This window comes from Emys orbicularis, chromosome 10 (genome assembly GCF_028017835.1).
Source record: "Emys orbicularis isolate rEmyOrb1 chromosome 10, rEmyOrb1.hap1, whole genome shotgun sequence".
NCBI classification, from domain to species: Eukaryota; Metazoa; Chordata; order Testudines; family Emydidae; genus Emys; species Emys orbicularis.
Genome location: NC_088692.1, coordinates 9547583 through 9682145, shown reverse-complemented (window position 1 = coordinate 9682145; position 134563 = coordinate 9547583). Strand labels below are relative to the sequence as shown.

At 46.2% G+C, this 134563-nt stretch overlaps 2 protein-coding genes across 2 annotated transcripts; one reads left to right on the top strand and one right to left on the bottom strand.

Annotated features, from left to right (window-relative positions):
• Positions 1 to 28470: 28470 nt before the first annotated feature.
• MMD2 (monocyte to macrophage differentiation associated 2) lies at positions 28471 to 68115 on the bottom strand. Its single transcript, XM_065411977.1, has 7 exons — positions 68069 to 68115; positions 40846 to 40927; positions 35620 to 35780; positions 33894 to 33968; positions 32563 to 32664; positions 29754 to 29823; positions 28471 to 28674 (listed from the first exon to the last, which is right to left on the bottom strand). The coding sequence occupies exons 1-7, from the start codon at positions 68113 to 68115 to the stop codon at positions 28471 to 28473; spliced, it is 741 nt and encodes a 246-aa protein (XP_065268049.1).
• Positions 68116 to 95989: 27874 nt separating this feature from the next.
• WIPI2 (WD repeat domain, phosphoinositide interacting 2) lies at positions 95990 to 113168 on the top strand. The gene is made up of 10 exons (XM_065411922.1): positions 95990 to 96071; positions 97225 to 97321; positions 98042 to 98139; positions 99496 to 99588; positions 100423 to 100493; positions 106594 to 106701; positions 108214 to 108378; positions 109559 to 109666; positions 110848 to 110978; positions 112443 to 113168. Exons 2-10 carry the CDS (start codon positions 97276 to 97278, stop codon positions 112553 to 112555), a joined length of 933 nt encoding a protein of 310 aa, XP_065267994.1. The 5' UTR covers positions 95990 to 96071; positions 97225 to 97275; the 3' UTR covers positions 112556 to 113168.
• Positions 113169 to 134563: the final 21395 nt, after the last annotated feature.

Below are 134563 nucleotides of genomic sequence, written 5' to 3'. Positions count from 1 at the left end.
TTACTGTTCTTTACAACCAACTCCTGTTTTAGACCTGACAAACTCACTACACATAATACACCGCTTTCATGGTATTTATCCATGAAGGGTAGCACGTGTGAAAGCTTTTAATTTATCGATACTCGTAATCATTGTGAGATGTGTATCTGGGTGATATTTAAGGAGTAATGTGAACATTTTGGCCTTATGATCTTGGAGTGAAAGTGAGTCGCCAGGGAACTGTGACATATAATCCCTGGCTAGCCGATCACATAATATATTGCTCAATTGTCCACTGGTGCACCAACCAAGAAAAGTCAATGGAAAACCACAAAAGACAGACTAACCATCAAAACCACTTGGAAGGGGAAAGGAACAGCAAGACAGTGAAGGGATCGCCCTGTCTGTGAATAAAGACAAAAGACTGATGCAGTATATCGCAAGGTAGAGAAAGACTCTCTGGATGCATTCATTGAGGAGCGGAGAGTAGCTCCTTGTGGCTAGTAAATGCTGCAGAAGACTGAACTTTGGGGTAAGAATCTTCTTTATTAGACAGGAAAGGTAACTATTAATAAGCGTAGGCCCTAGTTTGCATTTTATATGCAACCATTTGTTTCCATCACTCACACTTGATCTATTAGAAACTCTAGTCTTTCCTAAATATACTCCCTTTTCTTTTACTATAATTGAACTCAAGTGCTGTGTGTGATACAGGAGCGGTAGGCTAAGGTAAAACTGGTAAACTGAGGAACACTGTTCTGCTGGGAAGAGAGGATCTGGGGTTTCGGTGGGTATCCAGAGATCAGGGGCTGAATACTGCAGAGAGACACTATTGAAGGGAGTCAATGGCTAGGGTGAATCTCTTGTCAACCCTCAGGGCAAAGGCAGGGCTGGTATAGCCCAGAGGACACTGCTTGAGTGGCTGACAAGCTGGTTGTGTTAGGGAGCTAACACCCAGCTGGCAAAGGCAAGACTCCCTTGTGCTGGAGGCGGGTGGCAATACTGTGACTCACAGCCCTGCGTGCCCCGAGAAGCATCACAGAGACCTTCTTGGTTAGTAGCCAAGGTCTCAGGAGTTCCATTCACTTACAAGTTATGAATCAATTCAACTTTTAAAGGTGAAATGCAAAGCTCAGGTGAAAATTAAGTTAAGCCTGCAGCTCTCTGCTGAATGCCCCTGCTAACAGGCACTAGAAAAAACAAGTTGTGATTAACCTTTCTAAAAACTTCTCTCCCCTCCACCCCACCAAATCTTCTGGTACTTCCTGGTTCACTAAGGACATTCCAAAGTGCATTATTCTGTAGCATCACTGACACCACTTCCCGATGCAACCAAAGGACAAATGAAATCCTTGTTGTATCAGATATTCTCCAGTGCTCCCAGGCGAGGGCTGCCTGCATTACCAAACCAGGACGCGGTGATATGTGGCAGACTGGGTGGTACCTCACAGGAAAATTTCTTTGCTGAATGCTTGCCATGGCCAGTTAGGGGAGGAATTTGGCACAGATTTTCTTGGCTTGTCTACGTCTCAGTTTAGATTTTGCAGTTCTACTTTTAAATAAAAGATTTATTTTTAAAATCACATTCTCACATTAGGACTCGAGTGAGATCTGGCAAGAGACATCTGGCAAGAGAAAAGCATCTTATGCATCTACATCAAGGCTAAGCACAACTACAGCTACATCAAGGCTAAGCACAGCTAGAAATATCCTAAGGTGCTGATCCTAACTTTATGAATCACCCTACAGTAGGTGGACAAATCAGGATCAGTCTCTGGTAGGCCTGCGATGTGAATTTTTCCCCTCCAAGAACCTCTCACCCATTCACATAGACTCTTGTTTAAAAATCTGGATACATATTGTTATATAAATTATCAACTTTAAACCAACAGTTGCTTTATAACATGATCATTCCTACCAAGCATAGTGTGACAATCCGGATGCGTGAATGGACACACAATTGCAACTGTGAGTATGTGAGTTACTGCCGGACACATGCTTCCCTAGATTTAAGAGATTTCAATAAAAGTCCCAACAACACTTTGTAGCTAAATAGCTCAATGATGCCAAGAGCGAATGTATCAAGGGCAAGCATGGAAGGAGCATTTGTTCCACTGGATACAAGGCAGAATTTGGAGTTTTATTTGTCTCCACACTCCTCCTACTTGACCTACACTCTGAGATAACAGCGTGTGACATTACTGCTGGAGAAAGGTGCCGGGCTGACAACCCTGGAAACCGCAGGCTTCTCTTTATCCCAAAACAGGTACAGCACAGACAGCATCAGGGCAAGCTTCCTCCACCCTACTACTGTGCATCAAACCTAAGAGGAAGGTACCACCTAAGTCTACATCCCCCATTCAGTCCCGGGCCTCTGCTGAGGTTGTCAACAACACCGTCAAGCAGGGCCAGTTGTGATGGCCCTATGGGTTTAATGTGGATACTTGGGGCCTGAGCCCATGAAGCTCATTTTGCTGCAGACACTGAGCAGACATCAGATAGTGACTAAGCGAGGTTGTTACTAGTATCCTGGACTGGACGTGAAATGGCAGCCTACAGGCGAAAGGTTCTACAGAGCCAATTAGCACTGCTGTTATATTATCACTACTCCTTTGCACTCTTGGAGCGCTTTCCATTCAAGGATCTCGTAACCCTCCCTCTGAGGCAGACATCAATCATCATCATTAACCACAGTTAGCACATCTCCTGCACAGATCTTAGAGCACTTCACAAAGATGGTGAGGCCTCATTATCCCTCTTTTATTAATACTGTACTATAGTGGCTCTCAACCTTTCCAGACTACTATACCCCTTTCAGGAGTCTGGTTAGTCTTGCGTACCCCCAAGTTTTACCTCACTTAAAAACTACTTGGCTTACAAAACCAGACATAAAAATACAGAAGTGTCACAGCTCATTATTACTGAAAAATTGCTCACTTTCTCATTTTTACCATATAATTATAAAATAAATCAATTGGAATATAAATATTGTACTTACATTTCAGTGTACAGTACATACAGCAGTATAAACAAGTCATTGTCTGTATGAAATTTTAGTCTGTACTGACTTCGCTAGTGCTTTTTATGGAGCCTGTTGTAAAACTAGGAAAATATCTAGATGAGTTGATGCACCCCCTGGAAGACTTCCACGTCCCCCCAGAAGTATGTGTACCCCTAGTTGAGAACCACTGTTGTAATAGAGGCAAAGAGAGGCCAGGGGACTTACCTAAATTCATACAGTAAATAAGCATCAGAGTAGGGTTGAGACTGAGACATGTGCCCGATCGACAGGGCCACTTCGCCTCCTGTAGATGATGCTATTTCTGTCAGGTCTTTCATAATATCCAAGAAGAGCGCTAACGTTATCAGAAAGATCCTCTGTCGGCACTGGACAGACTCCAAACTACCTTCCAGCCCAGGATGGGAAAGCGCCCTTGCTGCTAATGGAAGAGGTCACCTTCTGGTCTTATTGTTTTTTGTGAGCGTTGGGAACTTCTCCAAGGTATAATCTCTCTGCCTTCTCCCATTCAGTCTGCACAAGTACACATATCCCACCCAGCTCTAGCCTCAGTGTGATCCCCTTTCCCTGCTCCCATACAGCCTTACTGATGCCCCTTCTCATGCCATGTCCTCCCTTATCACCTTCCCTGTACCGCTCACATCACTAGCCTGCCCTTACAAGAGCCATTTGTGCACCCAGGGCAAAAGGGGGCAGGGAGGCAGACACCTTTCCCCATTAACTCACAGGCCCCTCCCCATCCCTGCCTGGGGTGAAGTGGATGAGGCAACTGAGGCACAGAAAGATTACATGACTTGTGCAAGGTCAGTGGCTCTAACGCAGAACTAGTGACACCCAGTCTGCAGCTATAAGCACTGGACCACGCTTTCCTCTCCTGGGTAATATCTCATTTCCAATCCTGAGTCAGACAGTCTCCCCTGAATCTGTAATAGCATTTACCTTTGCAGTGATTCGGCTCAGAAAGAAACAAAGCAAGAAACAGAGAGGAAAAAAAACTTGCCCCTTTCCCCTCCTGCTCCAAGGCAGAGAGGTGACTTTCCCTGCTGGAGTAGCAGCAGCAGCCAAGAGCAACGGGCTCCCTGAAAGGTCTCTCCCTCAGGCAGGCAATTAATAATGGCAAAAACAGATAGATGGTCAAATAAAAAGAGGGTGTCAGTCCCAAAGCACTGAGCAATGGGACTGGTCCATTGGAGTGAGGGAAAGTTCTCCATAGGAATGTGTGCAGCAGAGTATTAGAAAGGGGTGAATCCCCCACTACACACACACAAACTGACGCTCAGCTCCAGGCCTGGTGTGAACACAGATGGATTTGTGGACTAAATGTGTGATTACAGCAGCCCCTAACACCACAGCCAAAATCAGGCCCCATCGTGCTAGGCGCTGTACAGATACAGAGTAAAGGACAGTGCCTGCCCCTGAGTTTACAGTCTACATACACACGGCAGAGAGAGGGTTGGAGAAAGGAAGTTTTATCATCCCCATTTTACAGATGAGGAAATAGGGCAGAGAGACATTCAGGGTATGTCAACACTGCAATTAAACACCCGGGGCTGGCCTGTGTCAGCTGATTCAGGCTTCTGGGGCTCGGGCTGCGGGGCTGTAAAACTGTGGTGCAGACACTCAGGCTGTAGCCCGGGCTCCTGGACCCTACAGCCCGCGCCTGAACACCTACACCGCAATTCTACAGCCACACAGCCCGAGCCGAGTCAGCTAGCCCGGGCCGGCCACAGGAGTTTAATTGCAGTGTCTTGTCAGTTAAAATGGATGCAGTATTTAGCTTGAAAAATATATAATCTTGGGGGCTCTGTTTGCTGTATTCTATGGTTTGTGTTGACTTATCTATGAGGTTCATCATAGCATCTAAGCGCATCAAATGTTAATGAATTTATTCTTCCTACATCCCTTTGAGATAGGGAAATACTATTTTCCTCCATCTCACAAATGGGAAAACTGAGGCACAGGGATTCTTGCCCAAGGCCACACAGGAAGTCTGTGACAGAGATGGAATTAGAACCCAGAACTCATGAATTATCTGTAGTGCCATAGAAATGTTAAATAATAATAATCCACAAGACTGTTCTTCTTCCCTCGATTTAGAACCTGACCGTCAGTTCTGATTTAAAAACCGAGTTTGGCATTCTCTAGAAAATAACATTTCTCGGGAGCATTGCTGTAGCAATGGGCTCAAGCCATGAGGAGAGTAAGTCTCAGGTCATTCAAAAGTGACCCTAACTGGCTGATTAAGGACCAACTTTCACAAGCCCTTAGGATCAGAGATGGTGAGTAATTTTCCAACAACATTTTTTTTCATTGGGAAGTGTTGATTCATTGAAACTATTTGCAGGAAAGGGCTGGTTACGTAAATCTCCCAGTTTGAACATTATTTGAAGAAAGTTTCAAGACTGTCAAAACATCCCATTTGGGCATTAAAAAAAAGTTTCAGTGTATCTACTTGAAATGACTTCTCATTCTGAAATTTTAATTTATACAAAAAAGGTTAAACATTTTTTTAAATGATCAAAATCAAAACAAAACATATTGACTGACCCAAATGCAATTTTTTTTTTAATCGGTTCACAAAAATTTGAGATTTTGACTTTTCATTCCGTTTTGGGACAGAAAAAAAAATCTTTAAACGTCAAAAAACCTTGCGGGATGGGAAAATTGTTTCCTGCCCAACTCTACCTAGGAAAGCCCAATCAGTCCTCACTAGCAATAGATTGCTGGAGCATGACAAAGGGATTCTGGACAAGGACAGAAGAAAAATTGAGGCAGCTCTGTGTATGTCTACACTAGATGCTGCAACTGTTCCACTCTAGCGCTATAGTGTAGACCCTCTTCTGTCGCTGTAGTAAATCCACCTCCCTGAGAGGCAGTAGCTAAATCAACAGAAGAATTCTTCCGACCTAATGGTGTCAACACTGGGGCTTAGATCAGCTTAACTACATCTCTGATGGGTGTGAATTTTTCACACCCCTGAGTGACGTAGCTAGATAGACCTAACTTTCTAGGGTAGACCAGCCCTAAGAGTCTGCCCAAAAGACTCCACTGACAGATGAGAGAGAGAGAGAGAGAAAATAACTTTTATGTAAGAATCATTTAGAACATCCAGATAGCTGTGTATTTTCCCAGCTAATCTCATCAGTGCAAAACTACCTACAGCACCTATACAACTTCATAACACTTCCAACTGCAGAAACCATTCCTTCAAGCCCCAAACTTAGGCAGCTAAAACCATATGTGCTTTTTAAAGTGCCCTTCAGAATTTTAACTACATTGTTTATAGTGCAGCAACTTTTGTGTTCTTTCTGTAGAACGCCCTATGCAAACTCAGCTTCTCTAGTTCCAGAGGCCAAAAACTTCAGAGCAAAATGTGTTTCATCCATACAAACAGGGCCGGCTCCAGGCACCAGCTTGCCAAGCAGGTGCTTGGGGCGGCCACTCCGGAGAGGGGCGGCACGTCCAGCTATTCGGCGGCAATTCGGCGGACGGTCCCTCACTCCCGCTCGGAGCGAAGGACCTCCCGCCGAATTGCCGCCGCAGATCGCAATCGCGGCTTTTTTTTTTTTTTTTTTTTTTGCGCCACTTGGGGCGGCAAAAACCCTGGAGCCAGCCCTGCATACAAAGAGGCTCTGAGCATGGTCATTTCACTGTTGTGCTGGTAGTGCAGGAAAGGCTCCAGTTTGCAATGTGCTGAGAACTCAGAGCCCTTATTGACTTTAAATGGAGTGATGGGTGTTCAGCCCATCCAAAAATCATGGCTTTCTGCAAAATACAAAATAAGATATGGTCTTATTTCCATCCGAGAGCCTAAGGCACAACATAGAGTGATAATGAAACATGCTCTTTCCAGACCTCTATGCTCATGGGCATCTTATAAGAAACTAAAATAGAGAAGAGTAGAACAAACACTGGGGCTAGCTTTCAACTAAGATCATCTCAGCTCATATTACCTGTGACAAAGTAACTCCAGGTCTACCAAGTCATTTGGGGGAGAAAATGTTCAAAACCACCTAAGCAATTTAGGCACACAAGCCTTATGGAGAGTCACTAGGACTTGTGCACCTAAATGCCTCATGCACCTAAATCCCCCAAATCTCCTCCTTGGTGCTTACAGTACAGTTCCTCTATTATGCTATTATAAAACATGCACTGTTTGAGGACAAAAAGCTTGCAGCAGAGGTAGGCAGCTCCAGACATTCCAAACATTTGCCATATGCAAAAGTAGAAAGCAAGATTTTATTTTATTTTATTTTTGGCATTTACTGTTGAAAACTATAAAGGAATCAGCCAGAGGTTTGTTTTTTCCTCTCAGCGGAATCTGTATCAAGTATCTAGGCATCTCTTTGCATGTCATGGAACACACAGACTGGCCACACCAACAATGGCTATTCATGATGCCATTATTTATTCTGCACTGTTATGGTAATGATCACAACAAATTAATGTGATGTTCATGTGGTCAACACATGTCCTCCCATCTGAGAACTGCACTGCAATTTATCATTAGCAGGTCAATGGTGTTGTAAATAAAACACCACAAAATCTAATAATCATTTAGGTTTGTTGGGGTATAATTTCAACATCCCAAAATCAGCTGGGCAGCTCTTGTTAGTACCAAAGACAGTCATGTGGACAGTTTCCTATGACTGAGTGGAATCCCTACTCCCCCATTGTATCAGCCCTCAGTAACTTTAAACATTAGCAGCCTGTCCCAAATGTTCCAGCTAAGTGCCTCCTGATGCCTATTTAAAGACCTTTACTTACCTTGCCATTCTTTTCACATCTCTTTCTTTCAGTCACTTATTCTCCTCTTCATAGCAAACCCTGCAGCTTCCCCTGCATTATTCATTTTCACAGAAACTTGTTCCTCCAACTTCTGAAACAGGACAGGAAAATAGAGAACATCATTTCACTTTCACCCCAGTTACAAAGATCTGCAAGAGCCATTCAATTATATCCTCTGAAGTCCTCCAGCGATGGTGTGATGTGATGGCTTATGTGTGTATAAGAGCCACAGGTCTGCTCTACTGAAATATATCAGCGGCTAGTGAATATAACAGCACCCCCTGGTGGAGCTGTTCTTTTATCTTTGGCGCGGGGGCTAAAGTACAGCTCTACCGTACTACTCACAGGTGCCCTCATATTTAGTATCCAGCTACTCTTCTCCATCTTGATCCAAGTAGGCAGAGCATGGCATGCTGGGGCCTGTAGTCTCCATGGGCTAAACCTGCAGATGAAGGTGGCCCATGAGCTGATGGGTAGATGGTGAGCTGGTGACTGATATGGCTGTACACTTGCTTGTCCAACCATGACCCACCAAGGCACCTACACTCCACAAGGGTGCTGCAGCTGGATTGGCTGAGAGTCTGATACCAAGGCCTTTCTCGGCAGTGTGATCTCCTTAGCAGGGTAAGCCAGACTGAGACAGAGCCCGATCACGTTCAAGTCTAAATGTAAGACCGACTTCTCTAACAAAGCCTTGTCCAGTTAGCAGAGTCTACCCCAAAGGCACAAAGAGTGAGGAAGGGGGAGAGAAAGGCAAGGCAAGAAGGAAGCATTATACGAGAGGAAGGAAGGGAAGGTGAGAAAAAGGGAATGAGGGGAAATGGAGAGCACAGAGCCCTCTTTGGGCAGGCTCACTGCTATCTTTAGTTGATGGCTGTTGCTTAGATACTGTGATGACAGGTGCCTTCGCAATACTGAGAGAAACAGATCTGCGGACACATTCTTAGATTAATTACAAGGGATGCTATCCCCTTTTGGGATCACAGACCACTACAACCAGGTCTAGCAGCTCACTCAAAATCCCAGCAGCACTACTCCAAGATCATAAGGGGACAAAGTTGGGACAAGACTTCGAGAGAGTGCAGGGTCAGGAAGGAGCACATTTCCTCCAGCTCTTCCCTTTTTAGCCTATAAAAAAACATGCCAGGCACAACAGGTAGACAGAGTCAAATACGCCAGTGGGTATAGCTAACAGATCAGCCCAATAGTTCATCAAAGGTGCTACACTGCCCAGAGAAAAGCAAGTAGCCCTGGAATTCCCCCTGGGGAGCGCAACTTATTTTTGACCCTCTCAAAGATTTTCTTCCTCGGCTTGCTATATTTTGCCGTGTCTTTCTATATTAAGGAGAGCTTTTCCCGTCAGCATAGTTAAACCACCTCCACGAGAGGCAGAAACTATGTTGATGGGAGAAGTCCTCCTGCCGACATAGTGCTGTCTACACTGGGGGTTAGGTCAGTGTAAGTACGTCACTCAGGGGTGTGGATTTTTCACACCCCTGAGCAACATAGTTATACTGCTATAAGTCTGTGGTGGAGACCTGGCCTTAGAAAGAGGTAGTCAGTGCCGAGACATAATCTTTGTCATAGATTCACAGAGTTTAAGACCAAAAGGGGCCATTAAACCATCTAGTCTGACCTCCTGTATCTCACAGGCTATTAGATTTGACCCAGTTACCCCTGTACACAGCCCAGTAACTCATGTTTGGCTAAAGCACATCTTCCAGAAATGCAGCCATTCTTAATCTGAAGACATCAGAGATGGGAATCCCTGACTTCCCTTGGTAGCTTATTCCAATGGTTTATCATCCCCCCGCTGTTAAAAATGTGTGCCTTATTTCCCATTTGAATTTGTCTAGCTTCAGCTTCCAGTCATTGGTTATTGTTATGCCTTTTTCTATTTGAACAAAGAACTCTCTAGTATCCTGTATTTTCTCCCCAAGAAGGTACATGTACACTGCAATCAAGTCATCTTTCAGTCTTCTTTATAAAGAAGATAAAAATGACCAGATTGAGCTCTTCCAGTCTCTCACCGGAAAACATTTTTGTGGCTTTTTTCCCTGCATTCTCTCCAATTTTTCAACACCCTTTTTAAAATGCAACACCAGAACTGTACACAGTATTCCAGTACTGGGCTCACCAAGGCTGTGTACAGAGTTAAAACCCACTCCTGACTTCTACTCACTACTCCCATTTATACATCCAAGGATCGCATTAACCATTTGTGCCACAGCATCACACAGAGAGCTCACAATCATTTGCTTGTCCACAGACCCCTAAATCCTTTTCAGAATCACTGCCTTCCAGAATACAGTCTCCCATTCTGTAGGGATTGCCTGCCTTCCTTGTTTCTACATGTATAACTCTGCATTTGGCTATATTAAAACATATTTTACTTGAATGGGCCCAGTTTACTAAGCAATCCAGATTGTTCTGTAGGCCTGGCCGCTCATTGCTACTTACCACTTTGCCAATCTTTGTCTTAGCCGCAAGTTTTATAAGCCGTGATTTTATATTTATTTCCAGATCATTGATGCAAGTACTGGTTAGCCTCAAGCCTAGTCCTGAAGGGGCTGCAAAACCCCTCTAGAAATACGATGATCCCCTTCTGACAACTACTTTTCGAAAGCTGTCAGTCAGCCAGTTCTTAATCCATTTAATGTGTGCTTTATTGATACTATATAGTGCTAATTTATTACTCGGTATGTTGTGCAGTAGTAAGTCAAATGCCTTACAAAAATGTAAATATATGACATCTATGCAGTTATCTTTATCAACCAAACTTGTAATCTCCTCACAGAATGAAGGTTTATTTGACAAGATCTATTTTCCACAAAACAATGTTGACTGGCATTAATTATATTCCTATCATTTAATTCTTTATCAATTGCAACCCATATCAGCTTTTCCATTATTTTGCCTGGGATTGATGTCAGACTGATCAGCCTACGGTTACCTGGGTCATTCCGTTTGCCCTTTTTGAATATTGGCACAACATTAGCACTCTTCCAACCTTCTTGAATTTCCCCTGTGTTTATCCCAGAGCATGCAGGTTACACACAACAATGGGAAGGTGGCTGTGCTTGCCTATTGCACATGCATGTGTGTTGCTTATTTCAGATTTAACTGTCCAAGAAATACAACCAGTGAGGCTATTTATCTCAGGTCCCTTTTTGCAGAATTTCCTTTTTTAAATGGAAACCAGAGTCGCAGCTTCAGACGGAGAGCAGCAAAGACACCGTGGGCGGATTGAGGGCTGGCTCCAACACTACAATGTGGAACAAATTATAACTCCAAAGGCAAAGGAAATGAGAAGATTGTGGACCCAGAGACTAGACTTACATCCCTTAACTATTAAATCCTGACCCTCTACAGATCCAAGACCAACGTAAAGTGAGCTCATGCAGACCGTTTGCTTTGGTGAGGTGTCCCCTGGCCCCACCTTCACCCTGTATAATGGGGATGGGAGTGAAATTGAAGAAAATAAAAGGCATCACTCAAACTGACTCTGTGATTAACTTCCTGTAGGGTGAGGGATTTTGAGTCTATGGTGGCAAATGGGAAAGCTGAGTGAAATGAGAAAGGTTGGACTAGTCGGTTGTTTCTCCAGTCAGATGTCAGATGGAAAATTCTTTTGCTTATTCAGAATAAGGGAACATCTAGTACGGTGATAAAGACTTGAAGAGAAAACACGAAGACTCACAGGTTTGAGACTCAGCTGCCAGTTCCTAACTGGAAGATTTCACATTCAATGCACAGGGACTGCAGAGACACCTCTGGAAATGCCTCTGTAGTGAGGAAAGCAGCCCACTCCTCTCTCCAGGGTGTTACTATCAAGTCTGCCATTTAGAGACGGATAGTTAATCAAGTGTGTTACATCTGTCATATTTAGGGCCTGATCCAACTCCCAGTGAAGTGAACAGGAGTTTTGCCATTGACTTCAGCCAAAGTTGGATTGGGCATTAAACTCCTCAAAGCATTATTAATTATTACTATTATTATTAATTTGTATTTCAGCAGCACCTAGGCATCCCAGGCATGGGCAAATGCCTCATTGGGATCCAGGAAGTGGGCGCTGTAAAACCATAGAACAAAATGATGGTTCCTTGCCCGAAAGAGCTCACAGGAACCATGTCTTACTACAAGTTTGTCAACTGCTATCTACAGCTATGGCACTACTTGAACAGATGATAAGACTCGAGGGCCTGATCCTACAAATTGCAGAGCATGTTCTACTCCTGCTGAAGTCAATAGGGGTCTTAATATGAATCTTTTAAAAACGAGTTTTGCTCGGCCCCATATACGCACTGGCCCTGCAGTAATGCCCATGTACAAATGACAATCCTCTGAGCTGTGTACTGTATGCAAGAACTGTATTTTAAAGTGTGTGTTTGCTTTCTGCTCGCTTTCAAGCATCTGAATCTCAGTGGACTCTCTAATTAGGAGTTCTTAATTATCACTGGAAAAATTATGAACTGATCCTGTACAGCGCTGGAAATAGGCAATCCCAGAGCAACTGACTAACTCCCCTGCATTTTCTTCATAATTTACTGAAGTTACTTAAACTCCAAAAGAAATTGCTCTGCTCTCCCGTGGGCAATTGTATTGCAAACATTTTCCTGCTAAAGCCAGACATTCTGGGATGGTCGAGAGCCTGAAAGTGGGTGAAATGGGTTGTTTGGGGGGAAGGGAGTGAAAAAGCAGCAGGATCCCCCACCAAACCATCAGGTATGCTTCTTTACAGTCTGGTGTTATTTTCAAGGCAGGTTTGGTCTCCAATGGCAACCAGACAAGCCTCAACTCTCGCTCTCTGGCTTCACTTTCTAAGGGTAGGAAAACAAATATTCCAGGGCTAGCAAAGCTTCTGGGGCCAGCCTCCCTGCATTCGCGGTGCCTCTGTGTGGGTTTGCTGGGACCCTTCTCAGGGAGGGCGGGTCGCTGCAACCCAGTGTGACATTGTGTCTGTCGGTCCGGCTGTCCATCCCAATGCCTGCGTGTCTCCTTGGCTCTCGCTCTGGATGCTTGTTGGTGTCTCGCTCAGCGGGTGTTTGCGTCTCTCTCAATGCCGGTCAGCCTGTCAGTCTGTCTCTCCAGGGTCCGTGTGCCAGGCTGCCTCGCAAGTGTGTGTGCCCGCATGTCGGTCTGTCTCCCGCTGGCTGCTTGCCCCCAGCCCTAGGGGAGCCGTGCTGCCAGCCCGGGGGGGGGGGTCTCCTGTCTCCCTCGCCCCCCTTTTTCTGGCTCTGGCTCCTCAACTTGAAGCCACTTTAGTGGGTCACCCCCACCCCCCGCTCCGCCTGCCCCGGGCTCTCCCCTGCCCTTGCCCGGGGCACTCTGCAGGCTCCGCACCCCCCGAGTCGTTACTCACCGTCCCTGGTCCGCCCGTCGGGCGCCTCTCCCCTGCCGCGGCTCCCCGCCCCGGCCAGCCCGGCTGCAGAGGGCAGGAGCCGGCGCTAGCCGAGCCCCGCCGAGCCCGGAGCGCTCACGTCCCGCCAGCCGGGGCGGAGACGGCAGTGGAGAGGAGGCGGCTCCGCGGCTCCAGGGCGCCACCTTCGGGATCCTCAGCGCCATGGGCCCGGGGGCCGCGGGGCGAGCTCGGCGAGTCCCGGGGGCACCCGCCCAGCCCTAGGCCCGGCCTGGGAATCGGACCGGCCCCGCTGTCAGACCCGCGCGGGGAAGGGGCAAAGGAGGCACCGAGCAGCCTCCTGGCCCGAGCCTCTGCCTCCGGTGTCTGCTGAACAGCTGCCGCCTTCCGCCCCAGAGGTGGCTGCATGTCCGTGGTGGGTGACTGAGCCCTCCTGCATCCCTTACCTGCCTCGTGGGCTGTCGTGAGAGATATTATGCATTTGGATCAGGGCCCAAGGACTGGCCATTAGGTGTCCTACAAACACATGACAAAAAGGTGCCCCTTCCCAAAGAGTTTACACTATACCACTCATTATCAAGAGCTCTGTGAGCCTGGGGTGGCAGGCACCGCAAGAGAGGAAATATTATTGAGAGTTATTATTTGCCCGGGGCGGAAAACGTGCTCGGAGCTGCACAAGACATAAACATTATTGTCCTCACCTTTGTCCTTCTAAATGGCCTGACAGCTGTCAGAGGCCACTTCCCTTCCCCTCTGTATTATGGTCACGCCTGTAGGCTCTAACTAAGATCAGGCCCTGAGCAAACACCTCACATAGCAAGAGATAGTCCCTGCGCCATAAAGTTCACTATCTAAATAGACAAAGATAAACGAAGGGTGGGAGGGAAATAAGGCCTTGACTATATTGCACTGGTTTAGCTGAACTGATTTGGTTAAATGGATTTCATTAAACTACTGCGAAGCTCAGTTTGGATACTCTCCGTTTGGTTTAAAAGTGGCCTGTTTCAGATTGTTTGTTAACGTAAGTCAATAACTAAATCAATAGCCGATTCTTAACCAAATGACTCGTTTCTGCCTTTGAAAATCTCCCCTGTAATTGGGTTTTGAACAGCAGCTCTGGATAAAGTGGTCTTAATGAAGATGAGCATAAGGGGGGGGGGGGCTAGAAAGACTCCCTCCAAATCAAATGGTTTTCTGTCTCTAACCCAGAAGGGTTTGCTTTGTGGGGAAGTCCCCCCCAAAATGTAAAGGGGTGTCAGAGACTGTGTCTTTTCTGGTGTATTGCAACCAAACCTCCCAGTGCGCTGTGGCCCAAGATCTGGAATACGATGTGGAAGAAATGAAATATGATAGCGCAGGAATCTGTAAACAGCATGAGATTAGTTTCTATATCCTAATTTTCTCTGCTCTCAGTCCCATGATTCAGCATTCCTGGTGTCATTAACTTACAATAAGCAAAGTGCAAGGAGACCAGGCTTGTGTGGGATGGAGAGAGATATGGTTCTGGAAATGAGGGCATCTGTGTAACAGCTGTGAGAAGCGAGCAAAGCCAGGTGGGTAGATCTCCCTGCCTACCCATCTCCTTTTGGGATTAATCCCCACCAGGACAAGAGATAAAGTGGACAGGAGGAAGTACTTCTGAGCATATGCACAATGTGCCTCAGGTGGCATGTGACCAGAATTCATCACCGAATTTGGTCTTCTGGTTGGATCATTAGCTTCCCCGGCTTGGGCCGGGTGCTGACGGGGAGTGCGACATGAACACTGATCCATGCCCCCTGAGGAAGTACTGACACACCTGTTTGGATCTTGGATTTCTAAGCACACTTGTTATAGGCAGTCGCATGATTAAGATCAGAAGTGCAAAAAGGTGTGGAGAAAGTGAATAGGGAATTCTTATTTTACCCTTTCATATAACACAAGAACTAGGCATCACCTGATGAAATGAATAGGCAGCTGCTTTAAAACAAACATAGGTTGTTTTAAGTATTTCTTCACACAACGCACTGTCAACCTGTGGAACCTGTGGATGTTGTGAAGGCCAAAACTAGGAGTTGAAAAAAAGAATTAGATAAGTTCATGGAGGATAGGTCCATCAATGGCTATTAGCCAGTGTGACAGTGTACCCCATAAGGCTTTATGGGGAGGGGGTGCTTATAAATGTATGTATGACATAACTGGAATATGTTTTGTGCTGCCTGTGCCAGGTAACATATCTCCGTAAAGGTTATGGTCTACTATATCTATTCATCCTATTTGTACATATATATATCATTTTCTACTTGAGGTTAAGAATATGGGCTGTATGCTTGCTGGTTTCTAAGTAAGCTTTGGGAGGCATTTGGTCAGCTTCTTTAGGAAGGAATTCGCCAGGTTAAGTACCTGATCAGGAAACACTTGGAGAACAATGCATCTTGGAATGCTCCAATCCACATAAGAAGTCTTCCTGGAGACATGCAAGATACCATGTGGACAATGGCGTCGGCCTGTAAAGACTGAGTCATGCAGGGGCATGTGACCTGCCCAGGTGACTCCAAAACTCCATCTTGGAGCTGGACTTTGCATAGGAGGGAGGAGGGGGGTCCCCACCCACAAGAGTCTATTTAAACCCGTGGGAGACCCCTCCATTTTGTCTTCAGCTGGCTAAAGAAGGAGCCTCTCCACCCCCACCCCACCCCCAGGATACCTGAAGGAGACTGAAACAAAGGACAGTAACTACAGGGGGTGTGAGTGATTGCTGGACCCAGGCTAAAAGGAGATTAGCCTGTAAAAGGGAGTGCTCTGGAACTGGTGAGGAAATCATCTGTATTTAGTTTGATTAGACATAGATTTGCGCATTTTATTTTATTTTGCTTGGTGACTTACTTTGTTCTGTCTGTTACTACTTGGAACCACTTAAATCCTACTGTCTGTATTTAATAAAATCACTTTTTATTTAGTATGTATTAATACCTGGGGGAGCAAACAACTGTGCATATCTCTCTATCAGTGTTATAGAGGGCGAACAATTTATGAGTTTGCCCAGCATAAGCTTTATGCAGGGTAAAACGGATTTATTTGGGTTTAGACCCCATTGGGAGTTGAGCATCTGAGTGCCAAAGACAAGCACACTACTGTAAGCTGTTTTCAGGTAAACTTGCAGCTTTGGGGCAAGTGATTCAGACCCTGGGCCTGTGTTGGAGCCGGACAGGAGTGGCTGGCTCAGCAAGACAGGGTGCTGGAGTCCTGAGCTGGCAGGGAGAACAGGAGCAGAGGTAGTCTTTGCACATTAGGTGGCAGCTCCCAAGGGGGTTTCTGTGATCCAACCCGTCACAGCCAGGATGGGCAGGACACAAGCCCATGCTCCAGATGTCCCTAAACCTCCAACTGCCAGAAGCTGGGACTGGGCAACAGGATGGATCACTCAAAATTGCCCTGTTCTGTTCATTCCCTCTGAAGCATCTGGCATTGGCCACTGTCAGAAGACAGGATACTGGGCTAGATGGACCATTGTCCTGACCCAGTATGGCCGTTCTTATGACCATTGCTGAGAGCCATCAAGACTGCAATCTAGGGCCACCAACTAATGGTCCATCTCCATGGAACAAAGGCCTTTCTACACAGGAGCTTGCAAGGGAGAGGAACAAACGTGACTGGCTGGACTGGGAGTGTGAACACACGGCACTGAGCTAGGGGCTCTGTTTTAGAGCTCTGTGCAAGGGGTCCTGACCATTGGCACACATAAGAAGGCAGTACAGGAGAGACTTTGCCCCGCCTGCAGTTCTGATGAACTACACACTCACTGAAGGGGTGAGCTCAGCCGAGGGGAGAATGTCTCTCAGGACTTCAATTATTTTCAATTATCTGCAACTTGAGTGCTTTTAATGGCAAAGTCACTGTGGTTAAGAAATTCCTTCGCTAAGCCTGTGTTCTTTGCTTGGTTGCCAGGGTTTCTCTGAAGGAATTAAATGAGTGTCCACACCTTGTGTAGAGCTCCGAGGGAGTGCATGAGACTGGGAGGACTCAGAAGGTCTCAGACATTGGTTTGAGGGTCTAGGGAGTTAGTGTCCAGTGTCCCAAGGAAGGATGCAAGACGAGAGGGCTGGGCCCAGGAGAATGCCTAGCATTCCAGAGCTAGAAACAGTGATGAAACTACCCAGATCCAGCAGACTCAGAATTATATTGGACCCAGCAATTGGGTCCACTTGCACAGACTGGTGACCATACAGAGGGGTACTGGGCCAGTTTATAACTAAAGCTGGTAAGGAAATATGCTCAGTAGATAATGTTTTCACCCCTCAGCTCATAGAGAGTATTACAGCGCATCCTTATCACACGTACTACTAGAATGCCCACACACCTCTCAACATAAACAGCCACACATGTCCCAGCATCGCTGCATGAGAGATGAGGGATGCAGTTAACAGATAAACTGCATGGCCCAAGCACTCCAGCAGGGGGGAAGCCAGTCTGTATGCAGCAGCAGAACTCAGAATGAATTTTTGAGCTAGAGTCAGATTTTGATCTCAGTTACTCTGGTGTAAATCCAGAATGATGCAAGTCAAAGGAATCCCTGAGGAGTTACACCAATGTAACTCCTCTCATGCGAGCTGATAGCATTTTCAGTAGCACGTATGCAAAGCTGGGGAAGTGAGAAGCCAGAATGGCTGAGGGGTGTAATTGCTATATACGTCTCAGCGGCTTGTGCTGCTGATCTGTGTATTGACTCACAAAGAGATGTTGTAGGTGCAGTTAGAAATAGGGTGACCAGACAGCAAGTGTGAAAAATCGGGACGGGGGGGGGGGTAAAAGGAGTCTATATAAGAAAAAGACCCAAAAATTGGGACTGTCCCTATAAAATCGGGACATCTGGTCACCCTAGTTAGAAACTAGGGGCCGAATCCTGCTCCCACGGAAGCCAACGAGGGTCTTGTGTCTCCTGTTTTGAATCCCGTACAGTCTGATCGTTACTGGTTCTGAGGCGCCCTTTACAGATCACACTTGGTTTCCTGTTTCATCATGTCACCAGCCTCTGCTGAGTTCCACCCACTACATTTGACACAAGTGAAAGGAGGAAGACTAAAAATAACAGGCCAGAGGTGCCAACAAGGTGTTTGGAAATGAAGCCACTGTGGGGACTTTCTTCCTTTTCTCCTGGATTCACCCAAGGTTCTGAATACCCTTCACCCAGAGCTTCTCAGGGAAAAGCTGCATACTGAGACATTGTAGGTGGGCGTCTCTGTAAACCACTGGAACGAGTCAGCAAAAAAGACAGGAACAACCATCAAATTCTTTGCCTCCAGGGAAACTTCCCATCTTGGAGTTCAATCCAGGCCCATAACCCTGCTGCGGAGCCCAAGCTCTCCAGCAGCATTCTTCTTCTCACCAGAATTCCCCCCGGGCGATTTATAGTCCTCATGGTAAAAGCGGACATTAAATTAACCCCTTGTTTCCCAGAGACCAAATAGCATCTCTGCCCCATCAGACCCTCTTATAGTGAAGCCATTTCCCACCCCACCACCCCTTGACCTGCTTTGCTCTAAGCCATCATTTACTGAGACCCATTGGCACTCTTGTTCCATTCACAGGAAATGGAGCTTCACTATAACTGAGTTCCCCACGTGCAGCTCATCACAGGACCAGCTCTTAAGTGTCTTCCACTAGCCTATCACTCTGGCGAGTCTTTATTTGCTTTGGACTACGTTCTATAATCAGTTGTGTACCGAAAAAGAATATGACTTAATGCTGGCCAGACAACAATGTTGCATTGGACTGGTGATTACAATGCAATGGGTATAATATGATTTCATGTCAGCCCCGTAACGATGGTGCATTGGGCTGCCTATGTTACATCTTGGCTTGCCAATTCTCCTCTCCTCATTTCTCGGTGATCCTATTTGGGGAGAGTAGAAGATCAGATTGCTGAGTGTGGTTTTGTTGTTGGTGTTGGTTTGTTTAAGATCCTCCAAGAAAACTCATTTTGACTTAACAGACACACTGGAGAAAAAGCAGGCACAAATGAGGTATCTTGAGTCTTTATTTAAATCCTACTCCACAAGAAATGATGTTCTCTAGCATTATCATTATATTTTTTATTAAATACTGTGTTAAATATAAAATACTGATTCACAAGAGTGGATGGCATAAAATACAAGACACTAAAAAAAAAATCACTCTACAAATCTCATTCACAGACATCCTAAATGTTACAAGTCATTAAAAGTTAGTATCAAAGGTTATGACAATCAGATAATCCCTGGTTATACAATAGAAAGGACTTATAAAGCACAAGAAGATCTGGAACTTGACAGTAATGGAGCCTTCTGCTCGGCAAATCCTGCACTGTGTGAATGAGATCTGAAGCCAGAGCGGATATTCAGAGGCACAATGGGAGTTAGACTTTCACCTCCCATTGACAAGCCATGGGAACTGGGCAAACAACTCTCATTTCTGCCTTTGAAAATCTCCCCCTTGATTTGGCTTTAAGCAGGAGCTCTGGCTAAAGTGGTCTTAATGAAGATGGGCATAAGGGGGGCTAGAAAGACCCCCTTCAAATCAAATAGTTTGCTGTCTCGAGGCCACTCTAACCCACAAGGGTTTGCTTTGTGGGGAAGTCCTCTCCAAAATGTCAAGGGGTGGCAGAGACGGTGTCTGGTCTGGTGTATTGCAGCCAAACCTCTCAACGTGCTGCGGCCCAAGATCTGGGATATAACGTGGAAGAAATGAAATATGATAGCGCAGGAATCTGTAAACAGCATGAGATTAGTTTCTATATCCTAATTTTCTGTGCCTTCGGTCCCATGATTCAGCATTCCTGGTGTCATTAACTTACAATAACCAAAGTGCGAGGAGACCAGGCCTGTGTGGGACGGAGGGAGAGATGGTTCTGGACATGAGGGCATCTGTGAGACAGCTGTGAGAAGAGAGCAAAGCCAGGTGGGTAGATCTCCCCACCCGTCCACCTCCTATAGGGATGAAGCCTCACCAGGACAAGGAGATAAAGTGGAGTGTTTTGCATAGGAGGTGGGGGGCTAGGCAGGAGGAAATGCTGCCGCACCTGTTTGGACCTTGGATTTCTGAGCACACGTGTTATAGGCAGTGTGACCATTAAGACCAGAAGTGCAAAAATAAAGACAGCAGATACTAAAGTGGCAGAACCATTTCTTAATTGCTGCTCCCAGCTGTGGTCATCTTTTCCTTTGTTTATTTACTGCTCAAGTTTTGGTGCCTCATTGGTCACTTTGTGGCCTTCGTTACTATGGGATATTTGCCCAGCAGAGGAAATCACGTTTCAGGTTCTCTACCATACACATCTGTCCTATGGAACTCTCTCCCTGTGACACCGAGTCAATGAAAGTGAAGGAGGAAAGTAGCTGTAGGCTGGAGCTGCTCTCATTCTGATGTGACTCTGAGACTCAACTCTAGATCTGTTAAGCAGCCACCTGGTTCAAGGTGAAGTGGGTCTCCTTCAGAATCAAGTACGTAGCACTTATGCAGCGCTGGACAATCTCAAAGTGCTTTACAGACATCAGTTCATCAGCCCCGTGAGGTAGGTCAGTATCATTATCCCCATTTGACAGCTAGGGAAATTGAGGCACAGAATGTTTAAGTGACTTGCCCAAGGTCAACCAGCAAGACAGTGGCAGAGGTGGGGATAGAACCCAAGAAGTCCTGCCTCCCAGTTCTGTGCTCAGGCCACACCTCCTTCTATCATAACCAGGAAATGGTCCCAAACAACCACCTGTTCACTTTACACAGGTTTATTTTCCTTACCAGCTGGTAAGGATTAAGAGCAGCCACAGGGTAAGAACCACGGAAGCAGGGGAAGGGGCACAGAAAGGCGCAGGGAGGAAACAGCCATACGGATTCCTATTTCAAACACCCTTCTGAGCTGAGATGGGCTCAACCCAGGGCAGTTCAGCCCCCAAAGTCTGGGTCTGGGACTCTGGATTGGGCCCCTCTCTTCTACTGAGGCTATTGGACATTTAGATCTCAGTTTTGGAAAGGGGGGGGTCCCACTTGTACATGGAGCATTGCCACAGAGAGCTGCTAAGGAGAGTTTAGGCAGAGGGGATAGTAACTGGAGCTACACCACTGGAAACATCCCCTTTCTCCAATGAGATGGTCCCGTGACCAACAGCCCACCCAGCTGCCTCTCCAGCTCCCTGGGGGCGATGCACGGCGGAACCAATTTCTCTGCCTGAGGTTTCCTCCCTAAACACGTGGGAGTTTGGCAATGGAATAGCTCCTTGACGGTAAGGGGGCAAATTCTGCTCTCTTTCCCCCAGTGCAGCCCTGTTGATTTCAACAGTGCGACTGGGGGCCAACTTTGGCTCATGGTTTCCTTGAAGTGATCTCTTTCCCCTAGTGGGTATGGCACTTGGATTCGCTCAGGTTTCTTCGGTTGTTGGAATCTGTCTGCGGCTACTAAGATACTTTAAGTGTTACCCGATTCCCTCCCCTAATGACATCCCCTGTCCCTTGCATTCCCAGTCCAACCTCAGTGTGGGAGAACCTCAGCTGTCCCCTGCTGGGCTGCAGCAGGACCCACCCATAGGTGCTGGAATTAGTGGTGCTGCTGCCACACCCCCTGGCTTGAAGTGGTTTCCAGCTTATACAGGGTTTACAGTTTGGTTCAATGGCTCTCAGCACCCCCAATATACAAATTGTTCCAGTACTCCTGGACCCACCTCTGCACTGGGGAGTCACATGCTCACTGCCTGCCCTGCATCTGCTTGAGTCCAACTCCATCCAGCCCGATTGCTCTGTGAAGAGGAGAGGGACTTGGGCAGCCACATAGGCCTTGCTAGGAACACAGGGCTTCTCCCCTCTGGACATGCGACAGGATAGAGCTTCTGCACCTGCAGACTCCAGGCAGCTTAGCTAAGAGGCTGTACAAATGACAGAGGAAAGCCACACGCACAAATATGTAGGCGCTCACACAAGCAACATGGGAAAGAGAGCACTGGTGCCCTAACCAATGGATGTGTGAATACATGCAGGGGAGCTCCTGGTCGGGACATGTTTATCCAGCAATGCCACTTCCATATTTTCCTTATCAAAGCATAAACTTCTTGAACCAGAAACTTACAAGTGAGACCCCTCAGCATTTCAAGAGGGGGCAAATTTAACCAGGCACTTTCTAGACCTCTCTTTGGGGAATGACAATACACAGCGGGGCTTGTCCATTAGGGCCCAATCCTGCAAGTGTCCTCAGCTCCCATCCAGGTCAATGAGAGTTGAGGGCACTCAGCACCCACAGCGTCAGGCCCTTGAAAGTGTGTGGGATGGAAAACAGTGGCTGCACTCCTACAAAACATCCCAAATCTTGTCAAACCAATGATGCTGCAGTTCCGATTAACCCGGGGGATTAGCAGGGAAATCAGTCAGTTCAGAGGCTTTCCAGCTCTGCCTTTGAATTTGAGGGTAGGGCTAAAAAGAGAGTAACTCTTTCAGGCAATATCCCTTATGGGGAAAGAGTAACATGTTAATACACAAGGCCACACGTTGGTCCCCTTCTTGTGCACATGCAAATTGGCACTTGCAAATAGGGTGACTGTGCGCTTAAGACAGTTTTGCACCCTCTACTGGGTGTGCATACAAATTCTCCATGTCAGTTTGGCCCACAGTGACAATAAGGATTGCATCGTCCTTTGGAAGAGGGGTCACGTTTGATTTTTCTGAGCTTTGCTGAGTTGCAATGCTTCTTCCGTAACACAATCATACGGTGCACGTCTATAGTGCCTGCATCCAAGGATCTCACAGTGCTTTCCAACAACCCTGCATGGCAGGTAAATATCATCCCAGTTATACAGATGGACAAACTGAGGCACAAAGAGATTAAGTGACTTGCCCAAGGTCATACTGTGTGTCAGTGACAGCGATGTGTGTAGAACCCAGGAGTCCTGACTCCCAGTCCCTTTGGTAACTACAAGACAACAGTGCCTCTGTTCTGAATGTATTAAATTTATCTCCTATGGAGAAAAATACCCTGGCCCTGGCAGTAGGATCAGCTTGGATGCAGAGACACTTGGGTCAAGCAGACCCGACTGGAGGCCTGTCTCCAGCAAAGGCCTGACAGAGACGGCTCATGGGGATCTGGATTGGACTCTGAGCTGCTGGCAGCACAAGTAAACTGAGGAAGGAGATCTGCTGCTCCTTTAGGTTGGAGAAGGAAGGTTTTAGGCTGTTATCAGTGTCACTGATCTGCAAACTCCAGACCCACAGGGTATGTCTACACTGCAGCTAGGAGCGGGCTTCCCAGCCCGGGGAAGACAGACTCGCACTAGCCCTGTTCTAGCTGCTAAAAGTATGCTTGGAGCTCGGGGGGCGGGCAGACGTAGAGTCAGGTGGCTAGCCCAAGCCACGGAGTGTGCTGCAACTTCCACCCTGCTATTTTTAGCACCAGCAGAGCTAGCGCAAGTCAGTCTACCTGGGCAGGGGGTGCCTCTCCCAGCCGCACTGTAGACTTACCCACAGAGATCCAGAGCGCTCTCTCTGCAGGGTTAAAACCAGAGGCTGAGGCTGTGCACTTCACATGAGAGGCCTATGATGTTCAACTCTGTTATAGAGTTACTGGGCCAAGCCCATCCCTGGTGTATGTATCTCAAGTCAATGGAGATGCACTAGCCATTAATTTGGCCCATTGTCTCCCTTCCGAAGGGACCAGCAAAGAGTTGCCTAAGGAGTTAATGGCCAGAGATGGAAATCTCTGCCCCAGGTTCCAGACTCTCAGGTGGAGCCTGGCCTGAGGGTTTTGGAAATTCAGCTGTGAGGTCAGCAGGTAGGGAGCTGTGGAGTGATGGTCTGAGATCTGCAGGCAGCGCCAGCTCAATGCCACCCTCAATATTAATAATTAAAAATCAGCACATGACTTTCACCCTGACCCTTCCTTTCTAGATCGAGAGATTATTTCCACTCCAGAGCTTCCCAGCAACAGATCAAGGAAATGGAGATCATGTCCATTTGATAAAGCAGAGGCCCACCCACTCACCTGTCCCATAATGAGGGTGCAATTGCAGTCAGATATTTACATGTGCAATTACCTTATATTGCATGTGTAAATCAAGGCCATAATCTCACTCACCCATAACAGTTCAGGAAGCCAGAATACAGGAATAAAACAGCTTTCAATTCCTAATGATCCTGTATTAAAAAACCCAATCCAAGTCGATGGCCGTTCATTCAAAAACTCACTGCACCGTTGCTGGGAATAATAGTGATTGAGGGCATCTGAACCGTAAAAGCTCTGATATCTCCCACTGATGATCATTCGGTTGTACCTGCTGGAAGTCAGGTTCATGGCTTGGGGTCGGAATCCTGCTGGGAACCTGAACAAACAACAGCAATCTGCAGACACTGACCAGAGAGACAGGAGACAGAATGTACGTTCTGCACATTCAGAGTGGTCCAAAGAACTGGGTAAAGAATCTGGCAAGCTCATCTGAATCCAGCGCAGACACAAAGGCATCCGATTGTCTGCAGAGTATCAACATTCACCCTGAGGGAGATCCTTAGCCCCAATAGGCCCCTCATTCCTGGCTGACAACTGCCTCCTGACAGCCCCTCTCCCTGACATCCATTCCCACTACCATGCGTGTGTTTTATAAGGGGCCAGCACCAAGATATTGCAATGGGTGGCGCTCTAGTCATACAACAGAGTTTCCCACCCTGACATGGAACTTCTTTAGTATAAAGAAGGATAGCTCAGTGGTTTGAGCATTGGCCTGCTAAACCCAGGGTTGTGAGTTCAATCCTTGAGGGGGCCACTTAGGGATCTGGGGCAAAATCGGTACTTGGTCCTGCCTAGTGAAGGCAGGGGGCTGGACTCAATGACCTTTCAAGGTCCCTTCCAGTTCTAGGAGATAGGATATCTCCATTAAAAATCCTGTTCAATTATCTACCCAAAATTATAGCATCATAATGATCCATCTCCCCTCTCAACACACCCACTGCATGCTAAATGGAAGAGTCCATCACACATGAGTTTTGGAGCTATAAAGATTCTCCTAAGAGTAGCTACAAATCTAGACTGCTGACAACCATCAAGAGAACGGCGCTAACCCCTGTGTAGCGTACTGAATGCATGCAGCACAAGGAGGACACACAAACCCCCTGAATCCCGATCCACATTTTCTAGATTATTCTAGCAGGTTTACATTTCTAGTTTGCAAAAAACGATATCGAGTGAATCGTGATCCAGCCAGATGGAGGGGTTGATCCAGATTCACTCTCTTCCCTCTGCCGGGCAAAGGCACACAATTGGCAAACGCTTTGAACGGGGATCTCGCTTTTGAGCCACAGCTGGGACTGAAGATGGGGAGGAAAGCAAAGTGCATCATGTACGAAATGTCTGAACGCCCATCTATAAGGAACGTATAGAGTTGTACGCTTAATACTGGCTTAGACGCAAGGTTTTCCAGTGCTCAGGGACTCTAGGGAGTCCTGGAATGGATTCAAGTTTCAGTCACATGTAAGGCTTTGTTGACCCTGGGCCCTCCAATCACAAAGTGCTTTTATAGATCATATCGTTCGCGAGCAAACCTGGGCAGTGTTCATTTCAAGCACTGGGGTCCCACCTCAGTGCTGCCCCCTCATCCACATGTGGCCAGTTGAGGTATTGCAGCTGCAGATAAAATAGATGGCTCCAGCTGGAAGCTTATCAGTTCAGCTGGTCTTTGGATTGCAGAGCGCTGGTGAGGGCAGATGCGCTGCTGGAATAACCATCTCCATTCCATAGCCGGGGGGTCACTCTGAGGCTAGCAGGGGCGATGGCTTGTTTGCTTTGTTACATAAACTAAGACGTTAGCATTCAGCAGCATTTGGGGACAGGGGATGTTAGGAATTTTCTGTGATCTGATTAAACACTTAAAACAAACCTCAAATCCTGGGGAGAAAGTGCAGGGTTCCAGGCCTGCCCTGGTTCTGTTAGTGAAACTCTCTCCTATCTCCCTTCTGTAACTAAGGCCTGGGAACTAGGGTAAAAAATTGAATCCCAGGGCATGGAGGCCAAATCCCTACCCCAGCCAAGAGACACCCTTGGAATTTGGGGTTCCCACTGAACTGATTCCCCAGGACCCCTACCCCCAGGTTACCCCTTCACCAGACCCTATTTCTGGGGTGAAAGCATAATAAATTCTTACCGGTACGGGGGTCAGCTCCGGCCCCCAGAAGGGGCGGGGCCTCAGGTGGAAGGGGCAGGGCTGGGGGGGGGTCAGCCTCCCCCAGCCAGCCAATCTGCACTGCCTGGCCCCTGCCACCTGGGGCTCCAGCTGCGATTTAAAAGGGCCCAGGGCTCCGGCCGCTGCCGCGGTAGCAGCGGTGGTGGCCGGGAGCCCCGGACCCTTTTAAATCGCTGGCCCTGGGGCGCTGCCCTTTTTCCCCGCCCTGTCGGCGGCCTGGGGTGGGCAAAAGGGGCAATGACGTTAACGTGGGCTGCATACGGGCCGGTACCGGCTTCTTACCGGTACACCGTACCGGCCCGTCCCGGCTCACTTTCACCCCTGTCCTATTTGCTGCATACCGAAGCCTTGGACGACACAGATTTTCCAAAGTGCTGCGGACCTGCAACCTTAGTAGAAGTCAACAGAAACTGCTGGTGCTTAGCCCACTGTTCTGGCATGCTAACCATGCGCATTTTGACACCCCCTTAGTAACTAGAGGGTCTGTGGCAATATAAGGGATCCTCACCCAGCAGCAGGAGGAGAGCAGAGAAGAATAGACACCTTTGCATGTACAGATCCTTTCTAAAGGATACAGAAGGAGTGAAATCACTAAGGATACATCTACACAGCTAAAAACCCCACAGCAGCAAGTCTCAGAGCCAGAGTCAACCGATGGGGGCTGGGGAGGCAGCTGTTTGAGCTGGGCCTGGGCTCTGAAACCCTGCAAGGGGGGAGGGTCTCAGAGCCCAGGCTCCAGCCCGCACTTGAATGTCCACACTGCTATGTTTAGCCCTGCAGCGCGAGCCGGAGTCAGTCGACCCAGGCTCTGAGACTTGCTGGCATGGGTCTCTTTGCGCTGCATAGACGTACACACCGAAATCTCTGCGTGGAAACAAGAGTGATGAAAGCCCTAGAATGGGAGCGGTTTCCTCTGGATACAGCTAAAGAGCTGTGCACAGGGATACAGCGTGCGAATCCTCCCCACTCTACAGAAACGAGATTTAAAATGTCAATGGAAACAACTCTCCCTACAGAAACCTAGGAACGGCCAGCCCTGCTCCTTCTCTGGCAGATTGCGACACTGGCAGCTGTATTCAAAAAGGGAATTCAGCCCCAGGGCCAGTCGGTCCCCGGGCCAGAGTTAAACTTGGTCCTATGAGTGGTAACTCATCCTAGGGTGAGGCAGCCTCCCTGACTCCCTTTGCATCCCACCTCCACACTTGGGATCCCAATCAGACCCCACACTAAGATTTTATCCCGCTGCTACAGACTGGCCAAACCCAGAACCTCTTTTCCAGCCCCACTCTCTGCCTTCAGAACGCTGTGGGCCGGGGAAACGTGATCTTAACTGCCCCTGGTTAAACCAAGCTCAGGTTCACCTTGCTCGTCTGCTGCTACAAGAACCTGCTTTCCCTGAAGTTAGTTGTACAGTGGGGGCGGAGGGAGCGGGGGGCTAGCCCTTTAAGGAAAAAAAACCCTAAAAAAGAGCCCCATCAGATGACAGACATGTGAGGTCTGACATCTCCTGCCTGCTCTTCTTTCTGGGCAGAATCAAGGAGCCTTGTTTAAGAAGATGTCCCCTTAACTATCTGCCAGTGGAAGCTCGTTAGAGTGGGAAACAAACCTGGTACCTTATGCTCTTATCCTGGTGGTGTTCTCTGGTGTTAAGTGTCCATTCTGCCTATCCACCTTCATGCATCACCAGCCTCCAGTGTCCCTCCTGGAGCTAACAGCTTCTATCTAAGGGTAGCCTCTCCCCTTGAAAGCCGCCAGAGGGTCCAGCAGCCAGAACTGCAGAGACTGGGCTCCTGCTGGTTCGGGGCTCCCATCTGGACAAGGGTTTTGCAAGTTTCAAGGTTGTTCGGGACCATGTGAACAAAGCCTTAGTACAAAGACCATTGCCCTGGTCGGGTCAGTCCGCTCCGCCAGCAACCCCATTAGCTGTTCATTTTGTTACGAAACATTTGCCTAACAACCGAACACTATACAAGGTTAAAATCAGTTTAAAATAAACCTTTCGGGCTCTTCCGTCTGCGTGAGATTGGCTGGAGACGGACACCAGAGACTCCCTCCCATCAGGGGAGCGGGCCCTGGGAATGGCTTTCCGGCAGGAATCAGAGCCAAGCTTCTTGGGAAATCTGCCCCCAAGTGCCGATTTGCATGTCCCGTGTCATTGGGGGCTCTTATCTGGACGTCTTGGCCTCCAGCGCGTCGGGCCGGTAGAGGTACCACCAAATGGCATAGTAGTGGATGCCCGCTCCGGTTGCCACAAAGAGGTGCCAGATGGCATGGGCAAAGGGGATGCGCCCGTCGCTCTTGAAGAACACCGTGCCCAGGCAGTAAAAAAGCCCACCAGCCATCAGCTCCAAGAGGCCATCTCGGTTCGGCTGTTCGCAAATACAAGGAAAGATAAGGGTCAGCGGTGGGGATGCTGCACTGACTCTATTGCAGTGCCCTCTCCTTCGGGCACAGCTGAGACGGAATAGCGGCACCAATGGCTGGAGTGAGAGGGCAAACAGCCCCACCGGCGTGTCGCTCCCACATCAGCCAGCAGGGATTCGGCCCAGTATTTCACCTTTATATGGGACCGCTCCCCCCAAAAGGAGCCTAAGCTCTGAGCCTAGTTTAGGGAGCCTAGTTCCACTCAAAAGGGATGTTGGGATGGCCAAGGGCCACTTTGAGAGTCCAAATGCCCCGATGGAGCCATGCAAGTTTGAGAAGTGGGCGCCCCGTACAGTACACGGCAGGCATTTAACGGCAGGGAGTCACACTAGACTGGGGTGGGGAAACTTTTTGGCCCGAGGGCCACATCTGGGTATGGAAATTGTATGGCAGGCCATGAGTGCTCACGAAATTAGGAGTTGGGGTGCAGGAGGGCAGGAGGGCTCCGGCTGGGGATGCGGGTTCTGGGGTGGGGCTGGAATGAGGAGTTGGGGGTGCAGGAGGGTGCTCTGGGCTGAGACCGAGGAGTTCAGAGGGTGGGAGGGGGATCGGGGCTGGGGCAGGGGGTTGGGGCATGGGACGGGGTCAGGGGCTTACCTCAAGCAGCTCCCAGAAACAGTGGCATGTCCCCCCTCCGGCTCCTATGCGGAGGCGCGGCCAACCTGCTCTGCGCACTGCCCTGTGCGCAGGCACCGCCCCTGCAGTTCTCATTGGCTGTGGTTCCCAGCCAATGGGAGCTGTGGGGCTGGCGCTTGGGTGGGGGCAGCGTGCGGAGCTCCCTGGCTGCCCCTACGCTTAGGAGCCGGAGTGGGGACATGCTGCTGCTTCTGGGAGCCGTGTAGAGTGGGGCAATACCCTGACCCCGCTCCCCGGTGGGAGCTTGACGGCCGGATTAAAATGTCTGGAGGGCCAGAGGTGGCCCCCGGGGCCGTAGTTTGCCCACCTCTGCACTAGAGAAATCCTTCCAGCTGTGGCCCAGGCTCTTCAGAGGACAGGGAGCAGCGCATTGAGCCGAGTCACTTACCATCGAAAGGATCACTAGGGCGGGGAAGAATCCCATGATTACGTAGCACACCAGCTCCACCAGCTTGTACCTGTGAGGGAGAAAGACAGGCTCAGTGGTGGCAGGGCACCGAGGGAATGGTTTAATCAAATGCTTTAAAACCACAGCTTCCCTGCTCCAGGGAGGAGGCGCCACTCTTAGTGCAATGAATCATTTCTATCGCACCACACACGTCCAGTGCGTTTTGCAGACCCAGACCCCGCCCCACAGTGCCGGCCATCCACACAGACAAGGAAGACCCAGGACAGATCTCAGGAGAGGCCAGGTGAGGGGATGGCTGGTCAGGAGAAGACCGGGAGGAGTGCTTGAAGCTGTGTTTTGAAGAGGGATCTGGAGAGGAAATCCCTAAGGAACAAGCCAGGGTTCCCTGCAGGTCTCCCTGTAAGCATTCTAGTGAAGGTGAACTGGCATTTTCCCATGTCACCTCCCTCCCCCCCCCCCAGTCCTGTATTCCCCTTTCCCGCTCATCTGTAATGTTCCTCCCCCTCCCCTTGCTGGAACCGCCTTCTAGGCACTGTTGGAATTGGATCTGAGAGCTTAAGGAGGATCCCCGGCCCCCGTCATGATGATAGGGCAGGTTAAATGAGACTGAGCCCCATTACCTGTCCCCCAAGGAGGGGCTTTTCCCCTCAGAGTTCCCAGACAACTAAGCGGGTGCACTGAACCATTGTTAGAGGTGCGTCTGCCTGAGCAGGCGCAGTGAGTCCGGGTTGATGCCTGCCTGCGTGCAGAGTACGTACTTGTGGGAGTATCCTGACAACTTCTGTGTATTTGTATTGACTCAGAGACACCATTTTTGTGTTATGGTACACAGGAGCGCCGCCAGCTTTTTTGCTGCCCTAGGCAGCGGAAGGTCCCGCCCCGAAATGCCACACCCGACAGAGGCGGCGGAAGGTCCCGCCCCCGAAATGCCGCCCCCGACAGAGGCGGCGGAAGGTCCCGCCCCCAAAATGCCGCCGCCGACTGGGGCGGCCGAAGATCCGGCCGCCGCGCCCACCGCGGTCGCCGCCCCCCAAATGTTAGCGCCCTAGGCGACCGCCTAGGTCACCTAATGGGTTGCGCCAGCCCTGATGGTACAGCCTACTATGTGCTAGCCAGGAGAAGGCCCAGTCCCTGCCCCAAAGAACTCACAAAGCAGGGCCCCGAGCCTGAACTGACCCCATGCGAGCAAAGCCCTGCATTCCTGCAAAGTCCCATTAAAGCTGGGTGGAGGATCAGTGCCTAGTATCTTACCATACGTATCATAAAAAGTTACATATGCAAAGTACATTCCATGGGGTAACATTTTGCCAGGCAGGTACAGGATAATGATCTGGGGGTTTAGCTGGATAATGGTTATTTCAGGGGAAGGCTATGCATTGCCCAGCCCTGCCTCCAGGAGCCGAGTGCCTGAGCTCGCTCTGTGACAGGGAAGAAGAATGATGTTGTGATTAAAACACAGGTCTGGGAGCCAGGACACCTGGGTACTAAATCAGTCCCTACCACTGACTCACTGTATGACCTGAACCAGGTCATTTAACTCTTCTGGGCCACAGTCGCCTTTTCTGCAAAACCACCCTCCAAAATGCAGATGTCAAGTTCTACCTCACAGAGGGTTGTCAGGCTAAGATCATGTTGACAAATATCACTCTTCACATTGCCTCCCTTACTTCTGCGCTGCTGCTGGCATGGTGCTGCCTTCAGAGCTGGGTGCCCGGCAGGCCACTGCTCTCCGCTCTGCCTTCAGAGCTGGGTGCCCGGCAGGCCACTGCTCTCCGCTTTGCCTGCAGAGCCAGGCGCCCGGCAGGCAGCTGCTCTCCGCTCTGCCTTCAGAGTGGGCGTCCGGCAGGCAGCCGCTACTGCTCTCCGCTCTGCCTTCAGAGCCAGGTGCCCGGCAGGCCGCTGCTCTCCGCTCTGCCTTCAAAGCCTGGCACCTGGCAGGCCGCTGCTGCTCTCCGCTCTGCCTTCAAAGCTGGGTGGCGGCTATGTACTTGTGTGTGCCGGGGGGAAGGGCGTAAACGACTACAGACACAAAGAAGGGGCAGGGCCGCTCAGAGGATTCAGGGGGCCTGGGGCAAAGCAATTTCGGGGGCCCCTTCCATAAAAAAAGTTGCAATACTCTAGAATACTATATTCTCATGGGGGCCCCTGCGGGGCCCGGGGCAAATTGCCCCACTTGCCCCCCCACCTCTGGGCGGCCCTGAGAAGGGGGGCCTGATCAAATAAGTTTGAGAACCACTGGTTTACGGAGTGCATCGGGATGGGTGGATGGAGGCCCGGTAGCAATGCAAAGGGTCAGGAATATTCTAAGTGTAATAGAGCAGTTCCCTTCCTGGCGCTTCGTACTGACTGTGTTGGGGGCCCGGCCAGGGCACTGACACGCTGCCTAGGGTTATGTGTAGTGCTCTGCAGGTACATGCTCCTTGGTCAGAAAACGGCCCTGGCTCTATTAAGAACTCACTCTGGCTGTGAGCTTAGAAGCAGTATGCCACTTTTTGCTGTCTGCTGCCACCCAGTGGAAGAATTGTGTAACTGCCGCACACATCTTGATCAAGTTCCATTGCTGATTGAAAGCTAAACGATGGCATCTAGTGACTGGCCTGAGCCCCTGGTGGTGCAGGGGGAATGTGGGGAGGGTCTGTGGCTCAGGGAATGCACAGGGGACTGCTTCAGGGCATACTTGCTCCCTTCTTGCTGCCCACTCATGTTGAAAACAGGGCAGGGGGAGGAAGGGGAGGCTGTGCAGTCCCCTTGAATGACAGACAGACTGGCAGAGGCTAGACAAGCTCACCGCTCATGGAAGAAGAAAACATAGATGGTTCCGATAGATGCCATGATCCAGATGATCCAGCGCATGTGGGAGGCCCAGGGACCCAACTCCCGTAGGTTCAACCTGGAAAAAAAACCATAGAGACCGAAAGATGAAAGAGCCATCATGAAGCAGAGAACAACAGCTGGCCATGAGAAACCAACCGGGGAAGCAGCGGGTTTGAAATCTATGCTGAGAGGCAGTAACTGATGGATGCGGGAGTGCAGGGAGGAGAGAAAGCCTCCAAAAAAGAAAGGAAATTGAAACATACAGGAAGTTCACATTGCTGGCACCCTAGGGCACTGCTGTGAGGAAGCTCACATTGCTGGCACCCCAGGAAGCTCTCTCATCCTTCTATTTCTAAAATTCTAGAAGGCAGCAGAGACCCAGCAAAGCCAGAGCCCTGCCAGCCTGTCTTACAAATAAAGGACTATTTGAGGATAAATATGATGCCCAGTTTCGGAATAATCACCAGTGCTGCTGAAGGAACAGCTTTCCTCACCTTATTCTGGATAAAATCAGTCTGTGATGGCCTGCTTGTGCCGGAGGTGAGTTGGGAAGCAAATGTCCCCAGACTTTCTATGGCAGAGTTCTGAGTGAATCTAAGGTTGATGGCCAATCTTGGGGTACTGTGTGAGCAGTGGGTGGAGAGTGCTGTGATCTAGGAAAGTGTGGTCTAATAGACTGAGCACGGGACCAGCATTGTTGCCAACTCTTGTGGTTTTATTCCTGAATCTATAATATTTCGTGTTCTTCTTAACGCCCCAGGTCCTGACGCCACGTGATTATGTGAGAATCTTAGCTTTCATTTAAAAAAATAAGTAACTTTCTGGTGCTCTGGTTGTGGATGAAGCTTGAAAACCATAAACCCTAAAGGCTCAAAAGGCCAATAAAAAGGCCTCACATTTATTATTTTTTTAAATCTCAGGATTCTTCAGGTCCTGATTCACGATTCTTGGGTTGGTAATGCCAAGACACCAGGAATTCCTGAGTTCTGGGCCAAATGCTTGCTGTCCAGCCTCAGGCAAGGCAAAGGGGCTAGACTTTTCAAATCTGGGTGTCCATTTAGCTCCCGCAATCCAAACCTAGGCACCTAAATCAGTGGCCTGGTTTTTAGAGGCATTGAGCATGTACAGCCATGGACTTCGGACAGAGTTTAGCCAGGGCTAAAATGCAGGAGTGGGACTTTTGCTTCAAGATGTTTTTTTAATTTTTTAAAACTTTTAATCGGGATGTAAAGTGTGAGACTATTTTCTGAATTCCTTCTCCTCCACCCCAATAGAGACCAGCCTGCTATTACACAGTGAACTCACCAGGGGGCATACGATGCTGCTATGAAGAAGTAGATCACCATCCGGTCAAACATATGCAGGCAGTGCTCCACTGTTCTAGAGCGGGGACAGACAAACACATGCAGGGAGTTATAGCATGCTGAGCCGGCCAGGGGGGAGCAAATGGATTTATTCGGGGAACTAAATAAATGCTAAGATGCAACGTGTTGATCAATGAGATGAATATAATGATTCTTAAAGACTTGATAGCATGGGTGGGCACTAGATATGGTGCTGTGCAAAGCTTCTTCTGCCTCTCTGCACTTTGATACTGACCTGCAGTATCCCTGTTCTGCTGCTAGCAGGCGTCTCCTCATAGACTCATAGACTCATAGACTTTAAGGTCAGAAGGGACCAATATGGTCATCTAGTCTGACCTCCCGCATGATGCAGGCCAGAAAAGCTGACTCACCCACAACAGAATCTTCCAGCCTGCGACCCCTGCCCTATGCTGCGGAGGAAGGCGAAAAACCTCCAGTCACCAGAGATCGCCAATCGAGCCCAATGCTCTGGATATTTTAAGTGGTCATAGGGGATCAGGTTAAATTGACTCGGCTATCAAGTAGATACAGTACTGTGTACAGTACTGTGTGCGAGCCACTGCCCTCTACTGAAAAGAATCAGAACTGCTCAGCTGTGTGTCAGAGGCCCTAGGTGGCTAACCACTAACAGTTCTTGAGAAGTAGGGGCCTGTGGAAGATGAGGATCTGATATCAGGCCATCTCTGAGAAGCCACATGGTGCAGAACAGAGGCAAACAGAATTCTCAAATAGCTAAGGATTTATTATAACTGACGTCCTAAACTGGGCTAGCACTTAGGTCTCCAGAGGTTTATGAATCATCTCAGTATCTAATCCCTTCCCCAGTTTACAATGAATATTAAAATTGGTAGATTTTTTTTTAATGTGGAAAACTGTGATTTTTTTCAGTAAAAATTCAAATATACAAATATTTTGTCTGAAAATCAAAATACTTTGATGTAGAAATTCTGCTGAGATGCGACATGGGGATTGTGATTTGGGTGCCTCTTGCTCCCATCCTTCTCTACAGGTCAGGTTCCCCAGTCAGACTACATCTCCCATGATGCACCAAGGTGTCTCCTCTTGGAAAGGAGAGACAGTACATCATAGGAACTGCTAGCCACAGTGCATCATGAGAGCTTAGCCCATAGAGGAGAATGGGGACATCAGGCAACTGATCTGCAACTCCCATGAGGCACCATAGCAGCATTTCTGAATTCAATTTTTTTTATTTTTGGCCAAAATATTTCGGTTTGGGGGCATCAGATTTTTCAATGAAAAAACTAAATTTTCTACAGAAAGAAGATACTTTTTGTGAACTATTTCATTTAGTTGAAACCCCAATTTCCCAATTGTCCAGCAGAAGGCAGTGGCTTGCACCCACACTAGCTAGTGGGTGGCAGAGCTAATAAACAGTTTGACGGGATCATTTTCAACTAGCCCTAATAACTGTGTGTTCAGTAAGAGAGTGTGGGAAGAAGAGGGCGCACAGGTGCTGGCGTGATTAATGGGGAGGTAGAAGCCCACACAAACTGATCAGAAAAATGCTGAGGGGATGTGTGTCATTTTTAGCTCTTTGTCCTGCCCATGGAAGTCCTAATTACCTGGCTGTTTCTATCTCTGCCTTCACAGCCCTTCTCTATTTGCCCCCAGAGAACAGGGCCTGTAGTGACAAATGGCTTTGCTACCTGAGGTGTCTCTTCTTCCAGGAGATGGTGTGAAAGATGGTGGAGACAGTGAAGAGGCCAGACAAGCCAAACCCATATATCCAGGCTGAGATGGTCTCCCAATGGTCATCTGAGAGGATGTAGAGGATGGAGCTGCCCAGGATGCTGGGGATGATCCAGAACTGGAAGGGAGAAGAACTCCATTGGCTGTCTCTGGCTCATTCATTTAGAGAAGGCTTTTATAGAATAACTATTCTATGTCATAACTATTATCCCTGATTTCCTTTCAGATGGTTCCTCATCTATGGATGAATCTGTCCAGCCCAGCTGAGGGACAGAGGCTGGGACAGGCACTGCTCTGTATTATTTACACGATTTCAGACCCCACTTGCCACAACAGGTACACCAGTCCCCAACATCGCTGCCAGAGAAGACTGTGAGCAGAGCCCCCTCCAAGGGTGGGGCTCAGGAAACTTTTGAGATTAGAGTTGTGCAGGAAGTCCCCTCCCCATATGGGACAGAGGAGGCACAGAGGGGTAGAGATCAGAGACAGCCCCTCCCAGAAGGGGCTTAGGGCATTACATGTCAGAGATAGCCCTCTCCCGCTACCCCTTCTCTCTACTCTGATGTGCTTAGAGATCACAGATTTCCCTTCATTCCTTTTATTTTTCATTTGCCTCATTCCCACCAAGCAGGAAGAAGAGGATCCTGTTGTAAATCTAAGAAAAGAGGCTTCCTGCCCAATTTACCCCGGGGGTCTGGGTAGGGGGATAAATAACAGAGTTTGCTTAGTCAAAACTGCTGAACAGTCTGTACCTTAGCGAGTGCCCCTGGAGGAACAGCACAACCACCAGGTCACCCATAGCCATACAAAATGCATGAGCTTCTAAGGTGTCATCTAGGGCTTTCAAAATGGGTGTTGGAAAAATGAAGCAATCTGATTGGCTCCTAGCTATGGCGTTATCACATGATAACCACACCATTTGGTCCTCCATGGCCTCATCAATTGGATGGTATCCATGGGGCTAATTGCTGACTAAGAAAGGGCTTCTCACAATGATTTAGAAAAAACAAGACCAATTGATATACCTGCCTAGGGCCCGAAGCTTCCCTAAGCTGTTCACATACTGCTTCCAGGGGACAGAACATGGCCAAGTGGCTAAAGCCCAGAAGTTGCAGGGATGTGTTCAGTTCCTGCTCCTCTGCTACTCAGTCACAGAACTCAAATTTGGAAAAAGCTTCTCAGGGCACCCACCCTATCTCCCCATCAATGGAGGGCAGTTCCTTACATTTCCTGGTACTGCGCCCAGTATAGTTTTAACAATCCCATGCAATGGAGCTGCCACCACTTCTCTTGGAGAGATGACTCCATAGAGCTCAATCTCAAGGAGTTCTTCCTGATATTTAGCATCTGATAGTTGCTACTGAATGCACTGTCTGTCAGACACAACACAGCCAGCCATTCGAATGGAAACTGCCCAAAGCAAGGCTCTGTCTCCTTCATTTAGCTCCTGAGAGAGCCCCAGAGAATAGCTGCGTGGGAGAAGATACCTGGAACAGGTGTCTTTAGGTTTCTTATTCTGATGCCACCTGCAATCTGTAGGCCCTTTTCTACACCTTATTTAAGGCCCTATCCAATGGCCATTGAAGCCAATGGGAGTCTTCCCATTGGCTTCAACTGACTTTGGGTCAGGCTCTAATCTCCAAAACGCAATGTATTTTCAAAGTCGTGGGGAAGCATTCCCAAAAGGCAAGGGCTTCTTCACGAGAAAGTGCACTCTAAAAACCTTGCTAATATCAGATGCTGCAATTGAGTCCAGCCCTGCCTGATCCTAGCACCTCCAGAATTCTCCTGCAGCCAGTGGGAGATTTTCTTGACTCAGGGCTGTGGGATTGGGCCCATAAAGCAGGCGTGGCTTAAAAACAAACGTTCAGGCTTAGAAAAATAAAGACACTCAGCCACCTGGGTGTGGGTTATAAGGTCACACCCCATCCCTCCGGTGCTGGGGACGCGAAGCCTCGTGCCTCCCCATGCACCAGAGGTGAGATAGCCTCATGTTACATGCCACGCCCTGCCACATGTTATTGCCTTACTTACCTCACTCTCAGCCAATCAGATCCTTCCATTCCCCAACAATGCCAGGCCCTCTTATCTTGCCACAACGGCCATCTCCTGCTGTGAAAAAGGAATGTTCCATTTTCACGGAGACCGTAGGGGTGTCCAGCGTGAGCAGTTCTTAGCAAAACACTTTGGTTTTCTAACCAAATAACTTCACCACATGAAGCAAAATGGGTGGGGGAGAAAAAAAAACACCTTGATGCAAGCAGGGGTCAAAGCAAGGGGGTGGTCAGGGGAGTGGGTTTGCCCCACAGCTTCCCCTCCTCCTTGGCTGGCGGGATGAGAGCTCCCCATCCTGTTCCAATCAACTTGGATGCAGGGATGTATAAAGCCCAGTTATAAAAGTGTCTCAGATCCCCCATTATGTCAGCATCGGAGTCACAGCTCCTGCTTGCCGTCCGCTCATTCAAACTGCTTTCAAGATCTTAGAATCCTAGAAGCATAGGGCTGGAAGGGACCTCAAGAAGTCATCAAGTCCAGATCCCTGCGCTGAGGCAGGACCAAGTAAATCTAGACCATCCCTGATAGGTGTATGTCGAACCTGTTCTTAAAAACTTCCAACAATGGGGATTCCACAACCTCCCTTGGAAGCCTATTCCAGAGTTTAACTACCTTTAGGATTAGAAAGTTTTTCCTAATATCTAACCTAAATCTCCCTTGCTGCAGATTAAGCCCATTACATCTTCAGTGGACAAGGAAAACAATTGATCACAGTCCTCTTTCTAACAGCCCTTAACATATTTGACCATTATCAGGTCCCCCCTCAGTCTTCTTTTCTCAAGACTAAACATGCCTGTTTTTGTTTTTTTTTACTTTTCCTAATAGGTCAGGGTTTTAAACCTTTTATCATTTTTGTTGCTCTCCTCTGGACTCTCTCCAATTTGTCCAAATCTTTCCCAAAGTGTGGTGCCCAGAATTGGTCACAGTGCTCCAGCTGGGGCCTCACCAAGGCCAAGTAGAGCAAGACAGTTACCTCCTGTGTCTTACGTACAACGCTTCTGTTCATACACCCCAGAATGAGATTAGCCTTTTTTGCAACTGCATCACCGTGTTGACTCATATTCAATTTGTGACCCACTGTAACCCCTCAGCATACTACCATCTAGCCATCTACCATCTGGCAACCAGTTATTGCCCATTTTGTGGTTGTGCATTTGAGTTTTCCTTCCTAAGTGTAGTACTTTGCACTAATCTTAATTGAATTTCATCTTGTTGAATTCAGACCAATTTTCCAATTTGTCAAGGTCCTTTTGAATTCTAATCTTGTCTTCCAAAGTGCTTGCTATCTCTCCCAGTTTGGTGCCACCTGCAAATTTTATAAGCATGCTCTCCGTTCCGTTATCTGAGTCATTAATGAAAATATTGAAGAGTACCAGACCTAGACTGACCCCTGAGGGCCCCCCTATATTCACCCTTTAAGTTCAACAGCAAACCATTGATAACTAGAGCTCCGTGTCTGTCATGGAGGTCACAGATTCTGTGACTTCCTGCGACCTCCGTGACTTCTGCAGCAGCCGGTGTGGCTAACCCCCGGGCCGCCCAAGCAGCTGGTCCCGGGGATAGCTGCTCAGGCGGCCCTGGGGACAGCCACACCAGCTGCTGCTGGAGCAGCTTCGCAGCCACTTGAGCAGCTGGTTCCGGGGACCGCCCGAGCAACGGCCAATGCGGCTGGCCCCGGGAACCACCTGAGCAGTGGTCCTGGGGGCAGCCAGAGCAGCGGCTGGCCCTGGGGCTCCCCATTGGCGGTGGCCGGAGCAGCCACTGGCCCGCCGGGGTTCCACTCTTGGCGGTGGCCAGAGCAGCCGCTGGCCCCCCAGGGGTTCCCCCCCCCACCACTGGTGCTGTGGGCTCCCCGCCCCCCCCAGCATCTCCCCCCTAAGATTCAATCAGGGGTATTTATGGTATAAATCATGGACAGGTCATTTTTTGTTTCTTGTCCGTGACTCGTCCATGACTTTTACTAAAAATACCCTTGATTAAATCGTAGCCTTATTGATAACTACTCTTTGAATATGGTCTTTCAACCAGTTGTCCACCCACCTTATAGTAAATTCATCTAGATCGCATTTCCCCCATTTGCTTATGAGATTGTGATGTGTCAAAACCCTTATCCAAAATCAAGATATATCATGTCTACTGTTTCCCCCAACCACTAGGCCAGTAACCCTGTCAAAGAAGGAAAACAGGTTGGTTTGGCATGATTTATCCTTGACAAATTCATGCTGGCTATTCCTTGTAATCGTAGTATCCTCTAGGGGCTTACAAACTGATTGTTTAATAATTTGTTCTAGTATCCTGACTGCTCTGTAATTCCGGGGTTCCTCTTTGCTCCCCTTTTTAAAGATAGATATTATGTTCCCCCTTCCCTAGCCCTCTGGGAGCTCACCCGTCCTCCATCAGTTCTTGAAGATAATTGGTAATGGTTCTGAGATTGCATCAGCTAGTTCCTTAGTTCTTAGGATGAATTTAATCAGGCCCTGCCGACTTGAATACATCTAACATATCTAAATATTCTTTAACCTGTTCTTTCCCTATGTTGGCTTGAGTTCCTTCCCCCTTGTTAATAGTAATTGTATTGAGTATCTGGTCACCATTAACCTTTTTGGTGAAAGTTGAAGTAAAATAGGCATTAAACACCTCAGCCTTAAAGTCTGCTTTTTTTGGAGTCCATTGTCCTCACTCCGCTGCTCTAACGCCTTCCTTTCCTTAGAATGGGGCAATTGATCATTTCATGATCACTTTCACCCAAACTGCCACCCAAGATTATCTGAGTCACTTACAATGAGCCCTGACTGTTCCTTAAAAGCCACCAGAGACCAAAGGAGACATGGCGAGCTCCTGCAAACAAGCTCCTGGCCATGTGCATGTGCAGTGACTGGGTGTGCAGACTCCAGGTGTCAGCTGGGCACATCCCAGCCCTTGAGCTCCAGTCAGAAGATGCAACCCTAAATGTAATTTACATTCAACCTGTGATGGCTCCTGAACGCACGTGGAAGGGAACAGGGAGTGGAGCAAGCCCCAGCATTGTCTTCCATTCTGGGAACACAATGGGAGCCGAGACCCATACACCTCTGTCTTCCTGCCCGATGTGCCTCCCCACACCCCAAGGCAACGCGAAGGCGACTCACGGCGTGCGTGGCACAGTTCGCTGCGTGCTCATACTCCGTTGGCTGGTATCTCCGGTTGGACGGGACCCTGTGATTCATAAACCTTGAACGAGAAACCATGAGAGAAGCAGGGTCAGAGGGTGGAGTCCTGGGGCAGGGCCACAAATCATTTATTGATAATGTCAGATCAGTTACACTTGGGATTGGGTTCTGGTGGGTGCTGCGCGCTGGCGCCCTCCAGGTAACCCAATCCCAGCTCTGGGAGCATGGGGTGGAAGAGTTGCTGCTCCAATTCTAGTTCTGCCAATGCTCTGTGATGGGTTCTGCAGAGCGGCATTCATGTGCAGGCCTTGAGCTCACTGGGAGCAGCTGAGTGTATGTTCCTGCACCCCCAGGCCCCACAGGGGCCCCTAAGTACATCTGCCAGGCTAACTATTGTTGCCTATTGTTTGCCCTAAGTCCAGGACTGGTCCCAGCAGTGTGTGAAGGGGCTGATGACTGCACCCTCTCTGCTCACACACCGCTGCACTCACCTTTCTATTCATCCTGCACCCTTCACCCCGTGCAGCCACGTTGCAACAGCCCCCACTGGCCAGGGAAGCAGGAGTTGCAAGATCACCCCTGAGCTGATCTCTGATGCAGTGCGCACTCCCCTCCATGGCTGGCTGAGGACTCTTTAGTGTGTCAGGCAAGCAGTTTCTTGCGTGGACACTTTCCCTATGCTGGACGACCACCTCCGAGCTGCACTCCCTTCCCACGGCTACATGTGCCCACGAGATGCCACGTATGGGAGGATCCTGGGCCAACAGGCTGCTGCTATGCAAGACTCAAACTCAGCCAGCAAGAGGCCACTCCAGGGGATGCTGACACTGAGATGTAGAGAAATGGCATGTGCTAATGCTCCTAAAGCGGGAAGATCAGAAGAGGTGTCCCCTAGAATTCCTCTGGCCCTGTTGACAGCGGCTGTCTTTCCCCTACCCTAGTGACATCTTGCCACCTAGGGAAACTGAGCACAGCTCAAATATTCGCACTCAAACCCCTGAGAAGATGCACTTGTTATTTTATGAGTCATCACCCAGCTGTCAGGAAGGAAGGCCGAGCGCTGAAAGACTAAAATAAAGATGCATCGCGTGGCACCACGGGGACATGTGAGCAATACTGCCAACTGTCTGAGCTCAGGGTTGGAATGAGGCGGCCAGGGGAAGAGAGAGAGAAAACTGCTTGTGCACATAAGAAAGAGCGCGTTCTGGATCTTCAAGTCCCACTTGGATTCGCTGGGCCAGGGCCTATTTCTGTGTGCTAGCTCCTTGCACAGGCCAGTCTTGGAACTGCACAGCTTTCCTCTGTAGGCACAGGGTGCTCTCAGCCAAGCACAAAAAACAGGGTTACAGGGTCCTAATAGCAAGGATATAGATCCACTTCTCAAAACCACTACTTTGCCCAGCATTTTCACCATGGCTCAGGGGAGGGGAGGGACTGACACAGAGATGGTGATAGGGGAAACTGGGGGGAGGAGGAGCTGAACTGGTGAGGGGGAATAACAGTCCTTTTCCTGTCTATATCACCTTCCATCCAAAGCACTTAATAAGTAACCATGGAACAGTTAAGCCTGACAGCACTCCAACGAGGTAGACTTGGTCTTATGATCTTCATTTTACACGTGGAGAAACTGAGGCACTGGGCAGTGATGTTACTTGGTGGATGACTCTGAGCAAATCAACCACAGAGACAAGATGACAGCTCTGATTCCCTGAGTCCCATGCGCTACACATAGACCATTCTGCCTCTCTACGGTCAAACAGCATGCGCCATATTCTTCTCTCAGCTATTCCAGTGCAGTTCCATTGATGCCGGGGGGTGGGGTGGTGAACCTGTAGGAGAAGCAAATTTGGCCTCACCTCTGACACTCTGCCTTGAGTTGTCAGCCTTTACATGAGGCCTTTCCTCTAAAGACAGATGGGGAAGCCAGCTGCACTGCCCGCTTTCAGTGCTGCCTGTCGCAGGGCGTGGCACACCCCTTTCATGGCACGTGGATGGAAAAGAAAGGACAGCTGGGGGCGGGGCGGGGGGGGCATAATGGTGGCAGCCAAAAGAAGGGATGAGGGAAACCAATTATCATAGGACCTGCCTCCATGTTTGGCCAAGAGAAGAACAGTCCCAAGGCCTAGCTTGCCCTCATACCACAATTTCACAGCTGTGTGTCTCTGATTTTGTGTTGTGGTGCATGTCTGTGTGTGTATTCCTGAATAAGAGGGAAAATGTCACACTTTACATTCCTCTCTATTCATTTAGATGGGGTATTGCACTAATATGCCTTTGTTTTCTGTGCTTTACCTCTGTTTCTTTCTAAGGATTCCCCCACCTGAAGAGACAAGCAGCCCATCTCAGTGCAAACTGCTGCTGAAGAACGACACAAACCATGCTCTCACAGACACTTTAGTTTTGATTTGCTCTCTCTTAATCTGAAGTATCGGATTGCTCTCCATGTTTGAAGAAACATAACGATTTACCTCACCAGATCTAAACCCAGATAAAGAAATAGCATTGGGGCTTGTCAGTTGCTAGGTGTATCATGCTGAACTTCAACATACAAGAGTAGACAAACTAGATGTGTATCCAGAGTGAAAAATATATCCAAGACAATGAAGGTTGGACAAAGTGTAGGGTTCATACTTGGGCATGGCCTAATCAAGGCCATATGCCCTAATCAAAGGGATTGAGCTAAAGAGTGGAGCACTTGGTTACTGTTATCTTCAGAATAAGTGTGCAAGTGCTAATGGTGTCTAAAATGCATCTCTAGTGTCACAGTCGTCTCCTTCATCCATGGCACGACTGTGGGATGTTACACCATGTCAGGGCAATGCCCTATTAAGAACGATCATAGTCCACAGAAAACCAGAAGTAGAAGGGTCAACGTGTGCTGTTATACCTGTGCCACTGCCAATAAGGTCAATGAGGACTGCACAGGTGAAACTGAGCGTGGAATTTGACCTGCTAAGCATATCTAGAGCAAAGTATCCTATTGGGGTTTAGGCGAACTAGCCGGCTACTCTTCCCTGGCAAATACAGCACCGTTTTAAGAGCTTTTTGAGGAAGAAACAGCTGTTTGTCCTTTGCAGCAACACTTATTAGATATTGAGACACAATTGTATTATCTCTACAATATTAGATCACTGTATCTGGGAATCTCCAGCAAAGAGACATGACTATGTTATTTCTGGTATATTACAGGTCAGCACACAGAGACCTACAGAACAGCATCTAAGGTACCTATTCTTCCCTAGCTGTGTACGAGTAAGCCCTATTGAAGCCAATGGGAGTTCCTTGGCTCCTGCTAGGGCAGTGTCATGCCCCAGGATCCTATGCCTAGGAACCTGGCTCTCAAGGATGCTGTGCTGAAACATAGCAGCAAAGAAGCTCCAGCACTGAGGCTCCATTGCACGGCAGCATCCGTTGGAGCACAGAGATGTAACATGGTAGGGATATCATGGTCGTCAGCGGGAGCTGAACCTTCAGCATTCAAAACCAGCACTTCAGCCCATGCCACTTGAGCCGAAGGAATCTAACTCTTCGGGTCACCTAGTAGCAGGATTTATCTTTACTGGGGCCAGTCACTATAGGAACACACAGCCACACTAAGTGCTCAGTTGCATGTTCACTTGAGTGCGATAGCAGCACCCGAGCAGTGCTCCTGTAGGTGCCCTCAGGTGGGAAGGAGGTGGAGCCATGACCTATGCTTTCCCCCTCCACTGGCTAGCAGAGTGGGCCAGCCATGGGGGGACACTGAACTTGCCTAAGGGGTGTAGCTGCTGGCATGTTCCCCTGGCTTGCCTGGGAGCTTGCCTCCTGGAATAGCTCAGTTCTGCATCACCCAGTGCAGGCCCAATGGTAGGACTGAAAGGCCCCCCTGCTTCTTGGCAGGGGGTTAGACTAGATGACCCTAGCGGTCTCTTCTAACCCTATGATTCTACGATTCTAGTTCCTAGGTGCTGAACAAACCCGGAGGAAGATGACACCCTTCACACCCAGGCAAGAAATCCCAGGGTCTAACACAGCTGGCTCACAGCCTGGCCTCACTGCCATGGTTAGGCCTGGTTTGTATAAAAATAAACCAATGCTGAACTGACCAACCTGGATCTAACCTGTCACTGAGACTTAGGCCTGTTCTGTTCAGTCGAGGCTACTCTTGTGGGACACACATGGGTGCATTTACTACTCAGCTTCCCTGGCCCTGTTTATTAGTCTCACTAATAGGCTTTAATAAGCCCCCCGAGCCAGGCCCCAGCAAACAAAGAGACTTTGGCTCTGTTAATTCCCCGCCTGAGCCCGGATTTTGTTCACATTCCTTCCCAACATCCTGTAACAATCTCTCTCCAACAACAGGACATTATTTTACTGTACCGTTGCTAGGTAACTGTCCAGAGCCTCACTGAAACCCCATCTGGGTGCTTTTATTTCTTCCTTTCTTTCTTTCTTTTTTTTTTTTTAAATCCTTTCTACATGGCCCAGACGTTCAGGGTTCTGCGGTGATGTCACAGTTTCCATGGAAACATGCACGAGGAAATTAAAAAAAAAACACCAAAACCTCACTTTGTCTCTTGCCCATGCTGACTCTACTGATCGTTATTATTATTATTAATAATAATAATAATAAAAGCGAGGCTGACCTCGGGGGCACGTGTCACGCCAATTCCCACAGCCCCTTGGCACGGGGGGGAGAGCGCCTTTCGAACTTGGGCAGGGAAGTAAATGTCTGGGAATGGCAGAACTGAATACCAGCATGTAAGGATATCCTCACACACACACACACACGAACAGTGTAGCTAGGCAAGGGGACTGGGTGGGTTAAGGGCCTGGGAGTGGGAGCTGGGATTTGTTGGAAATCCAGCTCTGGTCAGTCTATCTAGGTTCTTATAAAAGCACCCCTCACTGTATTATCTGAGTGGCTCCCAAGAGATCAGATGTAACTTCAATGGCTTAATTTTGCCGCCTTCCTCCCCTGAGGTAGCCAGGGCTATGGTTTTGTGTATTTATTTCCCTCTCTCATCTCTTCTACTTCTCTCTCTCTCTCTTTTCCTTCTTGCCTTCCCATTTTTGACTGTGTCTAGACTACGGACCTTACAGCAGCACAGCTGTACTACTAAGGTCTCCTGTGTAGCGGCTCTGTGCCGGCGGAGAGAGCTCTCCCACTGGCATAATTAAACCAGCCCCAACGAGCGTCGGTAGCTATGTCGGCGGGAGAGCGTCTCCTGCCAACATAGCGCTGTCCACACCGGCGCTTCTGTCGGTGAAACTTATGTCGATCAGGGGTGTGGGGTTTTTTCCACATCCCAACCGACAAAAGTTTTGCCAACAAAAGTGCTAGTGTAGACAAAGCCTTTGTTTCCTCCTCCCTTAGGGTACGTCTACACTTAAACCACTACAGCGGCTCAGCAGCAGCGCTTCAGTTGGGCCTCTGTAGCGCTTCAGCATAGACATTATCGACACCCAGAGGAGGGGTTCTCCCATCGGCGTAGGGAATCCACCTGTCAGAGAGGCGGTTGGGTCTGCGGGATCTCTAGGGGCTGGTCTACACTGAAAACCTACATTGGCATAGCTGTCTCTCTCAGGGGTGTGAAAAATCCATCCCCCTGAGAGATGTCGCTATGTCGACCTGACCCCCGGCAGAATTCTTCCATTGACCTAGCTATCACCTCTCGGGGAGGTGGATTAACTACAGCAATGGGATAATACCTCCCACCACCATGGGCACCGACTTCCACTGTTCCTGGCGGGTGTTTGACCCCACCCCCGCCCCTGGCCCTGCCCCTGCCCCTGCACTGCCCTTGCCCCGCCCCCGTTCCACCCCTTTCCCAAAGTCCCCACCCCCATTCCACCCCCTTCCCCCAAGTCCCCGCCCCTGCCCCACCTCTTCTCCGCCTCCTCCCCTGAGCGCACCGCGTCCCTGCTCCTCCCCCCTCCCTCCTGGAAAGTCCTAAATGCTGCCAAACAGCTGACTTCGCTGGAGAGGCCCACGGCCCTATGGGGAAACTAGATTTACTGACTAAGACCTGTCAAAAACTCCACAAGGAATACAACACAGGTACCTAACTTCCCAGTCAGTCAGATTGCCTGTCACTGCTCTCAGGGACACCAATGGGAATGGAAAGTAACTCCGTCAATGTCAGTCAAGTTGTTCTGGACTTATATACCAATGTAACTGAGAGCAGAATCTGACCACCGTGTGCTCCGTCTAGTAGGCCTGTATTTGATTGGAGGCTTACGTAGCCTTATAAAATTCTACATATTCATTTGCCTGGGATAGCCTTTTTTGACTTACAATTAGATTTTCCCGCTCTCATCCCCTCACACTCCCTTTGTTCACTGTCATCCCTCGCTGTGGTACATTTAAATTAGAATGTTGTAGACTGAATGCTTTGGGCCAAGGACTTGTCTGTAACACCCCAGGCAAACCTATAAATAAGACCCCATTAGCATCCTGGGAAGGGAGAGGCAATAGATTTTGCCCTTTTGCAAGGTTGTGTTCAAAGGAGAATTGAGGAGACAGACAGATTTTAACGTTCTTTGGGAGCTGAGCAGGCACAAAATTGTGCCTTTGAAAGACTGACCCTCCGGTGAGCTTCTTCGCAGCTTAAAGTTAGCGAGCTGCAAGGCTGGAGTTTGGATCACGTAAATGATTTCCCATTTGCTCTGCCTACATGTTGATACACATTGGAGTGCCCACAGACTGAGCTTTCAACCCCTGGGGATTCATCTGCTCTAATCCAGGGCGGCTTTAGTTTCACTGCAGTTTCAAAGTAACCGTGCACTGTCATGGTCCCTCTCTCTCCTGGGTTGTTCTCCTCATCCCACAGGGTCTCTCTCCTCAGCCCCGAGAAATCAGAAAGGTCTGTCTCCCCTTACGGGCCCCATGCAAACCAATGCCTGCAGTTTCCTTGCCAGAAGCCCCAGGGAATGGAGAGGATGTCTCCTGGGCTCTGCAGCAGCAAATCAAGTAGCCACTCCCCAAGTGCCTTCCAGTGCATGCTCCATGGGGCATTCTGAATGGACTTCCTAGCAGCAGCTGGGCTGGTTGCATTGATCGGACAAAGCGAAGGGCCTTCTGACCAGGTGCAATTAGTGATATCTAGCTGATCAGAACATACAGCACCTGAATGTGCCTGTTCAAATGAAAATAGGCTGTTCTGACTGTACTGTGTCCTGCTCAGGCTCCATACTGCTCACAAACCCTATCCTCCTACCCAGCTCCTCTTTGTACTGCGAGCTTGATCCTGCAAAGTGCATGACGCCCTTGGCACTTGCTGATAACACACACACCCCTGCGATGGCCGGGCCTGCTGTAGTACGGAGGAGGGCGAGTGGTGAGATGGCTCCCTGGGGGGAACAGCTTTAATTTCCACCAGGGGCAAAATGGGAGCCCGGCTGCTCAAGGATGGTGAGAGGCTGTGGTAGCTGGGTGCTTCTCCCAGCCACAATAGCCACAGCTGAACCCCAGCCAGCACCAGCCATGTTTTGGTCTGCCCTGGAGTCCTGCAATTAGGGAGATTGCTGATTCTCTCCCCCACTGCAGCCTCCCCCATGGGCTTTCCATTGCCGGGGCCTGTAGACATTCACGTGCTTTATCCTCCAGTCTAGCTCCCCCGGTGAAAACAAAATGAAAGAGTCCTGTCTCCTCCATCTCCCAGCTCTTGCCTTTGATCCCATCATTATTTGTTGCATTGCAGTAGTGCCTAGCAACCCAGTCATGGACCATGACCGTACTGCGCTAGGCACTGTACACAACAGAGAGACAATCCCTGCCCCGAAGAGCTTACAGTCCCAGTGCTCTCCCTTCTCCAGTCTTTCCCTCATGGACCCTGCTGCCAAATGGGCCAAATCCATCATCTAAGCCTGATTCCACCCTATCTCCCCACCTCACCCACAATAACTTGCCTTGAGTCTGGCGAGCTGAATGAGCTTCCAGCAGGATTTCTACCATCAGCTCTGTGAGCTCCACACTACACCCTCCCTCTACTATTTCCTACAGTACATTCTTCGCAGGGCTGCCCTGTTGGAGCACTGCCCACTCCAGTGGAAGTACAGCCATCGGAACCTTACACCTGAGCTGCTTTCTGGATTAAATACCTGTCTTCAGACAGTCCCATTTGGAGAGGGCACCTGAGACTCTAATTACACTTGAGGAGAGCTCAGATCAGCCAAAAACCCACAGAGACTCTGCTGCATGTTTCTCAGCCTGAGCACTGAACAAACGGCTGATGGGATGAACTGCCTGCGGGCAAATGGATCTTGGAGTTTTTCAGCATAAGTACATCTCAAGAAGAGGAAAATTTCTCCCTGCCGGGAGCTGAGGACCAGGCTCTTGGCTGTGGGACTGGCTCATTTAGGAAGAGAATATACATTGCCCTTTGTTTGCTATGAGTTCTGTGAAATAGGTGTGATGCTACACCCTATATTCTTCAATAGAAATATTGTTATGATATGAAAATGGCATAACTAAGGTATGTTTTATGCAAGGTGGGTCATGTGAGGTGTCATTGGAAAGGTTATGTTTTACTGAATATGAGTATCCTATTTGTATACCTCTATCATTTCGGTATCTGAAGTTAGGAATATTGACTTTGTAACAATTACAACTGTGGTTACACCTGGGGAACGCCCACCAGACAGTATGCAATCAGCCTGGATGGGCCATTAGGAAAAACAATGGGTCTTTGAAGATGCTGATCTCTCATCTTCCTGGAGTTCCTTCCTGTGGACGTTACAAATAAACCTTGTCTCATGGTGGCTTTAACACTGCAAGGTCATGTGATGCTGTCACCTGGTACGGAGTACCACTTTGGACACTGCTGGTATTTTTCCACTGGAAACAAAGGATTCCCGCCTTATGTAAATCCTATTTAAGGCTGGAAAGTGAGTCAATCAGGCTCTTCTCCATTGCCTCCCCGCCCAAGAAGGAAGACTGCTGAAAACACCTGAAGAAACAAAGGAACTAAGCTGGGGAAAGGCAAGGGCTGAGTCCAGGCTGAGACAGGGGTCTAGCCTGTGACGAGAAATAACTGGAACTCTGAGCTGCAGAAACTCTGCATCCTGCTTAAAACATTTAGGGAGAGAAATGACTATTTGTGACCTGTTTCTTTAGCGTATTAAGCTTAGTTTGTGTGTTTTGTTTTATTTGCTCAGTAATCTGCTTTGTTCTGTTTGCTGTCCCTTATAATTACTTAACATTTATCTTTTGTAGTTAATAAACTTATTTTTTGTATATTACAAAACCCAGTTTGTGCAACTCATAACTGGGGGACAAAGTGCTGTGCATATCTTCCTCCACATTGAGGGAGGGGGCGATTTTTATGACCTACACTATATAGATTTCTATACAGCGCAAGACAGTATAATTTTGCGTTTACACTCCAGAGGGTGTGTGCACAGAAGTGCTGGCCATTCCCCTAGCTGAGTCCTCCCACAGAGAGCTGATTGCAGACTCTGTGTGATTCTACAGCTGGGTGTGTCCCTACTTGTGTGTGTGCTGTAAAGGGGCTTGAGAGCCTGTCACAGCAGCACAGAGTAAGGGAAATCCAGGCTGGTGGGACAGGCGGGCTCAGTGGGACCCCAGCGAGGGAGTTAGCAGGGTCACCAGGAAGAATCTGTTTCCTCCCGTGCTGCATCCCATTACAGACGACAGCCATCGGCAACTGAACAAGAGGGCTTCCAGCCCCTTTTTCTCTCCAGTGGCTGCTTCTGGCAGACAGCTAGCTGAGCTTTGTGGAGCTGTCAGTCCTAAATGGGAGGATGGCAGCCTTTGCCAGAATTAATATGCACAGGTTGTTAACTGCTGCCAGAGGGTTTCCCACTGCCCTCCTTCAGACCTGTCTGATCCTGGCCCCATTTCCCACAGAGCAAGCTACAAAAAACCCCATGCTCACAACTCTGGACTCCAGCACAAAGAGACTCTTGTCCTGCAGAATCAAAGGAAAATCCAGAGCTGACTTCCCATATTCATCCCCCCTCTCCCGCTGCGTTTTTACTCCCTGTCATCCAAGAATGAGGATGCTCTGAGCATCATGCAGACCTGTGAGCTGCTTTCTGGCTCTCGCTTTGTTCAGGGTAGAGAGGAAAGTGGGTTAAAACCAGATTTTAGATGTTAGGTGGGGTGTGAGAGCCTCTGGGAGCTTGAAGATTTAGGTGGATGATTTGAGGCTCATGGATCCAAAGCACTGAGATTTCACACACTCCCCGAGGCATATACGGAACACATCATGGCATGTGGGGTAAAGGTTTATACGCACTTGCGTGGGAGGAGCTGCACCACCCAGACATGGCTTCCCCACTAGTGTATAGTGTGTCCATCTCAGATTTATGCCGACAAAACCTCCATTTAAATATATACACATGAGGCGGAGCAAGAGCAAACAGTGTGAGGGAGTGTGGTTCAGTGGCCAGGGCACTGGACAGGGACTCAGGGGACCGCTCTGCACTGACCTCCTGGGTGACTGTGGCCAAGTCACTTCACATTTCTGTACCTCGGTTTCCCCATCTGAAAAGGAGGGTAATGATGCTGACCTTCTTTGTAACGTGCTTTGAGGTCTACTGATGAAAAGTGTTATATGAGAGCTAGGTATATTCCTATTAAGAGGTGATTAGTGTGATATAAAGCTTGAGATGCTCACATTATACACCTGTGGGGAAGTCATGTGAGAGTTAACCAGTCCCCCCCGCTTCCCTGCAAAGCGCTCCTAAAACCTCCCTTGCACACGGTTTTCCAGGCTGCAGGTGGCTAGAAAAATCTCTTGGCAAGAGATGGGACCAGGGCACTTGCCAGGAGGACGAATGCTTCTTGTTGAGAAATCCTGACCCCTTGTGGTCAGGCATTAAGCTGCACCAATGGTAAGCGAAAACCCTGGAAAGTAACGGCATGGTTGTCACGTCTTAGAAGCAGGGACCGGTCATTGCATTGTTCCCTAAAGTTCTATGCACATATACAGTGCTCTCTATATCTGTTTAGTATGGAAAAGGGTCGAGAACCATTGCTATAGAGTCTTCTCTCTGCAGAAGACACTAGCTGCCAAGGTCTGAAGTTGCTCACCCATGGAGGGCATCTAACTCAGTGGGTTTGGCCAGCCAAATCATCATGCACGTTGGGCACTGGCTGTGTTACTTTGTAATGATGTGCTAAACTCTCAGGAAGCAGCCTAATTATAAGCTAGGGAGGAGAACGAGGACCGAATCCTATTACTAGGTCCTGTAGCTGGATCATTAGAAGATGACAGGTCAAAAGCGTAGCATGAGCCAGGGCCCAGCTTACAGGAATTCACCCAGCAGACAGGCACAGTGGCTCGAATACACACAAACAGTGCTGATGCCTGGGATTTTGTTCCTGGGACTCCCATGTGTTAGCACAGGACGCGTGGTCTTGATCATTGTTTAGGCGAGAGCTGGGGAAGAGGGGATGACTTGCTGTAGACAGGGGAGATTGGGAAGCCAGGAGGGGCAGAGACATAGGGTTGCCAACATATTTCAAAAATAAGGGACTGTTTTCTTAGCACCCCCGCCCCATCCTCCTCCCAGTATTATTATTATCATCATTCTTATTAATAATAATACTAAGCAGTACTCACCTACCCTACATACCCCGGGGTATTTCTTGCTGCTTTTTGCAGCACTCAGCAACTCCCAATCTTGTTGTACAGAGATGAAACAATAAGGGACCTCCCTTGTAATAAGGGCAGAGAGGGACTTCCTGGCATTGGTGATATCATCTGTCAGAGGCCATTACTTTCTCTGTCTCTTGCTTCGTAATGAGACGCTGTCACTGAGCTGATCGGGGCTGGATTTATTTGCCAATTCCATGATGATTTCTGGAGTGAGTGTGACGGATGATTGTCAGGGAAGAGGCTAAAGAATAATCCTCTTTATTAGTTCTGAAGAACCTGGAGGGCTGCTGGGTGTTGGCCGGGGGAGGGGCAGTCAGTACCAGTTTGCTCTGTCTGAAAGCTCAGGGGATGAAATTAAAGATTGTCTCCCATTTGGGTACAGGGGAAGGGCATGGTGGGTGCAACCTTTGGACACCTGTTTGTAGGCCCTAGATCAAGACCCCAAACTCTGCAGGAACAGTAACATGTTTTGCCCAAACCAAATGACTGGACAGTACTATAAACATTCTAAAATACCTGGTTTACCTTCTTACCAGGCTACAGGGAAAGCTCTCCCACTGAAACTTACAAATGCAAACTGTAATTCTAACCCCATCCAGTTCTGCCATCTGCAGAAACACCCACACATGCCTACATATCTGTACGTGTTGTACTCAGTGCCCGCTTCTCTGCATCTGGGTGCTCCTTTCCCAGCTCCTACGCGCACATATGGCAATCCAGGTTCGGAAAGTTCAGCCTTGTGTGTCCTACACTTTAAATACAACTTCCGTCCTCCTTTGCCCTCCATGCTGGGAGGAAAAAAGACACTAAATCTGTTCTTGGTTTTACAATCCGTTTCCCCTGGGTAGAATTCAACCTGCTAACCACTTTCCTCTTTCAGCTTTTGGACTGATTCCAGCATGCATTTCAGATGGAAGCATCACGCACAAGGGCAGAGTGGGTGTGTGTTGGGAAGGTGGTTGTGAGGGAACAAAGCATTCTCTCTCTGTGCTGTTTTAGTGTAACAAAAGGGACTGGCAACTTTCCGGAGGGAGCAGAGTGAGTCCGAAAAATGGAAACACAAAAGGCTCGTTATCTTCCTAGATGGCACATGTTTCAGGGCTGGGACCGCATATTTTCATGTGTTTATACATAGCCTAGCACAGTGGGATCCCAACCCTGACTGGGGCCTGTGGGTGCTACTACAATATAAATGTTAAACAATAGCACAATAACACACACAATGTGTATTTATGCAAAAGGGTGCTAGGAAACTGAATGGTGAGTCTTGGGTTCAAAGACAAACACTCTTTCAGGCTCAACCAGAGCAGTTCAAGCACTAAAAGCAGCAGGGGTCTACTGCCCAAGGACTAGGCCGTATGGCGAGTCAGACTAAATGGAGCGGATTGAGGGGTTTCCCTGGTTCCAAATTCAGGGCCTACGTGATTGGTTTTAGGCGGTGTCTGTCAGAGCGAGAGAAAGCCAGGAGGAGTGGCGTGAGTGTGACCCAGAAAGGAAGCAGAGAGACAGAACTTCTTGAGCACAGAGCTTGCTGGAGTGGCACCCAGGGGGATTTCTGAGCAAGGAAGCTGCCTGCTGTTGTTTGTTTTGACTGTGTTCAGGGAAATAGGACTTTGTGTACATTCTTTGTACATAAACAAAATCATAAACCAAGACTATACCTGACTCACATTACTGATTTTTCTCTCTAACAGAAACAACCCTGCAAGGCCCTGAGTAATGGCTAATTGCTCAGGCCCAGGGAGCAACAATACATATACACATATACACAACCGCATACCTAGGGTGACCAGGTGGCGGGTTTTTGACCAGAACACCTGGTCAAAAAGGGACCCTGGCTGCTCTGGTCAGCACCGCCAACCAGACCGTTAAAAGTCCGGTCAGTGGTGCTGTGGTGCTAAGGCAGGCTAGTCCCTACATGTCCTGGCTGGCACCACGCTGCGCCCCAGAAGCAGCCAGCAGGTCCGGCTCCTACGCGGGGGGGCCACGGGGCTCCGCGCACTGCCCCTGCCCCGAGCCACCGGCTCCGCACTCCCATTAGCCGGGAAGTGGGGGAGTGATGCCTGCGAGCAAAAGCAGTGCATGGAGTCTCTGGCCCCCCAGCCTAGGACCCGGACCTGCTGGCTGTTTGCTGCTTCTAGGGCGCATGCAGCGCGGTGCCAGCATAGGCGCGGGAAGTAGGGGTACGGGGGGTGCTTCCCGCACCTATGCCCTGCTCCCGGCCCTCCACCCCCCAACCCCTCACTTCACCTGTGGGGGGGGGGGAGCTCGGGTCCCAGACGGTGGCCCGGGGGCCCCAAGCTGGCCCTACCCCCGCTCCCAGGCCTCCGCTCCCAGGGCTCTGCTCCTGGGGCCCCGGCTGCTGGCCCCATGCCCGGGGCCCCGCGCCTGGCCGCACGGCCGGGGCTCTGCTCTTGGCCCCACGCGTGGGATCCTGGCTGCCAGCCCCTACTGGGGCTCCGCTCCTCGCCCCACGCCTACTCCCAGCTGTGGCCTCAGCCCCCTTACCTCTGTCCATGTTCTCTCCCCTCCCCTCCCGGAGACACAGCCCTGCTCCCAGCCTCGGGGGTGGAGGGCAGACAGGGTTAAGGAGGCTGGCTTTCAGCACCCCCACTACTAAAAATGTTCCTCCACCACTGGGTGCCAGGACAGGCAGACAGCCTGCCTTAGCCCCACCCCGCACTGCACCGCTGACCTGGAACAGCCCGAGGTAAGCCCCCATCCCAACCCCGAGCCCCAATCCCCTGCCCCAGCCCTGAGCCCCCCCCAAACCTGGAGCCCCCTCCTTCACCCCAAACCCCTCATCCTCAGCCCCAGCCCAGAGCCCTCACCCCCTCCCACACCCCAACCCCCTGCCTCAACCCACAGCCCCCTTCCGCACTCCGAATCCCTCAGACCCACCCCGCAGCCTGGAGCCCCCTCCTGCACCCCAACCCCTCATCCCCAGCCCCACCCCCAGCAGGAGCCCTCACCCCCTCCCACACCCCAACTCCCTAGCCCAGCCTGGAGTCCCCTCCCGCACCATGAACCTCTCATTTCTGGCCCCTCCCTGGAGCCCACACCCCTAGTAAGAGCCCTCACTCCCCACCTCATCCCAACCCCCCCCCCCAGCCCAGTGACAGTGAGTGAGGGTGGGGGAGAGTGAGCCAGCCAGGGAGGGGGAATGTAGTGAGCGGGGGGGGGGCTTGGGGAAGGGGTGGGGAAGGGGAAGAGGCAGGGCTAGGGTGTGACTAGAAAGTTGGCAACCCTACACATACAATGTATACACACACACACACAAATCTATATATAGAAGGCTGGGATTTAGTGAGTGGGTAGGTACCCTAACCCCTCTGAAGTACAATAACTAATACCCATCCTGCCGAGTAACGTGCCTTTGAAGATCCCCGCCAAATCTGTAGCTATATATTTTTTCCAGCACATTTTATAGCATTTATTTCTATGATAACTCAAACTCTTACATGACAGTTCCTGATACTGGGATAATAGCAAATCATTTTTTAAAGCAATGGATTAGTGAACATGTTTGGAGATTAAATTGCTGCTCATTTCAGTCGCTATTTGTGAGCTTTCTGACAACAGTTGCTTATTCACAAAAATGCTTGCAAATCCCAAGTGTTTTGAAAATTTTAGCAAGAATGCCCCCAACATGCATTATTTGTTATTTGCGTGTTTAAAATGTTTCGGTCAACCAGTCAGGGAGCAAATACAATACTACGTGCCCAGATACTAGAAACGAAGGTAGTATTATAGAGGTAGTTACTGTGAGAAATTCTGACCATTACTCTGTTTAGTATGTGCCTCTCTGGCAGCCGGAAAGCCATCTGCGCTGGCTACCCTAATGAAAAGAGAATCCCTACATGGCAAAGTGCCGGCCTAATGGCATTATGCTACTCTCATTGCAGTTTCTGGCATGAAGGACATGACAGGAGTAAAGGGGATAAGGCTGGAGCAACCTGTACACCAACAATGGCTGCTGGAATGGCTCCTTGGAGTCATGGGGTACTGGGAATAAGTTTGAGCAGCCTTCGCACTGCTCTAATATCAGGGACTAGTCCGAGCTAGCCACAGGATATAGGGACTACAAAGATGGTCTGAACATACATCTACGCCTCACTGCCATGTTTATCCAGAGAGCACAGCTCTTCTGGATCAGAGAATCTGGCCCATCACCTCAATAAAGTGTGTAACAGACACCTTGCCCTGTTTAACACTCTCGGTCCAGGCTGTTAATGGATCCACAAAACTCTGCAAAGCATCCACAGGCACAGAATCTATTTCAAAGTCCCTGAATAAGCACATGCCATTCTCTTTAGCTGTCAGATGCTCCAGGCTGCTTTGGTGTATCGTCAAAACAAACACCTTGTGGGAGGTAGTATGGTCTAGTGGCCTTGGCCTAGCAGTCAGGTAACCTTGGTTCTAGTCCCAGCGCTGCCGCTGATATACCATCTGACCTTGGGCAAGTCACTTCTACTCTGTAGTTTAAATAATAAGCTTTTTGAGTAGAGACTGCCTCTCCTTATACATATGCATAGCTTCTTGTGCAACAGGGCCCTGGGGTTTCTAGATGCTACTGCAATATAAATAATAATAATAAACTATCCAGATTATTCAGTGAATATTTATGAACAACCAAAACATCTGAAGATCATGACTGGTTTGCAGACTACTCATTAGCTGTGCTTTTAATGCATGTTGTTGGTAACAGTTTGACCATCTCTAATGTTAGGTTTCCTCAGCTAACATTCTTTACTAGAGATGGGCAGTGCAGTGTAGCCAGTCAAGAATGAAGATAATGATTTAAATCTCATAGATTCATAGATTCATAGAATCTATGAGATTTAATAGATTCTAGGACTGGAAGGGACCTCGAGAGGTCATCGAGTCCAGTCCCCTGCCCTCACGGCAGGACCAAATACTGTCTAGATCATCCCTGATAGACATTTATCTAACCTACTCTTAAATATCTCCAGAGATGGAGATTCCACAACCTCCCTAGGCAATTTATTCCAGTGTTTAACCACCCTGACAGTTAGGAACTTTTTCCTAATGTCCAACCTAAGCCTCCCTTGCTGCAGTTTAAGCCCATTGCTTCTTGTTCTATCCTTAGAGGCTAAGATTAACACGTTTTCTCCCTCCTCCTTATGACACCCTTTTAGATACCTGAAAACTGCTATCATGTCCCCTCTCAGTCTTCTCTTTTCCAAACTAAACAAACCCAATTCTTTCAGCCTTCCTTCATAAGTCATGTTCTCAAGACCTTTAATCATTCTTGTTGCTCTTCTCTGGACCCTCTCCAATTTCTCCACATCTTTCTTGAAATGTGATGCCCAGAACTGGACACAATACTCCAGTTGAGGCCTAACCAGCGCAGAGTAGAGCGGAAGAATGACTTCTCGTGTCTTGCTCACAACACACCTGTTAATACATCCCAGAATCTTGTTTGCTTTTTTTGCAACAGCATCACACTGTTGACTCATATTTAGCTTGTGGTCCACTATAACCCCTAGATCCCTTTCTGCCGTACTCCTTCCTAGACAGTCTCTGTATGTGTGAAACTGATTTTTCCTTCTTAAGTGGAGCACTTTGCATTTGTCTTTGTTAAACTTCATCCTGTTTACCTCAGACCATTTCTCCAATTTGTCCAGATCATTTTGAATTATGACCCTGTCCTCCAAAGCAGTTGCAATCCCTCCCAGTTTGGTATCATCTGCAAACTTAATAAGCGTACTTTCTATGCCAATATCTAAGTCGTTAATGAAGATATTGAACAGAGCTGGTCCCAAAACAGACCCCTGCAGAACCCCACTTGTTATACCTTTCCAGCAGGATTGGGAACCATTAATAACAACTCTCTGAGTACGGTTATCCAGCCAGTTATGCACCCACCTTATAGTAGCCCCATCTAACTTGTATTTGCCTAGTTTATCGATAAGAATATCATGCGAGACCGTATCAAATGCCTTACTAAAGTCTAGGTATACCACATCCACAGCTTCTCCCTTATCCACAAGACTCGTTATCCTATCATTTCTCCATCTGATCCTCTCTGTCAGTCCAAGCATAAAATCCTTTAATTTCCAGAGATGAGCCTGAGCAGTGAACTTTGGAGCTGGATGTAGATCTGGATCCAAACTTTCCTGACATTTGGATGCTTGGATGTGAGGTTTGGTTCCGGCCCGTCTCTGCTAATTAACTGATGCAGAGTATGCCAATTTCTTTATCAGGGGGCCTCACATTGTGTCGCATTCAGAAATAGCAGGCTCTAGATTTTGAACAGAACGTGAACATCTTAAGGTTCAAGTTCCACTTGGCTCTGGTGAAACACAAATTCTGGGTTGCACCATTTGTTTGTTATATCACGTTCCCTGTGGTCACTCAGACTCTGATCCACATTGTGATCGCCTTTTTATCTAGCCATCTGGGTCCTTATATGACACCCCTTTTGCTGTTGGAGCTGAACACCTTGCAAGAATTCCAAATAAAAATAACACCCTTTCTCTCTTTCCTGTCTGGAGAAGTATTTAGTTCATAGATTTTAGTTTGTTTCCCTGTGTGTGCGTGTTGAAATTACTGAGTGACAGCCGAGTCAGGGACACAAGTTTTACATTTAGCTGTAAGCTCAGTGAGGCCTGCGGTCATTCTTATCTCTTGCAGGGCTCAGTTTCATAGTCTAGCAACTCCTGGGAAAGTTCTGTCTCCTCACTCACGGGCATCCCCCATTGGTCAACAGTTTTGTAATTCCTTGTGCATTGTATCAGTCAGTGCAGGGGAGTTACATGGAGACTGTGCAGCGCCAATGGGTCCAAGTCTGCTGTTAGAGATAGAACGGACCCTTTGGAGGCTTGAGTCCATCTCCCCAGGACAGGACATACTCCCCAGAGAGGATGCATTGTATATTAAGATGATACTTTGTTTGCTCTTGAGCCAAAATTGAGGCACAAATGAACTCTGCTAGAGTTACTTACTCAGTGAGACCAGACTGCTCTTTGCTTTCATCAGGGGTTTGTTACTATGGGCCATTTCACAGTCCTGCCACTCACATAAACTACTGCCTGGAGGCTGCTGAGTGCCAGCCTGTCTCCCCAGCCCAGGATCAGCTAATATCACATCCAAGTCTCTTTCAGGCCTTCCCTCGGGGCATGGTTTTTTAATTCAAAGGGAAGCTCACAAAATAACACAGACCAAAGCTACCCCTGTCCCCAACCCAGGCTGCGGGGGCCCAGAGGCCTTGCACTCTGCACCACTCTCTGCTCCAGGGCTAGTCCCAGAAGCCAACCTCCCCCTTGCAGCTCTCCTCCAACTGAGCCCTCTCACTCTGAGCCCTTTGTAAGGATCACCTGATCCTTTCCCACCTGGATCTGTTAATGCAACAGGGCTCCCTGGCCGCCCAGCCTCTTACAGCACCTTACTCTGCAAGTAGCCCCATTGATTTCAGTGGGATTGCTTATGGTCCACATAGAGGCAGAATCTCGCCCTGGGAAGGGAAGGCGGGGACACAGGCGTGGCTCTGATAAGCACTTGGTGTTATTAATCTTTCGAGCAGCTCTGTACTCGGTGTGATGAACCACATCAATTTTTAAAGCATTTCACTCCCATAGTTTTGTCCGACATGGGTTAAGGGGAAAAAAAGAAAACAACTGTGCAAGGCATCTAAGGTCCCTCGGAGGGCACATCTGAGCCGGTGTAAGCCAACCGCACATACTCAGACATATCAAGATTTATTTGCTAGGCAGCCTGGCACAAAACTTGCCAGACCCCCTGCAGTTCAAGCAAAATGAATGAGTCTCACTGCAGAGCAGTTGTTCCACCACGGTTCGACAAAGAAAGAGACTCCAGACGTAGGACAGGCAGCACTGTTCTCTCCATGTTTTGGATCTCGCTTAACCTCATACTTCATTTCCCCACCATTTCTGGTCTTACTGTGCTAATTATGGAGTTTTGGGTCTCTTCTTTTAGTGTTGGTAAAAGCTGTGATATAGATATGCTAGGGACTGATAGCCTCTGTTTTTCCTAGATCAGACATACCTATCGAGGCTGAGAATAGCTGGCCCTCTGTGTGGGCCAGGGGCCCAGCCGACCTCTGACTGGCTCCACAAGGAGGAATGAGGTAGCTCAGGTTCACCTATGACTAGCTCACTCTTTGAGCTGCTGGGAGGCAGGAAATTAGGCAGGGAAGCACCTAGGCAAGATAAATGGAAGCTATGCACAGGGAGGCCTATGCTAGAGAAACAGAGGCTGCTGGGAAGAGGAACAGTTCCCAGAACATACAGAGAAGGCTTCTCAGGGGAAGCTGGTGAGGGGGGCCCACAGGCAAAGGAAACCAAGAAAGAATGCTCCTGGGGGGAGAGTTTCTGAAAGGAAGGGACTCTGAATGCTACTTCTCAGAGAAACCTAGCTCCCATGAAAGACTTCACCAGGCAACAGCAGAAGGCCTGGGAAAAGAGGAATTATATTCTGTCCTGAGGTTTGGCCTCCATGGGGAACTGGACCCTGGAGGAAAGACCCTCCCCCGGTTAGTGACAAGAGGCCCCTGACTCCAGAAAAGGGTTCCGGGTCATGAAGGCCTCACTGGTAAGGGACCTCTTGGACATGATTAGGGTTGACTCAGCCCCTCCTTCCTTCAGCTAGAGATGCTGGGGAGCAGTTCTAGGTGTGTGACGCTCTGCCTTTTCGGACTGAATAAAACTAGATCCCTGGTGGAGTGCAGTGACAAGCCTCACTGGACTTACTAAAATCCTCACTCAGAGAAACAGGCTGAGAAGCAATGGTGGTGCTGCACTGGGCCTCCAGGGGGTGCGCTAAGGTTGAGGGCCTCCATTACACATGGGCAGAGGTAATGCAAGATACCCAAAGAGAGCTCCCATGCTACCTCCCCACTGACCTAGAGGGATTACTTCTGGAGGTATGAGGGTAGTTCATTCTTCAGAGCCCATCCTGGTGCTACATGGTGACAATTACAATGGTTATGTTTGTGATGTGTGCACCTACCCTGCAGGAACGAGCCAGAAACCCATCAAACTCATTTCACTGGATGACAAGGACTTTCAGTCATCACCGAGCTGGGCTGGATTTGAACAAAGCAATCTAAAGGTGAAATTTACCCATGTGCTGCCTGACCCATCCTTTCTCTTGTCATCCTATTGTATGGAATCCATGTACTTCTCTGACCCATCCCTGTACCTCTTTGTCATTATGCACTATACTTGGATCTGTGCATTTACTGGCTAGGCAGCAGATTCTAAGTATGTTCAAGTTCTGTGCTCAGATACATTTTACACAATTCCTAGTGAAGTCCATGTACCAATGGATATCTGAGGGCAGATTTTGGCCCTTAGGTATATTAAGGATTCATCTCCAAACATAGGTGCTGGAAATAGGGGTGCTGCTGCACCCACTGGTGTGAAGTGGTTTGCATTATATACAGGGTTTACAGTTTGGTTCAATGACTCTCAGCACCCCCACTATACAAATTGTTCCAACACCCCTGCCTCCAAGTATAGCTTCCTTGTTGGGAAATTTAATTGGCATCTTTCATTGCAGCTTCTGTTTTCATTGTTATTCTGTGCTTACGTGCCCAGGGCAAGAACAGACAAACTGAATAAAATCTGGGGCCTTTTACCTGAATAAATTAAATCTTGAACCTGTGTCAGGTAATTGCTATGATTCTGCCCATCTGCAGCATGCGGTTCCCCCTATGCACCCGGGCTCTAGATCTGTTGAAAGAGTCTGCACTCAAGTTGCTTTTTATCGTGTTTCCTTTACATTCTGTTTCTGGATTACCAAAGTAAAGAAAGTGCTTTTGTGTGCCCAAAGAGAGGGGAGCTAGGACTTGTCCTTGGCCTAGCTGTGTAAAAAGAATCCATGTTTTACTGAAAATCGGCAACAACATTCATAAATAATAACAAAGGCTTTGGACCTCACTCAAACTCAGTGTAAGAAGCAGGTGCAATATCCACAGGACCCTCTGGGTCAAATGAAGCAGTGATGTGGCCGGAGGGGTAAATGAGTTGGGGAAACAAGTGTCAATGGTAAAGAAGTGTAACTCGCACTTATTTGCCATTCAGTGGGTGTGCAAAACAAGTGTAATTGATACGTCAAGGGATCAGACTGGGGGCGTAGCAGGAAAAAGCAACTCAGCGGAGGTGGTAAGATAAAGCAGGTGGAATCTGATCTGCTTTCACCTAGGGTGTAACTGACACTGACATTTACGTCATGGCTGAATCAGGCCCCTTGCGTCGAAGCTGATTGTTCTCAAAGATGGATGTTACGCAGTACGGAGCAGCACCAAGTTACAAATGACAGAGGGGAAGTTTTTACAGTTAAGATGCTTTTGCAGCCCCCCTCCCCCTCTCTTTCTCTCTCACACACACACGGCCACAAGCAGTGTCTCAAACTGAAGCTGGTTTTCCATTATATTGTGAGAGCCATTTTCAATCTACAGTGCTCAGCCTTCCTTGGGAGCCCTCCAGTCAGATTGTCCAGGGGCCTGACATGCTAGTGCCAAAGGGGCAGCTCTTGTGGAAAATTGGAATAAAGCAGAAGACACTTTTTAAGGGGCCTGTTTATACGAATGATCTGGCTGAATGACACTACCTGAGAATAAAAGGCTTTCTTGCTCATGGAATGGAATCAAATTCAGTTTCTTCTCCGCTGCTGTTAAATACTTTCTTCAAATTCTTTCTTTCTTCCCATCCTCCCTCTCTTTCTGAAGTCATTTAACATTTAGAAGTGAGCCAACCCTGGATGAATCTTGGGCAACATTCTTGCCCCCTGAGCAGGGAACATTCTCCCGTCTTATCCGACAGTTCATAAAACACGCCCACATTGATCGCTTTCTTTCATCTAATTCTCATTGCTTAAGGTCTTTCATCTGGCTATTTTTCCAGTGCATTTATTGATGACCATCTGACATTAATCTCTTCCTTCCTTGGTTCTCTTGAATCAGAAAAGAAAAAAAAAAAGAAACCAAAAAAGAATCAGTTCCAGATTCCTCTTATGAGATCAAGAATTTATGCTATTTTCCGGGGCCAAGCAAGAGTGAAAGTTTCCCACCCTGCTCCAAGCTGTATCAAGATGCCTCTAATGCCTTCCTGAGAGGCCAGGCTATACCTGCACCTATTTCTATACCTTCCTGAGTCAGATACGCCAATGAGTTGCCCATCTCTCCCATGTGTACTGGTCCTGGCACAGACCTGTGACTGATACTCTTGGCTTCTTCTCCCTACCATAGGACCCAATTCTGCCCCCGTTACTCGTGCTGAGTAAGTGGTGTTTTACTTCAGGAATGGTCCTGTTGCAATCAATGGGCTTGCATATGGAATAAGATTAATAGATTATCAAGTCTGAAGGGACCACTGTGATCACCAACAGAGGCCATCAGACTTCCCTGAGTTAATTCCAGTTTGAACTAGAGCATATCTTTACGTGCCCATGTAATCTTGAGTTTAAACATGTAATCTTGAGTTTAAAACATCCAGTGATGGAGAATCCACCACACCCCTTGCTAAACTGTCCCAACTGTTAATTACACTGACGATTAAAAAAAATGGCACCTTATTTCTAATCTAAATGGATCTAGCTTTAGCTTCCAGCCATTGGATCTTTGTCTGCTAGACTGAAGAGCCCATTATCAAATTTCCGTTCTCCATTTAGATACTTATAGACTGTGATCAAGTCACCCCTTAACCTCTCTTTGTTAAGCCAAATCGATTGAGCCGCTTGAGTTTTTCACTATAAGACACGTTTTCCAATCCTTTAAGGGTGGCAGAATCTGGCCGTTAAGGGTAATCCCCTGTGCTGAGCTTCCATGTGCAACTACAGCATGCTTCCCATTCGGCTGTGCATGTTTTATCTTACAGTGGTGCTTGGCCTGCTCCAAACCCAGCTCCCAGCTAATCACACAAGGTGTCAAGCTCTGGCTGCTTATGGCCAAGGCATTTGGCCGGTGAAACGGGAAAGCTGCCGGAGAAGCCTGGCACCACAGCGGTCATGCCTGGTGCAGAAAAGATTATGGGGAAGAAGTCCAAGAGCCCAACAAAGGGAACCAGCCTGGTGTCACTTTCTAGGTCATGGACATCTGACCCCATTCCTCCTTGGGCTTCATTTCTGCTACGCTGTAGATAAACTTCACAAGTCAAGGGACCGATCCTGCAGGCTGAGTCCCCTCGGTTCTCATTGACTTCAGAGGAGTCGATGCCTCTCAGCACCTCCCAGGATCAGACTTGATAAGGACGTACCTTTGCCATGTGGCAAAAGCAAAAGTGACAGTGAAATGCTGAAGCTGGTGGCATGCTCCTGCAGATGGCTACCTGTCAGGGGATGGAGATTCTGCTTCCTTTTCAAATGCACAGCAAGCGCATCTCCCTGCTGGCTTCACTCTCAAGTTCCTGGGAAACTTTCCTCTCTGTTTCACAATGCTCCTCTCTGGCGCACAGCCTGAAGCTGTACACTGTACACCTGTTGATGGTGGAAAACATGGCATGTCCCCTGCTACCTTGATATGGCAGCGGGAGCTTATGAACTACCTGTGTGTGTGAAGATATGATCTCGTTTATAATGTGTGGGTCCGGCATAGCAAGGGTTTTCAAAGGATCCCCACCAGTCACTCTTTGGGCCCCAGGCTGCCCGTTGCTTATACAAGGACAAGGTAGCAGAACCCGGTGTATCCTGATTCCTTAGCATGCTCCTCCCATCCCCCAAACCACGCAGCAGAAGGAACGAGATGTACAAGGGAGCAGACGCTCTCCATGGCATCTTTCTTCCATGAACAATGGATAGCTGCTCAGCCTCCAGGTCTGCACATGTGGGTAGCCAGTCCGAGGGCACAATAGCACCAACCGGAGCCATGCCGCAAGGAGGGGCTGGGGGACAAAAGAGCTGCAGAGGGGCTGGCCCTCTGAGGAAAGAGCAATTCCCATCCCTGGGACTGGGAAGCTGCATCTCTTGCTTCCTCCACGATCATCCTGGGGAAAAATTCAAGGAAACTCTGTGAGGTCACTCTCCTCCCATTGAGATACACATGGTGGGGAGGTATAATTTGGCCCTTTTTGCACTTTAAGACGCCTTCTCCATAAATCCCCCAACTCAGATTCTAATTCCCAGCCAAGGAGCAATGGCTGGAGACCTCCCTTTCAACACCAATCAATATACTGAGAGTGGTCACTACCCTTAAATCCCTGAAGTACAAGGCTTCCCTTTTCTGGTCCCCAGGCCTTCCAGCTCTTGCCAAGCCAGGCAATCAAACTCAGGTCTCCTGCTCAGCACGGCACTGCCCAGTTCTAGCACTCAGCTAGTCACTGTGATATATTTTTTATCATTTGTGCTCCATGAAGAACTATCAAAAGACTTCAGCAAAAAAGCCTTTGAAAAACAAAAGCCAGGTCCTTAGGTTACATGTGGGAGAACTTCATCTTAACATGCAAAAAAGTACAATGCTGCTCATTTGGTCTGATTCCTCAGTTCCCAAATCCAGTCTCTGCATCCCAGAGAAGACAGAGAGGAGCCTTGCACCTATTTTCAGTGAGTAAGCCTCATTCTACTCACATCCCCCACTATTCCAGTCCTAACAATGGGCTCTTAGCAACGTATTCAACATGCAACACTTGTTGCACAAAAAGTGCATTCAGTTACATCTAGCAGATCAGTTTCTCTAACTGGACAGAGAGGGACTTTCTAAAGAGGGCTCGCTCCAGTGGCTTCCAAAATGTACTTTGGTTCGGTGCCCAGAAAATCTACATCATTTAATTGATCTGATCACTTTCCTATTGCACTTTGTAAAAAAAAAAAAAAAAAAAACTTCTGCATTCTCTTGGTTATTAAAAAAGGATCTGTCCTGGACAAGGTTACAAAGCATTGCCCACAATTGCCCTGTAACTCACCCATTTTCCCACACGTATATAGGGAGAACAGTACAATTGCAAAAGGGTTCTTCAGTAGGAACACATGGTATTTAAATGGGCATCTGAAGAATGAGAAGAGAGTCTGCATTCAGGATTTGTGTATATCAGCTTCAAACTCAGTTCCTAAGACAAACGGACTAGGAAAGCTGCTTTTCAATAGAAATCTGATAACCATTTGGAATTTGTCAACTCAGCAGCTCTTTCTCCACATCACAGAAACCACTCCCACCACAAGAACTGGCATTAGCAGCTGGGAGAGAGGCTAAGGACTGAACAGATACAGAGACTGAACTGTACTCTAGGTGCTTCATCCAGGTCAGGGCTAAGACATACAGACTAAGGAGCGGTGTTCAGGGAACCTTGCACAGTTCTTGCCTGTGGTGTCCCTGTCCTGTGCATAAAGGACTCAGTCTAAAGGGCTGTCATCTGTTTGACGCCTTTCCCCAGCACAGAATTCACTACAGAAATTCTGTTTTCAAACACCATCTCACGGAGCCTTTCCATTGCAACATCACGTTATGGCTGGCTACAGATGATACTACATAAATTATTATACTTTCCATTTGACTCGCTAAGCCTATCTTCAAGCCTGAAATGCACGATTCAGGTGTACATTGCATTTCCTCTGTCTAAGATGCCTGACAATAATTTTCTGTTGCACTTTACACAGGAATATGGGACTGGAAGGGATCTCCTGAATCACTGAGTCCCGTCTGCTGCTAGCACAGGCATCCCCGCCATATTGTCCTGTTTAAAAAGGTATCGTGCTCCACCTTAAAAGTAGTTAGGTTCCTTGCCCTCACCACTCCTAGTGGAAGGCTGTTCAAGGATCTCACTCTGATGGTTAGAAATCTTCTCATTTCCAATCTTGGGGTATTCATGGCCAGTTTGTACCCATTTGTTCTTATGCCAACATTGTCCTTTAACTTAAATAGCTCTTCTCCCTGCCTGGTGTTTTCCTCCTGAATGTATTCTGAGAGAACAAGCCTTTGTTTTGGTAGGCTCAACAAGTCAAGTTCTTTGCCTCCTCTTGAAAGATAGATTCTCTCGTTCCCTGATCATCCTAGTCCCCCTTCTCTGCACCTAGTCCAGTCTGAATTCATCTTTCTTGAACCTGCGTGATACCCTGAGTTTCATTGTATAGTGGTTGGATGCATAGAATATGCATCCCTTGACCAGGACTATCCATTCATCAGGTATCCTCTTAAGCAGGTGCCACTATAATAGATCCCAACACACCTGAGCCATTAAAACAAGTTACCACCACTTGTAGGGGGCTGATTTTTCAGAGGTGCTGAGCACCCACAACTCCAAAGGATGACCCTGTGTCAAAGTGTCCCAAGAAGGACGCCCAAATATTGAAACACCCCAAAATCAGTGGCCACATTTGCCTGAGTTTTTCCATTAATGAAATGGGGCTAGTAAGAGGTGCTATGAAAGTGCAAAGGATTGTTGTTATACCAGGAAAACAAAGCAAGAATATCAGCCCTGCAGGTGCCCTGTGCTCGGAGGAGCTCCACATCTTTCAAACCCCACTGTCAGCTTTATTCACTCTGTCCTGCAAGCACCACCCTGGAATTCACTCCCGGCTTCCTCTAGGGAAGGGCAGAGGTTGGGAGGGATCCTGGAGGGTTTCAAAACACAATGCAAAATGGTTCAGCTACAGGAATTAAGAACACAGCCACTTGGCTTTACCTGGCATATCTTGTCTTCTGAAAATCCAGGATTCTGGACATGAACATCTTGGCAGTTCCATCAGAATCCAGCTCTGGTCCAGGGAGTGTTGAAGAGGGGGGAAGGTGGGAGGAAGAAGCAGAGTGAGACAGGCAGGAGAGGAGGAAATTCAGGAGCAGCAGGTTAAATCCCAGAGGTGGATTTTCAGCTCAGTAGCGGACAGGGGGCAGGGGAGTCTCTGTGATTCGTCTGACCCAAGGAGGAAACAGCAAGCCCCGGGGTAACCGTACCAACTTCATCCGTGCTTGCTTTGTCTGCTGGCTCAGGCATGTAGAGGTAGCAACTCACAGGACCAAGGACCAGATCTCTCTCTCTCTCTCTCTCTCTACCCCAAACACTGTGTGTGTGTGTTTAAAATGCTAAAGAGAAAAATCAAGGCCACCCTTAGTTTCTCCTGCCCCCTGTTGCACAAGAGAATAATACAATAAAAACAAAAGCAACCTAAGAGAGAGCCAGTGTGTGTGTGAGGGAGGGAGGGAGGGTACGTGGGACCTGCTGCAAAATAATCCGATGAGGAGGAGGAAAAGAAGGAAAGCGAGCGAGCAATCCCATCCTGCCCCACATGTCACAGCAACCTGCCCAACCTGCCTTATCCACACAGCCAGCTTGAGCAGAGCCATAAATACACCCAGCGGATCAAATAGCAGCAGATTTGAATTTAAAATGTAATTAAAGCACGCCGAGGGCGGAGCTGCAGACAGATGGACAGAGACAGACAGAGTGCGGGGGGGGGGGGAAGGGGGCGTGAGCAGCTGTTGATGGGCAGAATCACTCAGTGCTTCCCCAGACCTAGAGCCCTTAGTCGGCTTCGCTTGCTCCCAGCGAGGGCATGGCCTTCCTCGCCTTCTCAAGTGTTTTGGCCAGGTGACTCTTTTCTGCACAGGGCTCACGGGTCCAAGCTGGGGCCCTTTCCCTGTCTCGAGCTGGGATGCTGGTCAGATGGTGCCTTTCCGCCCTGGCATCCTGGAGGGCATCTTCTAGGGAGTGCTGTTCCCCCTGAGCTGCCTCAGCTGGGGGTGGAGGGATGTTTCTCCCCTTTCAATCGAAATGCACCTTTTTTATTAGGGCATGAAGGTCAACAGCTGTAGCCCAGGGCTATTTATAAACAGCCCGTGGGAGCAGGGGGATGAAGCAGTGCAACAGTTAGCAAAGCAGGGCTCTGCACAGAATGGTGCTGCCGGGGAGCTGGGAACCCCAGCTCCTGTCCTTCTCTGTCTGCCTCCATCACACTCCCTTTCTTTGCCTTTCATGCAAGGCCTCTCCCTTCCCTCTGTGCCTGCCCCGCCTCTGGATCTCTACCCCTCCCCCCTAACTAGTCCACATAATGTGCATTAATGGATGTGCTTGGGCTGAAGGCACTGGGGATTTGCCTTCCACACAAATGCATGCCACTCGCTCTGCTCCCTTCCTGTACAGTTACAGGGGAAAAAAGAAAGGAGTTTGTTCTGCTATAGGGCAGTCTCCTCCCTAAAGGATCCATGGGGTGGAGGGGCAACGGCCCTCTCCTTATCTATGTCTCTTTCCTTCCCCCTTCCCCTAAAAATCTTAGATGCTGAAAACTGCCACAAACAGAAGGAGCCAGGCTGAGCAGAGTTAGGGGGGAGTAGCCCTGTGTGTTTCCATTCAACAAAAGAGGTCCTTTTTGCTGGCACACAGGGTCTTAAAGGCGCACACCCTCCCAATCAGGAGAAACATGACCTGGTTTTGCTCTGATGCCGGAGGGAAGTTCCAGGAAAACAGTTAACGGGTTAGATTCCCCTCTTGTGCCTCTTTTATACCCAACTCCATTGCCTCCAGTGGAGTTCCCCCATGTACATGGATGTCCCCAAAGCAGAATTTGGCACCAGGTCTCTCTGCTCTTATGTATGAATGGAAGTTGATATAAACCAGTTGTATATAAACTTGATGTACGCTGTTTAACTGAATCAATTTGTAGAGCAGTTTTAGTCAAAGTGGTCCAATACTGTGTGTAGAGCAGGCCATCTTGTGATATTTGAACAAAAAAGGAAGCTTAGTATAAGGTGTGATTTTAAACTAGTCTAGTTAAACCAGTACAGCTTTGTGCATGGACAGTCTAAAATTGATTGAAACCTGGTTTATATTGGCTTAGCTTGCATCTGAAAATGTAGAGGTGGCATCTAAATGGATATGACCAGTTTTAAAATGATAGAAGGGCTTGTCTACACACAGCTTTTGCATTGCTTTAACTACATTGGTTTGAAAATGGTATCATTAAAGTGGTACAGCCTCCTAGCATGGACCATGTGGGTATGTACTCAGGGCGGTTAGCCCATGCTCCTGTGGTTACACTACAAATTTTGGCACACTACCTTGATAGGAACTAGCATGAGTATGTCTATGCAAGCTGGGAATTGCACTCCTAGCTTCCATGTATAGACATAGCTTTAGTCTTGACATGCAGAATTCCCTGATATTCTATTCCTAAACTTCTCTTAGAGGTCTGCTAACGAGAGTCAATCCTATGTGATTTTGTGATGCAGTTCTAGGTTAAGGGCTAAGTACTATGCTAAGACTTTCAAATTGATTTAACTGTTGACATCAGGAAGATTTAAACCTTGGCTTCCACTGACCCACCGTGTCGCCTAGCTCCCTCTAACTAAAATCCAAAACTCATCTCAGTTGTTTGGAAGTGTAGCCAGGAGAGACAGGTTTCTTGAGAATCCAGTTATGTGAGAAGGACAGCTTCCAGGGGGGAGTTCATTTCTGTGCCAGAATGTATTTCCCTATTGGTCAAGGATTGGGGCAGCATGAACCAATGGACAACAGCCAGTGATCAAGAAAAATAAAGCAAAGGGATACGCAGATGATTCTGCACAACATTTCTTTGCTTGTTTGGGACTTTTTAAAATTTGACTCAGTGGCGTGGCTTCCTGAGGGCTCTCTGATATAGTGCCCAAAGCACTCCTGGGTATACCTGAAGTGTTGTCGGTTTGCTACATTTGGAGCTGTACCCTGCACAGCCCAAAGGGGATGGAGTGGACAAATTTATTACAGCTTGCCCTTAGATGGAACAAGTCAGAGGGCAAGGAAAAGGGGTAAATCCATAGCATCTTTCTGATCTTCTTCTCCTACCATTAGCAGTCAGCACCACAGTATCCAGGCCCCAGATCCAAAACTGACACTCGCATTAAGATCATTTCTGAGAACTGCTCCTAGATGCCTGCTGCTCACACTTAGAGATTTATTTCAAATTGCTTCTCCAGCCTTCATGACTGTGGAGAAGCTTTTGCCAGGGCTCTTTAGTGATGTCTATTTGCTCCTTTACCTTTCATCAGACATAATACAGGCATTTTGGGAGAAGGAAAAACGTCGACAAGTAATGCTTAATGAACTGAAAGTGCGGTCCCTATGGGAGCCCATCCCCAGGCGGAGCAGCCTCTGGGCTGCAGTATTCATTGGCAAGGGACACCTGAAATGAACTGTCAGGACCAAAATAGACTGGGTTCTGAGGGCAAAAGGCAAATTGAAGGAAAAATAAGTTCCTATTTTTGAGGCATGAATTCAGTTGTTATAGCAACTAAAATCTCACAAATCAAGCTGCGGAATAACTCCAGAGCTAGAGCTTCATCTGACTCTTGGTGGACAGATAATTGCATTGAACTGAATATCATCTCAAGGGCTGGAAATAGAGAAATTCACCCACATCCCAGCTGAGCGATCAAATGAGCTGGGCAGACCAGCCCACATGGACCCACCTTCCCCTGCCATGCCCTATGTTCAGATACCTTCCCCAGAGTATTTGTGCTCTAGGGCCTGGGTCTCACTTCCCCTGAGATATGAGTAACTCCCACTAAAGTTATGGAAAGTTACTAATATCCCGGAACAGGAGAATTGTGCCCCTGGGTGTTTATTTAGTTATGTCTATTATTACTTGTATTACCGTAGTGCCTAAGAGCCCTAGTCCTGGACCAGGCCTCATTGTTCTAGCACTGTACAGGTACAGAACAAAGAGAAGGTCCATGCCCTGTTTAGATTAGAAGCAGACAAGACAGATACAGGGTGGGGGAAGAGGTATAACACACAAGCAGAAGGAACAAGGTGGTCTCTCTCTTTTATTTCATAGAATCCTCTAATCAAAGAATTGTAAGGCTGGAAGGAACCTTGAGAAGTTCTCCAGTCCAGCCCCCTGTGCTGAGGCAGGATCGACTGAGTCTAGACCGTCCCTGACAGATATTTGGCCAACCTATTGTTAAAAACTTCCAGTGATGGGGATTCCACCACCTCTCTTGGAAGCCTCTTCCAGAGCTAAACTACCTTTAGAATTTAAAAGTTTTCCTTAATATCTAACCTAAATCTTCCTTGTTGCAGATTAAGCCCGTTACTTCTTGTCCTACCTTCAGTAGACATGGGGTACAATTGATCCCCATCCTCTTTCTAACAGCCCTTAACATATTTGAAGACTATCAGGCCCCCCTCAGTCATCTTCTCTCAAGAAGAACATGTCCAGTTTTTTTAATCTTTCCTTGTTTCGAATGTGTGCCTATCATGATGGCATCTAATTTCAATAACTGCTGGCTTCTGGATGCTGCAGAGAATCACCATCAATTTATAAATCAGAAAAGCAAAGAGGAAGAGACTGTGCTGCAGTTTAGAACCATCCATCAAAGGTTTGGAAAAAAGGTGAGTGTCCAGAAGTGTTCGGAATGCTAACAAACTTGGACCACAAGAGGGAATGTGAGCTACAATGGGGAACAGTCTCCTGAACCCCATCCCATCCTCAGTCCTAAATTGTGACCAGCTATGGAATGTGAGCAAATCCATCTCCACTGCTCTCAGCCATTGTGCCAGTGCAAAGGGGGAGATGGGTATCTGTGATCTTGGGCATTGATGAACCTGAAAACAAGCTATTTGTTGTCTTGTCCACTTGTGCGCTTGAGTATTTATGGTCCTGGGTCATCTGCATGTCTGTGGCTATTTCTGGCCCTAGTATTAGTGCACCTGAAAATGTACGGTCCTGGACATTTGCTTTCCTGACAACGATCATTGAAGTGTAAATCCCACTCTTTGCTTTCATTTGTGATTTTTCCAGCCTGCCTCACCAGACTTTTTTTTTAAATTGAGAATTGAAAAAGCTTGTGCCTGACTCTTCTAGACTGTTATTCTTCCTTGTAGTTGGGAATCACTAGTAAATTGAAATTTGTGCCCTCACTGACCATCCATAGCCATTACCTCACCTGTAGCATACCCATAATTCCCCAGGCAGGCATGCCATTACTCACAATAGGACCACGGGTAACTATATTTAGATGGTAGGCTCCTTGGGGCAGGTACTGCCTTTTATTATATGTTTGTACAGCACCCAGCACAACAGGGTTCCAGTCCTGACTGGAGCCTCTGGGTGCTAGTGTAACACATACACTAAATAATGATAACAACAAAGTATGCACAGTTAGACACAGATCTGTAGTAATGTTAACAAAAGCCCAGCTGGGAAAAAAATCTGTCAGTTGTCATGAGTAACTCTGACCTTGAGAAATTATTATACTGTCTGGCATACATAGCATATGCCTGCCTACACCCAGCAGCGATCTGATCATGAGTCTGTACACCGCGACTCATGGATTGTGAGGATTCAAAGCACAGCGTGTTGCAGACTGTCACTCGCTTGAAAGCTTGTCTCTCTCACCAACAGAAGTTGGTCCAAATAAAGATATTACCTCACCCGCCTTGTCACTTGCTGTCCAATCTGCTATGCCTGAGTGACCTCCCGTGGTATAAAGCAGAACTGCAAAGACATCTGCTGTATATATACTTGCAAATCAATCACACATATAGACACACTTCAGTCTGTACATCCATACAAACATGCCTATTTATCCCATTTCTTCTGTATGTCTGAGCCATACAGTAAAGAAAAACGACATGTGGGGAAATTAACCCTTTTGTGAAACTTTTTCCCCTCCAACCAAACACAGATCACCCTCCCTATGCACATTCATACTCATTGGTGGGTTTGAAAGCCATATGTAGGCAAGATGGTCTGCTGCATGAGAGGCCTGGTGACTAGGATAAGAGACGGTGGGTCAGGAGACCTGGGTTCAATTCCTTTATCTGCTGCAGACTGCTGTGTGAGCTTGGGGAAAATCTCTGTACCTCTGTTTCCTTCCAACCCTTATCTATTTAGACTGTCAGTCTCGCAGAGCAGGGACTGCTTCTTACTATGTATTCAGTGCCCTATGTACAATCAGGTCCTGATCTTAGCTGATGTCTCTAGGCGCTACAGTAATATACACAATAATAATAGTGCATAAAGGCTAGGTGTTAGGAGACTGTATCTCTGCCACTGGCTCACTCTGTGACCTCAAGCAAGTCATTTAACCAATCTGTGCCTCAGTTCTCCCTATCCGTAAAATGGGGGTAATGCTAATTACCCACCTCATACAAGTGCTGTGAGGCTTATCTAATTAGTACTTGTGAAGTGACTCAAAACCCCTGGATGGAAGGTGGGACAGAAGGGCAGAGTATTAAAATACAAGCCATAAATATTTTAAAACCATCCCATCCAAATGACACTCATTGTCCTGAGGCTGTGTTTAAAAGGAGACATTTCCTTGCCTCTGACTCACTAATCCTAACTGAAAAAGACAATAGCTCGCTCAGCGGTTTCCCTGCCGCATGTCTTGCTTGTCAGGAGTGTTATCGTGCATGTCCCAGGAGGTCAAAGCTGCTCCGCTTTGTCTCACTGCTCTCATAGCCTAAGAACAAGCAAGGTGACAGGTTTGATCAGCTGAGAGATCTCAAAGAGCTACTGCTGATAAATAATACATACTACAGAAGCAAGCAAGGACACGAAGCTGCCATAGAGAAAGAGAGCTCTACAGGTTACCGGCACATTTAAACACACTGCCAGCACTTGCATGCAGAATTTAGTGGATCAGAACGCATGCCAGAGGGGTGGTGGGGACTTGCAGCGTAAAATCAATCACCTTGGCAGGGGCAGGAAGGAAACCATCTTCGGAGAACAGATAGCAGGTCAGTGAGCGATAAACCAGACCTGTAAGGTCTTTAATACTGCTTTAAGTCTACCCGGCTAAAGCTGGTTTAATGAAAGATGCCACATGGATCCTTAAGCTAGTACAGCAATTCCTTAGACTGTAAGCTCTTTGGGGCAGGGAGTGTCTTTTCTGACGTGGCTGTTCAGGGCCTAGCACAGTGGGGTCCTCGTCCTTGGTTATTTGTAATATAAATAATGATTATTGCTAATAATGGAGCAATGGTTCTCAAACCGTGGGCCCCCTGGTATTCCACACCACAATTCCAGGTGGTCCATGGAGCTAGCCATGATATTGGAGCCTCCTACATTTTTCAATCACTGATACCTCCTGTTGTCAGGCTCACGGATGAAGGTAGGCAGGGCTAGTGGCGGGAGCTCAGTGGGCAGGAATAATCACTAGGGTTCAGAGTCAGTAGCAGAGCCAATAATTAGGCCAAGGGGCAGAGCCAGAGACAGGTCAAGGGTCAATACCGGGTATCAGGGTCCACATGGGTATTCCAGCATTCAAGCAGGAATCAAGGTCCAAGTCAGAGCCAAGATCAACTTTGGGAGTTTGTGTGGACATGGCAGATAGCTAGCTAGCAATCCACAACATTACCTGGACACTCCCTGGAACACCCCTTGGGTTTATATAGAGCGGGGAGCCAATCAGGCATCATGAGGCTGCAGTCTGTCAAACCCTTTGAGGCAGGACTTCCTGTGGCCTGGGTCTGTGGTGGAGTGTGAATAGGGGAGTGCAAGCTGCTTACAGCTACTGCTGGGTGGAGGTGTTCGCTGCCTGGCAACCAGACACAGTGTGCCTTACACCTGCCAATACTGGCCCAGTCCAGGACTCTCTTGGTGTTTCCAGAGACTCCACTGACCACCTGCCCTCAGAAAAGCAAGCCCTGTGCACAGCTTCTTCAGGTGTTAATTCAAGTTTGACGATGGCACCAAAACAGGAAGGGGGAAACCAAACACACAGATGAACTGCACCAACTGCAAAGTGATCTGGAGACAGAAGAGCAACAGGGCCAGCAGTGAAAAAGGGGGGAGTTCCCTGACCAGTCTAAAGCCTTGCACCCTGGGAAAGGATACAGCAGGGATACAGAATGTGGGGGAGGGGAAGGTAACCAGGTAGGCCTGGACATCAAATTAAAGCTTGCCTCTTCAAAAGCATCCTATGGCTACTTTTTCCTGTGACCAAATACGCTGACACTAATGGACATATTTTTGAAAGGGCTCAGTAACTAACATGCATCTGACGTGCTGCACTCTTGAAAACCTGGCCCCAGTTGTGGTCTCCTTCTTCTGAACATCCCAGCCCTATTTTCTAAGCCCGGCTGGGTGATTTACTCACTTTGTGATCTCAGACAAGTCATACGACTTCCTTGTGCTCTAGTTAACCCAGCTGAAAACACTGGGTCAAAAGCAAGCACCTCGCTGGAAACTCAGATGCTTCATCTAAGCCAGCGTTTCTCAAATGCAGTCACCAAGGGCTCTTCTTGTGGCCACAGCCTCCTGGGTTGTGATGGGGGGGTGGGGTGGAGAGGGGAGTGTGTGTCAGGTGGCAAAGTAGCCACCCCTCCCTCTCCCTGGTGCACCACCTTGGTGTTCGTTGCTGGGGCTGCCAGCAGGGGTTGGGCCCTGCCCCCTTTGGAGCCTCAAAAACCAGAAGACAAAGAAAAAGAACTGAACTATTATTATTTTCAATCATGACTTTTGGTGAGTTAACTCATGATTTTTTAACGTTAGAGGTTGCCAACATACCAGTGTTCAGGCACTGAAATGAGCCCACAGTAGAAGCCACTGAAAGAGCAAAGGAATATGACAGACTCCAGAGCTGCAGCTGAGCTGGTGACTACTATTATGGCAAGAAAATGAAGCCACATCTTACTGATATATGATCACGGTGGTCTAATAGACCAGGTGCTAACATGGAAGTTGATATACCTAAATTCTATCCTTAGCTTTGCAACTGAACTATCACGTGACTTTGGGCAAGTTTTTGTGCCTTTATTTCCCCATCTGCAAAAGGGAGTAATGTTTATTGTCCTTTGTATAGCACTTTGAGACCTACAAATGAAAATGGCTATAAAAGAGCTAACTCTGGTTATTAATGCTGCTGTTAACACTGAGGGAAACTGCTCCTCCCACAATTTTAGCAAGGTCTAGGAAGACATCTAGAAAACTGGGGGGGTTGTAAACATGAATTCCTGATCTCACAGTTCAATAAACCAGTGTGTACACACCTGGATGTTCTTCACTGGCATGTTAGAAACCCAGATGGGCTTCTATTACTTGTATTCTGGTGGTGCCTAGAACCCCGCCCCATGCCCCAGAGATTGGAGCCTGATTGTGCAAGGCACAGTACAAACACAGGAAGAGACAGCCCCCGCCCCGAGGAGCATAAAATCTATATAAGAGAGTGGGAGGGAAAACAGAGGCCCAGCATGGGGCCAATGAAATAAGGGTCCCTTCAAATAAAAGGTGGATAGTCACCCTAGGCAAAGTGACTTGCCTAAAGCAGGTGAGTAGCAGAGCCAGAAATAGAACCCAGAGCACCTGTTCAGTGGGTATTAGTCATGGGATCCCAGCCACCATGATACCCACTTGAGCAGGTGTTATCAGGGGCCCCACTAAGAGCAGAGCATCATGCATTGGTCATTAACACACCCACCCCAGCCTTAAGAAGCGGACAGGGAAACAGAGGTAGGGTGCCCCCATAACTGACAGACTGGTTAGGGTTTGCGGGAAGCAAACCCGCTCCTACGAACCCCAGCGCTCCACATCTCCCATCCATCCGCTGACCCAGCCAGAGCCCACTTAGCTTGGGACAGCTGCTAGCCGCCCTCGAGCAACGTGCCACGCGAGCGCATGCGCAGTTTTCAAACGTAACCGCGACCCGCCAGCACAAACGCCTGCGCACCAAGGTACGGTGGCCGGGCGGTAGCGGGGAGCCGACAGCGCCTGTGTGGATTGAGAGGTTATGGGGAATGGGGGCGGGATGGCGCAGGCGCGCTCAGACTCCGGCCACCGGAGCGTAAACAAGGCGCTGGAAGGGATGAGGGGGCGGTCGGAGTCGAGCGAGGCCCGGAGCCGCTGAGGCTGAGCCCGCACCCCCAAGCTCCCCGCCGGCCGGGGGTCCCGCCGCTCAGGGAGGCGCCATGAACCTGGCCAGTCAGAGCGGGGAGGCCGGCTCCGGCCAGCTGCTCTTCGCCAACTTCAACCAGGACAACACGTAAGGGGGGGGGGGTAGTGACGGAGCGGGCTGGGGGGCGGGGAGCAGCTCGGGGTGTAGCTGGCAGCGGCCGTGACCTGGGGGGGAGGGCGGCTGCGGCGGGAGCCTGGGCTGGGTAAGGGGGCGGTGCAGCCTGTTTCTCGTCCCCGGGGGGGGGCGGGTCAGTGGGGGCGTAGCCCGCCTTGCTCCGCTGCTCGCGGGGGTGTGCTCCCCCCCCACCCCCCAGCACCTCACCCGTTGGGAGGCTGTTGCTGGAGTGTGCCTCTTCCTCGTCAGCCCTTGCCCCCCCCCCAGGCTATTGCTGGAGTGCGCCCCCTCCACAGCCCTCACTCCCAGAGGTGCTGGAGCTAGGAGTGGGGAGGAGGGGGGTGTGAAGTGGTTTCCATCTTATACTGGGTTTACAGTTTGGTTCAATGGCTCTCAGCACCTCCACTGTACAAAGTGTTCCAGCACCCAGCTCACTCCCCATCCAACTCTTCTGCCTCATTGGATAGGATACTTGCCTTTTTTTGAGCCCCTCACTCGCTCCCCCAGTTCGGATCAAGAAGGATGCACTTCTGTTTTCAGTTCCCCCACTCTTAAGATAATGTTTCTGTAAGTGCTTTTGGTCCATAGACTGCAGTGCTTGTCAGAGCTGGGTCAGTATCATTTTCATTTTACAGCTGAGAAAACTGAGGCACGGAGAGGTTAAATGACTTTGTTGTGGTTATGCAGTAAATCTGTGGCAGGTGCAGCAGGCACAAGGCCCAGTTTGTCATATGCAATCTTGAAGGGTAACATACAAGTAGGGAAGTTTAGCACGCTCTCCCTCTTAACGCCACAAAGTTTGCCTGGTCTGTGATGTGATTACCCTCACATGCATCCGACGAAGTGGGCATTCACCCACGAAAAATTATGCACCATTACGTCTGTTAGTCTTAAAGGTGCCACAGGACTCTCTGTTGCTTTTTACAGATCCAGACTAACACGGCTACCCCTCTGATACTTCTTTTAGTTGTTATCCTTGAGATGTGCTCCTCCCTTTGGGTCTCCCTTGGATGTCTCCCTTGTTCACTTTCTGGTGCCCATTCTCTAGGAGAAGGTAGTGTTTTGGGTAGACTGAGGGATGGGACCCCAAGGAGTTAGTGAGGCTTGGGTTTGCAACTCATTGTGGTTGTATTTTCAGGTAACTTTCTCTTAACCCTGTCTCTGTGGTGTTGAAATAATGTGCAATAACTTTCAGAGATACTTCATTAGCAGATGCTCCCTTCAGTGTCTTTTTTTCCCTCAAAGTGCATGGGCACCCTCTTCGTAAAGAACAACATGCTCCTTAAAAATGTCACTTATTTCTCTTGTATTTTGGCTTCTAGCGGGTGGTAATACACTCCACATCACACTTATCTCCCGAATTATATGTCCATTGTAACATAATGTTTTAGCTTTGTGTATGCGTCTTAGTCTCCTTAGCTGTGAAATACTGTTTTGGATGCATAATGTAAATCCACAGAAAGTGGTAGTTGATGTGGTGGGGAGAAAAAATCCATACATATCAAAGAATAACATTGGAAAGTCTGACAGAAGTTTAATACTTTCCATTTAAATATGGGTAACAGGAGAAAGTAGAGGTGATATGAATTATGTAAAGGAGGATTGCGCTGTTGTAAATGGTTAAGAGATTAGATTTATGGGGGAATAACTAAAGGGAAATCTGGCATTGAGGGGAGTTCATCTTGGGAAGTAAGAGGAAAGGATCTGGGGTTGGGAACATGAGTAGCTATTTTTTTAATGACTTGTTCTTTGGTAGATCTATAAATGAACAGTAAGAAATCAAATCTCTTTTTTCCTTGCAGCAGCCTCAAGTCTCTTGATCCCTTTTCAGCACGTATTGCTAAGTGTAGAAAACCCACTGAGATTGTGAAGGCAGTGGCGATTCTCTGTGGTGGCTCTATAAAATGAATGGAAATACTACATCCATATCCTCTGAAAGAGTAGGATATACTGTGAACTTGGTTGTTGTACTTGCATTGAGAATAGTGCAGGGAAACAATACAAATAGACTTGGAACAAGGGATTTAGGGGGAGGGTATCTAGTAATATGAAGGAAAAATAGCCTCGAGCATGTTATAAGTAAATCATAAACTTTCTGTTGTATGTTGTTTCAAACTAAATGTGTTTCTGCAGCTTCTTTTGGGACATCATATTGTGTACCTTATACAGCTTGGCATGCACTTGAGTGTACAGTGTATGCACATTTTTTGTTTGATACTAAGTACACAACTTTTTCTACCAGTCACTAGGTAAATCAAGTCAAAGGATAATAAACTAGAAATGATTTCTTCACCTCTTTCTATCACCATTTTAAAGGACTAGTATCTAACTTTTTTGTAGTTAAAATATGCTGTCCAAGTTGACAAGCCTAAAAACTTTACTCTTTAATTAGGAAGCAGATTTATTGCTAGCTGGCCCAACTTGAAGTGGATATATAAAAATAAACATCCTCAGTATATAAAACAGCAGATCTTAAAGGCTTCTGTTGAAAAAGCAATTCCCTTATGAAATGTTGATCCAGTGTGTTATAAGGGACCTAGTAGCCAGGATGTGTTCTAAGTCTAAAGTTATAAATATTAAGTAAATAGATTTGTTTAAAATTGAATGAAGGTATTGGAAATTTACTGCACCACTCAGTTAACTTGTATTTTAGTGTTTGCATATAAAATCCAGAAGTTAAGATTTTGAATTTAATACAGTTCCAAATTTCTGTGGAAAAGAATGATCTGACAGGTAGAAGAAGATGGGAAAGAGCTGTCCTTAGGGGGACAATTAATTGTTTCATTATGTAGGCGGCAAATACAAGCATACCTTACTGTAGGTGCACTTGGTACATACTTACTGAAGTTGGAATGTTGGAACTTCAAAGAATACTGCCAATACACAAGTTGCTGTAGTGTTACATAGAGTTTTTCAGTTTAAGGAAACATAGTTCCAGGATGTAATCAAGCAGGTAGGTATCCCACTCTTCATTGTCTTTCTTAGAAAATAGCATTTTAAAAGTACTTTCACAGGTGCCTTGTGTAGTGACACAGTAGCTTCTAGTGATTTAGGCACAATCCACAAAGATTTTACTTGCCTTTTTATCAGAAAATGAGCACATGGCTTTAGTTTTATTCAACACCCAAAGTCTGTCTTGGATTGGGAATGTTTTGGTGCTGGAATTTGGGATTTTTGCCTAAAAACTACCATGCACACCTTTGATGCTCTAGTGAGAAGAATTCTTTCTCCTGCTTCCTTTTGGGGTAGTTTTCACTCAATGTGTCAATTTCCCTTTTAGATCTACCATTGCATAAATCAGCATGACTTGGTATTCTCTGATTAGGAAAGACTGGGATAGGTTGGAGGGGGCTGCATATCAGGATTCTGGTGCATTAGCACTGCTACGTAATGGAAGCTTGCAGGCAATCTGAGTGCTGTATAACATAACCTATCCCAAAATATAAAATCTTAAATATGTAGGTTCAGAAGGGAGTGTTTGTGCTTGTTTTTGGACAGATTAATATATTCCTTTTGTGGTTTTTTAAGTTTCTTATATGAATTTCCACAGGGTATAAATTTTTACATGAAAATTTAAGGTTAGTTACAGTGTGTAATCTTGTAATTAAAGTGTAATTTACATGCAGTGACACAATTTGGTGAAACTGTCTGGAAATGATGCTTTGCAGTACCTTAAAATTTGAGGCCTCCATCTCAAATCTGTACTAGAAAGCCAAGACTTCACATTAGACTGCCTGTGAAATTTTTTTTTTTTTTAAACTAGCTGAATAATAACGCCAATTTTTTTCTAAAATTGTTGAGCTTAATTGTAATTCTTGTTTTTAAAATAAATTCCTCCATTTGGGCAGACAATTATGCCAACATTTATCTAGGTTTGGAAAAAAAAAATGTCCAGGTAAGAAATAAAGTCCTGAGGAAGGATTTATAATGAAAATGTTGACATAACTTTAATTATAGTTTTTCACTCTATGCATCTGAAGAAGTGAGCTGTAGCCCACGAAAGCTTATGCTGAAATAAATTTGTTAGTCTCTACGGTGCCACAAGTACTCCTGTTCTTTTTAATTATAGTGGTACTGACAGGCACCATCAAAATATTTTTCATCCCTAATCTCATTACTATACACTGAATCACATTAGCCAATTATCAGCCTATAAATTTAATCTATCCTGGTGTCTTGTTAGCTCTGTCTTTTTGCCTTAACCTCCCTTAATTCTGTATTCGTAGCAAAAGCTTACACTTTTGAAATTATAGCATGCTCCAATTTGCTGATGCTCTAGGTAAACAAAAGTTGTCCTATAATATATTTGCTTGGGAATCTCCTCCCTCAGCTTTCAGAACACTTGCATTCCTGCCTATATACTTGCTGGGAACACTGTGCATTCACCTCTTTGTCCTCTATTTCCCTCTGTTTCAGCTCTCTTTTCTGTCTTTCAGGATCACACATTATAGTAACTTTCCTTCTGGCCAAAGAGGGTTGAAGGCCAGAAGGAAAATTTGGGGGGGGAGGGGGGGTGTAGAGGTATTTTCTTCAGACCCCATTGGTATCTCCTTGATGTCATCAGGAGCAGACATGAGAGAGGAAGTCACATGTCAAACACTTCCTGATTCTGCTGTCCTGGGAGAGTAAGCAATTGAAAGGGGTACTCTTGATCGTCTGAAATTCTAATTAGAAGAGCTGGTCCTCTGCTTTGTGTTCAGAATTCAATTTTTGATCTGTCTCAACTTCCTCCATTCTACTGCTCAGTATAACGCTACAGAATTACAATAGGGAAGTGACTAATTTGATTTGTACCCAAATCCAGCCTTTCTGAAACTATTTGATCTTTTATACTCACTGTCTAAGCAAACATCAATTGCTGTTACAATCACACATTTACAAACACATTTAAGTATACAAACTTGCCATTGCATATTAAAGGTAATCTGCAAATTTAAATAACTTTGCCCTTATTTTGCTGCTTTATGATATATAAAGAGAGCCTGAAAGGATTTTTTAAAAACATTACGAATATCAAGAATGTCCATTTTGGTCTTCCATGGTTTTGCTGCAGGATCTATCAAATGTCTTGGAGTCCGTGTATCATAAACTCTCATCTTAATTGAAGGGTGATGGTCTTGACTATTTATCAGATATCTCTGTAAAATGCTTATTGGTCACTAAAGCTAAACTGGTGTTAATTTGTTTTAAAACAGTTATGACTAAAAATCTTTCCTCAATTGACAAACTTTCATTTCTTGACTCTTTCTTTGGATGTCATTTCACTAGTTCTTCTTTCATCATAAGCCTTGTCCATATTAAGGAATTCTCTTCCAGAAATTCAAACTGGTTTTAAAACTGATCAGGGCACTAGTGTAGATCAGGCTGTAGTATTAGGAAAGCAGTTTTAACTAAACAAGTTATTAACATATAGTTTTGGCTGTTGGAGCCTTTTCTATGCTGCAACTGGTTAGACTTTGGGGGGAAATTTACCCTGGGATAATGTCTTCTGAGCTAGACAGGACCTGAACGTCTAATGTAAAAAAGCAAGGAAGAGAACATATTTATAAAAAAAGAGCCCAAAGAGAACTCTTTAAGGCCTTCCTTATTTGTAGTGTAGAAGCAAGAGAGGACACAAGTCAATTGCTTAGCCCTTTGCAGATCACCTATGACAGTGGTTCTCAAACTAGGGCCGCCGCTTGTTCAGGGAAAGCCCCCGGCGGGCCGGGCCGGTTTGTTTACCTGCCACGTCCACAGGTCCGGCCGATCATGGCTCCCACTGTTCGCCGCTCCAGGCCAATGGGGGCTGCAGGAAGGGTGGCCAGCATGTCCCTCAGCCCACGCCACTTCCTGCAGCCCCCATTGGCCTGGAGCGACAAACCGCAGCCAGTGGGAGCCGCGATTGGGCGAACCTGTGGACACGGCAGGTAAACAAACTGGCCCGGCCCGCCAGGGGCTTTTCCTGAACAAGCGGCAGCCCTAGTTTGAGAACCACTGACCTATACAATATATATACACCCAGAAATAGTTAAAAGTAATTGATTATCACTGAGGATGGGGACACCTGTTGTGAATGACAATCTTGAAATTAGCGAGAAAATGAGGAAGGAAACGATGATGCGTCACAAAATGTACTCTGTTCCTTTGACAAATGTAATTGTAATAATTTATGATCATATATAGTACACTAGTAAAAAAGCTGCATTTTGTAAAAGTAATGAACTCTTTGCTCATACTATAAAATTGTCTTTGAGAAGTGAGGAGTGATTGCTGTATGTGTGCAAATTACGGAGTAGACTAGTTAGTGTACAGTATGTACATAATTTATTATTAATAACTTGAAAAAATAAAAAAATAGAATATATGTGAAGAAATTCTAATGGAGGACACTTATACCAAGTTAGGATATATGGAAAAACACCTACAACATGTAGCATAATGTGTAAGAGAATTTTAACATATTAAAATCAATAACTGCTTTAAAAAACCTCTCAATTTCACACTAACTTGGGAATATTGGCAATAATAAAGGAACATAACGCCTAAACCATAAACTAAATTTCTGTTGTACCCTCTTTTTGGCAGCTGCTGCTCATGTGAGCACCAGCTTAATGGATTATTGATCCTGTACCCTTCCACATAGTTACATTATTTTATTCGGAAGTTGGGGGAATCCTACTCTTTGCTTGGCAAAATGATTAGTCTTCACCATGGGATGGGATCATTTAGACAGTGATTTCTGGTGTTTGAGGGCTTATCTACATGGGGAAGTTATACCAGTATGAGGCAGGGTGTGAATTTAAACCAGTAGAATTATACCACTGAAATTCCTTGTGCAGACATTCTTATTCCAGTACACGAGCGCCTTATTCTTTGTTTTGTCACTTTGGAAGTGGTTTAAGCTAAGCTGAAAGTCATTCATATTCCTAAATAAGAGGGTATGCCTACCTTGCAAAAAACAACACACATCCCCTGTGGCAGCGAGTCTCAGAGCCCAGGTCAGCTGATTTGGGCTTGCACTGTGGGGATAAAAATAGCAGTGCAGAAATTCAGGCTCAGGTCGGAGACCAGGTTCGAAGATCCTTCTTCCCTTACCAGGATTTAGAGCTCAGTCTCCAACCCAAGCCCAGACAGCTACACTGCTATGTTTAGCCCCGTAGCTTGAGCCTCAGTCAGTTGACCCAGGCTCCGAGACTCGCTGCCTTGAGTGGTTTTTTGCTGTGTAGATGTACCCAGAGCGTCCACAAAGGGAGTTATACCAGACTTACTCGTGAAACTTTCCCATGTAGACAAGCCCTTAGTGACTTTTCCTGCAAACTGTGGACCCAGAAAGATCCAGTAAGACAGTTTTCTGCTCCAGGCCCCCACCTGGTGATGGGAGGACAGCTCTATGGTTTCCTTCTTCTGGCTCTGACTTTTGTTTTTGTGTTTGTTTGTTTTTTGTTTGTTTTTTTTGTTCTAACAATTTTACCACTCAATATGTTACCTACCCCAAATTTCAGTTGAGCTCCCTTAACCATGACGTCCTTGAAATGTGTCAGTTTGGGAAGGTGGGTCATTGTGGTTTTTTGTCTACTTCCTTACAGGGTGGATTTGATTTAAATCACTACTCAGGAACACTTGATTTAATCATGGATTTCTACATAAAAGTGTATTCTTGTTGGTTGTTCTAATCTTAATACATATTCTTCACAACACAGAGAGAGGTTTCTTTTTTAGAAAGTACACACTATACATTTTAAAGTGATTTATTTTGAAAACTTTTCAGATTAGTTTTACAGCTATATCAGAAAATGAATGATTGTTTGGTTATTTCATTTACCAAAAGTAATTGACGCAGATAGTTCACCTCCCAATGACTTCATAAATATCTCCAATTCAACAGGTTAATCAATAGTATTTGGAGGATTTTCTTGCCATGCTAGGAGGAGAACATCACCAGATAGACATTTAAATTGTTTTATTTAACTAAAACAACAATGTTATATATTCTGGATTTTTTTCTTCAACAGCAAACATACAATATTTTAACAAAACAAGCATATGAATTTTTGAATTTAGTTGAATATTCAAGTTTTTAAAATCAGGTTTGTTTTTGTTAAAATTGTTAACTAAAATAGTTAAATGAAATATTAAAAAAAAATTAAATTGACTATTTCAGCGAGGTCAACATGAGAAACTTAAAATATCGGCTTCTGCAGCTAACTCAGTCGTCTTCATTCATTTTCCTGTTTGTTCATAATCTGGAAAAGAAAAACAAGCTTTCCTGCTGTTTCAGGTCCCAAACAATTTCTCAATTTGGAATGAATTAGTCCAAAGGAAGAAAATATTATTTCTACACCGGCAGAAGAAGCTACTGCTGTTAAAAGTGAGATGATCACTTCAACAGTCTCTGAATCCAAGTGCTTAAGTGACTTCCACCAGTTCACTGTTGTGACTTTCTTTAAAACATCATTAGCAAACCTATATTTCTTAAATGGTTCTTATTCCCAAACTGGGTCTCTTTTACGGCCTGCTGCCGTTATAGGTTTTCCCTGCTAGTGAGAGGATGGTCTGGTAGATCTCAAATCAATGAAGGCTACACTCAGAAAGACTTCAAGACTTCTGGAATATGCTTCTCAAACAGTTTCACTTTTGTTTCTACTGCCTGTCCCTCCCTTCTCACATTTATCTCCAGACTTCTCCTTGTCCAGATCTATTCCACCCCCAACAACCTTCTATTCATTGAACTTTTTGAAACTTTGCACTTTTAGAGAGAGGTAAGGGATTGACTGTGTGTACACAAATTTGCAGAGGGACAATAGGGTTGAGGTCTGTTATTTCTTGCCTCTATATTTATTTATTTATTTATTTTAAATTGCTGTTAACAAGCATGTTATCTCTGGAGACACAAACCCACAGTTTGTGAACTGCAAAACTAAGCATTTCTGATGGAATCTTCTAGACTGAGCACTGAGTCATATTTGGTAGATAGAAAGATTAACCTAAATAATCTATACAGAAGCCCCTAGAACCCCATAAAATTGGGTCGCTAATCCATGAACTATTGAAACTCAGGGTACATCCAGACAACCCACTGTATCGGCGGGTAGCGATCAATTTATCGGAGATTGATATATCGTGTCTCGTCGAGACGCAATATATCGATCCCTGAACGCGCTCCCCATCGACTTCGGAACTCCACCGGAGCGAGCGACAGTAGCGGAGTCGATGGGGGAACTGTGGCCATTGATCCTGCGCCGTGAGGACGGGAGGTAAGTTGGAATAAGATACCTCGACTTCAGCTACGGTATTTCCTTAGCTGAAGTTGTATATCTTACATCGATTTACACCCCCCCTTCCCCCCCCCCCCCGTGTAGACCAGGCCTCATTTACAAAACTTTTTTCTTAAACATTACATTAATATATTGTCTCATACTATAGAATTAGAATTTATAATCCCTATTCCATGACGAGATATCTGAGCTATAATGTATCTTTAGATGGGTTTTTTCTTCAAAAAGCATTTTATCAAAAAAATCCATTTTTTTTTTTTTTTTTTTTTTTTTTAAATCATTGATTTTTATCCATCCTGCTTCCTTAGCATTTAAAGCCTTTTTTTTTAAGGGAGCAGGAGCTACAGGTAATCCAAATGACTACAAACTAGAACTACCCTTTCTGGTGTGTGTGGACCTGTCAATGGAATGGTGATACAGCCATCTGCTATAGTGCCCATTTAAGATGTATAAATATAATACAGAAAGTTATGAGGTATTGCATACGAAATATGAGATACTTCTCTATAAACTTGTTACTAGGAAGCAACAAACTGCCCATGAGGGAAATCATACTGGGTCCTTGTAACTCTGCTTCGTGACTCCATTTATTTGAAGCCAGTTACATGTTTGTGTGCTTTCATGAAGTGAGATTTGTATTGCCTTTCTATATCAAATGACTGTATCCTGTCTCTCTAGTTTAAGGGAAATTCTTGGTGTCTGACACAGCTGAAGAATTGAACTCATTGCATTCCTGATTTACAATCTTAGATGCTTTCATGGAATCCAGATAAACATTCACTGGACCCATCCTTATAAAGGTTAAAGAAATCCCATACATTTATTGGATGCAATCTGCTCTTTGGCCAACATGTTTTCAATGTTGTCAAAAGTAAATTTAGTGTGTGGGTGGGTGTTTTCATAGAACAATGGCAACAGAAAGAAATTAAACTTTTTATACTCTCCTCGTATCTGTATTAAAGGGATCTCACTTAATAAGAATGTTATTGATTCTGAAGAGAGTTACTACTGCTGCCTCTCCCAGATATCTTAAATACAAAACTGTTAAAGGTGTTGGTAGTGACAGTTTTTTGGCAATAGTTGTTGCATTTTTTTGGTTTTGTTAAAATCCTTTAAAGTAGGAAAGCATGTTTTCTTAACTGAAATTACATCACTTACACTGCAAGTTTAAATTTCTAGGAAGATGGATTTAAATTTGTTTAATAGTTTGAGAGCTCAGAGGAATTAAAAATGGCTCCTATTGAAACTTCAGGGCTGATGTCTAACTTTTTTTGGAACCCTTGTAACTTAAATACAGCTCACTTTTGAAGTCAGGAAAGGAAAGTATAACGAGAGCAAGGGCTTGTCTACACTACCGCCTGGGATCGATCTAAGATACGCAACTTCAGCTACGTGAATAGCATAGCTGAAGTTGACGTACTTAGATCTACTTACCGTGGTGTCTATGCTAGACGCAATAAATTGACCCCCGCTGTATCCATCGGTGCCCGCCGATCGGGCGGGTAGTGTAGACAAGCCCCAAGAGACATAGTAAGTTGCCTTTAAAATAATATCAATGAGAAAGTGAATTGTTAATGTTTTACAATTAAATATAGTGTACTGTAGTCATTTAAATTTCAAGGACCTGCAGGCTTAGAGTGATGGTGACACAGGTATTCTTCACCTTGGCTAATAGGCTTTGGTCTTCGGGTTTATAGTTGAGTGACTTTTTCAAGCCTTGGTGATAAATCTGTTGAAAGAGTTTGTATGGCTTGTGGGTCAGAGTTCAGGTTGCTGGAATATACAAACTGAATTTCCACATGTTCACATTGTTAATGAAATGTATGAACTATAAGGGTAGTAGGATATTTATGTAAAATTATATTAAATGGTGATTTTAAAAACTGATCTGAAAAGGGAGACAAATTGTGCATGTCATCTTTTGCTGTTTTATGATGTATAAGAAGATCTGAAAGATGAGCCGTTAAAGGTTTTTCTGCTGTGGGTTCTTTATATTAAAAATTCAAGTCCTATTCTTGAAGACTCTGGAAAATTAATGAAATTTTGAGCTAAGAGTGCATTATGAGCTAAGAGTGCAAACTGAGCGGAGGGAAGGAGAAGGGCTTAAGTCAAATTGTTTAAAACTTTTTGTTCTGCTCTTAACATCTGTTTAACATCAGTGGCTAGCATTTTGGAGAAAGAAACCCAGTATTTAAAGATACAGAATGGTACGGATGTTGAAATATTGAAAGCTAACAACTCTGAGACTCTCAAAGAGTCCTTTAGCCAAACCAGAATTGACATTCCATAACTTCTCAGGTGAAAAACTGGCAGAAACTTTGTAGGAAAAAATCTTGTATGTTGTCAAGAAGCAAAAAATGAGCCCAAGCTTTATTTAAAAAAAAAACAAAAAACCCTTTGCAGGCCCTCTTTAATGGTGGTGTTGTAATTATGTATTTTTCCACTGGGTTACATTGCTTAAGCAACCTTAACTCTAAATTAAAGCTTTTTGTTTGGGGTACAGAATGGGGTGAAGAAATCACTAGTGTGATTGCTTCAGGTTGCAGGCTTAAATTAGGCTGCTGTGTGCCCCGTTAAAAATGTGAAACATGATTTCCCATTTGGGGCAAATGCTGAAACCATCTGGTTTTCTCTCTGTTGAGAGAACCTGAGTATTCAATGTCTCCTGTTAATTTTTCTGTCAAGCTTCTTAACTATCGTTCCTGTTGAGCTGATCACAAAATGAGAGTTTTGAAATTTGCTATATTCTAGTCTATTGACAGTCTATTCAGTTTCTGTTCCTAATGAACTAATCTGATGACTCTTTGCAGGTCCCTAGCTGTTGGCAGTAAGTCAGGTTACAAATTCTTCTCCCTTTCGTCTGTGGACAAACTGGAACAGATCTATGAATGCAGTAAGTGTCCTTTTCTATTTTTTGGGGGGGTGGGGGAGGCGGGGGAGGACTTTTTTAGAGTGGTTGGCAGACTAAGCCAGGTCTCACTGTTTTTCTAAAGGCTGACTGAAAGTCGTGGCTGGGGCTTTAGTTAATTTTATCGTGAAATATCACATGCACGTGAAAGAAACAGTTGGACTGCTAAGAGGTTTTATATATATATTTGCAGACATAGGTGGCATACTGTGAAATCTGGTAAGTCACCAAAGGAAAGGGTGTTTTCTGGCCACCATAATCGGTTACTGCATAATGTGATGTGACTTATGTGGAAAAGGTCTCATGGGGTCTTAATTTTCCTGGCCATTAGGACAGGTGACCACAGTTAGCATAGCCTTTACTCTATTTAATTAAAAAAAAAAAAGCTAATTATGGCATTGTTTTGCATCCCAGTTTCTTTGTTACAGGGACAAGTTGTAAAAAGAGAATACTTCAAGGTCTTACTGCTTAATAGCTTCTGCTTTCCTCACCAAAACCAATGAAATGTCTGCAGCCTTCCTGTCCCCTTCTCTTCACCCCCATCCTATTCCAGCAGACTGAATTGAATATTTTAAAAAAGGGTACATTTCTAAGCTCGACTCATTTTGAGATACCACTCATGCTCGACTATAGACAGAGATTTTCATAATACGAACATTCTTGCACTGTAGGCAGTGATGTCAGCTGATAATGTTAACATCTAAATTAGCAATAGAGTTCAGAGTTAACATACCATTAAGACAAAAAGTTAATATTAATTTTTATTCCCGTACCACCTAGAGACATCAGTGGAGATGGGTTCCCCACTGTGGTGGGCTCTGTACAAATGCGTAATAAGATTGTGAACTTTTGGGGGAAGTGACTATCTGAATAGACAAGACAGACCAAGGATGCAGGAAACAGAGGCACAGAGATACGCCTCAGGTCACACAGTCGATCCCTGGCAGAACTCCCACAGAACCTAGATCCATAGGCTCTGGGGATGGAGCACCCATGGAAAAAAAAAATAGTGGGTGCTCAACACTCACTGGCAGCCCCCTGGATCAGCTTCTCCCCCTCCTCCCCAGCCCTCCCGCCTGCTGGTGGGGCCACAATCAGCTCGTCCCCCTCCCTCCCAGTGCCACCCGCCCGCCGCGATCAGCTGTTCAGCGGTGTGCAGGAGGTGCTGGGGGGGAGGGAGAGGCGGAGCAGGGGCAGGAAGAGGCAGTTTGGGGGAAGGGGTGGAGTGAGTGCAGGGCCTGGGGTGGAGCAGGGGTCCAGCACCCCTGGGGAAATCACAAAGTCGGCACCAGTGCAACTAGATCTGACTCCTAGCACACTGCCCTATCCAGTGGACCACAGTGCTTCCCAGCACATTTTGGGATTGTTTTAGACTGTCTACATTAGTTGATTCTCTGTTCACATTTTGAAAACTTTCTTTGTCAGTATAAAGATCTACCTTGCACTCCGTGCTTTAGCAGCTTTTTTTAAAATAAAAAGTGATAGCTTGGTGAGCTGCTGTGAGCTAGCCTGCCTTGACCTCCACCCACGGAGCATGCAATTCGTGCAGTAGAGAAGTAAAGAATAAATCAGGATATTTTCATTGTGTATGTATAATTACTTGCTAAATAACTGGAGGGAAAATAATGACTTGGCAACAGATTTAACAAAATGTTAATTTTATTTATACATAGTGACACCCTATGCACCGGGTAGCTTAACCCTGCAGAAATGCATTGTAGGGTTTCTCTGGTGTAGAAGTTGGACAGAGCCAGTGTTGACTCTGGTCCTAAATGGTTGTGTCCATGCTGTGCTATTCATATCCTCTATTGGTACCTCTTGTATTTTTCTACTGTAGAATTAAACTGCGCAAACTCTTAAGTAGATCACTAAAGCTATGTCTACACTAGAGACCTTTCATTAGCACAGCTGCAAGGTCTCCCGAGTAGCCGCTCTGCCGACGGGAGAGAGCTCTCCCGTCAGCATAATTAAACCACCCCCAATGAGCAGCAGTAGCTATGTCGGTGGGAGAGCATCTCCTGCCAACATAGCGCTGCCCACACTAGCGCTTCTGTTGGTATAACTTATGACAGTCAGGGGTGTGGGGGGGTTTTCACACTCCTGACCAACAAAAGTGATAGTGTAGACATAGCCTAAATGAAGTACATACTTCGCCTCTTGAGTAGTGCATCTGGTGGTTAGAGGAGGGGAACTGGGAGTCTGGCTCCCACCACGGACTTGTGCTGTGACTTTATGTAAGTCACAACCTCTGTAGCTCTGTTCACCCCTCCAAATACCAGAGATGTTAGGCTTCATGAATGCTTGTAATGTGCTTTGATGTTCTTGGATGAAAGACGCGATAGAAATACAGATGATTAAAATCCTAGATGGTTCTAACCAACTCTTGTCTTAGATGTTACATCCTGTAGTGATGATGCTGTAATCCTACTACGGATGCCTTTTTTCATCACACTTTTCCCCCTCCCCTTCGCCATTTACATACTGTTCTGCCTATTGTTCCTATGTTATCAAACAGATTTTGTGACCCAAAGTAATTTGCTAATTTGTTTTTACAGTATTTGATTCAAAGTTTGTATTTCTTGTAAAAAATTTTGAACATCATGCTAAAGTGCTTTGTATCTGATTTGTGTTCTGGGCCTGTAATTTTCTAAGGTAAGAGAAAGTAACAAGGACTAGAAAAGGTTAAAAGGGTGGATGGGATTAACTGCTTCAGTACTGAGCAGTCAACCTAGTGCATCTAAAAATACTGCTAATCTAGTTCAGCCAGACATATCTTGTACTGTATAGCCTGACAGTTATTTGACTAGAGGTTCAGTAGCACGCATGTGTGACTTGGCATCATTGAAGGGATTATATCACTTGTGAGAAGAAATGCAAAGGAATATAGACTAGGAACTGAGGTTCACCCTGGGTATTTGAAGTGCTTACCTACATTAAAGCCCATCACAAAATCTTCCTTTCTATATAGATAACCATCTGTTCAGGATTCTCACTCCAGTCTCTTAGCTCTTTACTGTGAGACTGAAGGAATTGCCCTAGCTCTTAATGTTTCTTTGACCATTTGAGAGCACACAGAGTGGGGTAATGTGTGAAGTGGTCCCCTTAATGATTGTTGCATCTGCCGTCTGCCAGAAGTTCCGGTCATTTCCTTCTTGACCGCGATCACTTGTACTCTTTCCGTTAAGCCCCACATCAGTTCTGCAGGATGACACTTCCACGTGTATCCTGGCCCCTGACAACACTTCTGGTGTTCTAAAAGTTCTTCAACCCCGCTCCCAGGCCTGGGGGAGTGGCAGGTCCGGTGGGAACCTCTCAGCCCCCCTCATTCCAGGTCTTGGGTTGCCAGGGGAGGGCGGGGGGAAGGAGGAGCTGATTCATTTTTCACGAGAGGGGAGGAGGGAACAGTCACCCTGAGCAGCTAGGTTCTTTCTGTTCCTCCTCTTTCCTCTTGTAAAAATGGTGTATTTGCTATGAAGCATTCTGAACGCATGGCAGTACATCTGAAGACTGTAACTTGTACTGTCAGTTACTACTTGCACCAAACTGATCACATTAAGCAGTGACCTCTGTATTTTAAAGTCTAAATGCATCATTACCTCTCTAGATTTAATCATTTTTGAAATTGTGATAAACTGACATATTAAAATTATATATTAATAAATGAATGGTCTGACTTTTTTTTTTTTCTTTTCAAAAGTTGCCCATGTCAACCACGTCAAGAAGGTTGAGATCCACTGCTTTAAACCATGATTGTGAAAACTTACTAGCCCAGGCACAAAAACTAAGTGCTCATTCTTCCCGTGTTGAAAAATTAATCACCCGTTCCTCTGTTTTAATAATAATAAAAAAAATAAAAATAAAAAAACCCAGACACCACTACTTTGGCTCAGAAAAGGGGGTGAATAGAATTTTACAAGGCTGCTTTAAACAAACTATTTTGATGTTTCTCTCATACTTTGGATGGAAGCTTGTTTCTGTGTAAACATGTTTGAACTGTTACAAGGCCATTAACAAGTTAAATACCACTCCTGATGCTCTTGTTAATCTGAAATTTTGATTAAAACTGAAGGATCCTTCATCTATTAAGGTTGCATTTAATAATGAAAAGTACTTGGTATAAACTCTTCCTACAGCAGCTTTGGTATTGAGACTTTTTCTTGTAGTAGGGAGTGCATGCAAACATCTTACTCAGGGACCTCTTTAAATATTTCAGGTAAAAATTGAAAAAAAATTGCTAGATGAATTAGCTAAAAACTCACTCATACTGAACAGGTGTGTAGGGTATTGGATGTGTTCATATGCTAGACAGATTGGACAGATAAATATACTGGTAGTCTTTCAGGCAACTTCTGGCTTTGCTGATGAGAAGAGTATCAATTGCTTGACTGTACCAACGGATGCCTCTGAAGCCCTCAGAAATAGTTCTCTCAGGCAGTTTTCGTGTTTGGCAAGCATCAGCATTGCACTAATCCAAATATTGATTTTGAAATGGTAGATTTACAATAATGGATCAAGGCAGGAAGGCTCAAGGAGCTTGTCTTGACTGAGTCTATAATGGAACATCAGGCTTTTAGCAGATATTTATTTACAGCTCTAGAACTCCTGTAGGCATCTGATAAGTATCTGAACAGGAGAGTGCTTAACAGATTCATTTCTTCTTTCCACTTTAATATTAAATGCATATATACAGCCAACTGTCCTAGAAAATGCTACTATTGATCCAGCAGGGAGAAGGAGTCACTGCTCTCTGTGGCTCAGTGGATTATCCAGATGCTCAGTCCTCATGTCAGTTTTTACAGCTATTTGAGATCATGCCTGGTCAGTTTTCAGATGTGAGACCTCAGAAAAATGAAAGTGGCATGGGAAGAGCCGGTGGCCCTTATAGTTTCAGAACAACCAATTTACCAATTGCCTTGTGTACAATAGTTTTTCTGTCTGCATGCAGATGTGTGCATAAATTCCAGGTTACTTGGCATCATAAAGCTTTTCACACACACAGGGGTACTAAATTTATCTAGCATTTATCTAGGCAGTCACCTGTTCATTTCACTATACATCACACAATGTAAGATTCTTTCCTTTTATGAGATTTTGATGCAACCATTCAGTATCCTATTAATAATGTCTACACAAATAACAAGTAAACCCATTTTAAAAATACCCTCACATTTTACAAACATGTAAAATACTATGGCATCTGAAGAAGGGGCTTTGTAAATCAGAATTCAGTGTGTAGGGTTCTGTTCGCAAATTAAGATTATAGTCTGTTCTCACTTCTTGTGGATTGGCTTCAGACTTTTTGTGGTCTGTAGGGTACTTTTTCTCTAACATGGAATTTCTTACTTCCCTTTCCCTTTTGTAACTCCTTAGCCGACACAGAAGATGTGTGCATCGTGGAGAGGCTGTTCTCCAGTAGCTTGGTGGCCATAGTTAGCCTTAAAGCCCCACGCAAGCTGAAAGTCTGCCACTTTAAGAAGGGGACTGAGATTTGCAACTACAGCTATTCCAATACAATCCTGGCTGTCAAACTAAATAGACAGGTAAGTAGTAATGTTTGGGTTTAGAAATGTCTCTTGACAGGCTGGGGGTATGGCCCCTGCCAAGTACTATTTCCCTCTGGTGCCAAAAAATAGTTTGAAACTGCTAATGTTAACTTTCCTGCTTCTAGCCCTGGAATGGTATAGGCAATTAACCTCTTCATTTGTGTGAAAGTCTGTTGAGTATGAACGTTGTCGTAAAACATCCCCCAGAACATAATTCTCAATAATTGATTCAAGAACTACATAAGAGTTCCTTAAACTTAATGCTTTCTATATGGGAAATACTGTGGAAGTTGTTGAGTCTTTTTGTAGGGTTGAGGGCTGTATTAGTTAGACAATATACCTTAAATCCCAGGGTGTGCAAGTAACCCAGTTGTTGGGTATTGCTGAGAATAAGCATATATCTACGCTACAGAGACTCTACCGGCATAGATCATAGTGTAGATGCATACTACACCAACGGGGGGCGGGGTTATGTCTGTGTAGGAACAACCAACTCCCTGAACTTAGGCTAGGTCTACACGGGGGGGGAGGGGAGAAATCGATTTAAGATACGCAAATAGCGTAGCTGAATTCGACGTATCCTATTTGACTTACCCCACTGTGAGGACGGCGGCAAATTGACCGCCGCGGCTCCCCCGTCGACAGCGCTTACTCCTCCTGACGAGGTGGGAGTACGCGCGTCGATTCGGGGATCGATTTATCCGTCTAGATGAGACGCAATAAATCGATCCCCGAGAGATCGATTTCTACCCGCCGATCCGGGCGGGTAGTATAGACTAGCTCTTAGTTACCTATGTCAGAAGGAAGCTGCCTTCTGTCAACATAGCTGCATCTATGCTAGGGGTTATGTTGCTATAGTTAAGTCAGTTAGGGTGTGGGGTTTTTACACCCTTAGCTGATGTAGCTATGCCCCTATAAGTTTTCAGTATAGGACAGTCTTATAAAGAGGTGTAGATTGTCTCAGCTTAATGTTAATTCTTCCCATCAACTCAGAAATGACTAGCACTGAATTGGGCAAGGACTTTCTGCCTTTGTGTTTGAAAATTGCCTAATATGTTTTGGACACAGGTTGTGGTAATCTGTAAGAAATTGTACAAATTCCTTTTAATATATTTAATTTTGTCTTTATTTTCCTCTCCCCTTTCTCTAGAGGCTGATAGTATGCCTAGAAGAGTCTCTGTACATACATAACATACGAGACATGAAGGTGCTGCATACAATCAGGGAGACGCCCCCCAACCCTGCTGGTGAATATCTATCTAGGGGCTCAGTTAATTTAAGAAACGCAAGGAATGTAAAGTCTCTTTCATTGTGTGCGACTGTTTCTTATAGGAAATTGTGTAGAGCTCTCAATAGAATCTTTATTCCCACTTGACAGTGGGAGTTAGCTGCTAAACCCTGAAGTATATTCAGATTCAAAGGATGCTGAACTTGCACCATGACACTAAGGGGATTTTTGAGAATTTCTTTGAATTCATACCATCACAAATTAAAAAAAAAAAAATCTCTGCCATCTTATGTGAAACTTTTTTTTCCAGTACCTTATTTTCCTGATCAGGTGAAAAATTTCCTAGGGATATTATTCAGACTTGATCATAATTGAACAGTGAAGAAACCATAATGAGCAGGATGTCACCGGAATTTGCATTGCAACACTGCAAAATGCATCTGTAGGGATAATGTTTTAGGTATCGCTAACTGTGAACCCAGGAAATTCTTGGCTCTTCATCAGTTTCTATACCTTTCGAATTACTATTTCAGTCTTAAAATGATATATCAGTTTTTTAAATTGGTGGCTGTTGGCCTCAAGATTGTCCAGCCCCCATCCCATTTAAGTCCCTTCTGAGAACACCGGGCTTTGAGTTAAATTTTGATATTTTGTAACTTGATCTGAATATAGAACTAAACCTCTGATGGGTAAGTTTTGGCCTCTGCCTCTCTAATCCTTTTTTGCTTATCCTTCATAGGCTTGTGCGCCTTGTCAATAAACAATGACAATTGCTATCTGGCTTACCCAGGAAGTGCGGCCATCGGAGAGGTGCAAGTCTTTGACACCATCAATCTGGTGAGAGTCCTTGTCAGTACTACTGGCACTTCAAAGATGTGCTTTTTTTGAGACTTGGCTTAATAAGCTCAAAGAGGAGTTAATGGAAATCAAATTACTTGAGATCATTATTGTGGAAGGAGGTCTCTACTGTAGTTGGTCTGTTACTGAAGCTGGGCAGAAGACAGTGGAACACAGTAAAGGGGTAATACTACATTTGATTAATGGGTAGTGTTGAGCATTATAGATACAAAATAAACAGGATTGAAATAGTTTTTCCTAGGGCTGTCAATCACAATTTGTTTTGCGTTAATCACATGCATTAACTAGATTAAAAAAATAGTCATGATTAATCACACTGTTAAACAAAAATAGAATACCAATTTAAATTTATTTATAAATATTTTTGGATGTTTTTCTAAATTTTCAAATACGTTGATTTCAATTACAACACACAATACAAAGTGTACAGTGCTCACTTTATATTTTTTTATTAAATATTTGCACTGTAAAAAAGAGAAGCAAAAGAAAGTGTTTTTTCTATTCACCTCTTAGAAGTCCACTCAGTCCTACTTTTGTTCAGCCAATCACTAAGACAAACAAGAAGCAGGCAGCATTATTTCCCATAAATGAAAAAACTTATTTATAATGTCACCTGAAAGTGAGAATAGGCGTTTGCATGGCACTGTTGTAGCGGCATTGCAAGGTATTTACATGCCAGATATGCTAATCATTCATATGCCCCTTCAAGCTTTGATTTGTAGGCTCTAAAGTTTTACATTGTTTTGTTTTTAAGTGCAGTTATGTTTTAAAAAAAAATAAAGAAAAAATCTGCATTTGTAAGTTGCACTTTCATGATAGGGATTGCACTACAGTACTTGTATGAGGTGAATTGAAAAATGCTATTTCTTTTGCTTATCTTTTTCTACAGTGCAAATATTTGTAATCAAAATATAAAGTAAGCACCGTACACTTTGTATTCTATGTTGTAATTGAAATCAATGTGTTTGAAAATGTAGAAAAACATCCAAAAATATTTATAATAAATTTAAATTGGAATTCTAGTATTGTTTAACAGTGCGATTAAAACTGATTCATCATGACTATTTTATTAATCTCGTGATTGTGATTTTTTTAATCATATGACAACCCTAGTTTTTTCCTTAAGATATCTTTTGTGCTGTCAATCATTTTCATGAATGGTGATGTTAATGTTTTAGTGAAGTTGTACATTCCAGTATATTACCAGGTCTAAAACAAGATAATGTACATTTGTTTGGGTTCTCTTAAACATCCAGCCTTGCATTTTTTGTTCTGATTTTACTTTTTTTATCTGCACTATACTAATTTCTATATTTTATTGGTTTATTCTTGCAGAGAGCTGCTAATATGATCCCAGCTCATGATAGTCCCTTGGCTGCATTGGCCTTTGATGCAAATGGCACTAAACTTGCCACGGCATCAGAAAAGGTAGGTTTTGATTTGGTGGTGACTGTATGGATCAGCGTGAAGCTTACTTTGTAGTGTTTCAAAGTATCCTAAATGTTTCACAAGTACTAAAAAGAGAGGTTGGCTGATATAATTAAAAATCTCTGAATTAGGAGCTACTGATATTAGTGGTAACAAGGCTTTTAAATAACTACATTACATCTGATTGTCTGTAGTCAGGACATCCCCCGTCAGTGATTAAGTATATTTATTGAAAGTTAGCTATCTTGTGTATTATTAGGAAGGTAGAATCATAAAACAGAAACAAGACAGTAAAAGTCGAAGTGGAATAGAGAGAAATGACTAGCCTATACCTGGCACAGACTGACAACTTCTGTCTGAATTGCACAAATCCGCACAGGCTCATCTCATTCTGTATTAGACTGGACTATTGCGCTCGCTCTCAGAACCGAACTGAAGTGCATACCATTTTCTTTACTTTTATCACATGGTACCATGCCTAGGAGGTAGCGCTAGTTGCATTTCCTTTCCACAAGGAAAAGAAATACTGTTAGAAGTATGCTCAGAAAGGGAAAAGGCTCCTCCTTGATGCATAACTCCTTCTCTTCAACTTTGTAGGTCAGCTATTAAGCCCATCCTCTCTCTGCTTTTCCCACCCTCTAAAAATAAACTCGAAGGATATATGTGACTGGCTTATGTTGAGTGACTCTTATCTGGTGTGCAGCAACTGTGACAAGAATTGCACAGTATGAACTGGTTATGATGGTACTCTGATCTTTGTGCACGCTGACTAGAGTGAGAACCACAAAGCAGGTATTTAAATTGAGGAATGAGGCTTGGTTTTTTTCTTCATAGGGGACAGTGATCCGAGTATTTTCCATTCCAGAGGGACAGAAACTCTTTGAATTCCGAAGGGGAGTGAAGAGGTGAAGTTCAAAAAAGCTCATTCTCTGAAGCCTGTTCCTTGCGGTAGATTTCCAATATATTCTGTAGCTGACCTTTTGTATAGCCATGAGTCATAGTAACTGAAGTAAAGTTTATACTTCACTACAATTGATCCTGGATCCCTTAAAGTTACAGACCAGGTTTGTGAGAAAGCGAGAGAGAACATGGCCCTCTACAGCTCTTTCTGACTTGACCAACAACCTGCCCACTTTGCAGACCTCTGATATATTTCCACCATAAGATGCTCCAGCACACTGACAGACTGTATCAATACACATCAAGCCATGCCAGCTATAGCACTGCTGCTTGTGGTGCGGTAATGATGCTGGTGTTAGGAAAGATATCTTTCCTGCTCAAGATTTGTGAGGTTTATTTCTGATATCTGAACTACTGAAGGGCTTTAGAGATTTAACACTCATGTTTGTGTCCAAAACTGGGTTCGTTCATTGGACTGCTGAACCATATTATTTAGAAAGCTATATCAGTATTAAACACTGGCTGATTGACTAGTATGTCAAGAAATGCTAGAGTTAGCCTAAAAATTGTAGTTGTAAGGAGGAAGAATGCTGTCCTGATTTTTAGGATGATTTCTAACCAACCCCTTTCCCTGGCTTCCCACTGTCTCAATCAGAATAGAGCATACAAGAAGCTCAAATTAGGCCAGGTGTTTTCCTGTTGAATGATGGAAATGGGGAACAAAAAATGCTTGTTCTTACAGTTTCCCATGATATATCAAGCCCTCCAAAAGCCTTGCAACAAGAAAAGGAAGTGAAGGCCTGACTTCTAAAGTAGAAACGCTTATTTTAAAAGCTTGAGGCAGAAGAGAACATATGAGACGGACTTGCAGTAGAGAGAGCGCAAGGGAGCAAAACACAAATCTTGAAGTACTTTTGAAAAAATGCCATACATACTGTTCTATTTACTTCATTATCAAGCATCCAAAACTGTTTTGCCATTTAGGGAAAACTTACTGGCTTTTCACCTAACTCTTTTCTGCAATGTACACATGCAATACATAGCTGATGAAGAGCTGATTTAAGTTTTTTCTTTTAAAATCTAGTTTTAAAAAAGTTAAACATCTGTGGATGCTTAATACAATGCACCCGATGACCTCCTTTCAGTGTGGTGGTGCATTACTGCCTTTATGAAAAACGGTACTCTTTCACCTCACAATAATTTGTTACTAGAGTTGTTTATGCAACTACTCCGTATTATGAAGAGACCTTGCTGAGTGTTAATACTAACATATAACAAAGTGAGCTAAATCTTAGAGTGTGGAGAATAACCACACTAAACTTTAAGTATACCTCACTTCTACTACATATTTGCTGTCATCTGAACATTCTTTCAGAGGAAGTGTAAATTGACCACTTGGGAATTTTTTATTTTGAAGAATGAGGGTGGTGGTTTTTATGCAATGTACCTTTTATGATTATTAGAATATTTTAAGGGTTGAGATGAACTCTTTTCAGATCTACTTGCTAGCCATTCTGGGGTTAACATAAGTGAACAATGATGGAAGTCATACTGGAATCTGGCTTGAATTGAAAAAGAGATGACTAAGGGGGTGTTATGATAGAGGTCTATAAAATCATGACTGGTGTGGAGAAAGTAAATAAGGAAGTGTTATTTACTCCTTCTCATAACACAAGAACTAAGGGTCACCAAATGAAATTAATAGGCAGCAGGTTTAAAACAAACAAAAAAGTATTTCTTCATACAACGCATAGTCAACCTGTGGAACTCTTTGCCAGAGAATGTTGTAAAGTCCAAAACTGTAACAGGGTTTAAAAAAGAACTAGATAAATTCATGGAGGATAGGTCCATCAATGGCTATTAAACAGGATGGGCAGGGATGGTGTCCCTAACCTCTCTTTGCCAGAAGCTGGGAATGGGAGACAGGGAATGGATCACTTATGAAAGTCTAATTTTGAGATTTATACATGTTTTCATAAACTGCAGAATCTTAATTTTATAGCTTTGATTGGCAATGATACTTGTGATGGAATGACACTTTTACATTGTACTTAAATCTCACTCAATTTCCAGTTACTGTTAATTATGAACAGGTGATAGTCTGCTTTGTGCAGTTTCATCAGGAGATCAGAAGCAGGCAGCGTTAAGGAACAATCACTTTCCTCAGACTTTCCCATCTACGTAACAAATGTACATTATAATAATGTATTCATATGTCATTAGCTCAAAGTTATTCAAGCAGTTTATTTGTTTGCCAATGTCACCAGAAGCTTCTAACTAAAGAGAGCTTATCAGTTATGTATGTATATATAGTCTGTCTTTTCCAGCAATGACAAGCAAGGTCTTGTACTTAACCTTTGGCCATACTGGCATTCATTGAAGGTTCTAATATACTTCCAAAACCTTCAGAATACATTTTGATTACTCTTACCTCTCAACGTTAGAAGTACACTTTTTTGGTGAAACTGAGTGTAAACATTAAAAACGTTCACTATAGATGTGTCAGAGGGTCCCTTAGATTCTAATAGTTTTAATGGGCATTTTTCATAAACTTATGTTTTTGCTTTCTTGTCTTTCTAAACTGAGAATATCCATAGGGACTAGATGGCAGCTGAATTCTGTGTGGCAGTGGTGACCGATTAAAAACCCAGTTAAGATGACACCACTCTTTCAATCACCCAGGCTCAATCTTGGTGACCTCTTCAACTCTTCTTTCCTTCCCTTTCACACACTCTGCCTTTCAGATCAACATTTCCAAAATTTGTCCCTTTGTCAGTGTTAAGATACTTGTCCATACTCTGGTAACTTTCCTTCTTGACAATTGCAATCTTCTCCTCTAGCCTTCACCTTCCTATACTCTGCTCTTTCTCTGTCTCTGTATATTCAAATGGGAAGATTGTTTTGTTTCTTTCTGATCTTACAATCTCTTTCCAACCCCAGATCTCTGAACAGACATCCCCCTTCCACATTCAGTCCAAGCATCTCTGCAAAGAACTAACTAATCCACTTCTGCCTACATCTCTTTACTCATCTGCTCCAAAAGCCCCTCTCTAGAGACTACTCAAGCGTGTCTCCTGAATTCTGCATCATTATGTGTAACACTGCCTACAGTGACTCGAGAGCATGAGTACCAATCTCAGGGCAGACTGCTAGGAAGCAGGGCACAAATCCCAAATTAGTTGTGAGTTCTATATTTAGATTTCACCAACCAATTATCAAGTGTGAACTCTTCAGGCACTAAAACAGCTTTAACATGGAGTCAAATATAGTCTCCTTCCTTACTCCAACCTATCTTGTCACCCAGGTGAGCGTACCTTTGTGATAGATGGTAGAATCACTTCAATATTCAGGTTACTTCTAGTCCCAAAGGACCACTCACTTACCCAAGGTCAGTTGCACTTTAGATCTCACACCAAAGACAACACTTGTAGCCAATCCTATAATAAACTATATGAAGATTTATTAAATAGAAAAAAGAAACAAGAGTTATTTTACAAGGTTAAAGCAGGTAAATATACACACAAATAAGTTTCAAAAGCTAATAGAAGCTTCTATAATCAGCAAGCTCTGCATGTCCTTTAGGGCTAACCCAGGCTAAGCAGCTGAAGATCTCTTGCCTATGCCAAGAAAAACCTTGCCTCCCAGAGTCCAAGCTGCATAGGGATACTTAGTTCCTTTTATTTGGGGGCTTCTATCCCTCTCCTGCTATGTACAAACTCATTTTTATCGGCGGAATCCACTTGCATGACTCATCTTCTACTCCTGGGGAAATTCTGTGCCAGTGCGATTGCACAGAATGTATGTTCCCCGCAGATTTCTTTGCTTCCCCCCTCCCCCCCCCCGAAAAATGACTTTCTGACAGGGAAGCCACAAGAGCAGTCTGCGACTCGCCCCAGCAATATGGTTTGGGTGCCCAGGGCAGCCGGCAGAAAGATAAATCACTGTGAGGCAGGAGGCGGGATTGGAGAAGACCTGGCTGGTGGCTCCTACCCTGCGCTGGGCTCAGCTGCTAGTCCTGGCTTGGCTGGGGAGGATGGGACTACTACTTCCCCTGCTTGGCATCCGGGGCCGGGGTCAGACCCACCCCCAGATTTCTCTCCCAGATGCAGGAAGCTCTGCAAACACCCCCCCACACACACACACCCTTCCTGCACCCATTGCTCCTCAGCTGCAGGGGAAGGGATTCCTGTACAGGGAGCTGCTCCCCCATCCGCCCACCCTCGTGCATCCAGAACACCCTCGATGAGCCTTACTCCCCCGCACCTGGACCACATGCCCACCCCACCCCAACCAACTGCACCTGGATCCCCACCCCACTGAGCCCCAGTCCCCCAGCATCTGAACCCCACCACTGAGCCTCCCCACACCCAGACCCCACTGCTGAGCTCTATCCCCCCCACACCCAGCCCCCCTCACTGAGCCCCAACCACATTCACCCCCCTGCAGGGTTCCATTACCGTTGCACCCAGAACCCCCCAACAAGCCCCTTTGCATCACGATTTCCCACCCCCTCGCACCCGGATCCCCCCACTGATTCGCCCACAACCAGATTTCCCCACACAGAACTCTCTCAACCCACATCTGGATCCCTCCACATTAACCTCCTCCACACTTGGATCCTGGCTTGCTGAGCCGGCTTGCCCACACAGCGGGCAGGGCCTTGGGGTGCTTCTGGAACAGGCCAGGTCCTTATGCTGTGTCAGGGTCGGGTGCAGCTTCCCTGTTGAGTCCGTGTCCCGGGGAGAGCTGCACAGTGATCTCCCACCTCTGTGCAGCCAGTGGCCTGTGCTCCCCAATGCCATGCTGGAGCCTCCACATTTGTTTGACAAATAAAATTTGCAGAATTTTAACTGTTTTGGCGCAGAATGCCCTCAGGAGTAAGAATCCTCGCTGGGGCGGGGTGGGAGAGAGAAGCAACAAATGCTGACCACATTCTTCTAATACCTATTTTAACAGGACTAACACACAGGTGAGCCAGAGTGATTCCAGCTATGTATTTATCATTGCTCAGTTGAGACATGGGGATCTTGACATGAGCTGGCACCTGGTCTGCCAGCATCACAGTAGCCTTCACCCACTCTTGCTTTCCCACTATCAGTGTTCCTGGAACAACTTCCAATTGAATGAATGCTAACCTCCTTCCCTTCCAAAGCTAGCCATGCAGTATTGTACTTGCTCTTGCTTTTAGATTGGAAATTTATTGGTGCAGGTACTTGTTTGACACAGGTCAACTATTGTAAAGTATCTGGTATGATTATGGTACTATGTGTGGCTGCACTAATCTACAGTATAAAACACTAGAATAGGTATTGAAAAGAACGGATTCAAGTGTTTGGTCTCTGATTCATTCAGTCCTTGGCCTCTCTCGAGACTAACAAACTCATTTCACGAAGGTCTTCAAGTTCACATTTGGGGCATGCTCAGATTTCATGACAGAAAAATAACGTGTAAATAGCGGATAGCTTGTTTTCACACTTCTTCAAATCTCTTTAACCATTTTGATTCCAATAAGTCACTGGTATAATACTCCAGTTTCTGTGATACTTAGCCATGTAGTTGCATTGGGCTTTATATAGAGACGGGTAGACTGAATTTGGACTCTGATGCCCACTGGTTCCCTAGCTGGGGTCTCAGCTGAAATCCAGTGGATAACGAGAAGTCCAACTCAGAAGCCTGAGATTCTGTCTCTGTAAGCGAATCAGGAAATGTCAATGAAAAGAGTTCAGAATGTTCTCTCTAGAAATCTTTTCCCTTTTCTGATTCACAGAGGGCAGTGGACACAGGCTCTAAGTCCTTTGGAGATCTTGGTTTAACTGTGAGTGGTCTGTAAATCTCTGATATGAGACTGAACAAGGAAAGCTGTCTTTTCCCACCTTTCTGCAACGTTTCCAGAATTTTTCCTGGCCTGCACAATGCAGCTGGATTAATAACTGAAGAGGCTGGAAATATTCAGTGACAAAGACCCTATATGCTAGTGTGGGGAACTAATATTCCCATTTTAACTGAGACTCGTGAGCTCAATATGAATTAATGATACCTTTTCTCCATTTCCTGTTTGGCATAGCGCTAGTATGTAGACATTTATGCGGTTACTCTCTCTTCTAGGTGTGTAAGCATCTGCTCATTGGCCTTCAGCATGGATGGCATGTTCCTCTCTGCATCCAGTAACACAGAGACAGTGCACATCTTCAAACTCGAGACTGTGAAAGAAAAGTAAGTTTCAGAAATGCTCAAGAAACAGACTTGTTGTTTGACAGTCTGAATGAATTCTCAGGAGCTTGGACCGGGGGTGGGCAAATTACGGCCCGTGGGCCGGATCCGGCCCGTCAGGGCTTTGGATCCAACCCACGGGATTGCCACCCCTGTGGCGCCACCGGTCTAAGGCAGGCTCCCTGCCTGCCCTGGCCCCGCACCGCTCCCAGAAGTGGCTAGCACCATGTCCCTGCGGCCCCAGGGGGAAGAGGGAGCAGAGGGCATTGCCCTCCGCAGCTCCCATTGGCCGGGAACGGGGAACTGTGGCCAATGGGAGCTTCGGGGGAGGTACCCGCAGGCGAGGGCAGCGTGTGGAGCACTCTGCCCCCCCCAGGGGTCCCAGGGACATGGTGCCGGCCGCTTACGGGAGCAGCGCAGGGCCAGGACAGGCAGGGAGCCTGCCTTAGCCCCGCTGCGCGCCGCTGCCACCCCGGAGCCACGCAAGGTAAGTGGCACCGGGCTGGAGCCCACACTCCAAACCCCTCCTGCACCTCAACCTGCTGCACCCCAACCCCTTGCCCTGAGCCCCTTCCTGTACCCCGCACTCCCTCCCGCACCTCCGCCCCCTGCCCCAGCCCTACATCCATAGCCCTGCATGCAATTTCCCCACCCAGATGTGGCCCCTGGGCCAAAAAGTTTGCCCACCCCTGACTTGGATACTTCCTTCTTTTGAAAACCCCTTACTGTTAAGGGCATAGCAAGACAATTGTGGATCAGCTGGCTGAATTCAGCAGCTGAGATACACATGTCCCTCTGTAAATAGGAAAGGTATTTTACTGTACAAAGTCAGTCCTCTTCCCCCACCTGTATATATCATAGTACTGACATGCATGGAGTGCCATAAAAGGCTGCAACTAAAAACACTTACATTTGTGCGGGTGAGAGCATGGAGCATATTGACTCTCTACATTATCATTTCAAAGGTGACCTGCAAAGGGAATTTGGATTTGTGCCCTTTCTGCTGCTTCATGATGCATAAAGGAGTTCTAGAAAGTTTTTCAATTTTCCTGCATGATCGTTATATTAGAAATTCAGATGTTGTTTACTGTTCTCTCTGAGAGATTCTGGATAATAGTTGGATTATGACACTAGATAAACGAGAGTGAAACTTGATTGAGAATGAAAGTGATTCTTTTTTATAGTCAGGTTGCTTAAAATTTTGTTTTTAACACTTTGTAATGCAATTTTAGAAGTAGGGAAAAAAAGTGAGCAATTTAATATCCTATCCATTCACTAAAGGGCTAAGAGTGCTCGTAGTACATGAGACTTACAGTGAGAAGCCCAACAAAAATAGGGGATACCAGACTTATCAGTAGTGTTATTTCTAAGGGGGAGGGGGCAAACAAGGAAAAGAGCCTTTATACATCGTAAAGTAAAAAGACCACCAGCCATCCTTCTCCCGTTGCCGGTTGTTTTTAATGTCAAAGTACGCAATAGAATTCAACTTTCCTTTTTCTTCCTCCTGAACTTTAGACCTCAAGAAGAGCCCACTACCTGGACAGGTTACTTCGGAAAAATGCTGTTGTCCTCCACAAGCTATCTGCCCTCTCAAGTCACAGAAATGTTTAACCAGGGTAGAGCCTTTGCTACAGTCCGTCTGCCATTCTGTGGACACAAAAACATCTGTGCTCTTGCCACGTGAGTAAGGAGATGACGTTTTTTTCCCCACCACCCGGTGGACTGCCAGTATCAAGCAAAGGAAGCATTGACAGAGTAGATAATGTTCCAAGGTTTTCTGGCTTGTCAGGTCCCACATCTCATCTATAGCTAAATGGCTAATGTATAGAACACATCCGGGGTTGAATTGTCATTTGGTAACCATTTCAAAGCTTCCTCATGCTCAGGAACAGTGTGTGAAAACTAATTGCTCATAGCCCGACTGAAACAGAAGGCATAATGTTTCTTCAAGGATGATTGTGGAATTAATTGCTTTTTAAAGAGGATTTTGTGAGCTTCCAGAAATCCTTCATAGTGAAGGAAGAGTGTTTTAAAAACAGACTCAGACCTAGAATATTCATTCCCCGTTAGTGCTGAATGAAATGTTAGTGCATTTGGTATTAAGTTGTTGCATTAGACAGTCGTGACTATCCAATATAGAAGACTTTAAAGGTAATTGCAGACCCCAGATTTGGCACCTTCCTAAGACAAGCTCTTAAATTTGGGTAAAAGTATCGCATTCGCGAGTCTTTTTTAACCGACTAGACGTATTTTAGTCTTCATTCTGTCTGAACCAAAAGTGGAGCATTTGGCACAGCTATTAAAGCAATAAACTGTGCAGTATTAAATGTGTTTTGTGGGGAATTAATAAATGTGTGCTGATCTACTCAGACTTACAGGTTTCATGTTACATTTAATAACATTTCATCTGATCTCAGAGCTCTCTGCAGACATTAAATAAGCCTCACCTCATGCCTGTGTGGTAGGGAAGTGTATCGCCGTGTTAGATGGTGAAACCGAGTGCCATATAATGCCACAGCAAGTGAGTAGCAGAGCTAGTATGCGAACCAGAGTCTTCTGACTCCTTGTCTCCTTTAGCCATTCGACAACACTACCTCCACATGTGAGTTAATTGGCATGCACAAGACATACACAAATGGCTCCTTTTAATGCCAATGGTAGTTTTGTGCCGGATTTCCCTGCATGTTCCTTTTGTCATGGGAGCCCTGCATATGTAGCCATTGAACCAGATTTCTTACGAGCTGTAGAGAGGGAGCAAGTGAGTGGAAAGTGATCACTTAGTTTTATGCCAGCAGAACATTGTGGTTTCTATCATATTCCTAAAACTTGGTTTTCTGTGTCCTCTCCTAATCTCTTCTAGAATCCAGAAGATTCCCCGTTTACTGGTGGGAGCTTCTGATGGGTACCTCTATATGTACAACCTGGACCCCCAGGAAGGAGGAGAGTGCACGCTAATGAAACAGCACAAGTAAGTCCAGACTCGGTCCTACCTGTATACTTGTCACATTTGGTTTTCTAATATAACTGGACTGACAAAAATCTCTGTTCCAAAACTCATTTCCTCCTGCTGAACTCAACTCTTAGAGCTCATTTTTGTATTGATACTTTTAAGAGCAGTGGCAGGAGGTGAGTAACCTTTAGAATCTCCTTGCTTCTTCCTTCTTAGTAACTGTTACACTAAGCATCACTTTCGTAGCAGAAACTTAATGCTGTCTGATTGGAGTCAAGAATCAATCTGCTGTCAGTCTATACTTCGGTCTCTTGCTACGCAGCTGGTAATTCAGTTACTTTAACAAGAATATGAAACATGTGACTTCATCCATGGATGAGAACTTTCCAAAGGTGGGGAAGCATCATTATCCCCATTTTACAAATATAGAAACTGTCTCCTGCACTGATATCTAATGTCATGGGACAGGCTTACTTTTAAGCTACCTTGTCTGTAGGCTAGCCACATGGTCTATTTAGTAGCAGGTCTGTAGAATGGTGTAGGAGAGAGCAGGGCTGATAGTATAGCAAGGATTCATAGATTTTTAAGGCTAGAAGGGCACCATTATGATCACCTAATCTGACCACCTGTATAATGCAGGTCATAGAATTTCACCCAGTAATTCCTGCATCAGGGCTATAACGTCTTTTTGGGCAAGAGCATATCTTCTACAAAAAAATCTAATCTTGATTTAAAGATTTCAAGTCATGGGTAATCCACATTACTGTGGTGAATTGTTCTACTGGGTAATCCTCATTGTTTAAAAAATTAATAAAAATTTGCACCCTATTTCTAGTCTGAATGTATCTAGCCTCAGCTTCCAGCCACTTAGATCTTTGTATGCCTTTGGCATCATTTAGATGATTTGTCTTCAGTGTTTGTGATGAGAAGTGCAGTGCACCAAATGCTTTCCCTTCAATTCTCTGGAAGGCTGACACCTCTTGGTCACAATGCAAGTGATGTGTGGCATTGAAGATTAAGGAACTGATTACAGTGACCAAAGGCATTAATAAAATCTTCAATATTACACATGTATGATCTTTTGCATGTCTAATGTGGAGGTTTTGCATAACTGGCCTGCAGGAGTATTGACAGCAGTTGTATTGGTGATTGTTACTTGAACCACTTCTGCACATCTAATCTCTTTCTCTACCCACTAGGCTAGATGGCAGTATGGAGCCAGCCAATGAAATTTTAGAGTCTGCGTCACATGACCGGCCACTAGTAGCACAAACATATAGTGCTGCTGTGACAAAAGGTACTTATGTGCCTTCATCACCCACAAGACATGGTAAGGATAATGCTGGAAAATTGGGAGAAAATTATTCTAAAGATGACTCTATCCCAGATGGCTTCTTGTGCTCTTCCAAGTTTTGGCCTTTATCTTTGACTCTGTAAACCTGTTATGAACCTGTAAACTTGTTCTGTTAGTCATAGTGGGAAAAGAGGGTAGCTGTTAATGACTGAGAGCCACTTTGGAAGCTTCACTGGACAGATCGTTTGTCTTTGCTACTTTCTGGGCAGTCTGGACAGAACTGAATATTGAACTGTACTTGGATACCATAGTAACATGTGCCTTAGATTATGAGGTTTTGTTAACCTTTACGTAGTGTTGGGACAGACTCTTGGTACTGGCTTCTGCACAGCGTCTGGACGGCAGTCCTTGTTTTGTAAGAGTTGCACAAGGTACCCCAATATTTCTGTTGCTGTCATGGTGACGTTTGCCACTGTCCCACCAGTCTCCGACATACAGATTAAATCTGTACTGGCTTGGTGGAGACCAGAATTTGAGTATGTTAGGGTTCCCTAAGTGAGTGGAAACCAGGTATATAGTTAATATAACCAGTATGAGTACCCTCAGCTCCTTTGTGGGTGGCACACTGGCAGAAGATTTGGCCATGGAGATCACACATTTCACCGTCCCAGGGTGAATGCTGTGATGACAACAGCAGTGTCGGGGAGGGGGTCAAAATTGTCAGCCCACCTGCTCAGAACAAGGGAGTGAGCTCTGCTTAAATTTGGAAGCCTGATGATGACCTCATCAGCAAATCTTGGTTTTAAAAAACACCAACTTGTGACGAAGCCGATATAGAATGGCAGTGGTGCTATTGCGCGTAGTGGAGAGGTGGGCAAACTACAACCCGTGGGCCACATCCGGCCCGCGGAACCATCCTGCCTGGCCCTTGAGCTCCGGCTGGGGAGGCTAGCCCCCGGCCCCTCCCCGCAGCCACGCCGCTGCACAGGCAGCGCTCTGGGTGGCAAGGCTGCAAGCTCCTGCAGGGCAGCATGTCTGGGTCCGGCCGAACGGTGCAGCTGCCAGACATGTTGCTCTGAGCGACATGGTAAGGGGGCCGGGATCGGATAAGGGGCAGGGGATCCCAGGGGGCAGTCAGGGGACAGGGAGCGGGGGGATTTGATAGGGGGTGGGGTCCCGGGGGAACAGTTGGGGGCGGTCAGGGGACAAGGAGCCGGTGGGGGGGTTGGATGGATCAGGGGTTCTGAGGGGGGCAGTCAGGGGGTGCGAAGTGGGAGGGGCAGATAAGGGGCGGGGGGCCAGGCTGTTTGGGAGGCACAACCTTCCCTACCCGGACCTCCATACAGTTTTGCAACCCCGATGTGGCCCTCGGGCCAAAAAGTTTGCCCACCGCTGGCGTAGTGTCTTATACTTCAGCTTATAAACTTGCATCAGGAGCTTTCTTGCATCCAAGCTCCAATTTTTGCTGCTGAACTCCAAACACTGTCATTGTTTCTGCAGCCTATACAGAGGATCTGGGTGCAGTGGGTGGAGCTTGCCTGGAAGATGAAACCAATGCACTGCGATTGGATGAAGACAGTGAGCATCCTCCCATGATTCTTCGGACTGACTGAACTTTGACCTGTGAACTCACTCCTAAAGCAGAGAACACTGGCCTGATGTTTCTTGAGGAATCTCGTGTTATGCTGCTATGAACTTTGGCATGAATTGGGAGAGAGGATGACAGACTCCAAAAACAGTTTTAAACGTTGTAGCTGTAGTCCTAATTCTATACCATTGGGAAAATATATGGTTTCAATTCAGTGGCTTTTAATCTTGCTTATCTATTTTAGCTGTGTGTGGTTTTGCTTTTTTGTTTTTGGGGGGGGTTTGTTTTGTTTGTTGTTGCCAAAACCTGCTGTTTGTGCAGTCCTCAGAACCTACTAGCTTTGCATGCATTCATGTGCCAAGCAAGCATAGGAGAGAGAAGCCACTTTATAACAAACTAAAGTTTGTATTTTTTTATATATGTATATAATACTTAGCATATATAAGGAAGGAGTGGAAAAGTGGTTCTGGATGCTGAGGCTGGTTCTGCACTGACAAAGGTCCAAATGGTTTCCTTTCATTGGCTTGCAGGCATGCCTCATGACTGACATGCAACCTTTAAGATGCAATATCCTGTTTCTTGGGTTCCCCCTCCCCTTCCCTGAACCATTTGGTTAATTAAAATTCCTTCTGAATGTTGCTTATTTGTGGGAGTGTTCTATTTGTTGGGATGGAAGGCCTGTTTCCTGACTGGAATTTCTTCTGTCCCCAAGAATATGTAATCTAGAAAGTGCCTGTACAGGAAAATATCTTAGGGGAAGGAAAGCTAGGAAGGGGTAGACATTTACTGTTTTTAGATGTGTGTTCATCTATCCTTGCTATTTGGAGCTGTCTGTCTTCAAGCCAAGTTAGCCAATATGCTGACTTAGAAGAGGTGTTTCAGGTTAATAACTTGGAAAGCACTTTCTTCCTCCCTCCCTCTGTTAGATCAGTTATGTCCCTGTCAGAGCAGCAATAATCTCTCATTTTATACCTGCTTTAATCCCTCAGAGCAAGGCCAGCATCCTTCCTGCCAAGGACTGGATGGAGATCGCTTCAGAGTCTGTCAGCCCTACTTCTTAAATGGCCTTAAGGTTTTGCATTGGGAAGATACAACGCTCCCCTCTCCTTTCCTTGTCTCCGTCCAATTTGGATCTGAGCATGCTGCCTCAGTAATGAAGGTTGAGGAATTATGGAATGCTGATGTAAATATAAATGACTGTCCATTTGAGTTCCAGCTTTTGAGAGTTATTAATCTTCTCTCAAAGGTTCCTTGAATAACTAAACTACATTGTGTGTTGCCTCCATTTCCACCCGGCTTGAGGAGCACTTCTGATGCACTTGAAAGGGATGGTTGTCCATTAGGCAGCTCTGGAATGACAGTTCTTGAACTGCTGTGACCCTGGCTAGGAGTGAACAAAGTTGGGCAATGCTGCCATCTATTTATAATGTGCCTTTTGGATATATTAGGCGAGCAAAATGATTACCACAGCCTTTGGGTGTGAGTGTTGCTTTCCTTAGACTGTAAGCCACCTTTAGCTTTCAGATAGTGAAACTGATTACCCATCTCTCACTCTGGCACATCTTACAAACAAACAAACAACCCCAAACAGATTGGAACAAAAGGGAAAGTCGTAAGTCTTGAGAGAGAACAGAACCAGGATTTCCTTGAGTGCTTTCACAAATTTAACTTTCCTACCAATCACACAAAACTATGGTGCTGCTTAGAGTTAGGATTTGTTACTATGCATGTTGTTGAATAGGGGCCGGCAGTGGCAGTTTGTCCCCAGAGCTCAGCACAGGTAGCTGGGCTTCTGTTTCCTTGAAGGGAGCAGAGGATGGTGGTAGGCCCTGCCAAAGAGTCATATCATGTACAAACTTACCTGTCGTCATGCTGTCATTCTAAAATGAACCGCTGTTAGTCAAATCAGTTTCCTGAAAGAGAATCTTCACCGTTCTCTCCCAAACCCCAGATCCTGCTCATGGGGTGGGGAGGTGTCAGATTTGCCTTTACCCACTTTCTGAGCTCTCCACTGTTCTGGATACGTTGAATGGAGCAACTAGTTTGGGCCTCTTCAGTGGTCTCCTCTGAGTGTATTATGTTCTGAAACATGTTGAAATCTCATTAAGTCTCTGAACTTCAAGCTCTGTCAGAAAACTAAGCCCCATAAATAGAATTTGTTACCATTTGTGAACCGCTGTGGGCTGCTTTGCTGTGGAACTTATAACTTTAGTGAGGCCTGAAATGCAAGTCTTACAGCAAATACAAGCTCAGCAGGTTTTGTTGGTAGCCGAATAACTACCAAGAGACTTCAGATGTGGTTCTGGTCACGTCCGTTTTGATAACCCATTCGGAGGCTTGGCATAAATTCTAAACTCCATTAGAAGGGCTTGTAATAAACAGTCATGAGCACCCCTGATGTAACATAGGTCTGGTAAAGGTACAAGCTTTACAACTTTTGAGTTATAATGGCACCAAAAAATACTTTACTTCATTTCAATGTAAACTAAGGGAATTTCCTGACAGTGTTGCCCTTTAAAAAAAAAAAAAAAAAAAAAAAAAAAAAAAGTTAGTGCTAGTGTGCAACACTCACAAAATACTACACACCTGTCAGGACATTCATAGTTTAAGGTTCCAGCACCAAGCTTAGCTCTGCCTCTCTGCTCATTGTCTACCTGTAAGCTTGAGACCCCTCACACGCTAGCTATATTTCCCATAAATGCCATAGACTACCATCTCCACCCATATTCTACATACGGACAGATGAATTGCTTACTAGAGACTCAATACTCATCCAAGTCACCCTTCTGCTCCAGGCTGAAGGCGATAATTTCTAGTATCTTGACCTTCCTGTGCGGTCCAGAGATTATCCTTGCTCGGCCAGCATACCCCTATGGGCCAGAGAGCCCAACCTACCTCACTCACCATCATTGCTGTACCTACCTGTCCAATGGAGGTCAAAGAAGCCACTTTCAAGAGATCTGTCTTTATCCAAACCACTCAACACACCAGCTGGTCACAGATCCTAGAATATGTATCCCTGACTATGGGGGTGATTTTTCGTCGGCTTCTGTCCCCATGGGAAGGAGCTGGCTTGCATGTAGGCCCTGCTTGGCAACCGCCTTTCTGTCAGGTAAAATGTGGCTGCCATATCTCCCACCTGGCCCTATCTCTTAGGTCTGTCACCAGTTGTGATGTAAACAATTCAGGGGTTGAGAGAAACTCACTGCATCTCCTCATCCCTTCCCCGTTCAGCCTGGATCTTAAACATTGCCTCAGCAGAAGTGGGAACCTGGCCATTGGGAACTGGCTGCTGACAAATATAGGAATTCTCTTCAGCATAGGGCTTAATCCCAGGTATACAAGGGCCTGCCTTATGGTGACAACCCACTCTTCCGTCATGTATCCTCATATGACTAAGTAGCGTACTATTGGAAGTCCTGTGCTCCACATTGCAGGTGGTGTTAAAACCTTTAATTGTGAATTTCCTGAGTTCCTAGTGTGTGTGTAGGGTTCATATTCTATTAATGCTCTAGCGAGCAATATATTCTCAGCCATAACTCCACCTACATTTTCTTTAAATACTGCACTTATCAAAGGCTTATTTTTAACAATAAAGCTTTTTGGGGAAAGTGTCAGTATGTGGTAAAATGTATAACCAAAGATGGCATGCTGCGGGGGGGAAATGTGTGTAGACTTGGAATTCTAAACTCAGGTGTTGCTAGGTTCTAGGGTTACTAGTTCCCATTGAGTACCATAGATAGAGGAGGGGCTGCGCTTCAGATGCTAGCTATGTACACATTAACAGAAAGTAAGTGTGCTTGTTCTGTGGCTGCTTTGAGATCGGTCAGTTCTTGTAATTTTTCTCTTATTTTTTTCTTGATTTATGAACCAGGAGATGTTGCCTGCTTTGGACTCTCCCTAGAGCATTGTTCCCGCAGTAGAACCGTAGGTAAATCTAGCAGTTAAAAAGTAACTGGGCATGGCAGAGAGGAGAAAAGAGCATTGTAGAATCATGTGAGGAAGTGGCAGGAGGTTCCTAAAAGCTGCTGCTTTTTTCCTAAAGTCCCAATTCAGCCAGGCACTGAAGCACGTGAGTTGTCCCAATGAAATCAGTTAGGCTCAAACTTAAGCACCTTGCTGAATTGGGGCTCAGCTGAGGAATTTCTTAGGACTAATACCCTAGGACTAAATTTCCCTAAAGGAGTAGGGAAAAGCTATCACTTTTTTTTTTTTAACTGCCTCAGATTGCAAATAAACATCAGTTGGAGTACGAACCTGAAGCTGTTTCCTTAAGTATAATAAGAGGAGTTTCAAGCTGAAAGGAAGTTGTTTACAGCTAATAATTAAAAAAAAAAAGGGAGACCAATTGGAGAACTACCACCACTTAATAATTCAGCCAGAGACCTAGGGTTGTGAATCTGATCAGCAGAACTTTTTTCTACTGGGAATCTCACACTCTGCTTCCTTGGTTCTAATAATGGCATCTGCACAAAAGATAACGTGTAATAAGGTTTTAGAATTTCTTTCCTAGAGGGTCACCCCAGCTATTCAGCATATTTTTCTCTTATATGCAGACCAGTTGCTGCTGTCTGGGGGAATAATCATGTCCTCCCACCCCCCAAAGCATTGTCTGTGGTCCTACTCACTGTACTTGCACAGCTCAAAACCCCTGCCCTGCTTTGAAAGTTTTACCCCTTATAGTTAAAACCCAACTGTAAGGAGCGCAGTAAAGTTTTGATTTAACCTATTAGCACTTGAGGTCAAGGCTTAAGTGTCTTCTCTGTGCAAGCATAATTCTTCATGTTTCTGGGAGTTACGCCATATGTTGAAAGGAGATTAGACCCTTAAAATGCTAATGCGGCTCAGGAAAGTGCTCACAAGCAAGAGAGTCTGGCTCCTGGTGTGTGAATAACTCACTTCAAATTGCAATTTCACAATTGAAGGCACTTAGCAAATTTTCATTTATGCATCTTTAATACTTAACTGGCACAATCCATCTCTGTAAAATAGCGGACAACAGGTCTTCACTCTGTCTTGCAAGTAGCTACTTTTCCATGTGCATTGTGGGTGTCTTGGCTCTATACTGTTCATATGGCTGCAGAAATTGCACATTAGTCCTTACTTCCTTTGTACAGAATTTGATTAATTTGTAAGTGGGTGGGGAATTGGGTAGTAACTAGTGTGAGGAGTCAAATCCCAATCCCCAGCTCCTGAATTTAATGGAGTCAGAGTCTTTCTCGACCCTCTCGACCCAGTCAAATCTTTCCCTTTCAGATTTACTTCCTTACCTGGAAGAAGCTGCATCCTGCAGTGCTAATACGCTTCTGCTCAATGTCTGTATAAAAAAAATGGAAAAAATCTGTTCACAAATAACATTCCACACTACCAAGTGTCCAACTCTTACTACTAGCCCATTGCTGTTCAACTTTTATAATTGCATAAGAAATTAAACCTGTGTTGTGATATGTATTTTGTGTCGTCTTTATTCATTTGCTACATGAAAATGGGGTCCGTTAGCTATAGATGACTTTGTACAAAAGAGAAGAGCGCTAGTTCGGATAGGGCTGTAGCTGATAAAGCTACAGCCAACACTGTGCCATGCATTTGCTGTCAGGGGACACTGTCAATGTTACAAAACATTGCAAAGATCATTGTGAAACAATGCAAGGACACATGGCAACTTTCATCTCCTGGCAGTTTTCTAAACACTTTTCTTCTCCCCTAGCTTCCCTCAGCAAGAAGAATCTGGCACGGATGGAGGGGAAGGGAAACAGAACCTGCCTGACAGTCACTGCCGGGTTTGTGATGGTGAAACAGCCTCGGAACCAGTTTTCTGCTCCCCTTGCTGGTTTCGCACAGGGACCTTTGTGTGTCAGGGGAAGAGGCGGTTCTGGCTGCTCGTCCACTCCAACCTTGGACCCTTCACATTTAAATTTATATTGAGAAATTCATAACTGGCTTCATTTGCTGAAGGAGAAACGGTTACATGGTGGCATCCAGCCAAACTGCAACAGCTGCCGTGCCACCATTGGACAGTTAAACCCTAAACAGACTGAGCCTGGAGAAAAGCAGGCTCGGGGGCTTCTGGAGGAATCGGTTCCAATGCTGATGCTATGTTGATACGTGAGACTAGGGAGGGAAACTGACTAGAGAGAGAGCACTGTCCAAAGCACAAGGAGCGAGAAACCAGGGAAAAAATAGCTTTCTGTGCTTTTGTTTTAACAATCTGCAGTAAGGCACTGTGCATTTTACTACACATACGCTGTTCCTTTTTAGAGTCCTAATTAGGTGTAATCCTCTTCCACCCCCACCAAAATTCTCTGCCTAGCCCTATCCTGAGGGGAAGCTAGAAATAAGAACACTGGATACAAGAGCATGAAAAGGGTGGCTTCTCTAAGGCATTCTGTCTGGGTGGACTGGGGTATACTACTTTGTTTTTCTTGTCTGCAGTAATTCTTAGGTTCAATGGAGCAAACTCTATGCTTTCACCATTGGCGCAATGTGCTAAGAGAAACAAAGGATGTTGTCTTTCAAGTATCAAACGCCTGGACCGTGTGTAAAAATGTTTTCACACTAGAAATGCATCCAGGAGGGTTGTGGGAAGTCTGCAGACGCCTTAGCAGCACAAAGCTATCCATTTTTAACCACAGCCTAACCAGGGCTCTTTAAAGTGCATTGTTTTTACAAGCAGCTTTTCACTTTCTCATGCAACCTCTACCAGCGCTTTCTTCCCTCCTGCTCCCTCCCCCCCAAAGAAAAAACAAAATTGCAAGAAAGCAAGACAACGTGTGTGTGTGTGTGTGTGCGTGCGCGTGCGCACACACACACAATTAGCTCTATTCTTGTGCAGCAGCATATTCAGCAGTCAGGGGAGGATTACTTTAAATAAATTCAGCCTTTGAATTAAGCAATTCCATTGAAGTCATTGGCTCTGTACCTGTTTACGACATTACGGACTCCGACCTATTAAATCTGAATTCCCAGGGAAGAAGATGAGAATATTTCTGTCTCAGGTTTACTTTATCACAGTGCGCAAACTTCAAACCCATTGTCTTTGTAAGTACATTTTATTTGCTGCACGCTGCCAATTAGTCTTTAATTCTCTCTCACCTTGAACGGTCTCTAGGCAGACTTGTGACTTTCAGGAGAGAAGTAAAACTTTGAGGGTTTTGCCCCCCATTGTAGTTCTGAGCTGCTGATTCTGTTCCTTAATGCCTGCGTTTGCACTTGCCTAAGCCCTAGGACTCTTGAGGCCAGGATGAAATCTGTTCAGGGCAATACAACTGCTGAGGCTGTAAATTAGTCCAATTGTACATACTGTGCTACAACTGTGAAAAGGCTGTTCTTGGGGAATTAGGGAATGTGCAGTAACAGTGAGGTGCGTATTAAACAAAGGTAGAATATAGATTTGGAAAAGTCCTGGAAGACCGTATCCGTCTTATTCTTGCAAATGCTCTGACTTAGGAAACCTCTTCTAATGCAGCATAACTATGTTTCACAGCGATCCGGTGGTAATAAAAATGGCGGGGGTTGTATGAACTTTAGGCACAGGCAAGAATTGTGCCTCCTCTTCTCTTCAGGTGTTGGTGCTGAGGTTCAAAGCACGCACTGGTATTGGGCTTTCTCCCATCTATCTATCTAATCAGGGATGGGCAAAGTTTTTGGCCTGAGGACCACATCTGGGAATAGAAATTGTATTGTGGGCCATGAATGCTCACAAAATTGGGGTTGGGGTGCAGGAGGGGGTGAGGGCTCAGGCAGGGGATTGGGGCACGGGGGGAAGGCTCAGGGGTGCAGGCTTCAGGCGGTGCTTACTTCAAGTGGCTCCCAGAAGCAGCAGCATGTCCCTTCTCCACCTCCTATGCGGAGGCATGGCCAGGCGGCTCTGCATGCTGCCCCGTTCACAGGCACCGTCCCTGCAGCTCCCATTGGCCGCTGTTTCCGGCCAATGGGAGCTGTAGGGGCGGCGCTTGGGGTGGGGGCAGCATGCAGAGCAGAGCCCCCTGGCTGCCTCTACATGTCGGATCCAGAGGGGGGCCATGCCGCTGCTTCCGGGAGCTGCGTGGAGCAGTCCCCGACCCTGCTCCCTGGCTGGAGCGCCAGAGCAGGACAAGCCCCAGACCCCACTCCCTAGCAGGAGCTCGAGGGCCGGATTAAAATGGCTCACAGGCCAGATCCAAGCTGTAGTTTGCCCTCCCCTGATCTATATAGATAACTTTTGCTGAATGTTGTTCTGAGCACTAGTATAGTGTAGCGCAGGGGTAGTCAATAAGGCCATGGGCCAAATCCAGCAACCCCAGACACTTCTGAACAGACTGAAATCTTTTATTTACTTATCACTGTTGTTTTTGTATTTTTTCTGGAATCTGGACCGTAACTATACCTTGACCAAGAAATTTGGACCTTGACAAAAAATAACTGACTACCTCTGGTGTAGTGCTTGTCATCTTCTCCATACCATGTGCCGAACTAGCAACCCCTGGCATCTCTCAGGGCTGGGACCCTCTGCACAGACAGTTCCATGGCCAGATTTTGGGCAGAGTTCTGCCACGCATGAGGCACAGCTTCCTTCAGCTAATTTCTTGGAGCAATGTGAGTTAAATGGGATTCTAGGCTCACCATTCCTTAGTTTATTTAAACACACACACACACACACAGAGATATCTCACTGGCTGTTGTAGCATCTTTTTATGTTTTACTGGCAAGTTTTTAAGAATATCAAGTTGCCTAGTAGGGTTATATTAATAGATTTTTAAGACCAGGAGGTCATCTAGTCTGACCTCCCGCATAACGCAGGCCATAGAATTTCACCAGTGATTGTGTTACGGATAGGATACCATCTACTAAGGCCTAGAGTGAGATCAGCAGTGAGATTGTAAACTTGGTGACAGATCCAAGCCGTAGTTTGCCCTCCCCTGATCTATATAGATAACTTTTGCTGAATGTTGTTCTGAGCACTAGTATAGTGTTCTGTAATCCTTCCTCATGTGAAGAATTCTGTAATCCTTCCTCACGTGAAGAATTCTCCTGACGTCAACGGTATCACATAAGTAAAAGTTGCATGGTTGGGCTGCTACGCTGTAGTTTCTGGTTCCTTCTCTCTGTCCTATCACTGCAGGCTAACCCTTCCATCAGTGCGATACAAACCAGTGTAGGGTTTCTTCACGTAGTATAACACTGTGGAGTTGACTACTATCTAAATGTTAAAAATAATTAGTGCTATCGATTAATTGCAGTTAACTCATGCAATTAGCTCAAAAATTAATTGTGATTAAAAAAAATTAATCGTGATTAATCGCATTGTTAAACAATAGAATACCAATTGAAATTTATTAAATATTTGTGGATGTTTTTCTACATTTTCAAATATATTGATTTCTATTACAACACAGAATACAAAGGGTATAGTACTCATTATTTTTATTACAAATATTTGCACTGTAAAAATTATAAAAGAAATAGTATTTTTCAGTTCACCTCATACAAGTACAGTAGTGCAATCTCTATCATGAAAGTGTAACTTACAAATGTAGATTTTGTTTGTTTGTTACATAACTGCACTCAAAAACAAAACAATGTAAAACTTTAGAGCCTACGAGTCCGCTCAGTCCTACTTCTTGTTCAGCCAATCGCTAAGACAAACAAGTTTCTTTACATTTACAGGAGATGATGCTTCCTGCTTCTTATTTACAATGTCACCTGAAAGCGAGAACAGGCGTTCTCATGGCACTTTTGTAGCCGGTATTGCAAGGTATTTATGTGCCGGACATGCTAAACATTCATATGCCCCTTCATGCTTCAGCCACCACTTTGGAGGACATGCTTCCATGCTGATGATGTTCATTAAAAAAAATAGTACATTAATTAAATTTGTGACTGAACTCCTTGGGAGACAATTGTATGTCCCCTGCTCTGTTTTACTTGCATTCTGCCATATATTTCATGTTATAGCAGTCTCGGATGATGACCCAGCACATGTTGTTTGATTTACAAACACTCGCTGCAGATTTGACAAAAGCAAAGAAGGTACCAATGTGAGATTTCTAAAAATAGCTACACCACTCAACCCAAGGTTTAAGAATCTGAAGTGCTGTCTAAAATCTGAGAGGGACGAGGTGTGGAGCATGCTTTCAGAAGTCTTAAAAGAGCAATACTCCGATGCAGAAACTACAGAACCCGAACCACCAGAAAAGAAAATCAACCTTCTGCTGATGGCATCTGACTCAGATGATGAAAATGAACATGCATCCATCCGCTCTGCTTTGGATCATTATTGAGCAGAACCCGTCATCGGTATGGACGCATGTCCTCTGGAATGGTGGTTGAAGCATGAAGGGACATATGAATCTTTAGCACATCTGGCATGTAAATAGCTTGTGACACCGGTTACAACAGTGTCATGCAAATACCTGTTCTCACTTTCAGGTGACATTGTAAACAAGAAGTGGGCAGCATTATCTCCTGCAAATGTAAACAAACTTGTTTGTTGAGCAATTGGCGGAAATAGGACTGAGTGGACTTGTAGGCTCTAAAGTTTTACATTGTTTTATTTTTGAATGCAGTTATTTTTTTATACATAATTTGACATTTGTAAGTTCAACTTCCATGATAAAGAGATTGCACTACAGTACTCGTATTAGGTGGATTGAAAATACGATTTCTTTTGTTTTTTACAGGGCAAATATTTGTAATCCAAAATATAAAGGGAGCACTGTACACTTTTTATTCTGTGTTGCAATTGAAATCAACATATTTGAAAATGTAGAAAAATCCAAAAATATTTAAATAAACGGTATTCTATTATTGTTTAACAGTGCGAGTAATGGCGATTAATTTTTTTAATCGCTTGACAGCCCTACAAATAATTAAAACAAAGCTGGGCCTAATGCGCTGGAGATCGCTTGAGAGTCTGTGCTGGCCAGGATCTGAAAGATTTGGCCTGCTACTTGCAGCATTGGTTTTCCCTAGCGGAGCAGGGTACTTTGTGGGGCAGATGCTGGGAACATCGCTGCATTAGGACAAAAAGTTTGAAAGAGAGATGACGAAGAAATGGCAGCAAAGCAAACAGTCCATACCTGAAACCTAGGAACAGCCTTTCACTGCAGATGAAACCGAAAGGGAAATCAAAACCTTGAAAACAGTTTGTGGACTTGATATCTCCTCTGGAGTTCTGAAGAACCTGGGAAAAACTAGCAGACAAGGGCTAGCCATCTTCGATCTAGATTTCTTGTTTGCAGTGTTGTAGCCGTGTTGGGCCAAGGTATTAGAGAGACCAGGTGAGTCCAGTAAATGATATTACCTCAGCCACCTTGTCTTTCTATCTAGAGTCATACAAGAGAATAAAATACCTAAGAGCTGGCACAGAGCAAAAGTAAAGCCTTGCCAAAACCTGAGAGACTGCTGACTTGCAACAACTCCCCATCTCTTTGATAGGCTGCATTTACAAATTACTTCAAAGGCTTATCCTTCAAAGAATTGTCCCGATAGTTGATAACTTGGGTGTAGATCAAGCAGGTTTCAGACCAAACCGCCGCAGTGCCTGCAGTCAAGTGCTGGCAGTCACCGCCTACATCAGAACGGCTTCCAGCCCAGGCAGAAGCCAGGCTCAATATTTCTAGATCTTACTGTTGCATATGATACAATGTGGTATACAGGTCTACTGTAAAAACTGTCATTGGTCCACAAAAGTGGGGTTGTCATGGTTATGGAGCTGTTGCTGACAGGCTGCCTATTCCAAGTTTCACTTGGACAGAAAAACCAGCTCCTGGAGGTCCCAAAACAGCGATCTACCCCAAGGATCCCTGTGACGGATTTCCCTCAGGGTGCCACTTGAAACTGGGGTACCACTGAGCCCGCCTGTCCCACCAGCCTGGGTTCCCTTGACACTGTACTGCTGAGACAAGCCCTCCCTCAGGCTTCAGACTGCACTTTACCAGCACACACACACATAGGGACATGCCCAGCTGCAGTGTCACACAGATGCTGAGATCAGCTCTGCATGGGAAGGCTCAGCTAAGGAATAGCCCAGCACTCAAGTGCACATACACCCTCTGGAGTGTAAACCCCAAATTGTATCCTCTTGCGCTGCACAGAGAACTATACAGCGTAAGCCCATTGAAATGTGCCCCCTCCTGCAATGTGGAGAAAGATATGCACAGCTTTTTACTCCTCCCTCCCCGTTATCAATTCCACAAACTGGTTTTAGAGAAAACAAAAACAAGTTTATTGAATACAAAAGATAGACTTTAAGTGATTATAAGGGATAGCCAACTGATCAAAGCAGATTACTTAGCAAATAAAACAAACGCAATCTAAGCTTAAGATACTAAAGAAACTGGTTACAAGTAGGACATTCTCATCCTAAATGTTGTTTTGGGCAGATTGCAGAGCTTCTTGAAGGCCAGCTGCACTGGCCTGCAGCTTAAAACTTCAGATATTTCATTCACAGGCTAGACACCCTTCCTGCCTGGGCTCACTCCTTCTCCCCACTCGCTTGTCTTTGTTTATTAGATCTTTTTAGCAGTCCTCCTGGGCAGGGATTCAGTGAAGAACAAGCCCTGATTATGTCACTCCCCTGCCTTAAATAGGTTTTACATATGGCGAGAATCCTTTGTCTTCTAGTGTGATTCCCACCCCGGTCAGTGGAAAAGTATTAATTTTATCATGGAGTCCAGGAGCAGGTGACTTAATCACATGACCCTGCAGCCACAACTCAAAGTCTGTTTGCAGCATCCACAGAAAGGTGGGAGATTAACATCTTCAAAGCCCTATTGTTTTTCCTAATGGCCCTTTCCAGCCAGCAATCTAGACTGATTGCCTTCTGTCTCGTGGGCATTCCCCAGGTGTAAACACATTTGTAATAGGTGCATAGACAATTGTAGTAAGATGAGGCCCTGAAACATAAGCTCTTGTGTCAGAGGCCCAGTCTGAGGCCTGAAGCCTGACCCAAAGTACTTCCAGGCACTGCTAAGCAAAAGCTGGGCTGTGAGCCAGAAGCAGGCCCCGCTCACAGAAGTTGGCGAGAAGAAGGTTGTTAGAAGCAGGTGCTTAACATATAAGTGCTAATAAGAGGAACTTGTGCCAAGATGGCACCTGGACAGTCCGATACAAGGACACTCCATAGACATAACAAGGAACAGGCAGTGCATCTTGAAGACAGGGTCGAAAGTACAGCATGATGGATAGGTCTGTTTGTCTGAAACAACATGATCAAAGGGGCAGACAGCACCCTAATAAGCCAAGAGGCTGTACCTCAATACGTCAGTAGGGATGAGTAATCTGTCCTGTAACTGTATAAAAGTAGGTCCCGGAGTGCGCATCTTTGTCTGGCCTAGGGGGCAGTGGAAAGTCCCGCCAGTGACTGAGCCAGTCCATTGCCAGGGGGCACAAATTCGTAGTATGTCTTGTAGAGTCTATGGGAAACTATTACTGTGCTTCGTTTGACAATAAACCTGGCTCAGGTTCCTTCGTACCTTACACGAGTCTGTGGTCTTTGGGGGTTCTCTCGGGGTTTGCTATGTCAGCTATCTGGGCAGAGCTGGGGCAGCACACAGAGGGAACACGCACGCAGCCGACTGTTATCATCATCGAACAAGAAGCAGAGCACCACACCGGTAGCTACTGACAACAACAATATTCCCAACTTCAGATACAAAAATGATACACACATACAAATATGACAATCCTATTCAGCAACTCACAACCTCTCCAATGATATCTCACGTGACCCATCTTGCATAAAATACATTTTAGATATGCTATAATCATATCATAACAATATGTCCATGAAGAATATGGGGCGTAGTGTCACACTCCCATTTTGAGCACCAACACTTTTCAACCTCTTGACAAATGACTTTCCCAACACCACTGCCAGGCATCTTATCTATGCAGACATCATCTGCCTGGCAATACAGGGCCAGGATTTCAGTCACCTAGAAGTCTTGGAAGCTGACGTGAAAGAGATGGCCCACTATTGCAAAAGATGGAGATTTGCACCCTAGTACCAAAAAGACAGTTTCCAGCTGCTTCCATCTATATCGTACGAAGGCCAACAACCAGCTCAACGTCTTCCTGAATGGACGCAGGCTGGACCATGTGTAGCTAGCTGTTATGCTGGACTGCACCTTGATTTTCAAAGAACTCCTTACCAAGACCTTGCTGAAAACAAAGAGAATAAACCACCTTATCAGCAAACTACCTGGTTTTACCTGGGGAGCCAATGCGCAGACACTAAGAAGCTCTGGGCTTGCCTTGTGCTATTCTGCAACAGATTGGTGTGGTTCAGCTCTTTTCACACAAGACTAGTAGACAGTCAGCTGAATGAAACCATGCGTGTTATAACAGCTACCATGAGACCGACCGACCTGGTCTGGCCACAAGTCCTGTCCAACATCACCCCTCCTGACATCGGGTGACAAGTCACCTTGCAGAATCTGCTCCTGACGGTACAAGACATATGCTACCTCTACTCTAGTTTAAAGATATGTTTGATCCAGTGACTGCCGCATCAGCTCAAAGCACCCTATTTGGACCATTCCCCTGAGAAACCTCCCAAATATGACTTCCAGGCAGTGTACTAGGTGACAAGAACAAGCTACAAACATCGGCATTGGCTATCTCATGACAGATCCAGCAGTCCAGCCCCCTGGTTTTCACCTTCCACACCATCTTTGGGTAAAGCTCAATTGCTTCAGCTGTGGAGTGATCAGATGCGCTGCTAATGATTATAAGTGGGACCTTCCTGACTTCCCTCTTTGATGCTGTGACCCGGTTGATGTAGGCCACATACTTGCAGGCTGCACCCATCGGCAAGGCCTGCCTGGTTGCCTCAGGGACTTGCACGCTGCCCTTCCCCCAGATATTGAGTGATTAAGACACTTGACGCTCTACATAGATGCGATTGCTATGAGTATAATAGGAGAGAAGTAGCCACTTTGATTAAAGAAAGACTAAAAAAAAACCCAGTAGCCCCTAAATGGAGGACAAGCTATCTGTTCTTGTAGGGCTGGCCTTCTCAATTGTGTGAAGACCGCTACCAGGCAGTAGTTGTCTTTAATAATCGTTGCGCATATTATGTGCCCAGAGCCATGGTGGTGATGCATTAAAAAAAATGATGATGAAAGACAATATAACATGATTCAAAATACTTTAATTGCGTCTTGAAGAGGGGAAGAAGGGTGGATGTAGATAAAAAGGGAGTTTCATAGACTGGGGCCTTGGACCATGGAGGCTCTCCCCTTAACCCAGGGCCGGCTCCAGGCACCAGCCGACCAAGCACGTGCTTGGGGCGGCACCTTGTAAGGGGCGGCCAATCTTGAGGTGGCGGGGGGCACTCGGGGGGTTGGTTTTTTGTTTTTGGTTCGGCGGGGCAGCGCTCGAGGGTTTTTGTTGTTGTTGTTTTTGTTTCAGCCGGGCGGCGCTGAGGTGTGTGTTTCGGCAGGGCGGCACGGCGCTCGGGGGGGGTGTTTTGGTGGCGCGGCGCTGGGGGGGGGGGGGTGTTTCGGCGGCACGGCGCTCGGGGGGGGTGTTTCGGTGGCGCGGCGCTGGGGGGGGGTGTTACGGCGGGGCGGTGCTTGGGGCGGCAAAAAAGTTAGAGCCGGCCCTGCCTTAACCTGATCTGGAAGAATTTGTAGGGCTTAAATAAGGCCAACCAGGCTGAGTTTACCAATCAGAGAGTTAGTCAGATTTACCTTGGTTTGGGGTTAGGAGGAGCTCTCTACTGACTGGGGGTTGGGGTAGGAGGGTGGCAAAAACCCGCCTTTCATTTCATTATTTAGTTACTAACCTGCACCGAATAGGAAAAATAAATGAGCCTAATATGACTTGAGAGACAAGGTGGGTGAGGCAACATCTTTTATTGGACCAACTTCTGTTAGTGAGAGAGACACGCTTCTGAGCGTGCACAAAGCTCTTCTTCAGGTCTGTGTAAGCTCAAAAGTGTGTCTCTCTCACCAACAGCAGTTGGTCCAGTAAAAGATATGACCTCACCCATCTTATCTCTAATATCCTGGGACTGATACGGCTACAACACTGCCTTCAACAACCTCATATAATTTAGCCACACAAGAGAAGCCCCTGTGCACATCTAGATCCTGAATAAGATAGTGCTGATAGCTAGAGGCCTTCACGCCAACTTGTTAATGAGCTATTAATTGGATCGTCTGACTCCTGGCTAGCAATTCGCTGTCCAGCCAGTAGGTGGTACAACACTCCTGATCAAAAACAACTGCAGCCTGGCAAAAGGGCCTTCACTGGGAAGGGCTCTCCCACTGAGGCCTGTGAGAGAAGGCGAGGGAAGGGAGTGGAGAAGCTTTGCCCAAGCCAAGGGTGATGCTGAGAGAGAACTCAGCTACAAGGAATATAAGTGCTATTCCTAGCACCACAGGAGGAAAATGTCTCACTTTCTCTTGTCAGCAAGGAACCTCACCCTGAAACCTGCTGCTGTCTGTGTTAGAAGATATGGAAGAGTGCATTAGGGCAAGCACTGAGGACCCTGCTTTCTGCTGGCATAACTCCACAGCCCTCCATGGAGCCCTGCCAGCAAAGATTTTGACCCTCTCTCTTGCTGTCCTACGTTACCAGCTCATCTCACTGTGCCTGTTTCCAAAACTGGAATAATACCCCCTGCAACAGGGTGCTCTGATATGCATAAAGGGAGTGTGGGGTGAAATCCTGTCCATATTGTAGTAAAAGGGAGCTGTGCCCAGAGGTGAAAGTAAGCCGGTCCGATCCGGTCCGGTGTACCGGCAAGAGCCAGTATACAGCCAACCATACCAGCAGGGGGCAGCTTCCTCAGGTGGGCCCTTTAAATTGCCGCTGGAGCCCTGGGGTAGCAGCAGCAGCAATTTTAAGGGCCTGGGGATTTAAAGGCCCTGCCCCTTCCACCTGAGGCCCCGCCCCTTCTGCCCAAGGAACCCCCTCCCCCACCTGCTCAGGACCCCGGCCCTGCCTACCAGTAAGTCCCTTAAGTTACTTTCACCCCTGGCTGTGCCATTGGCTTCAGCAAGGCCAGGATTTTATCATATCAATGCAAGGCAGCATTTACTGTTTGTTTCTGCAGGCCAGGTAGCATTAGGTGCAGTTTCCTTTGCTGTTTGAGGGATACAGCCATATCCCTACACGCTTACAGCTTCTATCCCAACCTTTGAGTATTACGCCACGTCTTCACTGGCAACGTTAAAGCGCTCCCGCAGCAGCGCTTTAACATGGCTTGTGTAGTCGCGGCAGAGCGGTGGGAGAGAGCTCTCCCAGTGCTCTAAAAAAACCACGTCCACGAGGGGTGCAGCTACCAGCGCTGGCGCTTTACAGCGCTGAAACCTGCAGCTCTCGGGGGGGTGTTTTTTCACATCCCTGAGCGAGAAAGTTGCAGCGCTGTAAAGTGCCAGTGTAGACAAGCAGTTGAATGCTGGCTTCCTGCCTGAGGCAGCATAGATAATACCTGCCTAGCACTCTTCATTCATAGATCTCAAAGTGCTTTACCAAGGAGGTCAGTTTGGTAACCCCCAGTTTACAAATGGGGAAACTGAGGCACAGAGAGGGGAAGTGACTTGCCCAGGGTCAACCAGCAGGCCAGAGCCAGGAATAAAACCCAAGTCTCATGCATTGCAGACCAGTGCCCTTGCCCCTAGGTGTGAATGAAGTCACTTGTAGCCTCACTCTGATGAGCTACAGGAAATACCAGCGATGTAGTATGACTTAATGTGTGACATTCCCCATGGTACAATCTGGACAGATGGACAGCTGGGTCCCCTCAAATCTCCAACCTGGGGGGCCTTTTACACTGCTTCACTGTAAGAGCAATCACTCTTGGTCCTGCTCGCGCACAGCCTCTCACATGTAAAATCTCTCCCACCTGAATTACATGATTGCTATGGCCTCATGAATTACATGCAGGGAGACATCAGCAACTTCCCAGTCCCAGACCTTCTCCCAGAATGTGTGTCTCGTACTGCCCAGCACCCTCCTGGACAATACTAGGTCATAGAAAGTCCATCATCTCATCGATGGAAAATGATATGCATCAATCCTGTTATCGCAAGTGGCGTTCCCAACACTTCAATCCAAACACACTGCTTTACATAAAACAATAAAACAAGTTTATTAACTACAGAAAGATAGATTTTAAGTGATTATAAGTATAGGGCCAGAGATGTCAGAATTGGTTACAAAGAAAAGAAAAGATAAAATGCAGACTATCTACTGGCTGGAAGCCTCCAGACCAGGACTCCTCCCCCAGGTCAGTGTTTCTTCAGGTGTTGTTGCTGCCATGAGCAGAAAGGAGTGGAGCAGAGAGGTGTGGAGGAGAGTGGTAATTTGTCTTGTGTGTGTTCTCTTTTCTTATACCATTCTCCCCTCTTTGAGGATTATTTCCAGCTGGGGGTCAGGCGACAGCCAGTCCGTTTACATGGGAACCCCCATGTTCTATTGTCAATCTGTAAAATTCTTGCTCACCCTTCTTGAATTGCCACTTACCTAGCTGATGATCCAATTGATTTTGTTGACACCTGGCTAAGGTGTTGGTTTGTCTTTTGTTCCTGAGGAACTGGTTTGTGCCTATTTTTCTAAACTTGGAGCATGTTATACCGTAGAATCTTATAACTTTACATACAATGATGATACACATATTTTATCAGGAATAATAATGTTCAGCAGATTGAGTTTTCAGAAGGCATACTTTGTACAAAATGTATCACGGATTTCTAAAAAGGATGAATATAGGCGTATAGTCTGTCTCACTGTGATATGTACGTTATAGGTTGAATATTGGTATGAAGCTTTATCCTCTATATGGAGCAGTAATGTTTAATCGCTGCTATGGAAGGGCGAGGATATGTAGTGCCAGGACTGCCCTGAAGAGGGCCTCCTTTGTCAGAGCTGGAAGTATTCATGATTGACAAGGACACTGAGTTTATGGTGTCTGCCAGTGGAGGGTGCTGCTTAGGGTGACCAGCTGTCCCGATTTTATAGGGACAGTCCCCATTTTTGGGTCTTTTTCTTATATAGACTCCTATTACCCCCCGACCCCCTGTCCCGATTTTTCACACTTGCTGTCACTACATATCCTCGCCCTTCCATAGTAGCGATTAAACATTACTGCTCCATATAGAGGATAAAGCTTCATACCAGCAGCTGCTGAGACAGGGTGTTAATTTAGCACCTCTGGCTGGAGGTAAAGATTCTGTGACTTTTTTAAAGAATGAGGGATAACTCATCTGTTCTGCCCTATACAACTAGGGTCTCTTTCCCAAGGCACTGTGGGGAGTGGAGGCGGGGAGGAGCATGTTCTCATGGCAAAAGCACAGGCCTCGGATTGTGTCATCTTGTGGGTTTACAGCATACAGTACCAGGGGGCCCCAAGTGGACTGGGGCCTCTGGGTGAGATGGCAATGAAAGTATTTACTAATAATCCTTGTTCTGTCCCCCGGTCTGCCTCTGACTAGCTGTATGAGAGCGAGCCAGTGGCATTGCCTCTCTGCCCTGTTTCACCCATCTGTAAAATGGAGATAACGCCTGCTCTGCCGGCATTTATTAATTTATTGCACGCTTCATGTCTTGGATGGAAGGTGCTCGGATACTGTGGGGAAGAGCCATGGTATAAATTAATGTATTCCCATGTTGTCCACGTGACTTTTTTTCCTCAGCAACACCAGTGTCTTTGTGTCCTCCAGGTTTCACCATCCTGCTGCCAAGCGTCCCTGTGCGGGATTAAGAGGATCCTACCCCAGTTTCCAGTTCATCTTTCCATCTGTGCTGCTGCTGGCCCTTTGTTGCCTCTTCAGGACCAAATCCCACGGCACCTGCCGGTTTGCTGAGCTCGCTCGGCTGAGTGCTGCCGCGGCTTGGCAGTGTTATGCAACGAAACTGGAGCCCCTAGGAACGGTTCAGCCTTGTGCACCGAGCCCTTGCTGTCAGCTACAGGTCTGCCTTTGAAGAGTTCTGTGCAGCGGGGGAACAAAGCAAACGGTTCCTCTGCGCAGACTGCAAATAAAGGAACATCACACTGAGCTTCTGTTCCCTTTTCTACTGAAAACAATTTAAAAATAAAGGGGCGAGGGAATAGAAAGACTTTGTACATTTTCATATTTGAAACAGCCTTTCATGTGTCCCAGGGCGAAAGGCAATTTGCATTTCAAGAGGTCAGAGTGTAACTACTTCTTTCATTTTTTCCCCATTTTAAATGTTACTAACTTCTATATATATTAATTTCATTCTGTGGCTTTTTTTTTTTTTTTAACAGCTCCTGTCTCCCTCTCTCTGATTCCCTGGCCATTCCAAGAAGTTTGAGGAGACTTTATCGGGAAGGAATCTAGAACCAATTGTAGATGCAAACACCACCAGTACTCCAGCAAACGATAAAGAGGAGCCGCCTTAGGCCATTGGAGAACCTGCTTTCCTAAGAGGGAAATGAATTTATCCGTAGGCACTTCACCAGCATTGTTGGTATGACGTCAAGTGTCAGGGAGGTGTCAAACCTAAACTGCTCTCTGCAGAAATGGCACCTGATGGTAAAGCATGTGCAGAAACCAGCGCCTGCCCTCTAGCTTGTGTATAACTAGTCAGTGGAGGTAGCAGAACATCATGGCTCCCACGAGGAGGGAAGAAGATATGGAACAATACCAGGAAGGGTCACTTAAAACCTATCTCTGCCTGACTGTAGCGATGCCCATCCCGCCTCTGCTGAGGAATAACCTCAGCTACACAGCCTGTTCCTCCGCCCTGGCTGGAATGTTTCGCAAGCCAAAGCCAGCTGTCTGGGGAAGAAAAGGGTGTTGCAGAGAAAGGGACATCAGAGAACCTTCCCCTCTGATCATTCCTAGCTGCCTCATTGAGTGAGGAGAGAGATGCCTTTCTGGCCCTAACAATCTAATTGTGTCTGATAAAGATCCCGCAGCAGCACCTCTGCTCCGAAGGAGGGAGACACAAACCTTTCATTGCCAGGGTTTGTTTCCTCTTCTGCCAGCTTACCTCTTCCGGCTGGAGAAGGATTGGTGATTGCACTGGAGAGCGAAGCCTGCTGCAGACACGTACCCTTCTCACGCTCACCACTGGCTAGGAGGGATATCAGAGGTCACATTAGCAGATGCACTCTGGTGTCAAGTATCAGGGGGTAGCCGTGTTAGTCTGTATCTACAAAAACAACAAGGAGTCTGGTGGCACACCTTAAAGGCTAACAGATTTATTTGGGCATAAGCTTTCGTGGGTAAAAACCTCACTTCTTCAGATGCATCTGAAGAAGTGAGGTTTTTACCCACGAAAGCTTATGCCCAAATAAATCTGTTAGCCTTTAAGGTGCCACCAGACTCCTTGTTGTAGATGCACTCTGGGATATTCGATGACACGCAAAGCGCCATAGAAATGCAAAGCGTTTCTAGAGGGATGAAGCTGGTTTAGTTGCTTTAAAACACATGCATGGCGGCGGTGAGGGGCAGATCATCAGCTTTCTGTGACGCTGTGCAAAAAAAAAAAAGAGAGAGAGAGAGAGAAAATCCTGTTTATGAAACCAGACTGCCTGGTAGAAAATTGATCTCCGGGAAAAAGCCTGTGACTAATTTTAGCTCTTCTTGTTTCTTTAAAATACAGCAGTGGTTTGACTGTTTTGGCAAGTGCCAGCCTTTCTCCCCCCACTCACCTTCTGCCTTCCAAGTGATGCTTTTATTTATAGCAAGGGGGTCAGGGAAGGAAGGAGGACATATGCACATAACAGAGCCAGCCCTCACTGGGAACAGGGCAGCAGGGGCAGGAAGACAGGCAGAAAAAAGACAAGAGATAAGCAAAGGGAAAAGAGGCCTTGAACAAGTCCATGGAGTGAGGACTAGGCTGGAAATGATGTAACTCAATTTGGCAACACGCTGCAGGCCTGCCTCTCCTCTCCCCAACATAGCTAGTCACTTCAGAAGTGCTACTCCTGCTCTACACCAGCATGAGAGCAGACTCGGGCCCTGTTGCTCTTTAAGGAGCCTTCTGTTGCACTCGGGCAATTCTGTAAGAGACACTTGCACCAAAATCCTGCGTTCCCACTTTGTTTTCCACTCCCTGCATCTGATGCGAG

Excerpts from the sequence above, each read along its gene's own strand:
- MMD2 (XM_065411977.1), bottom strand. The coding sequence starts at position 68,115 with ATGTTCATGTCCAGAATCCTGGATTTTCAGAAGACAAGATATGCCAG. Across the intron at positions 40,928-68,068 it reads CAGAAGACAAGATATGCCAG|GTTTATGAATCACAGGGTCC; the intron begins GTAAAGCCAAGT and ends TTCTCGTTCAAG. Across the intron at positions 33,969-35,619 it reads TGGAAGAAGAGACACCTCAG|AACAGTGGAGCACTGCCTGC; the intron begins GTAGCAAAGCCA and ends TCCCCGCTCTAG.
- WIPI2 (XM_065411922.1), top strand. The coding sequence starts at position 97,276 with ATGAAGGTGCTGCATACAATCAGGGAGACGCCCCCCAACCCTGCTG. Across the intron at positions 99,589-100,422 it reads TTGCCACGGCATCAGAAAAG|GGGACAGTGATCCGAGTATT; the intron begins GTAGGTTTTGAT and ends TTTTCTTCATAG. Across the intron at positions 100,494-106,593 it reads TTCCGAAGGGGAGTGAAGAG|GTGTGTAAGCATCTGCTCAT; the intron begins GTGAAGTTCAAA and ends TCTCTCTTCTAG.